At 37.7% G+C, this 144,179-nt stretch overlaps 1 protein-coding gene, 2 long non-coding RNA genes and 3 pseudogenes across 3 annotated transcripts; 3 read left to right on the top strand and 3 right to left on the bottom strand.

Moving 5' to 3' along the window:
• Positions 1-1,266: 1,266 nt before the first annotated feature.
• Positions 1,267-4,464, bottom strand: LOC144370424 (uncharacterized). The gene is made up of 2 exons (XR_013430391.1): positions 3,922-4,464; positions 1,267-2,408 (listed from the first exon to the last, which is right to left on the bottom strand). It is a non-coding gene; the product is annotated as an uncharacterized LOC144370424 (long non-coding RNA).
• Positions 4,465-38,937: 34,473 nt separating this feature from the next.
• LOC144370541 (PCNA-associated factor pseudogene) lies at positions 38,938-65,116 on the bottom strand (annotated as a pseudogene).
• A 4,077-nt stretch (positions 65,117-69,193) lies between these two features.
• On the bottom strand, positions 69,194-70,516 carry LOC144370625 (transcription factor AP-2-alpha-like; annotated as a pseudogene).
• LOC120884116 (uncharacterized) lies at positions 69,960-113,500 on the top strand. Its single transcript, XR_005726362.2, has 4 exons — positions 69,960-70,074; positions 70,741-70,824; positions 78,450-78,608; positions 113,345-113,500. It is a non-coding gene; the product is annotated as an uncharacterized LOC120884116 (long non-coding RNA).
• LOC144370624 (E3 ubiquitin-protein ligase RNF8-like) lies at positions 96,748-98,240 on the top strand. The gene is given in 2 exon segments (XM_078031359.1): positions 96,748-96,988; positions 97,022-98,240. Coding segments are annotated over 2 exon segments (1,389 nt in total). The 3' UTR covers positions 98,170-98,240.
• A 27,428-nt stretch (positions 113,501-140,928) lies between the features above and the next one.
• Positions 140,929-144,179, top strand: part of LOC144370423 (disks large homolog 5 pseudogene) — a 5,680-nt pseudogene continuing 2,429 nt past the window's right edge.

Raw genomic sequence — 144,179 nt, 5'->3', positions numbered from 1 at the left:
TGTTGAATGCCACCTAGGTTGGTTTCAGAGCTTAGCTATTGTGAATTAAGGTGCAAAAAATATTGATGTGGGTGCATCCTTATGGTATGCCAATTTTAAGTACTTTGGGTATATGCCAAAGAGTGGGATAACTAGTTCAAATGCTTGTTTCATTACAAGATTTCTGAGGGATTTCTATTCTAATTTCCAGAGCTTGGGAGGTTGAAGCAAGAGAATTGCAAGTTCAAATCCAGTCTCAGCAATTTAGCAAGGCCCTAAACAACTTTGCAAGACTCTGTCTCAAAATTTGAAAACAAACAAACAAACAGACAAAAAGTGCTGGGATATGGCTCAGTGTTAATCCCCATGGGTTCAATTCCTGGTACTAAAATTTAAATAAAAATAATGTTTCATAAATCACTTCTGAAAAAAATCTCGTTCATTTTCTTAACTGGTGTTTTAAGATTATGTCCACATACAAAAACATGTCAACCATTTGACACCCAGAACAATATTCTGCCTTCAAAATGCAGGAAATCTTGTCATTTGAAACCCTAATGAGCTTTAGGAGACATTATTCTAAGTGAAAAAAGCAAATGTAGAAGGTCGTGCTCTATGACCTCAATGAAGTGTGGAATCAAAACCAGTTGCTCTGTAAAAGCAGAGAGCAGGATGGTGGTTCCCAGGAGCTCGGGGTTTAGGAAAACAGGAGCTGTTACCCAAAGGGTACAAAACTTCAGTGATGCAGCATGAGCCAATTCTGGACATCTGTCCTACAACTGGGTCCCCACAGTGAATAACATTCTGTTGTATGCTTAAATTTGCTGCTCTGTGAGCTGGGGTTATGGCTCAGTTGCAGAGCACTTGCTTGGCACATGTGAGGTCCTGGGTTCAATCCTTAGCACCACACAAAAATAAATGAAAGAAAGGTATTGTGTCCAACTACAACTAAAAAAATTTTTTAATTGTTCTGCTTGAAAGTGTTCTCACTACACACACACACACATATGAGTGGGTGGATATGTTAATTAGCTTGATTACAGTAATCATCAATGTAAAAGATACATGTATATCACATGGTACTTTTATTTTATTTTTAAGCAGTTGTTATTATACTAATGTATTAAGACAAGTACAAAATAACCTTGTAATCAGGGTACTGTATCAGTCAATAACAAAGGAAAGACCACTACAGTATGAAGAGATATACAAATGACTCAAGTATACAGCTTTCATAGTTAACAGACAATTTTAAATGGGAAGTTGGTTTCTTTTACAAATGGTAAATTTTCTTGAAATAGGAAAAACAATATACAGTGCTCTAAGCATGAATAATAATTCCTGCCATAAATACAAGTGCCTTGCAGAAACTCCATGCAAATTTCAATTCCATTCTCTTTATGAGTGTGTCACTGTAGCTGACTTACCAGCTCAAACACTAGGTCAAGGGAAGCCTCCTCACTTTTGTCCTGGAAGAGCTCAGTACTCAATTTATCACTGATGTCCAAATGTCCAAATCTGTTGTCTTGAAAAATCCCTGGAATATAATCAATCCATTACAATGTATATGCAGTCGGGGCTAGTAGAAATATCACTTGAAACTGAATGTGAATATTTTCTCTGATAAGTAGCTACTGATCCATAATGGGGAACGGGGCAAGGGAGGAATGGATGAACTTTGGATAGGGCAAAGGGGAGGGATGGAAAGGGAGGGCCATGGGGGTAGGAAAGATGGTGGAATGAGATGGACATCATTACCCTAGATACATATAGGAAGACACGAATGATGTGACTCTACTTTGTGTACAACCAGAGAAATAAAAAGTTGTGCTCCATTTGTGTACTATGAATCAAAATGAATTCTGCTGTAATGTATGACTAATTAGAACAAATAAATCAATTTTTAAAAAAGCTCAGTCTGGAAGTGCCCTGCGGTCGAATGGACCACTGTCTCACCCGTGGTTTCTGGTGGAAAGCTGTGATTTGGATTGGAATCGTTTTTTCTGGAACATCAGTGGAAAGATGGGCTTCTGGGAGTTGGTCCCCCACAGGAATCAGGAAAGATACATCATTTTCTTCTGCTGGACATGATGGATTAATTTCCAGAGGTTTCATTTCCATAGGTTCATGGAAACTAAACTGCTCTTATCACCACTCTCGTCTCTAGATCTAAAATCCCCATGAACTGATCCAGATTCTAGCAAAGTGTTTAACATTGGTCTCAAGACCTCTTTGAGTTCCCAATCTCTTCTGATCCTGCTTTTTCTTAGAACAGTCTTCAATGGAGCGATCTTCTCAGAGTCTCATTTGGCATGAAAGGTCATCAGAACAAGAGGCAGGCTGCACTGCACTGTCTGGTTCAGGTTCCATGGTTTCCATTCCCATAATGTGGATCAGCTCCAATTCCTCCTCAGGGTCTAAAAACCCTACTAGAAAAGGAAGAAAGATGATCATTTACAAAATGACAATTGAATCCCATTCATTCATTAAACTATTTTGTGTTGGTTTGTGACTAAGTCACTGAAATCACTCCTCCTGTGCTGTATTTATTCTCTACCAGTCCATTTTAACTTTTAAGAAATGAAGGCTCCAAAACAGCACAAGCTATTCAAAATCAAAGCACAGGTAAAGGCAGGTGAGAAAGAATGACTTTGAACAGGACTTGGCAATTATTTGTGGACTTAACACTTTGTAATTCTGCTGGGTTATGAATTTTTATCATAAGGCCAAGGTGGGGTAGGATAGGAGACAGACATAACTGTGTCTAGATGAAGACAGCAAAGGAAACACATCTCAGTTTGTGGTTCTCTTTACAGTTGTTTATGTATCATCGGCTTCATGAGTTGACAAAAACTTGGTTTCTTTGGGAGGGGGAAAAGTTCATCAAATGAAAGATAAACTTCAAAATTAAGTAGTGAATTTGGGGTATGAGTATATACAAAGAAAACAAGAGACTCTCAATTGAACTGTTACATGGGATAAAGTCAGAAGCCTGTTAAACATTTCTATATTCATAAAGTTCCAATATACTCCAAGAATGTGAAAGGCCTAGTATGGCAATTGCCAGAAAAACATTACCACTACTGAGAAAGAATACCAGGTTCTCAGCTTCAGCAGTAACCACACTGCATACTGTGTTAAAACCAAACAGGACTCCATTATAGGTAAAGGCCTCATTTTTGTCTCCAGAAAAGTTACATATGTGCACTTTAAAAAGCCAGTAAAGGCATATTATAGAAAGGCAGCATAAAATACACACAAAATTTCAGATACTAAATGAACTCCCCAAAGAAATTAAAATGTTCTTGCAAGAATCAGAATCCTTGAACAAAAGTGAAATTTGAGAGTATTGGCTGAGATTATTCCAAGCAAGAAAGATAATGAGCAATTGATTCTCTTCTCTTTTCCACCAAACTGAAAAAACATGTGAAGCAAAAGCCTATGCCTTAATCAAATATGCATGGAGGGTGTCCAGTACAGTGCCCAGCACAATGCACACAGTGGGTGTTCCATACATATTTCCTAGCTGAATTAATGAAGAAAAAGGCATGCATTAAATGCTAAGTTTTGGGTGGCTTGTAGGTCAAAAACAAAAGCTGAGTTTTGAGAAAAACATTAAAGTCCTAATTGGAAAGATTCATAATTGATCTATAGCAAGTGAATAATCAAACTTAGAAACACATATCACAGAGCACGGCACATGACAAAGTGTTTGCCCAGGTACAAAAGGAAGCAGTGGAAAAAGGAGCTTTCAGAGTGAGGGGTCATCCTTAGGGAAAGCTTCCAAAGCAGGGACCTGACACCGACAGAAATCAACCAGGACGCAGCCAAGCAAGGCCTGTGGTTCATCCTCTGGTGCTCCTGCCTGGAGGCACAACTGGCACAGCCCGCGGTGTTCCCTCTGCACCACCTGAAGCCCACGCATGCTCACTGACCACTCACCTGGCCCCCACCCCGTGCCGGCGGACAGGTGGGTGCGGGTTCCCTCAGGCGCTCAACCGCCGCCCCTCCCCAGCTCCAGGGCGCCCCAGGCGGCACCCAGTCCCCATCAGCGGGCACCACAGGGACAGAGGTAAGAGAGACACGGGTTGCTGCGCGCCATCCCCGCCCGCCCGCCGCGGGTCCCAGAGGCTCCTCCCGGAGGACACCTGCCCGCCGGCCGCCCTGGCGCGCGGGGCAGGCAGCGTCCTAGTGGGAAAGAGGCGCCCGAAGTTCTGGTTCAGCTGCCGCGGGCCGCGGGTCTCAGGCTGCGGAAATGGCCGCCTCGGCCGGTCCGGCTCTGCACACCTGCCGGCGACGGGCGGAGCGTGAGGCCGGGCCAGTGGATGCCGCGCCCGGGCAACGCAGGTAGCGACCAGAGCGGGACCTGAGCGGCACCGCCATCCCGCAGCCTCCAGCCGTCCAGGCTTCCGTTAGCGGAAGCGGGCGCTGGGAGGGAGCGCGGCGGACAGTGCGCCCCCTGCTGGCTGGTCGGCCACTCGGCCGCCAAGCCGCCAAGGAAAGAGCAGGACTCTGCAGCTATTTCAAATCAAAGGCTGAATGTTCTCTCTGATAAGTGGATGCTGATCCATAATTGGAGAAGGGGGGATGGAGGAACTTTGATGGGGCAAAGGGAGGGAGGAGTGGGAAGGGGGAAATGGAGGCTGGAAAGACGGTGGGATGAGATGGACATCATTACCCTAGGTCCACGTATGAATGCACAAATGGTGCATCGTGTACAACCAGAAAAATGAAAAGTTGTGCTGCAATTGTGTACGGTAAATCACAATGCATTCTGCTGTCATATACACCTAATTAAAATTAATTACTTAATTTAAAAATAAATCAGCAAGCTACAAAAAAAAAAGAATTTTAAAGCTCTCTAGAAGCACATGGAGATACAAGGAAGCCAAATGATCATAAAATATTGAGAAAGAACAGTGGGGACTTGACAGGACTCCACAATGGGCAGGAGGAGTGGCGAGATGGAGATGCTGCCTTTGAATTGTACAGTGCGTTTATTATGTTTTAACCCATTGGACAATTGTCCCATGGGACAATCCACGTATTTCATTGAAGCAGCCCCAGAACACTCTCCCAGGGAATCCATCACCACTCCATAGCTGCTCCTCCTGCTGCCAGGATGAGGCTCCGTGTCTCCTTTATCCAGACGCAGAGGCTGCAGGTGCTGCTGGCACCAGGGTGTGTGACTGGGGTGGGGGGCTGCCCACTATGTCCCTGATGGAGATGCCACTAGAGAGGTTCAATCTCTTACTCTGCAGGGACTGACAACCACTCTGCCTGTCCAACCCCAACTCATCAGGGCCATGGTCAGTGAATCACTAGGTGTGGAAGGACTGGGAAAACCTGGCCTTCAGAGTCTCCCAGGCTCCTCATGCAGGCAGGACCACCCACTGCACCCAGATTTGCAGCCCTGTGGGCAAGCAGTCCTGGCCTCAAGCAGGGACAGTATGGCTTCAAGGACGAGTGGGACACATCCCAGTCCTGGAATCCCTCAGCTGCTGTGAAGCCTCCTAGGACTTGGGACACATTTCTCAATCTGAGGATTGAAGGACGTGGTGTGTCAGGATATATATCACTTTTTGCACATATGCCACATTCAACCAAGCCCAATACCTATTCATTTCAATGCAGTACTCATGTGGAAGATCAGGATTGTGGTTACTTATCTTCCTTTTTTCCCCTTTTGTGACTGAGAATCAAATAATATAAACATAGTCAGTTTTTTTCTTTGTTTTACTTTTTCTAATTTTTTTTCTAATTAGTTACGCATGAGAATAGAACGCATTTTGACACATGACTCATAAATGGAGTATAGCCTCTCATTCTTTGGTTTGTATGTGATGTAGAATCATACTGGTCATGAAATCATAAGCCATAATTTCATTCTTCTTTAAAGCTGAGTAATATTTCATTGTGTGCATATGCCTCATGTTCTTATCCATTCATCTGTTGAAGGGAACCTAGGTTTGTTAAATAGTTTATCTATTGTGAGTTGATAAATATTGATAAACTTTGATGTGATTACATTACTGTAGTCTGCTGATATTAAGTGCTTTGAGTATAAACCTAAGAGTGGGATAGCTGGGTCAAATGGTGGTTTCATTCCCAGTTTTCTGAGGAATCTCAATACCACTTTCTGTAATGTTTGCACCAATCTGCAAGGCCACGGGCAATGTATGACTGTACCTTTTCTCCCACAGCCTCATCAACATTTAATATTGCTTGTATTCTTGATAATTGTCATTCTGAATGGAGTGAGATAAAATATTAGAGTGATTTTGACTTGCATTTTTATAACCACTAGAGGTGTTAAACATTTTTTCATATATTTGTTGGTTGATTGTATATCTTCTTACTTAAGTGTCTGTTCTGTTCCTTAGCCCATTTATTAATTGAGTTATTTGTTTTTTTTTTTTTGGTGTTGAGTTTTTTGAGTTCTTTATATATTCTGGAAATTCTCTATCTGAGGTGCATGTGGTAAAGATTTTATCCCATTCTGTAGGCTCCATCTTCATATTATTGATCTTTTTCTTTACTGAGGAGACAGTTTAGTTTGAATATATCCCATTTATTGATTCTGGATTTTACTTCTTGTGCATTAGGAGTCTTGTTAAGGAAGTCAGTTCCTCGGCCAACATGGGACTAATTTTTCTTCTACTGGACCCAGGGTCTCTGTTCTAGTGCCTAAGTCTTTGATGTACTTTGAGTTGAATTTCAACCAGGGTGAGAGATAGGGGTTTCATTTTATTTTTCTACATATGGATTTCCAGTTTTCTCAGCATCATTCGTTGAAGAAACTATCTTTTCTCCAATGAATGTCACGTGTATGAAAGAAGATTCCTTCCTACACAGGATCTAGCCAACGCAAATGCAGACAAATTGGCAGAAGAATTTAAGAGGTTTGGAGTTACATCAAGGGTAAGATTATGTGAAGCCACTCTAGACACTCCTCTTGTGGAGAAAGAAGGCAACCATGTGCTCGATTGGCCTTTTACTGATGTTGCACCACCCTCCAACAGATTTTTTTGGCTCTTAAGTCTTTGGAAAATTACCTTTCATGCAGCACCTGGCTATTTCATTGCTGTCTGTGGCCCTGAAGGCCTTGGGAGGCTCCAGTGTGGGTTGCTCTAGCATTAGTTGAAGGGGCGCTGCGTCATGAAGATGCACCACAGTCTCTAAGACAAAAACAGTGTGGGGCTTTGAACAGCAAACAACTCTTGTATTTAGAGAAGCATCATCCAAAAATGCAGCTGTGCTTCAAGGGTTCCAGGGGGCACAGGAACAACTCCTGCGTTCAGTAAGTCGTGGTGCCTGATGCTACTGCCTTGGAAATGGGACGTGTGATGGGACCTAATTGGGTGTAGATATTAGCTAGTGTGTTGGTGTGCTGGATGGGTGTGATGGAACTTCCATGGGAATACTGGAAAGGAGTTTCACCAGGCCACAAGGTAGACAGAATTACATCATCAATGATCTGGTGATGATCAACCTACGTAGACCCTGAGCAAAAACTACTTTCTGTTTGGTAATTAAAATGTGTTATGCTTTGGGTGTGAGTTGTCCCCCAAAGCTCACGGGTGACAGTGCAGAAATGCTCACAGTGAAGTGATTAGATTGTGAGTGCTGTGGCCTAACAGTTGACCTAACAAATCCTGAGTTTTTAAAATACTTTTATTTTTATTTATTAATTTTTTAAATTGTTGATAGATATTTATTTTTATTATATGTGGTGTTGTGATTCGAACCCAGTGCCTCACACATGCCAGGCAAGTGCACTACCACTGAGCCATAACCCTAGACCTCCAAATCTTGATGATTTTGAGTGGATGATTTGAGAGGACTAGGTGTTTGGTGGTAACTGCCAGCAGGTGATGTGAGTCAGCAGGAAGGAGGTCTTGGGCGCACGCCCTTGTGGGTTACATTTTCTCCCTGGGAGCTTGCTCTGTCTCTCTGCATTCCTGCTGCCATGGGACAGGGTAGTTTTCCTCTGTCATGGGCTTTCACCATGATATTCTGCCTCTGCTCTGGCCCAAAGCAATGGTGCCAACTGATCATGGACTGAAACCTCTGATATTGTGAAAATATCTTTTCTCCTTCTACGATGTTCTTGTTAGGTATTTTGGTCACAGTAACAAACAAACAAAAAAAAATGGGACCACAATAAAAAAATTTATATCATTTTTTACAGAAAAAAACAATATCCTTTTATTTTAAAAATTCTATCAAAATAGGTTTCCATATGACACTGCATTTTTAAAAAAATTAATGTTAACCAGCCTGTGAGTTAGCAGACTATACAGACTTCATCAGAGCATTCATAGATGCTTAGAATATTTACAAGTGTTGTTCACTAGGTGGTAAAGTTCTGTTGCTATTTTTTCAGTACATATTCCACAGTAAAAGAAAGGGCATATATTGGAATTCTTGTTTAAAAATTCTTAACAAATGGAAAAAAGCAAAATTTTCTGAAAAAAGATTTTTCTTGAAATAGTTCTCTTAAACAATCAGGAATATGGAAATGCAAAATAAATGTAAAGAAGAAAAAGAAGGTTTAAGTTCATATTATTCTTTTAAATTATTTAAAGTAACATTAAGGTAAATTTTTACATTCATTATAAAAATGTTGTCCCACCTTCTGCAAATGATTTCACTCTGATTGCTGCAATGGAAATTTCACTTATTTAAAAAAATATATACATGGAAGAATGATATCTTGCTTGCTACCTATGCAGAAATTCCAGCTGACCTCAGACTAGTCAGGCAAGATGACCTTTGAGAAACATCAGTCGCAGAGTCTGTTGGAGTCACTACTCAAGTCTTGCAAACTGAACAATATTTTGACAAGAGAGCCAGGAACTCACTGAGTCTTCAAGACTGTGCCAAACAGCCTCCAATGATCTTCTCCATGAATGCTTGTGAAATATGCATGTGGAAGAGGTGTGCAGAAATTCTGGAATAACCAATATTGATTGATCAAAATAATTGATCAGAAGAAACACATGATTTGGGGCAATTCACATAGAACTTTGTTGGAAAGAATCTCTGCCTTTTCCTTAGCAGGCAATTGGCCCTGTTCCTAGTCCTAGTTTCTGCAAGCAGTTTAGGAGCCAACCTGTGGCAGACTGGCTGGAAGTGTCCCTGGCCCAATGGAGCAGGCCATGTTTTCACACACTGGCCCTTTCCTAGAGGAGCTTCATCTTCTTTTTCTCTTTAGCAAGCCTCCTGGGGAAATCACACATGGGTGGGATGCACTGTCTACACGGTCCCCACAGTCTGGGCTGCTGGACAAATTCAGACACAAGAGGTGCAAGGCCTTCTTGGGTGGATCCCTCCCCACCTCGTTGTCACAAGGGCTGAGGCCAGGGCCAGAGCACAATAGGAATCCTGTCCCACTGAGGACATGACTTCAGCTGGCAAGGCCAGACTGAAGCCTATGTGGAGCCCATTTGACCTGAATAATGGAGCTTGCTATATTCAGGGTTGGTGCCCTCTCCTGCAGCAGACCTCACAGGGGCTCCTGTCCCTGAGGCTATTGGAACTGTTGGAGGGGAAGTAGTTCTGCTGTAATCCTCTGAGTTAGAAGATAGAGAAGTTGGAGTCACAAGAACCAAATTATTGCTGTTAGGAGAACAAGTCTTTGACTTCATTGTTTTTAGGTTTTGGTTTTCCGGTTTGAATTCCCTGTTTTTTCGTAGGAAGAGGTTGAGGCACTGCATGGAGTTTCTGATAGAGTCCACAGGCATTGCACGCAGGTTTGCCTTCAGCGTTTCTGCACCAGAAGGTCATGATGGTGGTGTGCCAGTTGTCATGGGATAGTCCTAGCCACCAAGATGAAGGCACGTGCTTCTGCTGCTTGATGAGGGGCAGACTGAGGTCATTCATCTTAGTGTAGAGGCTGCAGGCTTTGCACAGGTAGGGGCCAGTTCCCTCCTACCACCAAGTAGTGTCTAGATGGAGCCACAGTTTATGCATTTGGTGCGCTCTCTGGCAGGTCCTCCAGTAGGTTTGCAGTGGGGCCCAGAGGCACTGCAAGCAAGCCTCAGGCTTGGCTGTTCAGACTGCGCAGCAGTAGAGTCTCCAAGGGTCCAGCTGTCCAGGCAGACATCAGTGGCAAACCTATGTAGGGACTCAAACTGAGTCCTTTTGAAAACTGCAATACAATTTAGTTTGACTGACTGACAGCCTCGTTTCTTGAATAGCCTTGGCTCAGGCAAGTACAGCAGCTGAACTTGGCCAATGCAGAGTCGTAATATTGTTGTAAGCAAGGAAAGGATTTTGTGCCTCACTTCAGTTCGTAAATACTGCCACATGGCACTGCACACATTAGTTCCATGGACATTTTGTGATTGTGCGGGCTTTCAGAGAATCCAGTCATTCCAGTTGTTGATTTTTGTATTTCTGCTTGCTCAGACAAATTCTATGGAATTGAACTTCTCTAAAGTTATTTTTTCCTTTGAATATCAAGTAAGAGCTTATTCATCTTAAGGATGAGGGTGTTATTAATGTTTATATTCTATTTTCATCATTAAAACATACAACTAGAGTTTCAGGGATTGCTGACCAGGGTTGGCTGTGCTTAAACTCTGAATTCATCTGTGGGCTGGGTACCCATGCTCTGGGTAGCTTCCTGGTTTGGGAAAATTTCCCCACTCAGTCCCATGGCCCTCTAGTAGTTAGGATCCAGCTCTCCAATAATGTCCCTGATGACCCTTGCAGCAGGGCAGGGACATACCCTCTTGCCAAGGAAGTGTGCAGACTTTGCAATCTCCTGGAGGGTTGGACAGCTGCGGTGGCATCACTTAGTGTGAAAAGTCAGAGTACAAGAGCCTGGCCACAGTGATCTTTTCTGCCCAGTGGTGGACCTGGTCACCCAGGTAAGGAGCTGGACTCCTCCTCTGCAGACTTTAGAGTCACTCTCATGGCTTTGGTGCCCAAGGATCCTGGAGGGCAGAAGCCAGAACTTGCCTCCCGAGGAAGCTGTGGACCCCTCCAGGTCTACAGGCCTGAACACTACCACTCAGCCAGGCAGTGGCCTTTGTGGCTCCCAAAGCCTAGGGGCCCTCTCACCTCCACAGGCACAGATGAGCACTTGCTGCTGAGAACTGCAGGTAGGAAAGGATCTAACCAGCACTGGAGATGAGCCTGTGCATGGAAGGAAGAGGCATCAGGATTGGAAACTGGAGCTTGGTGGGGAAGGGACACCCACTGGGTAGCACCTGAATTCTGTTCCTGTCCCCAACCACATACCTCTCCATGCCCCATGCACCTGGCATAATGGCCACAGCAAGCAGCTTTGAGTACATCTCCTGGACAAAATGCAGGGCTTTCAAGGGCATGGTGAGCTATTTCTACATTTCCCCTTTTTCATTCTGGGGTCCTGAGCAGACAGAAAGCTCCTTTTATTTTGAAAACCCAACTCCAGTGCCTAAATTCATGGCAACTTTGGCAAAAGCCACAAGCCGGATGTAGAAGATGGAACATGACCCTGTTGGAGAGCCCCATCCCATGTATGCTAGTCACCTGCATGACCAGGTGACACCCTCTTACCCAAACACTGTCCTCACTGGCCAAGTAATCTTCCCTCCAGGGGGGTGCAAACTGAACTCACCTGGACTAGGAGGTAGATGTCTCAGGGTCAAGAGGCTGGTGACCCCATCTAGTGCCCAAAGCCTGATCAGATATGGAGGGACAAGGAAGAGAACCAGTGGGGCCAGACAGGGGAAGAATTGCAACTCCCCTGTCATGAACTGCCTGGCTATTGGTGGCAGGGCAGAGAGGGGTGGCCTAGTGAGAACCTGCACATGGAGGAGGCTAGTCCCTCCAAAGACATCTCCCAGACCTGCACCCCCATGCCCTACCATAGGAGGCTGAAGTGGTGGAGGGCAGGCTACCCTGAAAGCCTGAAAGATCTACAAGGGATTGTATTGTGAGCTGCAGTCCATCTCTTTGCTGGTCTTGTCTGGACTTGGAGGGCTGCAGGTTGTTTCCTACCAAACCTCCAACCCCACTATCTTCATCTGTCCAAGAGATTCAATTATGGCAATTACGCCTTTAAGCTGTGTATCTCCAAGGATGCAGGCTCCTGTCACAGTGAAAGGAAGGGTGGGTCCACTTAGCTGGCAGGATCCCAGTGGGAACTTGGTACATAGGATTGCTGTAGTGGGGATGGTAAGAATGTGTTTGGGAAATCATGGGCTGGTGTGGCTGGAAGGGGCAGTGGGCTCCTCGAATCTAGCTGATACATTGTCAGTCCTGCTGGGTTGGGGGATAGTGCCCTGTTTGGGGGGCCACTGGCCCTTGTCTGAGGATCAAAGCACCTCTACCCTCCTATGCTAGTCATTTTTTGGCACTGTCAGGGAGTTCCATGTGTGATGGTTCATGAATTGGATTGTATGTTCCTTAGTTTCAGGCTTTGGGTCACCCAAGGAGCCCAGTATCCCCTAAATAGGGGAAGTACCTGGGGTCAACCTTTATTTATCTGGGCATGGAGATGCTCTGCTGTTCTAACTTTTCAGATTTCAGGGAGAGGCAGCCACGGTTTCATAGCATTCTTTCTCCCACACACCCAGGACCTCCCCCACTGTTTCAGTTACCATTTCCTTGTGTCTGAAGACAAGTCATTATCAGGCTCTCTGTCTTCTCATATGGGCTGACCCCCTGGTACCAGAATCACCTTCCTCTCACACATTCCATTGCCTTGAAGGGAAGGGATTCATCTGTCACATTTGGATAGAAACCTGCCTGTGAACCTGGAGTTCTGGAGCCACAGAGGAGGAAAGAGATTGACCAGTGCTGTAGTGGGTGATTTTAACCACTGAGTAGTGCTCCAAAGCTGTGGAGAGGGAAGGTCAATGGCTTGTCTGAACACTGTCCTGGGGCACTTGATGGGAGGGTTCAAGGTGAAAGGCAGGGCTCCTGGGTAGCAACTGGTTCTCCTCCACGGGCTGGTGCTATGCTGGCAACTGGAGGGATAGACAGAGCACAAAGGATGATAAATGACCTAACCACAGAGGTAGGATCTTGAGAGTCACAAGGGCCTCCTGGCTCATTGACCACTCGCTTGTCTTAAACAGAGATGGAAAGCTACATTATCTTCTAGGTCCCAATCTATACATGTTCCCACATCCACCCCCCAGTAATGATGACCAGAAGTGACCTAGTGAGCCCAGGACACACAGTGCTTAGCCCAGATTCTCAGGCAGCACTGGACCATGCTGTTCGATGGGAGATTACATTCCATACCGTGGTGAAGATGAGGCTTTCCTCTAATATATGTGTTTCAAATTTAAGAAATAAGGGAAAGGGACTTAAAAATTATTAGTCAATCCAGGTGTGGTGGTGCATTCCTATAATTCCAGTAATTCAGGGGCTGAGACAAGAAGTTGTTGAGTTCTAGGGCAGTATCCCAAATGTAGTGAGACCCTGTCTTAGAATAAAAAGTAAAAGAGTTTTGTAAAGCCCAATGGAAGAGCACCTTTGGCTCAATCTTCTGCACACACAAAACATGTTGTTATTCCAAATTTGCATAATGTCTAGCTCCACACATTACCATGAACATATGTCACATCTTTCTTTGACATCTAATCAGAAAGCAAGATAGATGCATAAAAAGAGTCAGAAAAACTAGAAACAATAAAATTTACATACATTTGCGGGGCAAGAGCAAGGCCATGGAGGCAAACACGTGAGTTTTTAAGAAGCCCCTTTAGCTAGCAATGAATATCTTAGCCAGGTTGAAGGTCAGGAAAATTGCCCAGCTCAGATCAAGCAGGTTACTATTAAACCAGAGTGTGGGTTTTGTGATGGTGTCAGGTCAGGCATACATGCAGATCTCTTCTATGCTCCACAGTGAGTGTTTTAGATGCACAGTGTTTAACCCTGGGCTTCAGTGTGGACCCCAGGACTTGAATGAGCACTTCAAAACCAGCTTTCCCTCCAGGCCCAGCAGTGCAGGTTTCAAGACCACTTCATGCCTGAGAGGGAAGCTGGCAAATGGGAAGTCTGGTTATGATGTCCCATATCCAGCCCACCTGTGACAAAGTCCAAGCCTTTCCTGGAGACTCTAAACCCATGCAGTGCACTATAGGAAAGCCTACCAGCTGTTGAGTGATGTGCACAAGGGCATCTGGGTTGACATCATATCCACAAGACCAAGCAGCCCATTGCTGCTATTCAGGGTTGAAGGGTTGGTGAGTTCAAGCCCACAGCCTGGGCTGAGCTTCCTGGGTGGGTTACACTAATTGAATGTGTTATGTCACTTTGTATTTATACACACAAACTCAACATAGACAATGCAGTGAATGATTACTCCACTTAGGAGGAGTTAACTTAAGAAACTATAACATATATACAGTGAAAACTACTTTCGTTATATGCTCTGAACATCCCATAATTGTGTTAACAAGTTCTTTCTGAATTCTTTCTAAGTTTTAGGTTCCCAAGGTCCACAGGCATGATTCCTGATCTTTTGGAAGTTTTCAGATATTTGTATGTCTGTTTATATTCCTTTCTCCCTTGTAGCATTTTCTTTTCTTGTATTGTCTAGTATTTTTCCTTAAAGTGATCTCTTTATTTACATTCAATTTACTGCTCTCCCAGAGCATTCTTTATAACTGCAGGTTAAGTTTTTAGGTTACACCTCAAACTTTACATGGTTTCTATCCTTCCTGATGGAAATAACCCCATTAGTTAGGAAAACCACAGTATTTCTTTTTCCTTTATTACCTTATTGTCCTCTGATGTCTCCTAACATAACCACACTTTTATATATGAAAATTAGTTACTTCCTCCAAACTAAGACAAAAAACATCTTTATTGTCTCCAGTCTCTGTCCCTGTCACCAAGGGAATTATGATAGAGTGCTTAAACACTGCAATTCTTTCAGACTTTTGTTTCCTAGAAGCATTACCCTCCCATTAGTCTGAAATTACTTGAAAGTAATGGCCATATTTATTTTGCTCATCACCAATTCATAGGTAGTACCATGCAGAGAATATACTCAATCAATACTTATGAATGAGTAATTACTCTTGACCTTCACATTGCATATGGATTTAGTGTTGTAACTACTACTCTAGTTGTATCCTCACATTTTATCATAATCGTCCTCTTCCAGAAATGATATATTCAAGAAAGACTTTTGGTAATTGTTAATACAAAACATAAAATAGAATTTGAACAGATAAATTTCTTTTCCCTCACACTTTGAAATGGAAGAGAAAGAAATTACCATAAAAAGAAACATAACTTTGACAGATTTTATTATAGCAATCTAAAAATATTATTTCCTTATACATTTAGATCAAAATCATAGAGAAGCACCCAAATATATAGTACTAAGTAAACTAGAATGAAATTTACAATCCACAATTAATTCCTAAGTATTGATTTGACAGATGAACTGATGAAATCTTATTATTAATCTGTTTTTTATTCAGTTTAGTAGTATTATCTTAAGTTTATTGAGCAGTTATTCTTGTTGTCAGACTGGAATTAAAGAGATGAAGCTAATAAGATGTAAGATCTATGAATTAGTTTATAAAACACACCCATATTTTATTAAAAGTGAAGAATGTTAACTTTTCTCATTTGCAAGTTCTACTTTAGTTCCCCAGAAATAAAAAAAAAATCATAAAGGGAATAAATGACTCATGGCCAAAACATCTAATAAAAATTGTGATCATTCTTTCAAGAATTCTTTTTCCCGACACATGAATTTTTCATGTGGTAGTACTCTTTTTGTGCACTTTACAGTGGAATGGAATTTGAGCATGAGTATCTTTTCTTCTATTCCACAGTGACCAGTAGTCTCTTCAGAAGATAATGAATGATATCGAGGGTCTCACTGAGACAATAAAACTACCGTTCCTTTTTTGGTTGAAGCTAATGCAAAAAATAAACAGTGTAAGTCAGTCCTCATGCCAGTGTGTCTAATTTTCATCATATCCTCAGGGATTTATCTTAATCATCTTTATAACTCTAATGCAAAGGAAACATATCTGGGATATAGTGGGGATATAGTAAATATCCTATAAAAGAATGCAGATTGGTACTTTAGGGAGAAGACAAACTAAGTTTAAGGGAATTGAGAAATGGATTGTGGGGATGTTGGGGAAGATCAAATGGCTGTAGTTAGGCTCCCACATTGTGACTTCTGGCAAGCTGCTATGTCTCAACCACAGCTGAGAAATAGCTATGTAATGATTAACCAAGGACAGAAACACTCTGATTCAGTGTGTAGACTCTAGGTCATAGACATTTAACTTCTGAGCAGATGTCCCCATATGTAACCTGTTGGCAATGTGCCTTCTTTTTTTTTGGCCTGCATATAAAAAGGACCTATAGAAAAGGTTAGGGGACTACTAGAGACAAAGTGGAGGTAATGAGGACTAAAATGGACCTGGCTGGGAACTGAAACTGAAGCAGGAGGCTGGAGGCTGTGGCCACCACTGAATAGAGCATGTCTACTCTCTTAACTGTGTCTTGTTTCTTCTTCCATCTGCCAAACCCCAAATCTGTTTTCTGGGTCAGGGACCCTACAGGACAATTGACATAATTAGCAGCATGTTCTGCAGGTGAGCGATGCCTTAGTCCCAATGAGTAGGAGGGACCAGTGACTACTGAGTAACACATAGCACTTGGTGACCAAGGCCCTGTTAGCATGAACTCCTGTGTAGAGTTGAGACACAGTGGCTGGGTTCCCTATGAGCACAGAGAAGACTTCTGATTGCCCTGTGGTGAAAATAGATCTTCCAGAGCAGAGTCTGAACTCTGAGCAGTGGCACCCAGGCTCCTACCTACAGCCAAGGCACAGCCAAGGACAAAGATGGCAATGGCAGTGCAGATGAGACAGAGAAATGACCTGAGGTGCTGCATGCACAGCTGCTGGGGCCATGGTATAGATGTTTTTTCCAGCTCTGTGAGCAAAAACTAATGCAGCTTTACCAGAGACTGCCAAGATGAAGGAGTTACAAGATAACAAAGGTGCCTTGAGTATGGTCTTTGGGGGAGGGTCTCCATACCTTGAAAATACCCATTGGCCTCTCCCATAATACTAGGGAGGAGGAAGAAGAGTAATGCCTGCAAGCATGCCCAATGGTAATACAGAAAATGAAAATAAAAATGGTTCTCATGGGCAGCTGCTGGAGTACCAGCAGGGCTGGCCCAGGTGATGAAGTTCACTACATTCCACCAGTAAAGCGGAGTTAGTGAACTTGGAAAAATATTTTGTACAGATGCCAAGAGAGCCTCTGACTGCTTTATTGATATACCTATGAGATTTAGGGGTGCCCAGAACTGACAGGGAAAAGATATCCTATGTGCTACATGTTACTGATCCTGTACAACCTTGGGACATAGATGTGCTGGAGGCCAGCAGGGGACAAGAAAGCCCTGTATACTAGAAGCTGGCAGGAGCCAGAGAACCCAAATGTGCTGTACCTAGAGCCAGCAAGGGCCAAAAGATTCCAAGAGTATTTGAATCTGGCAGTGGCCAAGAGAGCCCAGTGTACTAGGAGTCAGAGGACTACAAAAACTTGAATGTATTTGAGGCTGGCAAGGACCACAAGAGTCCAAATGTGCTAGAAGCTAGTATGGGCTGAGAGAGCCCAAGTGTGCCAGGACCTACAGGGGCCAGGAGAGCCTGATTGTGCTAGAAACTGGCAGGGGCTGAGAGAACCAAATTGTGCTAGAAGCTGGCCAGGGCCGAGAGAGCTAAAGTAAGCCAGGCATAAAGAGCCCAAATATGCAAGGAGTCAGAAGGCCTAAGAAAGCCCAAGTATACCAGAGCCTGCTGGGAACAAGACAGCCCAGATGTGCTGGAGACTGACAGGGGCCGAAAGAGCCAAGTGTACTAAAAACTAGCAGGGGCCAAGAGAGCCCAAATGTACTAGAAGCTGACAAGGGCCAAGACAGCCCAAGTGTGCCAGGTGCCAGCAGGGGCCAAGAAGCCCGGATATGCTAGATATTGGCTGGGACCATGAGAGCCCAATGTACTCGAAGCTGGCAGGGGCCAAGAAAGCCCCAAAATACTAGAGGGTGGCAGGCATGAAGAGCCCAAATGTGCCAGGAGCTGCCTGGGGACAAGAGAGAACCAAAGTGTATAAGGAACCAGCAGGGGCCAAGAGAGTCCGGATGTGCTGGAGTCTGGCAGGGGCCAAGAGACCAAGATGCTAAAAGATGGTAGAAGCAGGAAAGCCCAAATGTGCCAGAAGCTGGCAGGCACTGAGAGTCAAGTGTTCCAGGAGCCTGCAGGGACCAAGAGAGCCCAGGTGTGCAAGGAGCAGGCTGGGGCCAAGAGACCTAGTTGTGTTAGAAGCTGGCAGGTGGCAAAGAGACCAAGTGTGCTAGGAGCCAGGAAAGGCAAGAGAGCCCAGTGTACTAGGAGCCATCAGGGGCCTAAAGAGCCTTGATGTGCTGGAAGCTGGCTGGGGCCAGGAGAGCCCAGTGTACTAAAAGCTGGCAGGGGCCAAGAAAGCCAAAAATGTTAGAATCTGGCAGGTGCTGAGAGTCCAAATGTGCCAGAAGCCTGCAGCGGCTAAGAGAGCAGAAGTGTGCTTTGGGCAGCTAGGGCCAAGAGAGAGTCCGAGGGTGCAAGGAACTAGCTGGGGCCAACAGAGAACCAAAGTGTGGAAGGAGCCAGCAGGGGCCAAGTGATCCCAGTTATGCTGGAGACTGGAAGGGGCCATGAGAGCCCAGTGTACTAAAAGTTGGCTGGGCCCAAGAGAGAACAAGGTACAATAAGCTGACAGGCACCAAGAGAGTCCAACTATGCCAGAAGCTATCAGGCACTGAGAGCCAAATTTGCCAGGACCTGGCAAAGTCCAAGAGAACCCACATGTACAAGGAGCTACCTGGGGCCATGAGAAAGCCCAAGTGTGCAAGGAGCTGGCTGGAGCCAAGAGATGTGCTAGAGGCTAGCATGGGCCAGGACAGCTCAAATGTACTAGAAGGTGGCAGGGGCCAGGAGAGCCCAAGTGTGCATGGAGCCAGCTAGGGCCAAGAGAACCCGGATGTGCTAGAGACTGGCAAGGGCCATGAGAGCCACGTGTACTAAACTTGGCAGGGCCCAAAAGAGCCCAAATGTGCTAGGAGGTGGCAGGGGCCAGGAGATCTCAGGTGTGCCAGGAAACTGTTGGGGTCAAGAGAGCCCAAGTGTGCAAGGAGGTAGGTCAGACCAAGAAAGCCCAAATATGCTGGAGGTTGGCTGGACCCCAGAGAGCCCAAATGTGCTAGAAGGTGGCAGGGACCAGGAGAGTCTGAGTGTGCCAGGGGCTGGCAGGAACCAAGAGAGCTCAAGTGCGCAAGGAGGTGGCTGGAACCAAGAGAGCCCAGATCTTTTGGAGCATTCTGGCAGCCTAAAACAAGTGAGGTGCTAGAGCCCATTAACTCTGTAGGTGAACCAGAAACAAGCCCATACCTTGAAGGTAAGACACCTATTCTGTTCAGGTTTGGTACCCTGATGACTCTAGCCATGGTCAATAGCCTGGGTGGTTGACAGTGACAGTGGAGTCTCAAATAGTCTCATTTGATATGGCTATATGATAAGGAAGCCAGTCAGCTGAGCTAAGTAGTGATTGCAAATGAAGGGTACCCCCCTTAGTTACATGTATAGGTGTAATAGGGATAAGTTCTGTGGAAAGAACTTTAGGAGCTTTAGGAGCTTAGCCCCCAGGAACAGGTGACTATAGGGCATGTTATTGGACACACCCCCCTGGCTAGCCCAGGGAATGATGAAGCAGTTGCTTTGGCTCCGGCCAGTGGTTAGAGTGGATGCCTCCCACTGACTTGGCAGCTTGGTTGCACTGCTGCCTACAATATGTAAATGTGAAGATTATGTGGAATGTAGTCAAACAGTGTGGTTTAACTTGGGATGCCCTGGTAGAGGCCTGCCAGGCATGTGTGGTTTTATACTCAGGAGTATCCTTGGAACCTTGGAATATCCGAATGCTTTGGAACCATGAATAGCCAAGTAATGCGTGGAGGCATCCCTTTAACAACACTGACTACATTGGCCATTTGTTGGGGTCAGAAGGGATGATGTTTCCTTGACAGTAGTTGATATGGCTTGTTATTTGCCATTTGGACCAGTGGTAAAATGAATCACCATGCTACCATTCATGCTCTGACTCTATTGACAGCTTGGCGTGGTCCACCCATTACAAAAGAAAGTGACCAAGGAACTACTTTGCAAGTCAAGATGTACAATGATGGGTAACTCATTTACAGATTCAATAGAAGCTGCACATCCATATCACCCACAGACTGCAGCCAAGATAGAGATAATGGCCTGTTTACACAAGGACTTAAGACTTCAGTCAACCCACCTTCTATGAAGGGGAGGGCACAACGCCTGTGGGCAGTTATGAGAGCTCTAAATGAGCATCTCCAGTGAGGACATGGGGACCAACTCCTCCTCACTCTGGAAGTGGAAACATTGCTGCATCACACAACAGCCCCAATAGAGGTCCAGGTGACAAAGGATGTATTTCAACCTGAGTTTTGGAACAAGGGAATGTTCTGTTGCCTGCTCCCACTGGGTTGAATAGGGGGCAAATTGTGGATTGGACATGACCCTAGACAATAAAGGTCCCAACGTTTGTTGGGCAGCCCTGTTAGCCCATAGGGATAGAGGTTTGGAGTTTGATCTTGTAATTCCATTGGTAACTAGGGAATGCCATGCCCCCAGGATATACATGACTTTGACAGGTTCCTCAGATGGGACACAGATTTTAAAGGGTACATTTTCTTTCCCTTTGACCAATTATAGTTCCCTGGAGCTAGAGCACACCAAGCCTGATGAAGTTCAGAATAAACCTGTATGAGCATGGTGTCACCACCAAGGGAAGCTGCCACAGGTGATTAATGTGCTTTTTTAGGATTCTAAGTTGGCATACATTTTCCTGGAAGGATGTGATTTACCTGTGCTAACGCCTGTAACTGCTTTGTTCTTTTGTCTGTAGGCATGTCCTCACCAACAACATTGTGAACTGGACACACATCTCCCACACCTACACCAAAGGTGTCTACTGGATATGCATTGAAATACCTGTGAGGTCTGCTGCTAGACTTCCCTAAAAAATTCAGACTCTGTCCCTGGACAAATGGACATGGCTAAGAAAAACTTTTACTTCTATTCCAATATGGGATGAAACTAGCAATAACTTTTAGTAATTGTGAGTAATGAAGCTTGTCTTTTGGTTGTAAATTGTTGTAGCTTGTATTATTTCTGTGGCCTGTGGATGCAGGGCTCTGTCCTCTTTTCTAAGGGATCATTGCAGAAGACTTCATACATGTAGATTGTACATGAGGAATCCTAAAGGGGTGGATTGAATCAGAAATACTGATTCAGCATGTGGACTCAAGGTCATGAACATTAACTTGTGAGCAGGTGCCTTCTTTGTTTGTTCTGCATATAAAAAGGACCTGTGGAAAAGACTCAGGGTGAAGGGGGCTAAAAGGGGCAGAATGGGGCAAAATAGGGGACAAAATCGAACTATCTGGGAGCTAAAACTGAAGCTGGAGGCTATAGGCTGTGGCCACTACTGAATAAAGCATGCCTAGTAACTTAACTGTGCCTGGCATCTTCTTCCACCTGCTGACCCCAGAATCTGTTTCCTTAGTCAGAATCCCTGCACAACAGGAGAGGTGAGAGGTATGAACAACTCAGACTCTTATTTTCTCTTAACATTGCTGAGGAAGTGGACTGTAGGAAGGAAACCAAAGATACATTTTGCCTACTCCACTAATTTGTCTCCAGCCCAGTAGAAAAAACAACAGGCCAGGGGTCGGGGAGGGGGTGCTTCATTTTAAATTTCAAGTGACCCTGTAGTATGCTGTTTTTAAGTCTTTTGGGTATATGCCGAATAGTGGGATAGCTGGGTCAGATGGTGGTTTCATTCCAAGTTTTTCAAGGAATCTCCATACTGCTTTCCAGATTGGCTGCACCAATTTGCAGTCCGACCAGCAGTGTCTGAGTGTGCCTTTTCCCCCACCTCCTTGCCAACACTTATTATTGTTTGACTGGAGTGAGATGAAATCTTGATTTGCATTTCTCTAAATGCTAGAGATGTTGAACATTTTTTCATCTGTTTGTTGATTGATTGTATATCCTCTTCTGAGAAGTGTCTGTTCAGGTCCTTGGCCCATTTATTGGTTGGCTTATTTGTTGTTTTGTTGTTGTTTTTTTTTTTTTTTGGTGTTAATATTTTTGAGAGTTTTCTATATCCTAGAGATTAGTGCTGTATCTGATGTGCTTGTGCTAAAGATTTGCTCCCATTCTGTAGAATCTCTATTCACATCACTGATTGTTTCTTTTGCTGAGAAGAAGCTTTTTAGTTTGAATCCATCCCATTTATTGAATATTGGTTTTAATTCTTGCACTAAAGGAGTCTTATTAAGGAAGCTGGGGCCTAATCCAACATGATGAAGATTTGGACCTACTTTTTCTTCCATTGGACACAAGGTCTCTGGTTTAATTCCTAGGTCCTTGATCCACTTTGAGTTGAGTTTTGTACATGGTCAGAGAGAGAGAGAGATGTTTAATTTCATTTTGTTACATGTGGATTTCCAGTTTTCCCAGCACCATTTGTTGAAGAGGCTATCTTTTCTCCAGTGTATGCTTTTGGTGCCTTGTCTAATATAAGATAACTGTAGTTATGGGGGTTAGTCTCTGTGTCCTCTATTCTATACCACTGGTCTATAGGTCTATTATGGTGCAAATGCCATGTAGGTTTTGTTACTATTGCTCTGTAGTATAGTTTAAGATTGGAATAGTAATGCCATCAGCTTCACTCTTCTTGCTAAGGATTGCTTTGGCTATTCTGGGTCTCTTATTTTTCCAGGTGAATTTCATGATTGCTTTTCCTATTTCTATGAGGAATGTCATTGGGATTTTGATTGGGATTGCATTGAATCTGTATAGTGCTTTTGGTAGTATGGTCATTTTGACAATATTAACTTTGCCTATCCAAGAACAAGGTAGATCTTTCCATCTTCTAAGGTCATCTTTAATTTCTTTCTTTAGCATGTTGTAGTTTTCAATGTAGAGGTCTTTTATCTCTTTTGTTAAGTTTATATCCAAGTATTTTATTTTATTTTTTTGAGGCTATTGTAAATGGGATTGTTTGCCTAGTTTCTCTTTCAGCAGATTTGTCACTGATGTACACCGATTTGTACACTGATGCCTTTGATTTATGGGTGTTGATTTTAAATCCAGCTACTTTGCTGATTTCAGCATACTACAGGGACACAGCCATATCAGTGTGTATAGCAGCACAATTCACAATAGCTAAATTGTGGTACCAATCCAGATACCAGTAGATGAATGGATAGGGAAACTTTGGTATATATACACAATGACACATTACTCAGCATTAAAAGAGAATTAAATCATGGCATTTGAGGGTAAATGGATAGAGTTGGAGAATATAATGCTAAGTGAAGTTAGCCAATCCCAAAAAATCAAAGGCTGAATGTTTTCTTTGATGCTGACTCATAATGGCTATGGGGGTGGGAACATGGGAGGAATGGAGGAACTTTAGCTAGGGCAAGGGGGAGGGAAAAGAAGGGAGGGAGCAAGGGAGTAGGAATGATGGTAGAATGAGTCAGACATCATTACCCTAAGTACATGTATGAAGATGAAAGTGGTGTGAAAATACTTTGTGTATAATCAGTGAATTGAAAAACTGTGCTGTATATGAGTAATATGAAATGAATTACATTCTGCCATAATGTATAACAAATTAGAATAAATAAATAATTTAATAAATAAAGAAGAAACTAAAAAAAAAAGAGGCAATTCCTAGTGGAAGATATGGGCACCACTTGAAAGGGATTAGTGCTCTTATCATGAGTTAGTCTTATGGGACTGGATTAGTTAACAAGAGGGCAGGTTGTTATAAGTCAAGGCCACCCCTTTTGCTTGGCTTCTTTTGTATACACCTGTTTTCCCTTTCACTTCTCTGTAATGTTGTAACATAGCCAGAAGTGTGCTTATCAGACCTCAGTGCAATGCTGTTTTGTCACGACCCCCTTGCCCACAAGGAAGACGCGACTCAGGAATCTTCTTTCAGCAGTTTATTCAGGCCCTTGATATTCTTCTAATAATTCTTCTACTCCCCGGAATAATCATCGGATGCCCCTCCCAGCCTTAATAAAGCACCACGAACCCCAATGCGAAGCTGCCACGTATACCCTTCTCACAGGGTGCTAGAAAATGACACGCCAACTTTCTCTGATAAGGAGCTGGGAACACACCAACTCTCTTTGATATGGAGTTGTCCTTCACAGACCACAAGGAGCCAGCGCCATCATGTAATGGCTACCACAGTCCGCAGGAACGGCTCAACACAGCTCCCCCTTTTTGTTTCACTAAGACAATACAGGCGAGAGTAGAGGTCCTATCCCACTGTGCAAAAGTGGCTGCATAGTATGGGCCAGCCCCAGGGGGCGCCTTCCCCAGATCTGACACCATATCAGCCGACGCCTTTTTTCGTGGGGCGGGGCGGAGACACGTCAAACCCGCATGCAATAGGACATGCTCCCCTTGAGGTCCCTCTTCTCAATGGATCACTCAAGTGCAGTGCCTTGCCTCGCATCCTGTATCGTGATGATGGTGAGTAAGAGGGAATAGCTGAGGTTGAACTGTGGCCATGAAGAAGTACAACTACAAACAAGTTGGCAGCACCCTGAAAGAAAGGCACGGACTTTAAAGTGATAGATAAAGACCAGTGTGGAAACCCTTCTGCGTGCAATGGCAACAAGACCCGCAGAGTGCAAGGGCTTTCCAGCACTAGAAGAAAGACAAAAGAAGGACATGTCGAACCCAGTGCAATGTTAGAATAACTTGGGGTGCAACGACCATGTCAAAGGCACTAGTGTAGAAACCCATCTGCGTGCAATGGTAGCAAGACCGGCAGAGTGCAAGGGCTTTCTGACACTAAGAGAATAACGAGGAAAGACATGTCAATCCCAGTGCAATGTTATAATAACTTGGGGTGCAATGACCATGTCAAAAGTTTAGTGCTTAAGATGCGCAAGCCAGACCTGTGGCGAGTTGCCAGTTTCTAAAGCAGCAAGAGCTTGTATGATCATAGCCTTATCTTGAGCACTACGAGCCTTAAGGCGACAGAGAAACCACAAACAGAGGAACATACCAAAACAACACAGTGCACCAAAAATGCCTACTCCCACCCACTCTTTAAAAAAGGAAAAAGCAGAAGATACCCAATTGGTGAATTGACCCAGACTCACGGGATCGACACGGGTACTATTCAAGACAGCTATCTGGGTTAGTTGAGACTGGATCATGTCTTCCGCTTCCATGGACCAATTTCCGGCCAAATATCCACCAATGATGTGGGAAGCATTCCTGGAATCATTAAATCTGACAGAGGTTATACATAAATGTGCACGTTGGTCAATGCAGCCTAAAAGTACTAGGTCAGCCAATTCTTCTACCTGAGCTTGAAGAAAATCTATTCTTTGGTTGGTAGCTAAAATCCCTGACAAAATATGTTGATTAATCGCATTTTGCGATTCAAGTATAGTGGACGTTTGTTGAACAACTTGATTAATAGTGGCAGCAGTTTGTACTTGACTGGCCATGGCTACTCCGGCCGTAACTGCTGCAGCAGCAGATGCCGCCATAGCTGTCACTATAGCTGCCGTGATTCCAAAATCTCTGCGGACTCTAAGTAGCTCTACAATAGGAAAGTTATCTGGATTCGCAGTGATTGGGATTGGGACAAAAGTTGGAATTTTCATAATCACTGCTACAGTCCAAGAACCATTCCAACACTCAGATAAGAAACAGGTAATAATAGAACAATCCAGCATCCCCAATGAGGTGTGATTAGCTAAAAGGAACAGGAATGGGGATTGGATACAGACCATTGCAGGAGGCAATGTGGCATAATGTAACAGAGAGTTGAATGAAACAGATGTAAGCCTATTACCTCGTTCACTCTCCTTAGTAGTGCCAGAAACATTAGCCAGCCAACTTTTGGCTCCTAGTAATTGAGCCAATTCGGAAATATCGGCTGAAGCCCCCTTCTCATTGGAAATGAGCCATTGAAACCAGGACCAACCTGTTCCTGTAGAGGAGTTGGCATTGTTGTTAAAGTTATAAACATATCTCTTCAGAGGGGGGGAAAAGGAGAAACCTTTAGCAACTTGATGTTTCTCCCAAGAATGATCCTGACAAGGCATAAATGTTGGGGGAAAACCAAAATTAGGGGTACAGTAAGGAGAGGCCTTGAAATGAGTGGCATTGCAAGTACTATTAGAAGAAGGAGGCATTGGGATTAATACCTCGGAGATAATAGCTAAAGTAGTTATGTTTAAAACAGAGCTAGTTGCGGGGGTCCCTGAGCCTGATTGCTTCCCTGAAACTACTTGGCTCAATACAGCACTGAGAATACTCCCTGAGACTCGACTGGACCGCAATGGGTCCTCCCAGTTAGTCAAATTTTTGGTCTTAAGGCTAATACAATTAGTGTTCCCAAGGCTGAAACTAAAAACTCCTGTGAGATTAACTTGAGACTGGTTAAAAATATTTTCCATGTCCCCTCTAGGAGAGGTACAAGGAGCAGACATCTCACATGAGGTAGAAAAAAGAGTGGGGAGGACACTAGAATTACTATGAACTGGCATTGGCATTGGCCATGCCCGTGCCACTGCCCACCACTGCATTGGTGCCATCTGTACCGTTGGCACCAGCATCAGGGCCAGAGCACTCATCAGAATGAAGCTCCTCATCATGGGACTGTTGTGGCACCTCCTGCTGCTGGTTAGTAGATCTCGAGACTCTTCTTGTCAGGCGTTCAGGGATCCACAGCGGCTCCGTGCGATTCTGGGGAAAAACACATACAGATCCTCGTGCCCATGTCAGCACGGGGTCAGGGCCGTTCCATTGGCCCGTAAGAACATCCTTCCACTTAACATAGCCAGTCACAGAGGGCTGAGGGGACACATGTCTATCGGCCGCAGAGCGGCCATGAATATCCAAATTCAAAAAATTAATGGTAAAAAGAGCTAAGGACAGGCGTTCTTTAGGAGTGTGGTCAACTCCTATTCCCCCTTTTTGTTTTTCTAAGGTTTCTTTTAAGGTGCGGTGGGCACGTTCAACAATGCCTTGCCCTTGAGGATTGTAAGGCAACCCATGAGCAAGTTGTACTCCCATAGTAGAACAAAAAGATGTAAACTGTCTGCCAGTATAAGCAGGTCCATTATCAGTCTTAAGGGATGCAGGTGCACCCCATGCTGCCCATGCCTCTAAGTAATGAGTAATAACATTACGTGCCTTTTCTCCCGATAAAGCAGAAGCATGAATAATTCCAGAGTATGTGTCAACAGAAACATGTACATATTTGAGGTTACCAAAGTCAGGCACGTGAGTTACGTCCATTTGCCAGACGACCAATGGCTTCAATCCTCGTGGGTTTACACCATAAGTAGGAGGATGAAGAACTGTGACACAATGGGGACATTGTAATACTATCTGACGAGCATCTGCTCTGGAGATGGAAAAACGTCTGCGCAGTGTCATAGCATTGACATGAAAGTTGTGATGAAACAATTTAGCTTCTTCTAAGGAGGATGCCAAGCATACCAACTGGCTTCTAGTTGCCGAGTCAGCACAGGCATTACCCTGTGATAACGGGCCAGGAAGAGAGGTGTGAGCCCGAATGTGCATTGGATAGAAAGGGGCAGTACGGCTACGGATAAGCTGCTGAAGCTGATTAAAGTAAGTAGATACATTATGGGTGTCACTAATAGCTCCCACAGCCTCCAGAATTTTGAGCGCCTACACCACATAGATGGAGTCCGAAATGAGATTGAAAGGAAAAGAACACTGTTTAAAAACTTCAATGACAATTTGTAGTTCTACCCATTGTGGATTTCCAGGAGCAAATTGATGCTGGACGGGGGGAGAGTCATTAATCACATAAGCTCCCATTCCAGACTTAGAGCCATCAGTAAAAATGTTAACAGCCCCCTGAATTGGAGTGGGTGAAGTTACTTTAGGGAAAATGATAGGATGCTCTTTAACAAAATGGAGTAATGGATGAGAAGGGTAATGATTATCAATATCCCCTTGAAACGAGCAACATAGAATGGCCCAGTTGTCCAGAGTAGCACACAAAACATTAATTTGAACTTTAGAATAGGGTATGATAAGAGAAGAAGGTGCTTGTCCAAAAAATTGAATGCTCTGTTGAATCCCTCTAAGTGCTAATGCTGCAACAGCATCAGGATAGTATTCTAAAGATTTTCCTGGGGATACACGTGGATGGATCCATAGTAAAGGCCCATCTTGCCACAGTACTCCAGTAGGCTGCCGCATAGTGGCAAGCACACATAACTGGAAAGGTTTATCACTCTGGAGCCTGCATAGAGTAGCATGTTGTATAGCTTCTTCTACTTTTATAAGGGCTGCTCTGGCCTCTTTAGTGAGGGTACGAGGGGAAGTAAGATCTGGATCACCCTTAAGAATAGCATACAAAGGCTGGAGCATGATATTAGGAATATGTAAATAACCTCTTATCCAATTAATATCTCCCAACAGTTTTTGAAAATCATTTAGAGTTTGGAGATCTTGAGTTCTTATAGTAACCTTTTGTGGTTTTAACATGTCATATCCAATCGTCGCTCCCAAATACTGAATAGAATCCCCTGTTTGAACCTTTTCAGGTGCAATATGTAATCCATACTGAGCTAACAACTTCACCAGGTCTTTATAGGCCTCATTAACTGACTGCTCTAATTTGGCTGCCAATAATACATCATCCATATAATGAATAATCTTGATGGAAGGATATTGCTGTCTGAGAGGTGCGAGTGCCTTCCCTACATACATCTGACAGATCGTAGGACTGTTAGACATTCCCTGTGGTAAAACAACCCACTCAAACCTTCGATCTGGTTCCTCGTGATTACACGAGGGAAGGGTGAAGGCAAAACGCTGTGAGTCCTTAGGATGCAAAGGAATAGAAAAGAAACAGTCTTTAATGTCAATAGCAATGATATGCCAGCCCTGAGGAACAGAGGAAAGCAGCGGCAGCCTGAAACACCCCCGCCATACGGAGGCGGATTGGGAGGCCGCCCGTTCTTGAGCCCTTGCTTATCTCGGTTTCCTGTACCTAAACTCCCTAACTGCCGGGACAGCGTTCTTATCTCCTCCTCCTCAGCGTCTTTTGCCTCTGACCCACTTTCGCATGGGGGCGTGCGCAGCACACTGAGATCTGGATACAGTCTCCTCCCGTTCTCCACGCCCTGCACACTCCCCTCTTCCTGAGACACTTCGCTCTCTGTTGTTTCTGATTTTTCCTCATGTAATTGTTCTAAAACCTCTTGCCCTTTAACAAGCGCTTCTTGGCATCTGCCATCCGTAAGGTAACTACGGACCATCTTCCAGAGGGGTATCACCCCGCCCTCTAACATGCCCTGCTCACCAGCAAAGTCAAGGTCTTTGCCTAATTTATCCCAGCTGGGTGTAGTGAGGCTGTCTGAAAATGCAAACCACGGTGCAGCTGTATCTACCCTCTGTAAAAATTTTTCCAAGGTACTGCGTTTCACCTCCAGTCCCTTGGAACGTAAAAGGCCATCGAGGGCTAGAAGGAGTGGACTTGAAGTCACAGCACCCATGACGCAACACAAGAAAACACAGAAATCGAAAGTGAAAGTACACAAAAACAAAACGAACATACACAGAAAGAGAACAAAAATTCAGAGTGCAATTGCTATAAGATGTAGCACCCTCTCTTTACAGAGGAGCTTCCTGCTTTTTAACAGCGGGTCCCACTTTACCTGGGACTTACCGGTGCACCTCCCTGACCGCTGAAAGTTCTGGTTCCTGGGTATTTCTTTGTTTCTTTTCTCCCGGGTCTCGGCACCACTTGTCACGACCCCCTTGCCCACAAGGAAGACGCGACTCAGGAATCTTCTTTCAGCAGTTTATTCAGGCCCTTGATATTCTTCTAATAATTCTTCTACTCCCCTGAATAATCATCGGATGCCCCTCCCAGCCTTAATAAAGCACCACGAACCCCAATGCGAAGCTGCCACGTATACCCTTCTCACAGGGTGCTAGAAAATGACACGCCAACTTTCTCTGATAAGGAGCTGGGAACACGCCAACTCTCTTTGATATGGAGTTGTCCTTCACAGACCACAAGGAGCCAGCGCCATCATGTAATGGCTACCACAGTCCGCAGGAATGGCTCACCACACTGTTTGTTTTTTCCAGCCCCAGAATCATGAGGCAAATAAACATTTTCCTTTATAATAAAAAATCCAAAGTGAAAAGTAATTGATTTTTTAAATACTTTGAGTGTTCAGAGACTGTTCTTTGTAATTTTTGGTGGAAGAGTAAATGATAAAATTGCACCACAGTGGAAGTACTAATGATTTTCTCATTCAGCCACATGGCAAGCCAGAGGAGATGCCACTGGCAGTGGATTCAAAATAATAAAGATATTCTGAAAATTAGATCAGAGTTTCTGGATAAATGTTATTTAAAACATCAGAGACTGCAGCAACAGGAGAATGAAATCCTATAACTTATGGGAAGATACTGAAAAGGATTTCAGAATGTTGTTTATACTAACAACAATAAGAAATCTTGTCATTTAAGTCAGTCAAAACCAAAACAGCTTGACAGACCTCCATAAGAGGCAGAAACCTAAGAGGAGACATTGACTCCCTCTGTTTTGTGCAGGCTGACAGAGGAAAATATTCCTTTTCCATGTCTTCTATAATAGAATAAATGCCTTAGCACAACTCAAGGATCTGTAGCAAAAAAGGAAAGGCCAACATCCTTAAACCTTATCGGACTTCACAGAAAACCACATACCAGAGGCTAGTGAAAATTAAAATGGTCCTAACCTCTGGTACAAACGAGATGGTTTGTTCTAAAAATTACTTTATATATGTGAATTTTCCCCCTCTGGCTTGCTCTCCTGCTTCTCATCTGCATACCCTACTTCATTCTTGAGTCCCAGAGCTCTTTTAAAACCACTGAAAAGGAAACACAGAGTTGGCCAAGTGACAGATTAGGAGAAAGTTCTGTTTAGAGACAGCCTTGGGTAAAATTACACACACCTGCATGAGACCTGAAAGTGGAAACCAGGGGAAGAGCACAAGGGGAAGTGCTCCAGGTTTGGAGGAGTGCAGAGAGAATGGAGACTCAGGAAAACTGAGAAGTGTGGTTGGTGATGGAGAGGTGCTCTAGGATTGTCTCTGTAGGTTCCTGCACATCCCTGGCAGAGAATGGGTCTGGGTGTTATAGTGGCAAAGTGGTACTTTTTTTCTTTCACCTACTAGACTTCTCTCCACAAATCACAGAACTGGGCAAAATACATTTCTAGAATTTGTGTTAAATCACTATCACAAGCCTTTAATAGAGTAATGACAAACTCAAAGCATTGAGATGTCCCTGTCAGCATTCAAATTCCCAGATATGGTATAAACTCATTTTGCTTCTCTGTTATCTGGCTCTTTCCTAAATCCCTTTGAGAAAAGCTGTGACTTTTCGAATGACTTGGTCGATGGTAAAATGAATGGAATTTATGAATATTCCCCCTTTGCTAGGGATGTTCCTTGTGCTGAGGAACTGAACAAAATTAATCTAAAATTGGAATCAGGTATGATTACTAGTGAAGAAATCCAATGTACAGAGCAACGAAATGGTGACATGTCCTGTGATCTTTACTGATTTTGGCAGACATTTTTGTGTTTTCCCAAACTGCTGCTCATCCAGGGCACAAACTGGATGCTGCTTTGTGTGGACATGCTTCTGGATGCTGGCCAATAAAATGTGGGTAGACATGACATTTGGCAGTGCCATGTCTGCCCCATAAAAATGAGCTGTCTCCTTCCCTATTTACTGGCTGAATAAAAACGGCATCATGGCAATATACTGGAGAAGGGCAAGCCACAAGATGACAGGGTCTAGCACTATAAATGGCCCCTATGTATATGCTGGACTGCTTGAATGGGAAGCTTTTATTAAACTATTTAGATTTAGTGGTTTCTTAGAATAGGAAGTTTTATACACTAGCCAGTGTGTATATTCTTAGGTTGGACTTTATGCATTCCATTTTCTCATCTGAAAAAGAGTGATTCTATCTGCCTGTCCTCTTTACCACAGTTTGGGGAGCTATTAAATGAAAGAATAGATATAATCAAAGTTTTGAAACACACAAATTGTGATATAAGGCATTAATGCTTTAATATTTGACATGCCTAAAAATCAACTAAAATCTATTTTTCAAGTTATAAATTGAACTTTATTGAAATCAAAACTTCTGTTTTGCATAATATACTATTAATAGTATCAAAAACAAATCTTAAAATTGGGGGAAAGAATTTGCAAATCACATATCTTCCAAAAGAGTTATCAATGATCATAAACAAGGGAATTTACAGTAAAATGAAATCTAATATAAAATCTCAAGACAGTTTACCAAATAAGTTATATAGAAACCCACACCTGACAATGTCTTCAACATCATTATACATAAAACCACAATCAGATATTCTAATACTTATTAGAATGGTAGAGATTTTCAAATGAAACTAATAAATTCTGACATAGATTCAGAACAGCATGTTACATGTTTCATACAATGAGCTTCAATTTCATGGTTCTCTGTCTACTTTTAAAAAACTATGTCTATGTTTACACAAAATCCTGCCAATGGATATTGATGTAAGTTATGTTTTTAACCTCAAAAAGTGGAAATAACCAAAATATATTTTAAATTGAGAATATATAAACCATCTGTACTATACTATATAATGTGATATTAATCAGCAATAAAGAAAGACAAAGCAATATGTGTAACACTAAATGTGAAATGTGTGAAAGAAAGCAAACACAAAAGGCTAAATTTTAACTATGATTCTAATTTATATGACTTTTATGCAAAGACAAAATTATAGGTTCAGAAATCAAATCTATCATTGCCAGGGACTAAAGGTGGACAATGATTAGACCAGATAGAAGCAGAGAGGAATTTGGAGGATTGTTCTTCATCTTTTTTTGCAGTGTTGCATATTATTACAATCTTTTTCAGAACTCACAGAGCTATAAATAAATAAATGTTACTTATATACATTAATTATTAAAAAGTGGAGGCAGTTAGTTCTGATTGTTTCTAAAGAGATGGACAAATGATCATGTAGCACAATACTGTTTCTTTGTTCATGAACTTTTAGTGCAGACAGACATAAAATTCACTCATGTAGTCCTTTATTTGGAATGAATATAGGAAGGGGGATTTGTGATGGTATCAGGATAGAAGATGCAAGAATGCCTAAATACTTCTATTTTTTTTTCAGTTAACTATGAAGATACCTTAATACTAAGAGTATTTCACCCTTTTCAGTCAGAACAGTCAAATCTTGGAAATCCCTATACTAACAAGGATTGGATATTATTACAAATAAAAAGAACATATAAAAGAAATAGGGGGTACATTTTATTTATGTCTGGATTAGAATGTAGATGGTCAAGACCATTTATGTCTTGGCTTTTCCATATGGGATATTTCCTAACTCGGCTTTAATATGAAAGAATTGAGAAAATAAATATAAATACAAAAATGTTGCCCAAAATTGAAAGCCATCCAAGTATTCCATATTTGCCATGTATATGAACAGGAAAGGAAAGAGAATGCTACAAAATTTGATAAATTTCTTTGACTGATTCATACATTTTCATAGTCAAACAGAAAGGGGAGAATGGGAAAAAGAGGGGATCCCTGAAATGATGAGATGAAAGCCAGCATGCCAGCATTCATCTGACAGACCATGATAGCTCTCCTCTTCTTGTATTCATCAGCTAATGCAGGGATTGAGTTACAAAGAAAGTACTAGGTTGAAGAAAGGAGGTACCATTGATTTCTGGAAAAAGAAGTGTTTTTCCTGAGGAAATCACAATATTATTTTAAAGCAACAAAAATCTCATTGAATTATCTCTTTTAGACTATCATAAGTGGGAAATATGGAGAGATGATGGTAGATAAATAGATAGATAATAGAAGATATATTTGTGCACATTACATTATTAAAATAAGGGGATTTTAAAAAAATGATATGCTGGATGGATGCATTTGCCATACCTCTTGAGTCTATTGTTTATTCTAGAGGTTGATGAACATGCACAACATGAAAATATTCACATATACAGGTTTCAAGTTGTTTCTAGCCAAGAAAAGTCTGATTTCAGAAGTCTCAGTCCATCGATGAAAACTATAATACATTGGTGAAAGAATTTGAAGAAGACACAAATAAATGGAAACACAGTCATTGCTCATTAAAATTCTCATTAAAATATCTTCAATATCCAAGCAGTCTACAGATTTAATTCAATCCATATTAAAATTCAAATGACATTTTGTTTTTTATTTGTGGCTGAGTAGTATTTTCATATACATATGACATAGTTTCTTAATTTATGTATCCATTGAACACAAGTTGATTCTGGATATTCTTGGCTATTATGAATAAATGCTGCAATAAACATGTGAGTGTAGATATCTCTTCAGCAAACTAATTTCATTTCCTTTGGATATATACCCAGTAGTGGGATTTCTATGTCATATGGTAGTTCTATTTTTAATTTTTGGGGGAACCTCCAGACTATTTCGAATAATGTTGTTTTTACCAACATAGTACAACTGATATACCTAGCCTAGTTATGTCATTAGATCAGAAGCCAGCTTGTCACAAGTTATGAAGGATTCATTTCTGTTTTTTGTAAAAATATCAGGATGTCTGTATGGCCTGGCCATTAGTTGATGTTTAAAGCTGATTGGAATGCCTGCCTGTGCCCTGAACTCACTCAGGTCCGGTTTTCCCTGACCATATAACAACCCTTTCCTAAACCTTAGTGACACCTCATAAATTCTGGCCTTCCCTGGCGGGATAACGACCCTCTCTGAGTCTCTAAGATCTCCATAAATTCTGATGCCAGGGCCAGCAAAAATGTAAACTTGTGTTATGCTCCTCAGAGTGTTGTTATCTGTAACTCCCCTTTGTGTAACTTTTTGGGCTATAAAAGTGGGCCACAAAGAAGCCTCAGGGCTGTCCTTGGCTCCCACGATTTTGAGGGGTAAGGCAGCCCGGCCGGTCGAAATAATAAGCTTGCTTTAATTTGATTTTAATTGGAGTCAGTGGTCTTTTCTTGCGTCGTGGTCTAACACAACAGTACATCCAACCCAACATTCTCATTTGTACCGTTTGCCTTTTGTGTTTTCTTCTTGATATTTATTATTATTTTGATTGACACATAGTGTTTGTACAAATTTATGAGATACATTATGATGTTTCCTTTCCTGCCTATATTAATCATTGAGATATGCCATCTCAGAGGTAGTCCTGCTGGTTTTATTTGTTGCTGTCTGAAGGTGGGGAGAAGCTGTATTGATTTAATTTCTTCTAGGGTTGCTGGCTAGCTGTGGTCACTGCAAAATGGTTGCCATGCCCAGCATAGCTTTCAGAACCCAATTTGAGTTAAGCTGCTTGATCTTCTTCACTGTATTTGCTTATCCTATCATGTTTTAACTTGGTCTGCTTTTCTTTTGAACTGTTGTTAAGGGAGTAGGCTTAATGTGCTTTTCCTCTTCTTCTTTCTTTCTTTGTTATTGTAATCAAGTGGGGTTGAGGGTCATCAGTAGAATCCCTCTTGTTTCTGTGTACTGGCCTTTCCTGGATGCTTGGTTAGTCTAGCTTAAGGTGGTTTGGCCTCTCCCTAAATACTCAGTCTTCACCAAGGAACCCAGAATTGAAGTAAAATGAAGAGTCAGACAGCACTGTGACTGTGGAGTTGTGGGGAATGAGTCTAAGATTTTAATCCTGGGGTACAGTCAAAGTGCAAGAGTGGGAGCTAAGAGAAATGGAGAGGTTCCACGGAAGGTGGGGGAAAGATAGGCAGCTGCCCAGCTTCTGAAACAGGATTCCTACAAGATCTCCAGTACTGTGGTCCATGGTCAGTTGTTTTTGCAACTTGTCCAGCCCAATCCCAGGTTTGTCCCAACTCTGTAGTTGATGTGTTGTTCAAAATGAACTGGGAGAGGGACCTAGAAAGTGCAGTCTGTGCCTACAAACCTCTCCCTGGAGAAAGGGTAGTACAAATACCTCACCCACAATCATTGTCTTGTGGTCAGGAACTGAGGAACTCTATCCCCAGGCTCCTGAGTTATGCTTATGGCCAGGAATGTGGCAATTTTGTGTCACACACTGAAGTCCATGGCCTGCTGAGACCAGCTCAGCATTGGTTATGTCCAAAGTCCATATTGCTATGGTTCTTACTGCTGAGGTATTATAGTGGCCTAAGACCACTCTAATTGGCCACATGTGATGCCAACCATAATAGCCATAATTAACCATAACCATGTGTTAGTATGTTTATAGTATGTGTTCTCTTACTGCAGTGGATTTATGCTAGAAAGTATTATCAAAAAAGAATATTATTATTATTATTATTAATAATCATCATCATCATCATCAAAAGATTCATGTCTTTTGGGAATGAAACTTCTTAATAACCCATGATCAGAGAAAAGAGTAGAAACTAGAAAAAATATGTGTCCAGTATGAATATCAATTTCATAAGCTCAGTTAAAGCCTTCACTGGCCATTAAGTGAATACTGGGAAAATAGGAATAGTGAGAATAAATAATCAAGACATTATGTCAAGGCAGTAGAAAGAGAATTAAAAGTTAAACCAAAAGAAAGTAGAATACAAGAAATAAGGTTAGGGAGCACAAGTTATGGATATAGAAAAAAGAGAAATTATTTGAAATCTGAAGTTTGGTACAGTAGAAAACTAATAAAATTGATAAACTTGTGGTGAGATTAGTCAAGAAATTTATCCTTTTCTATTAAAAAATTTAAGAAATAAAAATGGGAAAATGAGTACAAATCCTATAGTCTATAAAGAATGTCAAGGTTTATGATTAGCATTTTTTTTGGTGGGGAAAACTTGAAGATTTAGATATGATGAGAAGAGTCCTTGAAAATTACAGTTTATCAGCTTCCCTTCTCAACAGTGTTACATGGGCTTGTCTGGAATTTGAAGCTTGCCTCCACCCTTGGGGGCAGGGGATACTGGAGTGAGAGAGGTAATCTCCAAGGTGAAACTTCTGGAGGTGGTTTAGGTTTAGGTAGGCTCCAGGCACTTTGATGAATGAATGCCAGTTGGTCTGGAGATTTTAAATCAGTGCACCTCTAGGGCCCAGAAATTGCTGGTCCACCCTGGAAGACTGCACCATAGGGATCTCTCCTAGGTTCCACTCATGTGGTGAAGGAGAGAATTCTTAGGCCACTCTGTCATCTATGGATCTCCTGTTTCTTGGTCTCTGGTTCAGTCTTCAAACTCAATTTCTTCTGTCCCTGCTCTTTCCAATTCCCAGCCAGGCATGCCTCTCCCAAGTCTTTCCTGCAAGCAGCCATATTGGAGTGGAAGGGCAAAAGCAGGTGGGTTTCCACAACCAGTATTCTATGTAAACCCCTTTCCATGTTTGATTTTTCTCCTGGTTACATAAGTACACTGTAAGTCCTGCAGTATGATTTTGCCAGGCCTGTATTTCAGACCAAACTCAGGTTTGCTAGGAATTGGCTCCCCTTGTTGCCAGCCCCAATTCCTTGGCTGCAAAATGGTTCTTTCCTGTGTCCTCTGACACAGTTGGGAGAAATGCAGGTTCTTTCCTGCACAAGGATATTGTGCATCATGCCTTTCAGTTCAGTTGGGCTGTGTCTTTGATCTCTAAACTCTTCATATCCAGAAATGATTCAGGCTTCCTAAAAATGTGGATTCCTTTAATTCTCCCTTATCCCCTCACTTTGCTCGTGGAGGCACTGCTCTGGCTATTGCTTCCCACTGTGGCATGGAGGTGGCACTGGAGTTTCTTCCTTATTTAATTATATCCAACCTCCTAAGTCCCTAATATTCTTTATGATGAGCATTAAGTTACAGTAAAGTTCTCTGCTCCCTTTTTTGTTTGCCCACCTTGTTGAGAAGCTGCCTATCTGTTTTTTGGTTTCACACCATGGAGCAACCACCATGTTCCACCACCTTGAAACCCCATTGGATGGTTTTATTTATTTTTTCTTGTCTGATTGCTCTTGTTTGTATTTCCAACACTATGTTGAAGAGAACTGGTGAATGTGGATATCCCTGCCTTGTATCTGATATCAGAGGAGAAGCTTTCAGTTTTTGTCATTGATTATGATGTTACTTGTGGGTTTTTCAAAAGTTGCCAGTGGAGGCAGAAGTGGTGTCTCCAGCTACTGCTACTTTTAAAATCTAGGATTGGATGGGTTATGATAGAACTGGAAGGCGCTATATCTGTGAAACTATTGATCCTGAATTTAGCTGAAATTACTGGAATAAACTTCTACTTTAGAGGCAAAATGCTGCTGCTAGTTGGAAAAGGCTGACAAAAGGAACAGTATATGCGAACAAAAAAAATCTCTTCTTCCTTCCAACTGTCAATAATTTGGTGACAAAAACATAGGAAACATAATCTTCAGTATTTTTGTCTCATGATCTATAGAGTATAGAAGGATGAATTTGGAATCTGCTTTGCTCTCTATTCTAGTGCTTATAACTAATTTTATGTATTTTATATATTATTTTTTTCCTTGAGATTCCTTGGGATCCTAGCTAATTTGTATTTTTTATCAATCAAAAGTGAACAATATTTTCTTTCTTTTTTTTGTAGAGTAGAAGAAATGGAGTGTGCAAGGTTTGGTATAAAAATATTTCCTGTACTCTATTTCTTTCTTAAGTAATTTTAATCAGAAGCTGGGATGGGAAAGGAGGGCTTGCATGGGTTCAACAGCTTTCCAGAATATGACATAAGTAACTCTCCTTTGAGGGTAGACTGAAGTGTTCAATGCATTAATGAACTCTTGGAGTGGAATTACACAAGATGTGAATACAATGAGTCAAGGATGATTGAGACCCATTTTAGAAGCTGCCTACAAGAGAAGGAATGTAAAACTGATTATTAAAATGAAATATTAAATTAATGCCAATGTGATGTTTGAGGTCATTGGATTTTCTGGGATCACTTGGGTTGTCAGTAATTAATAGTATTTTGAAATTAAATTTAATTATTGTTTTGACTCATTCATTACCATTGGGTGGCCAGCACCTCACCAGGGAACTCTTGCCTGCTCAGAGGAATAAAATCTCTGAAGAAGTTAAAATCTAAAATAATTAGTAAAGAACAAAAGACAGAGTCAGAATTAAAGTTTTAAAGGATGGAACACCTGATAGGTTCAGCCCACACAGGAGCTGGAGCTGGAAAACTAAAAAAATGGCTCCTGTGGCTTATTTAAGACAGTACATCAAAGGCAGGGATATGATTTTAGGGGCAGAGTCTTGCTTAGTGGTGTCTGGCAGTCAGCATATTGATTGGCATCTTGGCAGGTCATACCCATCTCTGAGAGGCTGTGGGCTGCAGCAGATCACCCCATCTCCCATGCTGTGTGGGACCTGGGGCAGGGCTGAATAGGACTTACAATGTAGCTGGGTGGCCTTGTCCAGAGGAAATTTTCACTGGACATTCCCAGACACAAGATTCCCCTATTCACTAGGCTGTGGTGCCAGTGTAGTCCACACATAGCCCATGGATGGCTCTCAACAATTCAGGTTGAATAAATCTACCTGAAAAGTTTATATAACCCTACTATAACTTACATTTACACAGGGGCCTTGAATACATTAATAAGTTTAAAATGAGCTTTAAATATACTAATTTTTTATTATACTTAATATTGCTTTATTTTATAACTTCATAATTCTTTTATAAAGTTTTTTTTCTTCATGTTTTTAGTATTCAGAGGGTTTATCCTGGGAGTCATTTGCTGTCACTATTGTTCAGTTGCTTGGAGTTACTATTGGATTGGATTATGATAATAGTGTGCACTGCTATTGCTCAGGAGAAACATGCACAATGACACCAAAAGCAGTGTAAGATAATGTTCTTTGTTATATGTCTTTTTAGTATTATATTCGTATTAATCAAATTAAAGTGATTTGCAATGATGGAACACTACCCAAAATGACTTTAGAATTAAATTTCTTTTCAAATGTGAATAGAACACTTACCAAAATAGGCCATGTGCTGTCAGCATTCTCTATGCCTGGGGATACTCTTTGTCTTTCCTGTTTGCTGGAATCTGGATTGTACTTTTTTCTTGTGACCAGTTCAAGAACACCCTGTATAATCAAACAATGTAAATTTTGAAATTTTAGTTATTGTGAAAGATCCATATACTGAAAACTATAATACATTGGTGAAAGAACTAGAAGAAGACACAAATAAATGGAAACACAGTCATTGCTCATTAAAATTCGCATTAAAATATCTTCAATATCCAAGCAGTCTACAGATTTAATTCAATCCATATTAAAATTCCAATGACATTTTGTTTTTTATTTGTGGCTGAGTAGTATTTTCATATACATATGACATAGTTTCTTAATTTATGTATCCATTAAACATAAGTTGATTCTGGATATTCTTGGCTATTATGAATAAATGCTGCAATAAACATGTGAGTGAAGATATCTCTTCAGCAAACTAATTTCATTTCCTTTGGATATATACCCAGTAGTGGGATTTCTGTGTCATATGGTAGTTCTATTTTTAATTTTGGCGGGAACCTCCAGACTATTTACAATAATGGTTACTCTAGTTTTAGTTTTCACCAACATAGTACAACAGTACATCCAACCCAACATTCTCATTTGTACTGTTTGCCCTTTGTGTTTTCTTCTTGATATTTATTTTATTATTATTTTGATTGAGTCATAGTGCTTGTACAAATTTATGAGGTACATTATGATGTTTTGCCTATATTGGGCATTGTTCAACTTTGAGTAATTGACATATTCATCATCTTAGACTTTTATTGTTTATTAATGGTGAATGCATTCAAAATCCTCTCTTCTAAGTGTTTTGAGATATATTAATCCATTGTTTCTCATTATATTCACCTTTCCATGCCAGAGAGGATCATAACTTATTCTTTCTATCAAACAGTAAAATTGTATTCATTAATGAGCCTTTTACTATCTCCCCTTTCCTCTATTCTTCCAGCGTCTGGTAACCACTGTTCTACTCTGAACTTCTATGACATATTTTTTTTTGTATTCTAGTAATAAATAAGATGATGTGATGTTTGTCTTTCTATGCCTCACTCATTTAACATAATGTCCTATATTGTAAATGAATTTCATGCTTTCTATAGCTGAATAATATTCCAATGCAAAAATATGCTATATTTTCTTTACCACTTCATCTATTGATTAATGTTCAGATTGATTCTATATCTTGGGCAGTGGAGAATAGTGATTTAATAAACATGGGAGTACAGGTATTATTATTATTGCTATCATTATTATTATTTTTATTGGTACATTATGGTCATACATAGTAGTGGGATTCATTATGCCCTATTCATATGTATACATGCACATGACATAATTTGATCCATCTCAACCTAGTATCTTTCCTTTCACTTCCCATAATCCACTTACTCTAGTGATCTTTCTTTTTGTTTTTTAAATACATGATGGTAGAATGCATTTATGCATTATATCATACATAGATGTGATATAATTTCTTATTTTATGAGTATACATGTTGCAGAATCATATTGGTCATGTACTCACATATACACATAAAGTAATAATGTCTGTTTCGTTTTACTCTCTTTAGTATCCCCACATTCTCTCCTCTCCTGCTCCTATCACTTCCCTCTACCTAATCTGAGGTAATGCTATTCTTACCCAGTGCCCCCCACCGTATTGTGAATTAGCATCCACATATTAGAGAAAACATTTGGCCTTTGGTTTTGTGGGACTGGCTTATTAGCATGATATTCTCCAACTCCTATCATTTACTGGCAAATTCCATAATTTCACGCTTCTTTAGAGCTGAGTAATATTCTGTTGTGTACATATACCACTTTTTCTTTATACATTCATCTATTGAGGGACACATAGGTTGGTTCCATAGTTTAATTATTGTGAATTGAGCTGGTATAAACATTGATGTGGCTGTAGTATGCTGATTTTAAGTCCTTTGGGTATAAACCAAGGAGTGGGATAGCTGGGTCAAACGGTGGTTCCATTCCCAGTTTCGTGAGGAATCTTCATAGTGCTTTCCATATTGGCTGCAACAATTTGCAGTCCCACCAGCAGTGTATGAGTGTACCCTTTTCCTCACATCTTTGCCAACATTTATTATTGCCTGTATTCTTGATGATTGCCGTTCTCACAATAGTGAGATGAAATTTTACAGTAGTTTTGATTTGCATTTCTCTAATTGCTGAAGATGTTGAACACTTTTTTTATATATCTGTTGATCAATTGTATTTCTTCTCCTGTGAAGTGTTCTGTTCAGTTTCTTAGTCCATTTATTGATTGGGTTATTTGGTTTTTGGTGTTTTTTGAGTTCTTTATATATCTAGAGATTAATGCTTTATCAGAGGTGCATGTGGTAAAGATTGTCTTGCACTCTGTAGGCTCTCTCCTCACAAATTTTTTTGCTGAGAATTAATTTGAAATCTTTCCATTTATTGATTCTTGATTGTACTTCTTGTGCTTTAAAAATCTTATTAAAGAAGTCAAATCCTAGGCTGACATGGTGAAGTTTTGGCCTATTTTTTTTTTCTATTATGTGCATGGTCTCTCTTCTAGTGCCTAAGTCTTTGGTCTACTTTGAGTTGATTTATGTGCAAGGTGAGAGATAGAGGCTTCATTTCATTTTTGCTACATATGGATTTCCAGTTTTGCCAGCACCATTAGTTGAATAGGCTATCTTTTCTCCAGTTAATGTTTTTGGCACCCTTGTCTATTATGAGATAAGTGTATTTATGTGGGTTTGTCTCTGTATCCTCTATTCAGTACCATTGGTCTCCAAGTCTGTTTTGGTACCAGTACCATGTCATTTTTGTTATTATAATTCTGTAGTATAGTTTAAGTTCTGGTGTTGTAATGTCTCCTGATTTACTTTTCTTGCTAAGGATTGCTTTAGCTATTCGGGGTCTCTTATTTTTCCAAAGAAATTTCATGATTGCTTTCTCTACTTTTATATGAAGTATGTCTTTGTGATTTTAATAGAAATTGCATTAAATCTGTATAACACTTTTTGTAGTATGGTCATTTTGACAACATTAATTCTGCTTATTCAGGAGTAGAGGAGACCTTTCCATCTTCTGAGGTATTTTTCAATTTCTTTCTTTAGTGTTCTCTAGTTTTTTGTTGTAGAGATCTTTCATTGATTCCCAAGTATTTTTTTTAGGTCATTGTATATGATGTAGTTTTCCTCATACCTTTTCAGAGGGTTTGCCACTGCTATCCAGAAATGCCTTTGATTTATGAGTGTTGGTTTTATATTCTACTACTTTGCTGAGTTCATTTATTAGTTCTAGAAGTTTTCTGGTGGAATTTTTTTACATTGCTGGATGAACCCCACTTGATCGTGATGCACTATCTTTTTGATATGTTTTTGTATTTGATTTGCCAGAATTTTATTGAGAATTTTTGCATCTATGTTCATCAGAGCTATTGGTCTGAAATTTTCTTTCTTTGATGTGTCTTTGTCTGGTTTTGGTATCAGAGTGATATTAGCCTCATAGAATGTGTTTGGAAAGGTTCCCTCCTTTTCTATTTCATGTAATACTTTGCGGAGTCTTGGTGTTAATTCTTCTTCAAAAGTCTTGTAGAACTTGGCTGAGAATCCATCTGTTTCTGGGCTTTTCTTGGTTGGTAGGTTTCTGATGGTGTTTTCTATTTCATTACTTGAAATTGATCTGTTGAAATCGTATGACCTCCTTATTCAGTTTTGGTAGGTCATCTGTCTCTTGAAATTTGTCATTGTCTTTGAGATTTTCTATTTTATTAGAGTATAAATTTTCAAAATTGTTTCTAATTATCTTCTATACTCAAGCGTTTCTGTTGTGATGTTTCCTTCTTCATCTTGTATTTTGGTAATTTGAGTTTTCTCTCCTTTTCTCTTTGTTATAATGGCCAGGGGTTCACCTATTTTATTTATTTCTTTTCAAAGAACAAACTTTTTGTTTTGTCAATTTTTTCAATTGTTTCTTTTGTTTCAATTTCATTGATTTTTAGCTCTGATTTTAATTATTTCTTGTCTTCTATTGCTTTTGGTGTTGATTTGTTCTTCTTTTTCTAGGGCTTTGAGATGAAGTGTTGGGTCAACAAGTGCCTTTTTATTCTTTTAATGAATGCACTCAGTGCAAAAACTTTCCTCTTAGTACTGCTTTCATAGTGTCCCAGAGATTTTGATATGCTGATCTTCCTTCTATTATGAACACCATGCTGATGACTTTTAACACAGTAATTTAGTTTACTTTGAGTATATACCCAGTAATGAGATTTCTGAATCTCATGGTCATTCTATTTTTTGTTTTCTAAGGAACCACAGTGTTTTCTGTAGTAGTTGTACTAATTAATGTACAATCTCACCTCTACTGGATAAGCAGTGACTCTAATTGATCTCTCGTTCTGGTGGTGCCAGGATTATCTTGTGCTTTTAGTGAAATTTACATTTGGTCTTGGGATAGAGGGAATGTATCTGAGCTACCTTTTGTTGCCAGGTTGTGGTTCTGAAAATATTAAACCCGCATCATCTTTTATTCAGTGTGGAGATATACCCAGGTACTATGCCCTTCCTCTTGTCCTATGTGTCCAAACATGTTTATCTAGCAGTTGATTTTTCTGAATTCTTCTTAGATTCTTGCATTATTTTCAGAGTTTATACTTACCAAGGAGAAGCAGAAAAAATAAGTCTATGCCATGTTTTCTCAATGATAAATCTATAACCAATTTTTATTTGAAAATTTAAAATTATGAATGCAAAAATATGCTCTTAATATTAACACTAACATTCTTATATTTACAGAAACAGCAAAAATGTAATTAAATATATTAAATATTAAGGCCAAAAGTTGAAAATTCAATTGTTTGGCACTAGAAAGAGAAATAAGAAGGATGTAGTTCTTGAATTTAAAGAGTCCAAGGCCATAGGATGTTTTATTTATATTCATATGTTAAAATTTATGTATTTATATATATTTAAAGTATTTTCACATTTGTGGATTTTGGTATTTGAGTTTAGAGTACAGGGAGCCCCAGGATAAATCCCTTACAGATATTGGGGGTCACCAACCCTGGTTCTTATTTATGACAGAAAAGAATTTTTAGAATATATATATATATATATATATATATATATATATATATATATATATATATACATATATATATTTAATTTTTCTCTGGTGGAATTATAAAAGTTTATTAAAGCATTAGCAATATAATTGATGTTTTTAGAAGTGTACTTATTGTTTCAACAAAGAATAAATGAATGCTCTTGAAATTTTTTTCCAGAAATGAAATATCTAAAGATATACAGCAATGATTTTTGTCATACCCATATTTTTATATTTTAGCTATGTTGCTGGTATAAAGGATTTTAGCACTTGTAGTGTGGATAATTTTAAATATTTAACCTCAAAATATGGCCTCTCATGTCTTGAGAATAATCCTTTTGATATGCCAGTTTGGGTAGAAGCACAAAGGAAAATATGTGGCAATGGAATAATAGAAGGTACTGAAGAATGTGATTGTGGCACTTCAAAGGTTAGTAGAATTTTTTTTCCAAATTTTTCTCAGTTTCTTATATTTGTGTATAATAGTAAGAAAAGACAAAAATCCTTTATCTTTTAGTAAGAAAGATTTAAAAAGGGCATTTTTTGGGGGGGGAAGATGGAAAACTTTATATGTCATAATTTTATTTTTTGAAGAGAGAAAATAGGTTTCTTAAATAATGTTTGCCTTCAGACATTATGTAGTGTATTAGCTAAAAATTTAATGACCACAAAGACTATCTAAGCTGTTGAACAATATGCTCTTAACAACAGCAGTAAGAGAAGTCTATAGGACTCCCAAAGAAAATAGACTATATCCAATGGAACAGCAAAATGTTATTTCATAATATATACAGAAAAATTGTTCTATTTTCAAATAAAATCAATAAAAATATTTTCATATTGAATCTATTATTTGTCAAAAATATAAAACTATAAACCAAAAATCATACCCAAGGATGAAAGATAATAGAGGTACATCAGCATGCTGGCAAATCAAAGCTGCCTAATGGTTGTAACCCCCTATACAAAGGAGGTCAGTGGTGAAAACCCTGTGGAGACAGCTATTCATTTTGACCACATAGAGACCATAAGGAAATGCCTTATCTCTGCTACAAAATAATACCACTTGGTATCATCTAAGAACCAGGAATAACTCTTCTTTTCAGATAAAATGTGAGCAAGAGGCTCCCACTGGTTCACACCACTGCTTCCAACACCTTCAGGTTTGATACAGGATTATTCTGCAATATTGCAGTCCATGAACCCACATTGTGGTTTGTTCTCCATAATGCAATGCTAGAGGACAGTGGCATCTTGAAACCAGAGTCACTGAAAAAGTGCATGCTGCTTTGGTACCCAGTAGTTACATCATCACTGTGGTTCTACCATCATGAAACTATACTCCCACAGTAGTATGCAATTTTCCCAGACAGGTGCTGCATCTCCTGGGTCTCCCAGGACCAAATTACCCAGGGAGCTTGAATAATTGTATATTAGAAATGAAGAAAGATCTAAAATTAATGATCTAAAATTTCTGCCTTAGGAAACTGCAAAAAGAATAGAAAGCTAAATCCAACCTAAGCAGAAAAATAGACATAAATATTACAGCAAAAATAAATGATATTGAAAATAGGCAAGCAATAGATAAAAATCAGTGAAATCTAAAAGATCATGAGGATCTATTTTGAAAACGTATATTCCAATAAATTGGAGAATTTAGAAGAAATGGACATATTTTTAGACACATATTACATACTAAGGTTGAACCAAGAAGATATAGAAAACCTTTAAAAGCCTATGACAAGCTGTGAAGTTGAAGCCATAAATGAATGGACAAATTAATCAAATAGACATTTCTAAAAATAAGAAATTCACATGGCCAATAAATATATTTAAAATGTTCAACAGTTTTTGGCTGGGTTGTAGCTCAGTGGTAGAGCAGTTGCCTAGTATGTGTGAGGCACTGGGTTCCATTGTCAACATCACATATAAATAAAAAATAAATAGATGAATAAATCTTCATTAACAACTATAAATATGTTTTGAAAAATCTTCAACATCTTTAGCAAATAGGGAAATGTAAATCAAAACTACAATGAGATTTCAACTCATTCCTGTTAGAATGGAAATCAACAAAAATAGGAGTAATAATAAAAATTGGTGAATGTAGGGAGAAAAGAACACTTATACACTGCTGGTAAGATTGTAAATTAGTACAACCTGTATGGACATCAATATAGAGGTTTTCCAAAGAGATGGAATTGAACTACCATATGACCCAGGTGTACCACTCCTCAGCATTTATCCAAAAGAATTAGCATCATTATATCTAGTAATACATGCATATCCTTGTTATAAAAGCATAATTCACAATAACCAACTCTGGAATCAACCTTGGTGATGTTAATGAATGTATAAAGAACATGAGGTACATATGCACAGTTGAGTTTTATTCAGTCATTAAGGAGAATGAGATCATGTCATTTGCAAGAAAATGGATGATATTAAGTGAAGTAAGCCAAACTCAGAATGTCAAGTATTGTATGTTTTCTCTCATTTGTGAAGGATGAGAACAAGAAAAAGAAAAGTTAGGGGTGGGGAATCTTATGAAAATCAAAGGGAGATTAGTAGAGTGAGTAAAGTGACTAGGGGAAAGGAGGAGTAGAGGGGAAAGGGAAAACACTGGGAAATGATATTGGCCAAATTCATATTGCTATATTGGGCATATATGAAAATAACCACCAATTCCACCATTATATATAAGTATAATGCAATAATTGAAAATACTGAAGAAAATTGGCAAGAGAGAAACACCAAGTTATTTACAAAGGTAAACCCATCAGAATACCAGAAGGTTTATGAGATGTAACTCTGAAGGTCAGGAAGGCATGAAATGATGTACATAAAGACATGAAAGAAAATAACTGACAACTTAAATTACCATATTCAGCAAAGCTATCCTTCAGAATTGAAGAAATAAAATTCTTCCAAGATAGCATAGACTTAAGGAATTAATAACCACTAAAATAGTATTGAAGAAATCACTTAAAGGATTCTTACACACAGAAGAAGACATACACAATTACAAGAACATAGGAGAGAATAATGCTCACTAGAGGAGTAGATTAGAAATGAGGAATAGAAAATCATCAAATATTACATGAATTAGTACATACTTTTTAATAACAACCCTGTATGTAAATGGCTTTAATTCTCTAATTGAAAGAAACAGACTGGTGTGATGGATTTAAAAATTATATCTAACTCTTTATTACATGCAAAAAAATACACTTTTGGTTGTTCATACCTGTAACCCCAGTGGCTTTGGAGGGTGATTCAGGAGGATCATGAGTTAAAAGCCAGTGGGACCCTATCTCTAAATAAAATACCAAAATAGGGCTGGGGATTAGTGGTCAAGTGTTCTTGAATTCAATCCCTAGTATCTACTCCATATAATAGTAATAAATGCACCTCACCAAGAGAGACATACACAGACTGAAAGTGAAACAATGTAAAATGATACTCTATGCAAATGGAATCTGAAAGCAAGCAGGAGTAGCAACACTCATATCTAAGGAAGCAGACCAATATCCAGCTGGGCAAACATGTCCCAATAACTCTGTGAAGTGTCTAAGATACATGGCAAGGAGATGTATTCTCCAAAGGGCGTGGGAAGTCCCACTCCTTTGGTTGTGCTAGTTGTCCTCATGGCCTTCTCTCTTAGCCTGGCTTTCTCTGCAGCCAGCAGCTTTTCTTGGTTTACAGTCTATGTTACTGGCATTTATTTATACTTGGTGTCTGCATTCAAGCTTTGGCATTACCTTCACAGCTATAGGCATTATGTTCTCATGGGAAACCCACAGGGATTTCCTGCTACACTTTGCTTGGCCTCCTAGGCCTTCCTTTGAAATCTTAGTGGAAACCTCAATGATCCCTAAGTTCAGAATTTTCCATTCCTGAAAAATAACCCCCTAAGAATGGTCCAAAGTTCTTCTTCCAGGTTGTGCATTTACTCAACCCCTGGGGATCATGACTGAAGAAGCTTCTGAATGCTGGGCAGCTGAGCACAGTGAAAAAAACTTCCTAGGCCCCCTGTGCAAGCAGGGTGCAGCCATCATTTCTTCTCAAAGGCATTTTCCCTTGTATATCCTTGAGCTTACATTAGGTATGGTCTTGTAAATTCCTGAGTTGCCCTCATCCATCTTTTTATATTGTCTCTGAGAAAGTATTTAATACGTTTTTAGTGGCCGTGGTCTCTTCAAAAACCATCATTTTCTCAGTTCCAGTTTTACATGCATTTTCAGGTCAAACTGCAAGTTCTTAATATCCTTTACTTATCCCTACTTTCTGTTCACATTTCTCACAGTAAATCTGGTTAATAGGTGCCAGCAAAATCTGCATGGATACTGTGCTGCCTTAAAATTTTCTCAACTGATTAATTAGCCCATGGACAAGATCTTTGCCAGAATATGAGGGACTTCTAGTTCAGTTCCCAGTAGAATCCTCATTTTCCTCTGAAACCTCTTGAGCACAATCCACATTACTACCTGTATTCTGGTCTTCTGAGCTTCCACCCGAATCACCTATTAAGCTCTGGTTACAAAATGCTAAGACCTCTTCAGCCTGCTTCTCCAAAGTTTCTCAAACTCCTCCCAAAAAACTGTCTCCAAATTCTTCTAAACTTTATATTCAGGTTTGTCACATCAGTGACTCTACTTATTGATAACAATTTCTTTGCAAGTTCACTTTGTGTCACTGTAACCAAAATACCTGACTAGAAAAACTCAGAAGAGGGAATGTTTGTTTAGGCTGATGACTTTAGAGATTTTTTTTATGAGGGTACTTCCATTGCACTGGGCCCAAAGTGAGGCAGAACATCATGGTGGAAGGGCATGGCAGAGGATAGCTACTCAGGACATGATAGCCAAGAAGCAGAGAGAGCATAAAGAGAAGGGGGTACATGGAAGATTAATCTTTTAGGGCACACTTCCAGTGACTCACCTCCTTTGGACACAACCCACCTGCCAGTCAGTCCGTTCAAACTAGGATGGGTTGATTAGGTTACAGCTCTTACAATAGCCTGTTAACATTTCTACACTAACACAGGTGCTTTGAGGGGGACACCTCATATTCAAACCATAACAATCAAAGAAAAAACATCTATTGAAAACAAGAAATGAAAGGAAGTGCTCATAGAGAGCTTGCTTGAATAAACTTTTACTGGCCTCAAACGGACTTAGTACATGTGTGCACAGGCAGGCACACACGCACACAAAATAGATATGAATAGATTATAACATACTGAATAAAATACAAACCATATTTTTATAGGGATAGTAAAAAATGTGAGAAAGAAGTAGAGGGAGAATTCTTTGTTAACAAGAGGAAAAGCACAGAAACATGAAACGATCAGAAAAATCACCATAATGCACAGCCCAAAATAGTAGTGAAGCAAGGTCCATCAATTGATAATAAAGTAACTGGATTACAAAACTTAGAGAATATTTGACATGTCTTCAATATATTCCCAGAGATTACTTTCTAATTATAAAGGATAAAAAGTATTGAAATAATGGAAAAATTAGTGGCTGTAATCTCATGAGGAGAATACAATCTTAACCTTTCATTGTAAGACTTGACTAACTCATGATTTTTTTAAAAAAAATATGCATTGTTGCTGATGAAAATTTTATACTAGAAGTGATGTTTCCTCTTCTATCTTCTTGTTCACTTACTTTTTATTTTTATCTCTCTCAATTTGCATTTTACAGAATAATTTAAAGTCATATTCTATCTTGTTATTGTCAATTAAGTATATATATATAAAGGTTAATAATTCTTTACATTGATTTATGTCATGTGAAGCTCAACCTACATATTACCTGCCATGCTTAACTATATATTTCTTCTTATGAATTTCATTGTTTATTTTTAAAATCCTTTTGATCATTTAAATAGCCTCTTCTTACTCATGTATATGATTCTATTAAATTTTTTCAATAGTTCTTTATGTTTGATGTGTATTAATTATACAGAATGAGATTATACATGTAGCATATGTGTACATACATAAAATCATAATTTGATCAATTTTACTTTACAATCCCTCTCCCATTCTTTCTTCCTCCCTATCCCTGGGTTGTTTTATCTACCCTACCAGTTTCCTAATTTAATGGAGTCCCTTTTCTTTTTTTTTTCCCTTCTAAATTCCACATATGATGAAAAACATATGATACTTTTTGCTCTGAGTTTGGTTTATTTTGCATAATTAGCATTAGGGTGTTCATTGCCTGCAAATGCAAGTGTTCATTCTTTTTATGACTGAATAAATCTCCATTATGTATATATCCGACAGTTTCTTTATGCATTCATTAAGTGACATACACATAGACTGATGTTCTATAGCTTGGCTATTGTGAATTGTGCTGCTATAAACATGGATGTGTATATATCTCTAAAGTATGCTGCCTCTAATTCTTTAAATAAATACTGAGAAATGTATAAGTGGATCATATTGTGGCTTTATTTTCAATTTTTGAGGGACATGTGTATTGATTTCTACAGTGACTGTATAAATTTTACATATTGTATAAGATTTCCTTTCCCCCAATACATACTTTCCAGCATGTATTTTTGTTTGTATCCTTGTAGCTTGTCATTCAGAATAAGATGCATTTTAGTGCAGTTTTGATCTTCATTTCCATCATGTCTAAAGAAGCTCAATTTTGTTTTATAGAATTACTAGCCATTGTACATTTTTTAAAAATTTGAACATCATGCACTGATTTAATGTTTGCAAGAAGAAGAAGCTTTATAGCAGGTAAAAGAACCAACATACTGCATTGAATTGAATGTTAACCTAAGTAACTGTAATTTTACAAATTCTCCAATTTCATAACTTGCTTCTGAATACATTTTAGCCTCAGTTTTTAAATTAAATGCCTATTCATCAAAGCTTATGGAGAAACATATCTATGCAAATTTACACCCTAGAATACCAGAGTAAACTGGAGATACTATTCAAAGATAAATAAGTTCTATTCTTTTTTTTAAGTCCTTTAGGAGTTTTTAATTCAGAATCATGTCCCACTCTTTTTATTATATGGAATTATAGAGGTAGGAGGTTTTTTTAAAATTTTTTTAATTCAACCCACAATGAACACTCCATTTATTTTTCACAACAACTTCAACATGACACATGTATGACTAAATCTTCCCTTTCCCCCAAATGTGCTTCTCTTTCTGTTCCTTATATTAGGGAACTGTGCATGTTGCTCCCAAGTGTCCAAGTCAGAGACCTGAGCCATTCCTGGATTTCCTCCTATGCTGTTATCCTGTATCCAATCCATATTCAATTTCTAGTAATGTTATATAATATACAGAATCTTTTCATTTAGCTTCCATCTCCATACACAAATATTTATGGAACCATAGAGGAAAATTCAGTAGCCTTGAGGAAAGGGAAATCTTAAGCACTCTTTTTTTTTGGGGGGGGGGTAACAGGGATTGAACTCAGGTGCATTCAACTACTGAGTCACTTCCCAAGCCCTATTTTGTATTTTTTTTATTGGTTGTTCACAACATTACAAAGCTCTATACATATCATATTTCATACATTATATTGAAGTGGGTTATGAACTCCAAATTTTACCCCAAATGCAGATTGCAGAATCACGTCGGTTACACATCCACAATTTTACATAATGCCCTATTAGTAATTGTTGTATTCTGCTACCTTTCCTATTCCCTACTATCCCCCCTCCCCTTCCCTCCCAAATTCTCTCTCTACCCCATCTACTGTAATTCATTTCTCTCCTTGTTTATTTTCACATTCCCGTCACAACCTCTTATATGTAATTTTGTATAGCAATGAGGGTCTCCCTTCATTTCCATGCAATTTCCCTTTTCTCTCCCTTTCCCTCCCATTTCATGTCTCTGTTTAATGTTAATCTTTTCTTCCTGCTCTTCCTCCCTGCTCTGATCATAGTTGTTCTCATTATATAAAAGAAGATATTTGGTATTTGTTTTTTAGGGATTGGCTAGCTTCAATAAGCATAATCTGCTCTAGTGCCATCCATTTCCCTGCAAATTCCATGATTTTGTCATTTTTAAGTGCTGCGTCATATTCCATGGTGTATAAATGCCACATTTTTTTTTTATCCATTCATCTATTGAAGGGCATCTGGTTTGGTTCCACAGTCTAGCTATTGTGAATTGTGCTGCTATGAACATAGACGTGGCAGTATCCCTGTAGCATGCTCTTTTAAGGTCTTCAGGGAATAGTCCCAGAAGGGCAATATCAGGGTCAAATGGTGGTTCCATTCCCTGCTTTCCCAGGAATCTCCATACTGCTTTCCAAATTGGCTGCAACAATTTGCAGTTCCACCAGCAATGTACAAGTGTACCCTTTTCTCCACATCCTCGCCAGCACTTGTTGTTATTTGACTTCATAGTGGCTGCCAATCTTACTGGAGTGAGATGGTATCTTAGGGTGGTTTTGATTTGCATTTCTCTGACTGCTAGAGATGGTGAGCATTTTTTCATGTACTTGTTGATTGATTGTAAATCCTCTTCTGAGAAGTGTCTGTTCAGGTCCTTGGCCCATTTGTTGATTGGGTTATTTGTTATCTTATTGTCTAATTTTTTGAGTTCTTTGTATACTCTGGATATTAGAGCTCTATCTGAAGTGTGAGGAGTAAAAATTTGTTCCCAGGATGTAGGCTCCCTATTTACCTCTCTTATTGTTTCTCTTGCTGAAAAAAAACTTTTTAGTTTAAGTAAGTCTCATTTGTTGGTTCTTATTATTAACTCTTGTGCTATGGGTGTCCTATTAAGGAATTTGGAGCCCAACCCCACAATATGTAGATCGTAGCCAACTTTTTCTTCTATCATACACAGAGTCTCTGATTTGATATCAAGCTCCTTGATCCATTTTGAGTTAACTTTTGTGCATGGTGAGAGAAAGGGATTCAATTTCATTTTGTTGCATATGGATTTCCAGTTTTCCCAACACCATTTGTTGAAAATGCTATCCTTCCTCCATTGCATGCTTTTAGCCCCTTTATCAAATATAAGATAGTTGTAACTTTGTGGATTAGTCTCTGTGTCCTCTGTTCTATACCATTGGTCCACGCACCTGTTTTGGTACCAGTACCATGCTGTTTTTGTCCCTATTGCTGTGTGATATGGTTTGAAATCTGGTATCGCTATACCGCTTGATTCACCCTTCCTGCTTAGAATTGCTTTTGCTATTCTGGGTCTTTTATTTTTCCATATGAATTTCATGATTGCTTTCTCTATTTCTTCATGAAATGCCGTTGGGATTTTGATTGGCATTGCATTAAGCCTATAGAGAACTTTTGGTAATATCGCCATTTTGATAATGTTAGTTCTGCCTATCCATGAACATGGTATATTTTTCCATCTTCTAAGATCTTCTTCTACTTCTCTCTTTAGGGTTCTGTAGTTTTCATTTTATAAATCTTTCACCTCTTTTGTTAGGTTGATTCCCAAGTATTTTATTTTTTTTGAGGATATTGTGAATGGAGTGTTTTTCCTCATTTCTGTTTCAGAAGTTTTGTTGCTGATATACAGAAATGCCTTTGAGGCTGGTCCGAGTGCAGTGGTGTTTACAACTAATTGATCAGAAATGCCTTTGATTTATGCGTGTTGATTTTATATCCTGCCAGTTTGCTGAATTCATTTATTAGTTCTAGTAGTTTCTTTGTAGACCTTTTTGGGTCTGTTAAATATATTATCATGTCATCCGCAAATAGTGATAATTTAAGTTCTTCTTTTCTTATTTTTATGTCTTTAATTTCTTTCGTCTGTCTAATTGCTCTGGCCAGTGTTTCGAGAACTATGTTGAACAGAAATGGTGAGAGAGGGCATCCCTGTCTTGTTCTAGATCTTAGAGGGAATGCCTTCAATTTTTCTCCATTCAGAATGATGCTAGCCTGACGCTTAGCATAGATTGCTTTTACAATGTTGAGGTATGTTCCTGTTATCCCTAGCTTTTCTAATGTTTTGAACATAAAGGGATGCTGTACTTTGTCGAATGCTCTTTCTGCATCTATCAAGATGATCATATGGTTCTTATTTTTAAGTCTATTGATGTGGTGAATAACATTTATTGATTTCCGTATATTGAACCAGCCTTGCATCCCAGGGATGAATCCTACTTGATCATGGTGCACAATTTTTTTGATATGTTTTTGAATCCGATTCGCCAGAATTTTATTGAGGATTTTTGCATCTAGGTTCATTAGAGATATTGGTCTGTAGTTTTCTTTCTTTGAGGTATCTTTGTCTGGTTTCAGAATCAGGGTGATGTTGGCCTCATAGAATAAATTTGGAAGAGCTCCCTCTTTTTCTATTTCCTGGTATAACTTGAAAAGTATTGGTATTAATTCTTCTTTAAAGGTTTTGTAAAACTCCGCTGTATATCCTTCCGGTCCTGGGCTTTTCTTGGTTGGTAGTCTTTTGATTGCTTCTTCAATTTCATTCATTGATATTGGTCTGTTCAAATTGTGTGTATCCTCCTGAAATCAGTCTGGGCAAATCATATGACTTAAGAAATTTATCGATGTCTTCACTATCTTCTATTTTATTGGAATATAGGTTTTCAAAATAATTTCTAATTGTCTTCTGTATTTCTGTAGCATCTGTTGTGATACTGCCTTTTTCATCCCGTATGTTAGTAATTTGAGTTCTCTCTCTTCTTCTCTTTGTTAGCATGGCTAAATGTCTGTTGATCTTATTTATTTTTTCGAAGAACCAAATTTTAGTTTTGTTAATTTTTTCAATAGTTTCTTTTGTTTCAATTTCATTGATTTCTGCTCTGATTTTAATTATTTCTTGCCTTCTGCTACATTTGCTGTTGTTTTGCTCTTCCTTTTCTAGGGCTTTGAGATGAAGTGTGAGCTCATTTATTTGTTGTTTTTTTCTTTTTTTGAGGAATGACCTCTAGGCGATGAATTTCCCCCTTAAAACTGATTTCATTGTGTCCCATGAGTGCTGTTAGTAGCAGTCTCCTGTAGAGGTGGCGCTGTTGGTTGAACACTTACGCCCTCTGGTGATAGAATGCTGTTAGTAGCAGTCTCTTGTGGAAGCCGGTGGTGGCAGTTGGGCTCTGAGGGTTTTTCCCTGGAGCTGTTTTGTTTGGCGTTTGTAGTTCTAAAAATAAAGTTAGTTTCTTTTTGACAAGTGGCTCCTGATTTGTGCCAAGCCAGACTTCGGCATTTGGTGGCTCGCACGGGGAGCAACTGAGGGTAAGTAAACTGCTCGCCCCTGAGGGCAGGGCGAGAGGATGGGGAGCCATTCTAAGTCTCCTCTTTTGTTTTGCTTCGTTTTTGTTTTAACTTTCCTGTCCCTGGAGATGAGTAAGAGGGAAGAAAAACCACTCACATCTGAGGAAAAACTATTTGCGTTTGAGGAACAGATAGGGAGAAAGGACGGATGCATATGTCAGGAGGATAGAAAGGCTGTTATAATGATTTTGTGTGGTTCCCTTTTTATTGGATTCTGTCTCGGTTTTGTTTGGCGTCATCTTGTTGGGTTGTATTATAGTAGAAATACGGGATCAGCAATTAGTAAAAAACAAACCGAAAGAGTGTTAAGTAAATTGTTAGAGGAAGGAAGCTTCCCAGTAAAACCAAGAGCAGTCAGGGCATACGTTGATGTAATACAAGAATATAGCCCATGGCTTTTTAAGGAGGGGTTGTTAAATATATCACAATGGAACCATCATGGTGAAGATTTAAAAAGAATAGAAAAGAACAACCCAGGGACTCTGCCAGTTGGCACATTGTCATTGTGGACGTTGGTATCTAGTTTGCTTAGTCCAAAGCCTTCAGTTCAGACAGAGGTAGAGGAAGAAGAAGACATATTGATTCAAGTAGAAGAGGAAGTCTCTCAAGTTAGTCAGACAGAGGAAAAGATTCAAGTAAAAGCTCGAGCTAGTCAGAAAGAGGAAAAGATTCAAGTAAAAGAGAAGGTCTTTCGAGATAGTGAGACAGAGGAAGGAAGTTTAGAGCAGAAAAATCTATCAGGGGAAAAGTTAAAACAGGTGACTGCTAATAAGACCCTTTTGTTAGAGAGCGTAAGTGTCCAACCAACAGCACCGCCTCTACAGGAGACTGCTACTAACAGCATTCTATCACCAGAGGGCGTAAGTGTTCAACCAACAGCGCCACCTCTACAGGAGACTGCTACTAACAGCACTCTATCACTAGAGGGCATAAGTGTCCAATCAACAGCACCACCTCCATATGCTAAGAGACTCCCAACCCCCGCAGTTGATAGTTTGGATCCTGAGACAGGATCTCAAGTATGCCCTGTATTTGAGGTAGGAGGGCAGCGAACTTACCAGGGTTTAAATTTCAAATCAGTGAAGGAGCTAAAAGAGGCTGTAGCAACCTATGGTCCTCAAGCACCCTTCACTGTAAGCTTGGTCGAATCCATTACCAACTTAAGCATGACGCCAGCAGATTGGGCTAGTTTGTGTAAAGCTGTGCTAAATGGAGGACAATACCTGTTATGGAAGGTTGCCAATGAGGAATTTTGCAAGGAGACGGCTAGTCGAAATGCAGCAGCTGGTTATCCTCAGAGAAATCTAGATATGTTGTTAGGGAAGGGACCTTATGAGGATCGGCAGCAACAACTTGCATATGATCCTGGTGTATATTTACAAATTGCTGTAGATGCAGTTAGGGCATGGAAGTCTTTACAAGAACATGGAGGTTTACAAGGTCAATTATCTAAAATAATACAAGGAGCTAATGAACCTTATGCTGAATTTGTAGATAGGCTTATTCAAACAGCTACCAGAGTTTTTGGGAATACAGAACAAGCAATGCCATTTATAAAACAACTGGCTTATGACCAAGCGAATCGTTGGTGTAGAGATATCATTAGACCATGGAAACATGAAGATTTAAACACATATATTAAATTATGTAGAGACATTAATGAACAAGGGCAAATTGTGGCAGCTGCAGTAAAACAAGCTTTAGATGCCAGAGACATTAATGAACAAGGGCAAATTGTGGCAGCTGCAGTAAAACAGGCTTTAGATGCCAGAGACATTAATGAACAAGGGCAAATTGTGGCAGCTGCAGTAAAACAGGTTTTAGATGCCAGAGACATTAATGAACAAGGGCAAATTGTGGCAGCTGCAGTAAAACAGGCTTTAGATGCCAGGCCAAGAACATGCTACAATTGTCAACAAACAGGACATTTTAAAAGGAATTGCCCCATAGGAGGAGGGTTTAACAAAACTAGGTATCAAACAAGTAGAATACCGGGTATTTGCCCACGATGCCGTAGAGGGAGACATTGGGCTAATGAATGCCGTTCTCAAACCACCATAGAGGGTACTCCATTATATTGGGCTAATGAATACCGTCCTCAAACCACCATAGAGGGTACTCCATTATCAAAAAACGAACAAGGACAGGGTGTTTATCCACAATATCGTGGACAAAGGCATCGGGCTCCGTTGCCAAAAAATGGACAGGGGGCCCCAATGCTCCGGGGCCCCAAACCACAAATATACGGAGCACTGGAGGAACCCAGCAACCCCATCAAGGTAGTGCCCAGCACATCAGATCCCTCATCAGACAAACCAGAGGGAGCGCAGGGTTGGACATCTGCGCCTCCACCAAATCAGTACTAACTCCAGAGATGGGAGTTCAAATCATTCCCACAGGGGTAAAAGGACCTCTTCCCAAAGGAACAGTAGGCTTATTATTGGGACGCAGCTCTTCTACTCTAAAAGGACTTTTGATAAGTCCTGGGGTAATTGATTCCAATTATGAAGGTGAAATAAAAATTATAGCCAGTTCTCCAAAGGGTATATCAGTAATTTCACCAGGAGATAGAATAGCACAGTTACTAATAATACCAAGCCTACATGATAAATTTTCCAGTCATGTTGTAGAAAGAGGTTCCAAGGGATTAGGCTCCACAGGTGTAGATTGGGCTATGCTTTCTTTAAATTTAGATTCTCGACCCATGCTAAAACTAAATATTCAAGGACATGAATTTAATGGGCTACTGGATACAGGTGCAGATCTTAGCATCATCTCTCGTCAAGAATGGCCAAAACATTGGCCATTACAACAAGCCACTCAATCGCTTCGAGGCCTAGGAGTGGCGACTAATCCCGATAGAAGTGCAATGCTATTAGATTGGAAGGATCCTGAAGGATGTGAAGGAACTATACAGCCATATGTATTGGATTATCTTCCCGTAAATTTATGGGGACGAGATGTCTTAGATCAATTAGGTTTGACATTAACAAATAATATCAATCAAAATGCACCCACTATTATGGCTAGACAAGGTTTTAGGAAAGGAAAAAGATTAGAAAGACAAGAACAATGTATAGCAGCACCAATACAAATAGATCAAGGAACAGACAGACATGGGTTGGATTTTCACAAAGGGCCACTGAGACAATAAAAATTACATGGAAATCAGAAAGACCAGTATGGGTTCCTCAGTGGCCCTTGACTAAAGAAAAGACACAAGTAGCCCATGATCTGGTCAAACAACAATTAGCGGAAGGACATATACAACCTTCTGTATCTCCCCATAATACTCCCATTTTTGTCATCAAAAAGAAATCTGGTAAATGGAGATTACTGCAAGATTTAAGAGCCATTAACAATGAAATGGTCATTATGGGACCTGCTCAATCGGGGATTCCTCAATTGTCTGCTTTGCCAAAAACTTGGTATGTTTTAGTTATAGATATTAAAGATTGTTTTTTTTCAATTCCAATTCATCCTGAGGATAGTCCACGTTTTGCATTTACTATCCCTGCACTAAATCATGAAGGTCCTGATCAGAGATATGAATGGAAAGTACTCCCTCAAGGGATGGCTAACAGCCCAACTATGTGTCAAATTTATGTTAACAAAGTAATCCAGCCACTTAGAAATCAAAATCCTGAACTACAAATATTTCACTATATGGATGATGTGTTATTGGCACACAAAGCTAAAAACACATTGCTAGAATGTTATGCCACACTTACAAACTTATTAAAAAATTATAATCTAGAGATAGCAATAGATAAAGTGCAATTAAATTTTCCAATTAATTATTTAGGAGTTCTATTATCCTCAACCATGGTCCGTCCACCAAAAATTCAAATACGAGTAGATCAACTCAAATCACTTAATGACTTTCAAAAGTTATTAGGAGACATAAATTGGATAAGGCCTTATCTAGGTATTCCAACAGGAGAATTGGGACCTTTATTTGATATCCTAAAAGGTCCATCAGATCCAAATTCACCCCGAATGTTAACGCCTGAAGCAAGAAAGGCATTAAAAATCATTGAAACATATATGGAAAATATGCATTTGGATAGAATTGATATAAGTTTGCCTTTATTATTTATTGTATTACCAACAAAAAATATTCCTACAGGAGTATTTTGGCAAGAAGGTCCATTATTATGGATACATTTATCTTATTCTCCTAACACTATTCTTACTAGATATCCTGAGGCTGTAGGACAATTAATACTCAAAGGAATAAAAACAGCAAAGGCAGTGTTTGGAATTTCTCCCCATAAAATTATTACTCCATATACTATGAATCAAATTGATGAATTAGCTAATGAGTTAAATACTTGGGCAATAATAATGTGCAAATCTAATGTTTCATTTGATAACCACTTACCATCTAATCCTTTATTGTCTTTTTGGTCATTGCATCCTGTAATTTTTCCAAAAATGACAAGAAAAACACCTATCATGAATGCTCCAAATATATTCACTGATGGGTCAAATAATGGTACAGCAGCAATAGTTACACCTGATCAAACTTTTACATTTTTAGTACCCAAACAATCAGCTCAAAAGGTAGAGCTTAATGCAGTATTACAAACTTTTGTGATGTTTAAAGATTCTGTATTTAATTTATTTTCTGATAGCCAGTATATAGTTAATGCTATAGTATCCCTTGAAGATGCTGGTAGAATTTCCCCTTCTTCTACTGTTTTCTCTTTGTTTTCCACTATACAAAGTTTAATCTGGGACAGAAAAGATCCATTCTTTATAGGACATATCAGGGCACATACAGGATTGCCTGGAGCCCTTAGTTTGGGCAATGATTTAGCAGATAAAACTACACGTGACATACATATTTTCTCTATACTAGAAGAAGCTATAAATTTTCATGAAAGATTCCATGTCAATGCTAATACTTTACAAAAGCGTTCCGATACATTGTCTGTATTTTCATTTATCTCTAAAATTTTTTTATTTCCTTTTTTATGTCTTCTGTAACCCATTGATCATTCAGTAACATATTGTTCATTTTCCATGTGATGTAGGATTTTTCCTTCCTTCCTTTATCATTGATTTCCAGTTTCATTCCATTATGATCAGATAATATGCATGGTATTATCTCCACCCCTTTATATTTACTGAGGGTTGCCCTATGGCATAATATATGGTCTATTTTTGAGAAGGATCCATGTGCTGCTGAGAAAAAAGTATATCCATTTGATGATGGTTGATATATTCTATATATGTCAGTGAAGTCTAGGTTATTGATTGTGATATTGAGTTCTATAGTTTCTTTATAAAATTTTTGTTTGGAGGATCTGTCCAATGGTGAGAGAGGTGTGTTGAAGTCACCCATAATTATTGTGTTGTGGTCTATTTGATTCTTGAACTTGAGGAGAATTTGTTTTATGAATGTCTCAGCACCATTATTTGGTGCATAAATACTGATAATTGTTATGTCTTGTTGGTGAATGGTTCCTTTTAACAGTATATAATGTCCTTCCTTATCCCTTTTGATTAACTTAGTCTTGAAGGCGATTTTATTTGATATGAGGATGGCCACCCCTGCTTGCTTATGAGGACCGTGTGCGTGGTATATTTTTTCCCATCCTTTCACCTTCAGCCTGTGTATGTCTTTTCCAATCAGATGTGTCTCCTGGAGGCAGCATATTGTTGGATTTGATTTTTTAATCCATGATACCAGCCTATGTCGCTTTATTGGAGAGATTAAGCCATTAACATTTAGAGTTACTATTTATATATAGTTTGTACTTCCAGCCATGTTTGATTATTTATCCTTTTTTTTAAAAAAAATTTGTTTGTTTCTCCATGATTATCTTTCCTCTCACCCTCTGTCTTTACCGAGGCACTTCCCACTGATGGTTTTGGTTATTGTTTTTCATTTCTTCCTCGTGTAGTGTTTTGCTCAAAATGCTTTGCAATGCTGGTTTTCTGGCTACTAATTATTTTAACTTTTGTTTATCATGAAAGATTTTAATTTCGTTGTCATACCTGAAGCTTAATTTTGCTGGATACAGAATTCTTGCTTGGCATCCAATGTCTTTCAGTGTTTGAAATACATTGTTCCAAGACCTTCTTGCTTTCAGCATCTGTGATGAAAAATCCGTTGTTAACCTTATTGGTTTACCCCTGAATGGAATCTGCCTCTTTTCTCTTGTAGCTTTTAATATTTTCTCTTTGTTCTGTATATTGGATATCTTCATAACAATGTGTCTTGGCGTTGGTCTATTGTGATTTTGTGTGCTCAGTGTCCTGTATGCATCTTCAATTTGTATATCTGTTTCCTTTTTTATTTCTGGAAAGTTTTCTGTAATTATTTCATTCAGCAGTTTACTCATTCCCTTGGTTTGAATTTCTGTACCTTCTTCTATCCCAATGACTCATAAGTTTGTTTTTTTTAATGTTATCCCATAACTCTTGGATGTTTTTCTTGTGATTTTTTACCAGCCTTTCTGAGTTGGCTAGGCTCTTTTCAAGATGATATATTTTGTCTTCATTATCTGACATTCTGGCTTCTACTTGCTCCACTCTGTTAGTGATACTCTCAATTCAGTTTTTAATTTGGTTTATCGTTTCCTTTATTTCTAGAATTATTGTTTGATTATTTTTTATAATCTCTATCTCCTGCTTAACTTCTTCTTTTATCTTTTTATGTAATTCATTCTCATTGTGTTCTTTCGCTGCTTGAATTTGCTGTCTCATATCCTCTTTAAGGTTCCATTCCATCTGTCTAAGGTGTTCGTTGAGTTCTTTATATGACCATTTTTCTGATGACTCTATGTCCTCCTGAATATTTAGGCTGTCTTGCATTGTTGTACTCCTTTTCTTTCTTGCTTTTTCAAGATGCTCATGTTACTTCTTGTTCTGTTTGACTGCTGAGTTTCTGTTTACTCCTATAAATTTATTTGATGCTTGGGAGGAAAGGTATTAGAAGGGAAGGAAAAACTCACTAAAGAGAATGAGAGTAAGAAGGTAGAATTCAAAGAAGGGGGAATAAGAAAATTGAAAAAAATGAAAAGACAAAAGAAGAAAAAAATAGGAAATAAAAAAATTAAATAATAATAATAAAAAAAATTAAAATTAGAAAAAAAATTGGAAAAAATTTAAAAAAATTTAAAAACAACAAGAAAGAAAAATGAAAATGAAAGAAAAAACCCAAATTAAAAAAAAAGAAAGAAAGAAAAAACTAATAAATGCAGTCTTAGAGTTTGATTAACTTCTCTTCCAGTAGGTGGCGCTGTGCCCTCCAGGCCAAGTTTCTCATGTCAATACGCGGGAACCAATCACTGTGCAGCAGCTCCTCCTCCCAGACTGGGCGAGTTTCCAATCCTGAGTGCCTAGGGCATCCTCTTGTGTCTAGTCACTTTCCACTTTTCCTCTAGCCAGGCCCCTCTCACCGGTACCGCTCACCACAATACTGGCTACACGCCAGGTCTGATGCTCCCGGGAGCCCTGTTTTCATGAAGGACTGGGCACACTCTCCCTCTCTGCCATTCCCTCAGACCCTAAGTTTGTGGAGCTTGGGGCTGAGAATCCTCAGCGAATTTTACTTGTCCTCCGGTAGCCACGCCCCCGGTAGCTGGTGCAAGAGACCTCAGGTGTCAGCACTGGTGGGAGCAGTAGCTGGGAGTTCCACGCTGCGGGTCCCGTGCCTCTTCTGATTCCCTGGGTCTGGCTCTCGCGCTCATGGGAGAGCTGGGAGGGGCCCTTATGGGAGAGCTGGGAGGGGCCCTTAAGGTTTCCCTGATGTGTGGAGAGGGAAGGCTAGGGGATTACACACCTTTAGACACAGGTTTCAATGAAGTTATCTCCTCCGCCGCAGTCTGGTGAGGTCAGTTCTCTGCCATGGTGGTATCTCTTACAAATGGCGACAGTTCATTTCCCTTTGCCGGGTGACCAATGCAACAGGTGGGTCCTTACTGTCTCTCCCAAGCCCCGTTTCAAACCTGTGGCCACTACTTATGAAGGCTCGGTAGGCATTTATCTCCGTAGGATCAGAAGGGCAGACCAGTTGTTTCAGCTGGATGGATTAGTGCTGAGTCACAGCTGTTTGTCTGCGAGAAGCAGGCGAACGGGAGCTTGAATTCAGCTGATCTGGGATCAGTGTGTGTTCTGAGAGGTCCAGACCGATCGCCCCAGATCCACGTCAGCTCAGCATTGCCTAGTGATCCTGACCAAACAGAATTTAGATTGTTTAGGACTCCCTATGCCTGCACAGCTGGAGAGGTCAGAGACTTGATCTCTCCGCGCCAGCCGCCATGTTGGAATCCCCAAGTTCTATTCTTTTCATCATCTGTGTGGTCAGGTTGCAAAGGACATACTTTTCTCTTTGCTCTTCCTAATCCACTTCTTCCTGCCTCTTCAAGAATCAGATTCTCTTTTTCAGAATCTTTAGGGGACAATCTGAAGAATTCTCCAATTCCTTTTTGCCACTTGGAAGTTGGACGTACAGAAACTGGATTTCCTCCTGCATACTTACTTTCAGCTTACCTTGATGAAAGCCATGTAGAATTAGTAGCAGAGGTGGAGGAACCAAGGAATTTTTGGGGGGCTGAAGAAGCCACCACTTTTCTGTAGGTGCCTGGGACACTGTCTGCTTTAGTTCCTACCATGATCAAATGGGAAGAGATGAGAAAAACGCAGATTCCCAGCCAAAGAGGGTTTCAGAGGACAAGGACCTTAACTTGCACTTTTAAGAAACGTTTGTTTAGTTCATTTGTCCATTTATTGAAAAATTTTCTATTTATTTAGTTAATAAGAACACTTGTTAAATTTATATATAATGCACACATATATATGCATATATACTTGTATAAATATGTATATATATTTGGTACCAAATTTTTGAGTAATTTTGATATTCTTGGTATCAATACTTTGTCAGAAGATTAGCTGCAGATATTTTTTTCTCATTCATTAGGCTATCTTCATACCGTTCTTTCCTTTTTTTGTAGATGCCTTTCAATTTGATGCCATACTATTGATTCTTGGTATTATTATTAATTATTATTATTAATATTATTATTATTTATTTGGTCCTAGGGATTGAACCCAGGGGCATTTCACCACTGAGCCACATCCATAGTGCTATTTATTCATTTATTTTGAGTGAGAGAGAGAGAGAGAGAGAGAGAGAGAGAGAGAGAGAGAGAGAAGAGAGAGAATTTTAATATTTATTTTTTAGTTTTTGGCGGACACAACATCTTTGTTTGTATGTGGTGCTGATGATTGAACCCAGGCGTACACATGACAGGCGAACGTGCTACCACTTGAGGCACATCCCAGCCCCTATTTATTTTTTACTTTAAGACAGGGTTTCACTAAGTTGTTTAGGGCCTTGCTAAGTTTCAGAGAATGGTCTCAAACTTGTGATCCTCCTGCTTCAGCCTCCTGAGTAACTGGGATTACTCACTACTCTATCCCTCTACACAGGGATAGAAAATGTTGCAGTGAATTGATTGTTTGACAGTAAAGGCACATTAGAAACAGTAAATTAACTACCTTTAGGACCACTGATAGATAACTTTGAATCAATGGATTTATACTTTTTAACCAGCCCATTAAATTTTCTTTAAGCCATTAAAGAAACATTGCCATAGCCATTTTTTTAATTAAAGAAAGCCAATCCAAAGAATTTCTAATTAATGGCTAATGCCTAATAAGCATATCATTTTACTATGTTTGCAGGAATCTTATATGTGGAAGATTAATTTGTACTTACCCTTTTCACACTCCTTACTACCATCGAGACAATGCTTCCGTGATTTATGCTTTTGTATGATAGAATGTATGTATATCTGTGGACACTGGTGATACAGCAAAAGACCCATTTGAAGTCAGAAGTGGTGCTCATTGTGATACTGAGAGGGTAAATGATTTAACATAATTTTTAAAACTATCTAGTCTTATTTATTACTTTAATCAATATTTTATTGAGTTTTAAGTGTTCATTTGCTAATTAGTGCTAAGTAAACTAAATATTTGGAGAAGAAAATCAAAAAGGAGTTGTTATATATACCTTCACTGCCAAAGACTAGAGAGAAGTCTCAATACATTAAATGTTTAAAACAAATTTTTGGCTTTGGAAGAGGTTTTGTGAAGGTATTTCTTTGTAGGGAATTGTACTGTGATTTAATGTTTAAAGGGTAATAATTTTCACAAGTATTATCTCATTTTTACTCTGGAAGCAAACTTAAGTGCTACTTATGTTTTCTAAAATAACTTTGCTCTTTTTTTCTTGTTTTTTAAGAAAAAAAGTATTTTGTTTAGGTAAGAAAACTATAACTTAGTGAAGTTGAGATTTCTACAAGTAATTGAGTTAAGAATATATCTTTATTCCTCTGGTTATCATATTCTAAAATAATTAACTATGGATTTTTATTACATTCCATGAGAGTAATATATTTTAGTTAAAATATCTATTATGTTATTAAATATTTAGATTTTCTAATAATAGTTCATAGTTTATGAAAACTATACACATGCCATAGTTATATTAAGTTTATTTTCTTTCCATGAAAAATTTTGATACATGTAATAAGTACAAGGGTTTTTTTTTTTTTTTTTAATTTGTGTACTCACGAAGAGTTTTGTTAGATTTCATGAAATTTTAATGAGATATGTTTTTCTCTGATTATGGTAACTTTGTTATGACCAATTTTGTTTAAATACAATCCCCTACTTTTTTTGCCCTGAATCATTTTTTAAATATATATGTATATTTTTAGTTGTAATTGGACACAATACCTTTATTTTATTTATTTATTTATTTTTATGTGGTGCTGAGGATCCAACCCAGTGCCTCACATGGGCTAGCCCAGTGCCTCACATGGGCTAGGCAAGTGCTCTACAACTCCAGCTCTGCCTTGAATCATTTTAAAAAATTATCTATTTAAAATAATCCATTTTCTATTTTAGTGAAGGTTAGATTCACAGCAAAATTTAGTGGAGGCAGAGAGTGTTCCCATATTCATTTTGTACCCTTTCCTCTCTACCCACTACCACACTAGAGCAATATATTTTTTACACTTGATAAGCTTCTATTGTCTCATCATTATCATCCCCAAATCCATAGACTGCATTGAAGTTACCTGGAAAATCCTCAAATACTTCAAATACTTGGTGATTAATCAGTGCAGTTCCAAGTATTACGTAGATCAAAGAAGAAATCTCAAGAGAAATTTAAAAATACTTAAAATACTTAATACTAAATGAAAATATAAATACAACTTATCAAAATTTGAGGAATGCTGCAAAAGTAGTGTTTAGGGGGAAATTTATAGCAAAATTCTGATTTTGTTATTTTTTTAAGTGTATCAAATATTTATTTATCTGGGCAACAAAGGACTATGATACATTGACAGGCATGGAAAGTACTGCCAGCACAACTCAATACAATACAATTAGAACTGCTTCCAATATGGCCAGTGAAAATACAGAATACCAGGTGGTCCCAAATGTTTGGAGTTCTCTGAACAAAAAAAGTAAGAGAAAGAGGAAAAATCCCTAACCCTTGGTGTAAAGACAATACTCATTCATTGCTCAAATGATGCTTTTAAGGGAGGACAGTGGAATAAAATAAACTTTTTTTTCCTCCCCACAAGACATAGAAGGGTTATCAAACCACTCAAGTTAAAATTTTTGTTTCCAGGGTCCAATATCACTTTTTTTTCTTTCAGTTCAATGAAAAGCTAAATGTAATACTAATTATAAAATTTTATTTTACTTTTTTTTATTTGTTCAGCTGTTTCATTGTCATCTTTAACATGCTACAATAGGGCTAAACTCATGAATCCCCCAAACCTTGTATTTCTAAATAAGTACCATGAACCACATGAGGAACTAATAGGGAAGATTCAAAACCCACTAAACAAGAGATAAAGGAGATCACCAGATAAATAAGAAAAAAAAGGGCGAAAAAACAGACTTACCATATTTACAAATCCCATTAAATTACACATAAATAAATATATACAGAGACATGAACACTGATTCCCTTATATAAGTGTGAATCGTGTTGCTGGAGAAAGTTCAAGTTGGTCGCTTTACCTTGAAGAGGGAAAACTTCTACAACTGAAGACATGACATGGAACTTCGTGTATTTGTGTTCAAGTTTATTCACAATAATGATAAAAATGTCATTATCATCTTTGCCTTTTTTTTTTTAAATATGGCTACAATCTGAACTGAAGAGTGTAAGGGAAGGCGGTGATTCAGTCCCATGAAGCTCAATATAATTTTTTTAAACTTTTTTATGTTCTTTTTTTTTAGAAAAGAAAAGGTTTTTAAATTTTTTTTTTAAGTTGTTGTTGATTTACTGTTGTTGTTAAAAAAAAAAAAGTTCATAACTCGACAGAAGTTTTCTTTGCGGGCTCCACGGCCTGTTCTGTTCTCTTAGGCTCCACCTGAGGGCCGGGGCGTGGTCCGATGGGGAAGTCGAGGCACCCGGCTGAGTCGACCAGGCTGCCCACTGGCAGTGGAGCGAGCAGTCCCCAGGACCCGGGGCACCGGATGGCGGCGGCGGCGGCGGCGGTGGCGGCAGCAGCAGCAGCAGCAGCAGCAGCAGCAGCAGCAGCGAGGGTCGCTGGTCGGGAGCTGTCACCTGCCGGTGGGGAGGGGCCGAGTGGGTGGGCGCGCGGGGGCTGGTGAGGCAGGCGAAGGACGGGCGGGGCCGAGGCGGGAGGAGAGCCTCACTTTCTGTGCTTCTCCTCTTTGTCACTGCTTTTGGCGCTGTTGTCCGTGTGGCTGTTGGGGTTGTTGCAGGCTTTGAGGGCCTCGGTGAGATAGTTCTGCAGCGCGGTGACAGCGGCGCACACCGCCGGGCTGCGAAGCCCTGGGAGATGAGGTTGAAGTGGGTCCAGCAGCTCTGGATGCCGGGCTCCAGGATGGGGTTGGGCCGCGAGTTCCCCAGGGGAGATGGGTCCTGAGCCAGCAGGTCGGTGAACTCTTTGCATATCTGTTTTGTAGCCAGGAGCATGGTTTTTCTTGTCACTTGCTCCTTGGGATCCGAATGTTGGAGGTTGAGGAATTCAGCTACTGCTTTGGCAGGAAATTCGGTTTCGCACACATACCCCAAGTCCCTGGCTAGGTGGACGGCTTCTCCCTCCATAGTGATGTGAGCAGGGTAAAGTTGGCAGCTTTGCGTCTCCCTGATGGAAGATTTAATCCTATTTTGTCCAGTTTTTCTCTTAAAGATCTTCCTCCATTTTTAGACTTCGCCCTCCTGAGCACTCCGCCCAGCAGCGACGCCTTTAAGACTTTCGGCGGTGAGAGGCACCGCTGCACTTCCCCCACTGTGACCTTGTACTTCCAGGTCTGTGACCTTGTACTTCCAGGTCTGTGACCTTGTACTTCTAGGTGGAGCTGAGGAGTGAGAGTTGACCCGGAACTGAACAGAAAACTTCGTTGGGGTTCACCACGCCACCAAAGAGGTTGTCCTTGCTAATGGGGATGGCGGAGACGGCCTTGCTGTTGGACTTGGACAGGGACCCAGTGCCTTTCTTAATTACAGTTTGATCTGGGATGTTAATACCCGGGTCTTCTACATGCGGGACGTCCTCCATGGCGTGAGGTAAGCAGTGGATCGGGAGGTCTCCGAGTCCCGAGCCCAGTCAGTGCGGGTCGAGTAGGCGGTCCTTGTGCCGCAGGTAGTCCCTGCGAAGATCCAGGCGGACAGCTGGTGGGGCAGTCCCCGGTAAGTGTGCAGGAGCCCAGACTCCTGGCTCTGCCTCTGGCCGGTCACCCCGTGTGCTGTGGCTGCGGCTGGGCGTGCAGGGGGTTCAGGCTGTAGGGGTCCTTGACATGGGAGTAAGGATCTTGCGACTGGGGGTAGATAGACTGGTAGGGTAGAGAGAGTAAGGGGGCTGGAAGTCGGCATTGGGGGTGTAGGACAGCGGCGGGGCGCTCAAGTAGGGAGATTGACCTACAGTGTCCAGCTGGGGCAACCGCGCCATCCCTTTGCTGGTGCCCTCGTGACGGTCCTGCCAGTCCCCCATTTTGGCAAGTATGGACATCTCTGCTAGGCGCTCCTGGCGATGGGTCCCTACCAGGCTTGGGCTGGTGGGCTCCCCCAGGCCCTCTCCCTGGAATTGCTTAAGCAAATCCTCCTGTTTACCTGCTCACCAACCTCTCACCTGGTCATAAAGACCTCAGATTTGGTTATGTAATTAATTTTAATGCTATGATGGCTGGGCCCCTCCCTCAGAATTGGAAATCTCTTTGTATGTGTTTTTTTTAGATTCGTGTAAACCGTGTATGCGTGGAATCAAGAATGATTAAGGAAAGTGCAAAGACTTGTGCACAATGGTGCTCTGGACATGGAGTAAGTAATAAGTAAGCTCATGTTTCCTTGAATCACGTCTCTCTTGGAAGCTTTTCAATGTCACTCATTAATTTATGTTTATCAGGTTCTGACTATGTGCCAGGCCCTTGTGTATCTAGATTCAATTTGGAGCTAAATTGAGTAAACCCAGCAGCTATAATTAGTGTTAAAAAACACTTTGATTTGAATTGAATTGCTGATGACCTAAAAAAGTATATTATTATAGTTGTGTACTTTTCAAGAGATGTTAAATATATCAGTAAATACATAAACTTGCTCACAAAAGGAAGATAATTCCTGTGTCTTATGAATATAAGTGGTCATGGGAAATTTGATTTTATCTCCTTTTAAAAATATGCTTGCTTTTGTAGAGCTTTAATTTCATAGCAAAATTTAGTAGAAAGTGCAGAGATTTTTGCATAGACTCTCTTGACTCCATTTGTATACAACCTATCACAATTTCAACATCACAAACCACTGTGTAACATTTGTACAATTGATTTTGTACACTGATACATAATTATTACCAAGAGTTCATAGCTTACATTAGAGTTGACTCTCAGTGTTGTTATCTTTGAGTTTTTGATTAATATATAATTACATGTGTCCACTCCTATGATCAGAGTACATTTACTCCCCTAAAAAGCTTCTGAGCTCCATATATTCAATCTTCTCTTTCCTCTAACCCCAGGCAACCACCAATCTTTTTACTCTCTCTGTTATTTTATTTTTTTTGAGTATCAAGTTATTGGAATCATAAATTATGTAGGCTTTTCAGATTGCTTCTTTCACTTAATGATATGCATTTGATATGTATTCTCCACGTTTTTTCTTTTCTGGAGGTCTTTTGTTTTTTTAGTAACTAAAAAAATGAATTAATTTTAAGATTAGTTTCAGGTTCACATCAAAATTGGATTAAGATACAGGTAGTTCCCATATAGTTCCTCCTTCAAGCATGCCTAGCTCTCTTCATTTTCAGCATGCCTCATCAGAGTTGTACAATTCATATAATGGATGAACCTACATGGATACATCATCATCACCCAAAGTCCATAGTGTATATTAGGGTTCACTTTTTATTTTGTATGTCATGGATTTTGACAAGTGCATAATGACACTTGTCTCTACCATTATATCATACAGAGTATTTTTACTACCTTAGAAGTCCTCTGACTTTTCTCTTAATCCTTCCCTCCCACTTAGCTCCTGGAACCCATGGAATTTTTTTTTCCATAGCTTTTCCATAATATCATATTCCTGGAGTCATACATTATGTAGTCTTTTTAGTAATATGCATTTAAGATTCCTCTATGTATTTTCATGCCTTGAGAGCTCATTTTTTTTAATGTGAAATAATGTTACATTGTCTTGATATACTGCAATTATTTATTCATTTACCTGCTGAAAAACATACTGGTTGCTTCTGAGTTTTAGCAATTATGAATAAAGCTGTTATAACCATTCTTGTTCGGGTTTTTACATGAAGAATATACGTTTTCAACTCCTTTGTGTAAAGGATTGCAATCAGAGAATCCTATGGTGGGAAGATGCCTAATATTGGCAGAAACTGTCAAAATGTCTTCCAATACAAATGCATAATTTCATGTTACCCCACAACCTAGCCAGTATTTTATGTCAATGTTTTAAAATTGGTCATTCTAGTGGTGTGCAGTGATACTATTACTATTTGAATTTACATTTCACTGATGGCATGTGGTGTAGATCATCTTTTCATATAATTATTTTCCATCTGAATATCTTTTTTGTGAGGTATCTGGTACAGTCTTTTGCCCATTTTAAAATCAGACTGTTTAGTTTCTTTTTATAGAGTGTTAAATGTCTTTTGTTTATTTTGAATACTAGTCTTGTATCTGAATATGTCCTTGAACATGTTTTATGCCCATTAGTGGCTTATCTTCTTGTTTCACTAACAGCATTTATCAAAGAGGATAAAAATTATTTTTTATTAATATTAATTCTTAGATATTTCTTTCATATATTTCCTAAGATATGGAACTAGACAAAGATGTTCAGTTTTACTATTCTTATTCATTACTGTACTGAAAGTCTTATCCAGAGAAATTAATCATGAGAAAAATACATGATACATTAAAAATACTTAAAAGTTAGGAAGGGAGAAAGTCAAATTATCCTTGTTTTCAAATGATATGATTCTCCATATAGAAAAACTAAATATTTTACCAAAATACTACCAGCATTGATAAATGAATTTTGTAAAGTTTCAGGATACAGTATTAATATAAAAAATCAGTAGTATTTTTATATACCAATAATAAACTTGCTGATAAAGAAATTATGAAAAATTCCATTTACAATGGCTACAAAAAATAAATACCTGGGGATAAATTTAATTAAGTAAGTGAAAGACCTCTACACTGAAATTTATGAAATACCCATGAAGAAAATTGAAGAAGACACACACAAATGAACACAATGAAAAGACCTTCCATGGAAGAATTAATATTGTTAAAATGTCCATATTATTCAAAGTAATTCATACAAAATACCAATAACAAATCATAAAATTCATATGGAAGCCCAAAAGATCCCAAATAGCAAAGGCAATCTTGAACAAAAGGAGCAAAGCTGCAGGGCATTCTGATGTCTGTATTCCAGATATACTACAGCGCTTTAGTAATCCAAAACCAAAGGGTACTGGGATAAAAATATTCACATAGACCATTGCAACTAAATAGAATTCCATGAGGCAACCCTATGCAGTTATAGTCAACAGAATCTTGACAAAGGTGTCAAGAAATACACTGAAGAAAAGACAACCTCTTCAATCAATGGTGGTGGGGGAACTGGATATACAGGAAGCAGAAGTTTGAAACTTGGTCCCTGTCTCTCAGCCCATATGAAAGTAAACTCAAAATGGATCATAGACCTAAATGTAAGACTGGTACATTTTGTTGTTGTTTTTGCCTCCATTCTCTTCTCCATAATTGCTGTACTAATTTACATTCTTATCAACAACATACAAGAGTTCCTTTTTTCTACAGTGTTGCCAATATATGTGTGTGTGTGTGTGTGTGTGTGTGTGTTTGTCTGTGTCTTTTCAATAATAACCATTCTGCTTGGGGTGAGATATTATGGTTCCAATTTGCATTGCTAAGATAACTAATGATATTGAGCATTTTATTATATATTAGTTAGTTATTTGTATTCCTTCTCTTGAGAAGTATATATTAAGATCATGCAACCATTTAAGAGTTAAGTTGTTTTATATTTTGTAGATGAATTTTTTTAGTTTCCTATATATTCTGAATATCAATCCTTTGTCAGATGAGTAGTTAACAAATGTTTTCTCCATTTTTTTCATTCCATTTATTACTATCTTTGTTTTGAAAATGCTACTTAGTTTTAAATAATCTCACTGGATGGTATTTGGCTTTCTGTGCCTGTGCTTTGGGATCTTGTGAAAAAATCCTTACCTACATGGCTGTTATTAAATGTTTACCCTATGTTTTCTTCTAGTAATTTCATGATTTTAGGTCTTACATTTAGGTCTGTTTATAACCTATGCAATTTTTGGCATGGTGGGCTCACCATGGCTGAGGCTTACATTCTAGACCACCTGGGGACACCACTCTGCCTCCCTGGGACAAGAATTTAGCTTTAGAATCAACCTAAATGCCCATGATTAGATGAATAAAGAAAGTGTGGTATATACAAACAATGGAGTATTATTTAGCCATACAAAGAATGAAATTCTGTACTTTGCAGCAAAATGGATGGAACTTTAGGACATGCTGAGAGAAATAAGGTAGGCACTAAAAGACATATAACCCATGTTCTGTCTCATGTAGATCTTTCAAAAAGTTGATCTGAATGTAGAATGTGGATTAATAGTGACTGAGCGGAGTAGGGGAAAGGGAGAAGGGACCAGGGGAAGGGAGTGGGGTAGGGAGAATCGGATAATGGGAACAAAATCAAAATTGCATAGGTTATGAATTTTAGTGTTCCAAAGCACTGTAGGGTGAATATAATCCACAATCACCTATTATATATTTTATGAAGAACTAGAAGAGAGGAACTTGAAGTCTCCAAGCATAAAGAAGTGATAAGGATATGGAAATTCTACTTTTCTTTATTCAATCTGTAAATACTATAAGCATTATTGAAATATCACTTCTACTCTATGAATATATATAATTGTTACATGTTAATAGAAAAAAAATTATAAAAGGGCTTCCATTGACAAATTATGAGGCAATTTGAGCATTGTTATAAATAATGATATTAATAGATTTTTGCTCATTGAATAAAGTAAAATAAATATGATTCTGTTTTAATAAATAAGTAAAAATTTAATAAGTAGTTGTATTATGTGGTATTTACAGTAATATCATTTACTATTATTGATTATTGTTAATGACAATAACTGCATAAATAGATGGGGAGGAATGAAAAATTTTCCTTACAGATAAGCAATATAGAAAGAATGAGGGGGTTAAAGAATTATTAGTGGATTCTAAAACTAGTGGGTGGAAATTTTTTAAGGAGTGATATATTTCCATAATCTTAAATTATTTCCTTATGTGTTAGTCAGCTTTTCATTACTGTGACCCAAGTACTGACAACAACAACTTAGAGAAGGAAAAGTTGGGCTTCATAACTTCAAAGATTCAGTCCAAGATCAGCTAACTCCATTCTTCTGGACCTGACCTAAGGCAGAACATCTTGATGGAAAAGTGGTGGAGGAGAAAAGCTGCTCAACTTATGACAGCCAGAAAGCAGAGAGGGAGAAAAGGGGCGGGGTGACAGGAATGAATGTGTGTGCATGAGAGTGTCAGAGAAAGAGAAAGTTCATGCATGAAGGTATAACCCCAAGGTCAAAATAACCTCATAATTTGAAGAAACTCTTGTGTGGAAATTGTAGGCAGCCGTGCCCCATCAGCCTATAGTTACCACACAATTGTTTAGTCAAATGGATTAATCTCCTGATGACATTTTATTATTATTGCCCCAAAGCCTCACCTCTGAATCTTCCAAAACATGAGCTTTTTAAGGTTAACTAAGTGACATGAGTGAGGGAGGAATACTGGAACAAACTGACATTAGAGGAACATCAGTTTTGTAAATAGTTTCAGGGGAAAAGATTCATGTTCTTAGTTGTAATATTTAGATTCAATGTAAGACACCCCAAATTGAGAGATGTTTTATATTATTTTGAGAGGTAGCATAGTATAATGCTCAGGACTTTCTTAGTTTAAATGCTGGCTCTCTCCATTAGTAGCAGTTTGACTTTTGGAAAGCTAAATATGTATGTCTCAGTTTCTTCATTTGTAAAGTGGGAATGATAATAGTTCTTTTATGCTTTTAGATCTGAAATGTGTCCCCAGAAACTCATGTATTAGGAAATGTAGCAAAGTTCAGAGGTGAAAGATGGAATCATGAGGGCTCTGACTTCCTAAGTGCACTAATTCTTTTGAGAATTAATAATTGGATTGCACTTAGTGGAAGGTAGTGAAAATGATAAGCAGGTGGAGCATATAAAGTGCTCAGAATAGAGACTCACAGCTAATAAGCACAATAAATGTGCTTGCTGTCATCATTAATTAATTAATTACATTCATTAATTAATTACATTAATTAAATACATTTAATTACATTTCTCAGTTACAGAAAAAAAATCACTTACTACACTTGTACTATATCTAAGCATCTAGATGCTCAGATTACAAAATGCTTTTAATTAAAAATCAAACAAATGCAGATAAAACAAAATCCTGTCCTGTTTAAAGGTAGTTTTAGGCCAGAAAATATTTAGCTTCCAGTCTGGTGAACAGTAAAGTACCTTATGTAGAGGCAAATACCTCAAACTATCAACATAAATCACTGAATGTGGAAATGGGAATTGAGGCATACAATCAGGTTGTAGCTGATTTTAGCTTTCGCAAGTATATCACTGTAAAGGTGGCATTTCAATTAGAATTTAAGTAGTATGTGTTTTTGAAATTGCACACTAAATTTGCAGAGAAATATTTGAAGGTAGTGTATGTTCTTAGTCACTTTATAGTTCTTTTTTTTTTTATTCTCCTTCTCCTCCTGCTCTTCCTCCTCCTGCTCTTCTTCCTCTTCTTCCCATTTTCTCCTCCTCTTCTTTTTCTTTGGTGTGTATGTTTGAGTCTTTAAGAGATCAAACATTTATTTTGTACAATTATCTCTCTAAATAAATCACTATAGAAATCAAATTATGTTAGGTTAAGATGCAAAACTAAACATGATGATCTATCTCATAATTTCACTTTCAATGCAAAAATATATTTTTTAAAAAAATCCACATTTTAAATAATGATCCTAGGTGTGCAATTACCAAGGTGTGTGCAACTGTTCTGATGGTTACTGCCTCCAGATTGCCAAACAAGTGCCAGAAGTGCTTTTATGACTGTAAAATCGGGCAAGTACTAGTCTCTTTAGATAAAATTTTCAAATTTTTTATCCTCACTAAACTAACATTAGATTTTTATCACTTGAAGTGATACTAACATTTTTAAGGTAATCTGAGTTTTCTCAAAGAATGTGATCCAAATATGCCTTCTTATTCTTTCTCTTTTTTATAGTATTAAAATATTATAATTGAATCTGAATATCTTTGAAACTTTTTCCTTACTGATACCATTGACTTTCTCTTTTAGAATATTTTTCAGCTGGCCTCTATACGATTGAGATTTCAACTGTAAACAAATAGTATTTACTATATCTGTTACTATTACTATGTTTATGTTATAGAAGAAATGAAATAGAAGACAAAATTTTATTCCAAAGGAGTTTGTAGTTTAAATGAGAACAATCTGTATATAGCAGCTTAAGAGTTTACAGAAGGGATACCAGCACAAATTTCAGATTATTCTTTATTTTAGTGCCTGTCATTCATGCGTCCACTGAGTTAGCAAATACTTATGGAACTCTTCATATATACCAGATGTTGATCTGGGCACTGGGGATGTATAGCGAGCAAAGCAAATCCCTCACGTGCTGCTGAGACACTTAAGTTTAGGACTATGCTCAGTGCTTACAAGTGTCAGAATTAGGGTTATGAATTGAAGTTTCTTAATTTTTATGCTTGCATCCTTTATTAGCACCACAATGACTTTACATATAAAATTAGAGCCCTAAGATCAAAAGCCAACAATCTACTAAATAAAAACTGAATATATACAAATACAGTGAGATCTTTTAATAATCCTGTCCTTAGAAAATATTAAAATGATGCAAATTTGGATAACTTTGTGATTACACCATCTCAAATTACTTATTATTGCATCCTTTGACCCACAATTAGATTTTGTTGTAGCTTCTGTACCATGTTGAAAACTATGGAACCTTTTGGGAGTTTAGCTTTCATTTTTAGAAAAAAAGATTTTATACATATATAAAAAAAGATTTTATATATTATATATACACACAAACACATACATATATGTATTATGTATATATATGTAAGATACTATGTATGTATATGTGTATCTTTAAATATTATGATTCTATATTTTTTTTCTTGCTCCTATAGTAACAAAAATTCAGAATATTTTAATAAATTTGTTGCAACCTGAAAGTAAAATTGGATAGCCTAATTTTTAATGTACTTTTGTTTTTAGGTTCAGTCCCGGAGAAAGATTCTGGGAATACTATGAAGAACTGGCTTCTAGGTTTCTACATTGGTTCACCTTTTCTCATTATAATAAGCATAATCGTTGCGGTGTGGAAGAGAGTGAAAAAAAGTGGCTTTCCAAAGAAGAGGAATTCCTAAGTAGCTAGTAAGTTGAATTTCTGTTCTCAAGCTAACCTTTAGTAGCATTTGAATCTAATAATATGTAAGGTAATATGAGCAGCAACAACAATTTGTGTTTTACCAGGATTTTGAGTCAATATCTCATTTCATTGTGTGAGGTGTTTGTGAATTTTTCTTTTTAAAGATGCAGAGATTTGGGAGTATAGTTAAATAACTTGCCAAAGTCATCGCTCTGCCCTTAGCTCCCACCCAGTTAATCCTATCAGATTAATCCACTGATTGAGTTAAGACTCTCATAACCCAATCAATCCAGGTTTTCTACAGGAGCATCACTAGTGTTTATTAAAAATGTACATTTCTTATGATAGGACAAGCATAGAGTAATAGATATAGGTATTCCCACTTTTTAAAGGAAGGTTATAAAATATCTTCCCTGAGACTGCCTTGCCACCCTTTCAGGGGCCCAGGCCAGGCCCAGGATAGGCCCCACCGACTAGGAGATCCACACTGAAGCTGAGATCCAGGCCTTCTCTACAGTCCTTTCCACACAGTAGCCTCCACCTTGTGACAATAGACAATGCCTAGAAGCAGGAACATCTCCAAGCGAGTATCCCAAAGCCAGTGCAGAGCCTGCACTTTCAATCCCATCTCTGAAAGAGGTTGCATCAATTTTGGGGGAACCCCACTACTGTCCCAAGTTACCTCTGCTATTTCTGCAACCACCTTACTTGAAGTAGCATTCATTCAGGGACACTGGCAGAGTCTGGAAGCCCAACGCCAAGGTGAGGTACTGGTAATCTGCCCAGATACTACAACATTATAGGGTAGAGAGCTGGGATTGTGGCTTAGCGGTAGAGCACTCACCCAGCACATGTGAGGTCCTGGTTTTAATCCTCAGCACCAAATAAAAATAAATTAATTAATTAAATAAAGATATTGTGTCCAACTACAAGTAAAAAATAAATATTAAAAAAGATTGCAGGGTATAAAGTGTAATACCTCAGATCTTCACTGCAAGCAAGGAACACACATAGATGATATGAAAAAACAAGGGAAGAAAGTGCCCCAAATAAATCAGAATACTACAATAATAGAATCCATGGACAGCACAGTTGATGAAATGTCAGAGAAAGAGTTCAGAATATACATAATTGAAATAATATGTGAATTAAAGCAGGAAATGAATGAGCAAATATTGATCACTCTAACAAAGAGATAACAGGGCAAATACAGGCAAACATTGATCACACCAACAAAGAGATAAGGGAGCAAATGCAGGTAGCAAAAGATTAGTTCGAGAAAGAGAGATTCTGGAAAAAAAACACACACACACACAAATAAAATAAAATAAAATAAAAAATCCTTGAAATAAAGGAAACAATAGACCAAATAGAAAACTAAATAGAAAGCATCATCAACAGAATAGATCACTTGGAAGACAAAATGTCAGATAATGAAGACAAAGTATACAATCTGGAAAATAAAGTTGACCACACAGTGAATATAGTAAGAAACCATGAACAGAACATCCAACAATTATGGATAGCATCAACAGACCAAATCTAAGAGCTGTTGGGATAGAGAAAGGCACAAAGATTCAAACCAAAGGGATACACAATCTCTTCAATGAGATAAGATCAGAAAATTTCCCAACATGAAGAATGAATTGAAAAATCAAATACAGGTGGCTTACAATACACCAAATTGCAAAATTTCAACAGATCTATACCAAGACACATTATATTGAAAATGTCTAGCATACAGATTAAGGATAGAATTTGAAGGCCACAAAAGAGAGGCATTATATCACATATAGGAGGAGACCAATTCGTATCTCAACAGATTTTTCAACCCAGACCCTCATAGCCAAGGAGATCATGGAACAACATATACCAAGCTCTGAAAGATAATGGATGCCAACCAAGAATCTTACATTCAGCAAAATTAAGCTTTTAGATTTAATGATGAAATAAAACACTTTCATGATAAACAAAAGTTAAAAGAATTTACAGTGAGAAAGCCTACACTACAGAGGACCCTCAAAAAAACATTCAAGGAGGAGAAAATTAAAAACAACAATAAAAATCAGCAAAGGGAGGAACTACACTAAAGGAAAGGCCGATCAAAGGAGTAACCAAGTAAAAACCAAAATGTCCAGGAATACAAATCATATTTCAGTAATAACCTGGAATGTAAATGGCCTAAATTCATCAATTAAAAGACAGACTGACAGATTGGATTTACCAAAAAGACCCAATAATACGTTGCCTTCAATGCTCATCTTACAGGAAAAGACATTCACAGACTGAAGGTGAAAGGATGGGAAAAAACGTACCACTCATGTGGAACACATAAACAAGCAGGGGTTTTCATCCTCATATCAGATAAAGTGGTCCTCAAAGCAAAGCTAATAAAAATGGATAAAGAAGGACATGTCATACTGCTTAAGGGACACATACATCAAAAAGTCATATCATAAATATCTATGACACAAACAATGGGAAATCTATGTCAAACAAACCCTTCTCAAATACATGAACCAAATAGACCACAACACAATAATACTGAGTGACTTTAATACATCTCTGTCATCACTGGATAGATTTTCCAAGCAAAAACTACAAAAAGAAAATATAAAACTCAATAATACTACAAATAATTTGGAATTAACAGACATATATAGAATAATCCATCCATCTATGAGCAAATACACTTCCTTCTCAGCAGCAAATGCATCCTTCTCTAAAATAGACCATATGTTATGCCACAAAGTAAGTCTTAGCAAACAAAAAAAAATAGAGATAATATCCTGCATTATATCAGACTATAATGGAATAAAATTGGAAATCAATGATAAAATTTAAAAGAAAAGCTGCTCCAACACCTGGAGACTAAAAAATACCCTATTGAATGACTCATGGATAACAGAGGACATCAGGGAGGAGATAAAAAAAATCTTGGAGTTAAAGAGAACTCCAATACAACTGATCAAAATCTCTGGGACACAATGAAGACAGTGCTAAGAGGCAAGTTCATTGCATGGAGTTCATTTATTAAAATAAGAAAAAGTCAACAAATAAACAACCTGACATTATACCTCAAAGCCTGGAAAAAGAAGAGCAAACCAATACCAAAAGTAGTATAAGATAAGAAGCAAATAAAATCAGGGTGGAATAGAGAATGTATTGGTACAACATATTTTTCAAAGAAATGTCATGTTTTTGGAAAGAACACTACAGACAGTTCATTTAATACTCAGTTGACACTCAGGGCCAGGAGACTTCATAGATCTATTAAGTGAAGAGTTTTCAAAATTATAGGACCTTATATATCTGTTTGTATTTCTATCTTCCTTCTCAAGGTTTGGCATCCAGAAGGCATTCAATTCATACTTTTGAATGAATAAATGAATGAATGTATAAATGTATTAAATGAAGGCACAGATAATATAAAAATAATTTTCCAAACTCAACTAATTATGTTAGAATCCATATTGCACATTAGCTGAAACAGAAACCATTCTTAATTGTTCAGGCTTTTATCTTCCCTTTAAAGCAGAACAAAGCATGTCTTCATTTTAATAATTAATTTCACCAATATAATAACTCATCTGCTTCAGTGAGTTTGATGACACAGGAACAGTCCAGCTTTGACTTTGTGAAGAAGTATACAACTTTTCACTGAAAAGGAACTTCAAATATATTGACTATGGCCCTGAAAGGAAAGAAAACTTTTCCATTAGAAAACATTATGTTTAAATATTAAGTAACTTGGTACTTTGCTTAGATTGTTAAATCTATACCCATGTTTTGAGAACATATGGCAGCCTCCTAATACTGAATTCCTCAGGGGAGCTAAAGATGGAGGATGGTCCTGAATTAAGCACTCTCTAGAGACTCAGCCCTAATTAATTAAAACGATCAGTAAGCATATTGTGAGTGCTTCCAAAACCATCTTCTGGTGATATCTCAGCATGCTTGGGGACCTTAGACATGGATGGACTTCTGCAGTTAAGGACAGACACCTCTCCTGATTCTGTATTTACATAGTGCGATAATAAGTTGGTGCAATTAATTTGAACTCTGGACAAACCAGTGTGGGCCATAACTGTTGCAACAAGGACCTCTGGCATTTGATTCACATGCACACCATTAATGCCTGGATCCTGATAAGTTTGAAAGGCCAGCATCAGGCCTCTCTTGAATAGGCAGCACAGCTTCAAAACTTTCACAATCCTTTGGTCATTGTATTTGCATTGCACTATTAATTCTGGAATTATTTTCTCATTTGGATAAAGAGCACTTTCTATGTCTGTGGCAGAAAAAGCAGTAAGCAGATGACTGATGTCAGTCCTTCAAATCTGCAATGAGATCTGGGCAATGGTGTGCTGTGGAACATCTTCTAACTAAAAAAACAGGATATCATCATGTGAACCACATTACCATCTTTAAACATGACCATTGCTTTCAGTTTCCATTTCTTACAAGTGGGAAACACATTGTCAATGACAGGCTGACTCGAGATAGCATTTGCTTCTGTATCAAGTACAGTCTTTGGATCTGGCAAACTCTCATATCAGGTTTGATCCAAAGGAGGAAGAATGTTTTTGTTTATCATGTTTTTGTTTATGCTGAAGCTGAGCCAGCAAGAGTAGTGATTAAATTAAAAACATTTCTAAGCAAAGAGAAGGAGCATTTCTCTTGTGAAGAAATGGATTATAGATTCATCTCTGATTGGAAAGGAGAGGGTTGACAGTGAACTGTAAAGTTTAATCAGTTCAGATCTTGACTTCTAAAAATGACAGATTCATGAAAAGGCTTTTAAATTTTCTTTCCTTGTTTTTTCCCCCTTTCTGTTAGCTTATTCTGAGACCTCATCCCTGGATCTTAAGGACACAAAGACACAATTATAGAAAGCAGGGAAGTCTCCTGTCTGAGTGCATTTAACTTATGATTCAATTGGTCTCTACACCATACCCTCTCTTCATAGCCTTGTGCAGCTAGAAGCTATGTGAACTCAGGCTGGATAGTCAAAAGCCTTTAAGTATTCATCTAGAAGCCAGATTCTGTTTTTAGAAGAACCATGCTTACACCTTTAATTTCATTTCTATTTCACATTACTCTCACAATGTTAATTGACTTGTTAATGTAGGAGCCCTTGTGCAGTCCCAATAATGTCTTTCATCCTTCAGGTCTCAGCATTAAGTAATCAGTATCTCTTCTGTAACTGTTGATTGAACTGATTTGTTTACTTTTCCATAGCCTTTTTTTTTTACAAATAGAAGGTTAAATGTCATAGAATAAGGTGGCAAAAAACCCTGCAAGATGGCCCCAGTACCCCTGCCTCCTCCACAGTGCATAGTCCTCTCTCACACTGCACCAGGGCTACCCCACCTGACTATTGGAATTCAGCAGTGGTGATGATACTTCTAACATTAGATGAGAAGATGTGATGGTCTGACTTGGACTTGCCCTTCTCTCCTCCTTGTCCTTTCCCTCTCATTATGTGAACTGTGGAAACCCAGCTGCCATGTGCTGAATAGTCATCGTGATGTCTCACATGTCAAGGAGCTGAAGCCTCCTGCTGTCAGCCAAGTGAGTCAGCTTGAAAATCAACTCTACTATGTTTTAAGTATCTGCAGCCTTAGGAGAGACTGTGACATAAGGATTCAGTTAACCTGCTTCTGGGTTCTTACTCTTAGACACTCTGTGAAATAACAAATGGGTTAAATTTGGGGGCACTATGATGGACAAAAATCCACAGCTAATAAAAGAAAGATTAATGTTTGATTATCTACTCTAACTCTCAACACAGCTTGCTTTTGTATTATATATACATATAAATGGATTGAAAAATATTTGCTGAGTAAACAAATAAACCCAGAGAGATTTATACTTTGTTAAGGCTGTTTCTCTAAGGAATTCTTTAAATTTGTTCGGGTTTATGCAGCAACTAAATGACTGCAGGTTAAGAAAATCCATTTGTAAATAAAATGGAAAAAGTTCTTTGCTTCAAGACTTCTTTAAAAATATGTGTGTTATTAAAGATAACTGAGACTACTTTGTGGGATGAAGGAAATACATTATATTGAGCAGTTGACATAAAGACAGATATTTATACAATCAAGTAGGAATAATAAGCTATGATTATGTACCATCTTGCAAATTCTTCTCAGGATGTGGTTAATTCAGGTATGAAGAAAGTAAAGTCTTTCCTGATCTGGAAAGATCCAGTTTAAGTCAGATTTTGCATCAGTGTGACCAAAATACCTGACAAGAACAATTTAGAGGAGAAAAAGTTTGTTTGAGGCTTACAGTTTCAGAGGTCTCAGTCCAAAGATGGCTGACTCTGTTGCTCTGGGACCGTGGTGAGGCAGATCCTCAGGGGAGAAGGGCCCAGAAGAGAAAAATTGCTCAACTCATCCCAGGTCAGAAAGCAGAAAGAGAGAGAGGGGATGGAGCCCGGGGAATATAGGGAATATGCACCTTTTCAGGGCATGTCTGTGTAACCCCTTCTCTAGCGACACCCACTCTGCCTACAGTTACCACCCAGTCAGTCTATTTAAACTAGGGTATGTTGGTTAGGTTACCATTCTCATAATTCAGTCATTTCACTTCTGAATATTCCTGCATTAACAGGAGCTTTGATGGGCACCACACATCCAAACCCCAACTCCTCCCTTCTGTCCTAGTGGTCTGGAAGCTGGTTATTTATATTTTACGATTTTGCATTATCTACTGATCCTCTCATCTATCCATGTTTCTACATCATTCAGACTGGATGGAATGGGTGCTTCCCTGTTCATATAAGTGACAAAAAGTTTTCTTATACTTTCAAATATTCAAGTTTTTTAAAAAATAACACCACTGAAAGTTTCTAAGTTTTCTTTTGTTCATAGCTTATTGTCTGACCAATGCTATTTACCTATTTCCTGTGAGTGGTTTCACCTTATTCCCTTCCTTCTCCTTTCCCTCCTCTCTTCCTCCTTTCTTCCTTCTCCTTTCCCACCTCCATTCTCCCCTTACCCAACAGTCCAAGTATTAAGTGTGTGAAAAGTTGTTTGCTGGTTACTTATGACATCACCACTACAGAAAGCTCACAGATGTAAAAGATTTTTATGGGGCCTTTGTAGTAGCCAATACTTCTGAGTTTAGTTAAAGAAGGAGAAGGTGAAGACAGATATTTAATGATAGCTAAAGAACACCACAAAAATGTGGTAAAAATTTATAATCTTTTAATTCTTCAGTTGGGAAAATACTTGAGATGTCCACATTGGTCATATCATCTACCTGTGATTAACCATATTTCTAATCATGCACTTAATTAATATCTTCTACTTGGAATAATTCTCCTGTCTTAACACTCAATGAATCATCTCAGTTAATTAATTGAATCTTTATTGTATACAATTTTGCCTATTTTCTTTTTACAACACAATGCCTTTATTTTTATGTGGTGCTGAGGATTGAACCCTGGTCCCACCCATGCTAGGCAAGTGCTCTACCACTGAGCCACAATCCCAGCCCCAAATTTTAGCTATTAATTTATAAAATATTCTTTCTCTTTGGGAATTTCACTCCATATATAAACACATAAAGACTATGTCCATTTTCCCTAGGTGTCTGTTTTCTAAATCGATTAATATCCCCAACACCCGCCAATCAATTTTATACTTCATTCAAAGCCTTATCTCCATTAAACTTTCTCAAATTACATTGTTTTCTCAATTATTTATTAATTGTAGGTCAACTAAAATACGGTTCACACTATGTTTCTATTTGTTTCTCAAATGTATGCTATCTTTCTCCATCTAATTTGTAAATTTCTTTTGAGAAGAAATTACTATAGTTTACTATATCTTCAGTCTCTTTGATGCCCTGTATGGAAATTGACTCAATATTAGTTATAATATTTTAATGCATACAGTCACCAATTGAATATATTTAATATATTCTTCAGTTAAGAAAACAGAGCCAGGGAAAAGGAGAAGTCCTATTCTCACAGGAGCCATAGCTATTGGCAGGTGTACAATATCAGGTATATCTAACATAGATAAATTCTATTGCATTTTGAGCATCAAACCTCAACTTTTCAGGCTCAACTTGCCATACTTTCCATAAGACACAGGAACTCAGCTTATCTTCTCTTCATTCTTTAGAGGCTAATATTCTGCTTATCAAGAGTCTTCTCCCAACAAAGTTTACTTAGAAAAAATTGTCTACTTCTTTGCTATGTTCTACATATATCATAGGCTGGTCTTTTCCACAGAAAAATTGTATTTCTAATCTTTAAAGCAAAAAAAAAAAAGATAATAATAAACGTATTATCCTATATCAAGAATTTCTTTTTTAAACTTTACAAGTATCTTTAGCCCTGCGTACATGATCTATTCTTCCTGATTTCTCAGCTTTGATGGCATTTGGAAGCCAGGCACATTTATGTACTTTTAAGGGAGAAACTCATATATCTTTCCCTCCATAACCTCCATACAAAACATGCAGGAGGTGTCATCCTCTAGGTATAAACCATCTTCCTACACAGATGCTGCTTTTCTTAGTGGATAGATCTGCAAGTAGATATTCTATCTCTCCCAAAGTGTCTGCAATGAGTAGTCTGTACATTTGAGAATGTAGTAATGGACAGATTTGTACTTCTTTTTTTTTAATATTTATTATTTAGTAATCGGCGGGTACAGCATCCCTGTTTATATGTGGCGCTGAGGATCGAACCCGGGCCGCACGCATGCCAGGAGAGCGCGCCACCACTTGAGCTACATCCCCAGCCCCTGTACTTCTGTTAATGACCTGGCTAAGAGGAATGATTTCTTTGTTGTGGATGACCACCATATACTGATAACCCAGCCCCTGACCTGCCACTTTTGAAGCAAGGATTCATTCTTTCTCTGGATCATGTGGCACATTATTTCAATCTCTCCTTCTGTCAACATAATTAAACTCATGTTTTCTTTTCTTTGTAATGCACTTACCCTATTGACCTCAGTCTTGGACCAACTCATCCATCCACCTTCTCAGCTCATGGGTTATGAAACAAGAAGAAATAAATACTATTGTGCATATTAGAGTCCCTATATTTTATGAAATGAACTCATGGTTCTCCCCTCAGCTAGCCTTTTATTCAAACTTGGAATTTCTACCAAATATGCCTGAATAGATCCTTCCTCCATTTTATGGTGGTTCAAAACCTTTTAAAATTTTACTGTTTTTTTTTCTCTTTCATCAGTGCTACCTTTCTAGTAGCCCAGATGTTTTTGTAATGAATCAATGAGAAATTATAAAATTATATGTAAAGAATGTAGCATGGTACCTAGAATAAAGAGTTAATAAATATACAGCATCAGTATTAAATAATCAGAAAATAGGAAATGAAATTACACAGAATTTCACCACCTAGATATATTTAGTGTTTCATAGTTTCTAACAGAAGCAACACATTTTAGATGAAAATTATTTTATTTTAAACAAATATTAGCTTATCAATTATTTCTCTAAAGTTAAACAAAAAGTTTACTACAAACATTAAGAAGCAGAGTTACTAATATATCTTAACCTCATGTTTGTTAATGAAGTTAAGTTTTATACCTTTTGGTACAATTTAATAAAATATAAAAACAAGCCTCTCCCCCATTTTTTCCAAGTTTTTCTTGCAAAAAAATGGTAGTTGCGGAAAAAAGAATAGTCCAATAGAATCCACATACTATTGAAGTAGATTCAAGTATTGATACTTTATAATTTCTTTAGCTGTTTTGTTCTTGTTTGTTTGTTGAAAATTTTAACAAACTTTATAGAGAGAACATTTCTAAATATTTCAGGATGCATCTGCCCAAAATAAGAACACTGTCATACAAAATCATTATTTTTCATTATTACATCAAAAAAGAGTAATTCCTTATGCCATCTAATGTACAGACCTTATTCAGTTTTCCCTGATTTTTCCCAAATATATTTTCTAATTCTGTTATTTCTTTGTTTAAGAAAAGTTAGGTGAGGTCTGTATATTTGCATTTTGTTCCTGATATCTTTTTAATCGCTTTTGTTCTGTGACAGAGCTTACATTGCCCCCTAAGACACTGACTTCTTGAAGAGATCAGATCATATTATTCACAGAGTACATCACATTTTTTGGCCTATTCTTTTACTTCAGTGGCAATTAATTTGTTCATTTAGTTCTTGATTATGCTATATATTGGAGGTTAGATCTAAAAACTTAAGTTCAGCTTAACAATTTCCCCCTCCCCATTCTCCTCTTCTTCTTTCTCCTTTTTAAGTTATTTATTTGGCAAAATGCCTCACAGGGGATGCTATGTACTGTATAGTGCACTACATGTCAGAGCATATGGTATTTATTAAATTGTCCCACCATATAAAGTTTCTGTAGGTCCCTTTATATGTTGTTAGATTCTTGTTAAATTCAATTTGATAACTTTTTGTACCAGGGATTGAACTCAGAGATGCTTAGTCACTGAGCCACATCCCCAGCACTTTTTATTTTTTATTTAAAGACACAGTCTTGCTCAATTGCTTAGGTCCTCACTAAGTTGCTGAGGCTTGCTTTGAAATCACCATCCTCCTGCCTGAACCTCATGAGCCACTGGAATTATAGGCATACACCACTGAACCCAGCTCAGTTTCATATTTTTTGGAGGGTTTTTGCATTCCTAGTAATAAAGGATTTTAGTGTCTAGAGTTTATTTTTATTTATTTTCTTGCATATTTGATCTTTAATGTGATATCTTCTGGTATTAAGATAATATTAGAATAAGTTGGAAAGTATTCTCCATTTTCCTAGTTTTGTAAGAGTTTGTGAAACACTGGCATTGATTTTTCTTTGAAAATTTGGTAAAATTCATCAGTGAAGCCATTTGTATCTGAATTTTTCTTGTGCAGTGTTTTACATTTTGTTTTTTTCCCCAAATTTATGATTTAATCCTTTAGTATAAGTTGGTCTAGTAAAATTTTCCACTTATTTTTGAGTTTTCAGTTTTTAGGTACTTTATGTCTTTCTAGAAATTTGTCCATATCATTTATATTATTAATCTTATTGGCATAGAATAATTTATATCATTTTCTTTTACTTTTTGTAAGGTTATTAGTGATAGTCTGTTTTTGCCTTGATTTTAATAACTTGACTATTCTCTACTATTCTCTCTTTTCTTGATTAGTTTAGCTAATCATGTCAATTATGAGAACTAACTGTTGGTTTTGTTAATTTACTTTCTGACATTTAAAAAAGCAGTTTTCACCTACTTCTTTTCTTCCCTGTGTATGAATCATACTGTTCTAGTTTTATTCATTTCATGCAATTATTTTTGTTGGAAACTGGATGTTTTCAGTAATGTAGTATAGCTATTCTGAATATTAATATTCTTGGGGTGTTGGTATTTTGTCGTTTACTTATTTATTTACTATATAACTTGGCTGAACTAACTCTGAAGTCTATTTCCTTCACTGTGTGTTACTTCTCTGTCCCTATACAATTTGTTTCTTATTTTTACATTTTGCCTGATGACCTAGCCGTCACCTTTTGTCAGCATAAACCACTGTTGGTCAAAGGTATAATTAAACCCATGTCCAGATGGATTTTACCATTTTTCATTGAATATGTGCTAGTTTGGAGGCTTTTATCACAGTTCAAATTTATGTGTTCGACTCATGTTCTTCCAGGGACTAGTAGCTTGCCTCTTTCTTTTCTGTTTATTCATGAGCGTGAAGCTTTGTCCATGTACACAGTATTTCAGACTACAGGGAGGTGAGTGATTCTGTTTTTATATCTAGCTTCATAGCAGTTGCCCTTTGGTCAGAGTAGCTTATTGTTCAACCAGTAGACGGCCCCCCTCAATAGGTTGTGCTTAAGGCCCTAGTATCAGTAAGGCTTCTGCCAGTTTTTGTGGATCCGTGTGTAACCTGGAAAAGTTTCACAGTCTGCCCCACATCCTGCTCTAACAGTTTCTGAGTGGAGGCAGTCTAGCATATGTGTAGAGATTTTCCATTCTCCAGGATTGTCTAGGATCTCATGAGGGTACTGAGGCTTTTTCTTTTCTTCCTGCTCTCTGTCAAATTTCTGGTTTGCTTGTTGCTACCATTATTGGAAATTATGAGAACCTCTCAATTGCCCAGTCCCCAGACCCCCTATGTTTTGGTAATGTCCTTAGGAATGAGGGTCTCTAAAGGCTATTCAAATAGAACTGTGGTCTAATGTAATGAGTTATTAGTATTGCTCCCCCAAATTATAGTGTCTTTACTATGGCATCTGCACACAAAGTTCAAAATTCAGAAGGTCATGAGTTTGCAAGAGCTGCCTGAATGGAAACTATTGTGAACTCTATCACCCATAGACTGACCTTAGAACTGTACTCGACTTCTCTATGCTATGGGGCCAATGAAAGAGTCTGATTCCTTAGAATTGTAAAAAGAAAACCTGAAATAATACATTCAGCTAATCTAGCACAATATTTAGCTTGTTTAACGCTTTTAAAGCTTATTAAAATCACCAATATTACTTTTATAGTTAATGATTGAATAAATATGCTATTCTGTGTCAGCACTGGTTTCACTTCTATGAATAGTAGAGTAAATAAATGATAGAGAAATAGTTTTTGACTTACATTGTAGTGAAAAAAAGGGGACATAATGAAAGATAATAATAAATATTATTAAGGAAACAAGCTGGAAAGAATGTTTAGGTGTGGTCAATGAGCAGGGAAAAGCCCTTCCTTCCCTGAATCCATATGGATATTGGCAAGAGATGATAGCTCATGTCAAAAGACATAAAGGGCATAATGATCAGCCCCGTGGCATCAAGCTGTTGATGAGAATCATGGAATTGGAAGCAAGGACAAAGTCATGGTTTTACTAGCAGTACCAGAATGCAAGGGCTCCTCCATAATGCTCGCAGTGATACCATGGAGGACCAGTGAGCTTCTGGGTTATAAGCTATGATACTGCTTACTCTTGGAAGTTTTTTTTAAATTTTTTTGTTTTTAATTTCATTTTTAACCTTTTATAAAAATTGTTGTCTCTATTAAACGTAGTACTCCAGAAAAACATAGAACCAATAGAAAAGATAGAGAAAAAATATTCTGAGGAATAGGCTTATATGATTGCAACAATCAGAAGTCACAAGATCTACCACTCCAAAACTGAAGACTGAGGAAAGCTAGCAGCACTTTCCTCTGCTATCATTACTGAAAACTAGGTCCCTGTCTCTGTGCCAATCCAATAATGAGGATACAGTTTTGAGAAAAAGAAATCTGATTGTTTTGCTAGCAAAGGAAAAGTACTCCTGCCCATCCTGGAGAACAGGTTTTTTTTTTTTTTTTTTTTTTTTTTTTTTTTTTTTTTTTTAAAGAGGTGACTCAAAGGCTACATTCCACATGATCTGTCTAGAGTAGTAATTCACTTGTTAATTTGGAAAATAGTCATTTCTGAGATCTTCTGGTACCATTTGAAAAGTCTGAATTACTTTATTCTTGTTGTGGGTGTGCGCTCAAGGACAGATAACTCTGTTTAGGATGGGGATGAAAGGCAATCCTGTTTCCCTTGACATTAGAGACAGGGAGAAATTAGGAACGGGAAGGGAGAAAGAAGCATGTCCTTTTAAACAATTAGTTGCTGTGGCAGGGCAGCAAGGGCTAATTCAAAGCACAAAGTGGACCACTGCTACTGAATGAGCTTGAAGGTCTGAGAACCAGCAGAACTGATTGTATAAGTATAGTCCACATTTGAAAAATTGAGAAACAGGAAAGCTGATAGTGTAAGTCCCAGTTAAAGAATCTAAGAAGACTGATATGTCAGTTTGAAGACAGTCAAGGGGGGGGGGAGAGAGAGAGAGAGAGAGAGAGAGAGAGAGAGAGAGAGAGAGAGAGAGAGTGTGTAAAATATGCTTTTCTCTGATTTTTTGTTCTATTAAGCCCATAATAGGGAGGGCCAATTGCTTCACTCAGTCCACCAGTTCAAATACTAATTTCATCTGGAAAAATCCTCACGACATACTCAAAAGTAGTGTTTAACTAAATAGCTGGGCACACTACGACTCAACAAGTTGACACATAAATCAACCATCAGCACTTATCATAATGAAATGGTGAACCCAAATGGAGCAAATGAATTTTGTTCTAGATGCTTATAAAAGGAGAGATAAAGCTGCATTAAGAAGTCTATTTTGTTGCTTCTAGAAAGACCCAGAGTTCTGTTAAAATTCACAAGGTGTACTAAATCATGGCAAATCTTGATTTATCAGGTAACTGGTAATGTTGTTGGGACCATGCAACTGTGATTCAAGAAGCACCTTATTAGGAATAAAGGAAAATAAGGGGAAAAGATGGTGTCCCTGAAAACCATTAAAAAAAAGGCCTGAAGTTCTATGCTCATCATGGGCTCACACCTTCACTTAGTCACCTTATCACACCTACTCTCATTCTTAGCATTTTCAGAATGTCCCTGAGATTTCCATCTAGACCTCTTTACAGTGTCAACCTTCCAGCAATATTCAGTAATATAATCTCAATTTCCTATTATACCAATACCAGCCCCAAATCTTGTTTAGTTCAGAAAGGACTGTCGGGAATCCAGGAAAAGAAGAGTCCTAATAGGGAGTTACATCTCAAATGTTACATCTCCCTAGATGTAACATTTGAGCATGCTGACAGTCCTGGAGAAGGTACTATCAATGTTTGTCACACTGAGAAGAAGCACATGGAGACAGAAACTTGTTCTATCCAGCAGATCTGGTGACCATCATGTGGTTCAGACACTGGAAAGATAATCCATGATCCAGTGGATGAGTTGCCCCTTAATTTTGGAAGACTCCATAGAAAATCCTTGGAAGAGAATATACAATGAATCTAGCAAAAAGAAAACAAGGACCACATGGATCTGGGACAGATCATTAGGTCAAGGGTAGATTTCAGAATTATGAAACTAATCAAATCAAAACTTACCCTGGGCTTTTGGGACCCACATGACTGCAGAGTTTAAAAAAAAAAAGGCAAACAGAAGTCAAATATACTTCAAGACAGGGATCTGATAACAAGGAAGAAAACATTTATGCAAAAAAAGAGCTTACTCTAGACAAGTATCCTTAGGCAGGGATATCTGGGGTTGTTTCACTTAAATTATCCACATTCATCACAGTGTTGCTGACAAGATGTTCTGAATTAGGAATAAAGCTTAACCCAGATTTGGAAGTTGAATCAAAATGGGAGTAGGATTCATGGAACTAAAAATCAAACAAATAATACAGGATGGTAATGATCAAATCCTACCAAGCATAAGTGGTTAGTCAAGTGTATTTGCACTCCAAAGAAAGAGAGCACAATGTCATTAAAATATAAAGAAATAATAATGACAATAACCAATAACAGCAACTATAAAACATGATATTCTTGCCATGTACCAGATAATCATATTTAATACTTAAAACAATTCTGCAATAATTTGAACCCTTAAAATTATTCTTGATGAGAATCCTCAACTTCAAAAAAATTTAAAAAGTTACCCAATAAAATATATTTACCAAAAGCTGTACTGACCCTTGTTTCAAATACACTTCTATTTTTATGAAGAACAGAAAGATTTTTTTTCTCATTAGCCTTTATGACTATCTTATTACACATATTTATGCCTGCCCTACTAGTCACTCCTAAGGTGTATACTAATCATATTTGCAAAAGATCAAAATAGAATTTAATAAGATCTAGATCAGTTAATTTGGATACTTGACTAGGAAAAAGATTGGTGCAAAAATCAGAAGACTTGGGCTAACTTATGGGCATGTTGCTAATTCAAATGTGTCCTTGGATGAGTCTTCTTTTATATTCTGCACCTCTGTTTAATTCATTTTTAGAGGATGTAAATGCCTTCCACTTTCTTATCTCACTGGAATACTATAAGGACAAATGAAGTCATATGGCCTTGGAATAGCCACTGGCTTCTCTGGCCAGAGACTGTGGGAAAAATGTCAATTTAAATCATTTTATTTTTAATTTTTCTCCATAGGGAGGTATTGTGGGAATAAATGTGTGAGCTGATATTTTAAGCATATTTAAGAATGACTGCAGTAATATAAGTAAACAACTTAAGCATCTGGAAGGAAAAGTGCTGTGTACACTTGGGGGTGATAATGATGCTGATAGTGATGATGAAGAATTTTAGTAACAATAAATCTAAGTGAATTTCACTCAATGTACTAGAAGTAAATAAGCTCAAGGACATTAAGTTCTCCCAAAGGTTAGTTTCACTATCCAGTTTTGCAAATAGAGTGTTCATGACTTTCTTGATCTCACATTCTAGACAAAATGTAGATGTACCAATGCCATATCTTTCTTTTGACCCAGAAAAATATTCATGCCAATTGTAAGGATCAAAAGAAGCTTAAGTAGTTCTTATGAAAGCATGTTTAATTTCCAAAAACTGTATCTTTCCAGTGAACATATGTGCATTTTCTGTTCTTAGCAGAATATGAATAGTGTAGCTTCAATGCATAAAAATAATACAGTGGGTTTTATTTTATTTTATTTTTTTACAGTCATGGTTGATTGCATTCCACCTAAATAAGTACAATCCAGGCAGATGCTATCAACCCAAATCCTGCAGAGTAGTAAATTTTATTCATGAACATACACATAGCTGTCAGAACTAAAGTCTTTGAGTGTTTTACAATAGAGACACAAGCTAGAAATAAGGCTGACCAAGATCAGGAGTATAGAATGCTGATCTTATGGAAATCTCAGGAAAGGGCAATGGGTGCACTCACTCAAAACTTTGGACAGCAGAACAACAAGAATGAACCACATTTTCTGCCACCCTGTCTTGGAATCCATAGAAATGATTGGCTAATGCAGCTTATTTGTTCATATTGAGATTTGGTAACCTTATTTTGAAATTTTTTTTTTCATTTTTACTTCATCCTCTAAAGTACTGTATTTTTGTATATTTTGTATATTTTTTGATATATATCATAATAGCACAGTCACTGATATAAAAATATAAAAAATATAGAATAATATAAAAAATATTTTTAAAAATTTCAAAATAATTTTCTGGGATTTTAACTCACAGGACAAAAATCCATAGTGGTTTCATGAAGTTGTTATCAGTGATTTATTTTAAACTATGATAATTGAATATGGGAAGAACCATTCAATCATCTCTGTCTTTGATTTTTATTAGGTATGATAAAAAACTAATTCATGGGTAAAACTGATAACTCTTATATTGTTCTGTTTTGTTGATATTTTGTTGTGTTGCATTTTGTTTTATATTTTCTCCATGTAAAATTTGCAACAAATTGATGAAAAAGTTATAATGTTTAATTTAGTAAAAAAATGAGTAGCACAATTAATAAATCTTATCTTTGTGTAAACTTCAATAACTATGATAAATAAAACCACAAATGCACGGGTTAGGTTGCTTCTTGCAATCTCATCACATTCTTTTACCAGTTTCTCAGGACTCCTAGCCCTCCTTGTTTGAAACCTAACAGGAGAGTTCAAGAATCAAACATAAACATAGTAGAGATTAATTACTTTTTTACTTGTAGGTTAATATATATTGTTTAATTAGTGTTTTCAGCACCATAGGTGAGTATCTTATGCAATAGCATTTCCATATCCCATTTATAAGGGCCTTATATAAGTTTATTTAACAAAAGGCACAATCCTCTCTCTATTTGCAAGACCTGTTTGTAATTCTGTTTCTGTCAATGAGAGCGATTAGAATTCAATATGGAAACTTACTAGCTGAAGTGTCTCTGCAGTCAATCCTTTAAAAAACTGAAGATCCATTTTACCTGTTTAGGAAATACAGATTTTCTTAGGGCTGATTTCCATTCCCTTCACTCTTTCAATTAAGAATTATGGGGTCCTTAGGATCCACCGTGACACCCTGCTCTCTTTCCTCTCTTGATGCCACCCTAGTCAATCTGAATTTTCTGTTTTTGAACTCTGTTGGCTAAAGCAGGTAAGACCACTGAATTTGAGTGAGAAAGAATGGGGCAATGTAGTCAAGGGGAAGGGGATACTTCAGCAGCCTCCTAAAAGAATCTCTAAAGGAGGTCTGGCGCCGGCGAAGAAACCAAGAGAAGGCTGGAACCGGGATCGGGACCAGAGTTTCGCTCCTTGCTGAGCGGCACCCAGGGCCTAGTGGGCTATGGGGGAGCCTGCTTCCTTGGTCACTGAAGACCAAGCCGGTGGCCGGAGCTGGTGCTTGAGGCGGGTGGGGATGAATGCCGAGTGGCTGTTGCTGGAGGACGGACATGAGGTGACTATAGGCTGAGGATTTGGTGTCACATACCAACTGGTATCAAAAATTTGTCCTCTGATGATTTCTCGCAACCACTGTGTTTTGAAGCAGAATCCTGAGGGTCAGTGGACAATTATGGACAACAAGGGTGTTTGTTCTGAAAAGGCAGAAGGTTTTGCAGCAGCAGAGTCTGAATGGTTGAACAGAGAGCACCTGGAACCATTAAAGCTTTATTTCATCCATAAGGGAGACCACATCCAGCTTGGGGTGCCTCTGGAAAATAAGGAGAATGCAGAGTATGAATATGAAGTTACTGAGGAAGAATGGGAGAAAATTTATCCCTATCTGTCCCCAAAGAGTGACCGGATGAATGAAAAAAATAAGGACTTGAGAACTAAAAGGAAATTTAGTTTAGATGAATTGGAGGGTCTTGCAGCTGAAGGCCCCTCAAATTTGAAATCCAAAATAAGTAAAGTGTCATGTGAACCTGGTCAGCCACTGAAGTCAAACGGGAAAGGTGAACCCTCTGAATATTTCGATCCTAAGTTGACTTCTCTTGAAGCACATGAGAAGACCCCAGGGGCCAGTATTTGCCCTGGCCCTCCCACAGTCATAGAGCTTCATCAAAAGAAGCAGAAAGCCTCAAATCCTTCAGCATCTCAGAGCAGCTTAGAGCTGTTTAAGGTGACCATGTCCAGGATTCTGAAGCTAAAATCACAGATGCAGGAAAAACAAGTTGCTATTCTGAATGTGAAAAGGCAAACCCAAAAGGGGAGCTCAAAGAAAATCATGAAAATGGAGCAGGAACTGCAGGACTTACAATCCCAGCTGTATGCGGAGCAGGCTCAGCAGCAGGCAAGAGTAGAGCAACTAGAAAAGACTTTCCAGGAAGAGGAGCAGCATCTCCAGCATCAAACTCTAATGGAAGAGATAAATCGCAGTAAGAAGGATTTTGAAACAATCATTCAAGCTAAGAACAAAGAATTGGAGCAGACCAAGGAAGAAAAGGAGAAGGTGCAAACACAGAAGGAGGAAGTGCTTAGCCACATGAATGACGTGCTAGAGAATGAGCTCCAGGGTATTATTTGTTCAGAATACTTCATTGAGGCGGTCACCTTGAACTGTGCCCACAGTTTCTGCTCCTACTGTATCAATGAATGGATGAAGCGGAAGATAGAATGCCCCATTTGTCGGAAGGACATTGAGTCCAAAACCCACTCCCTGGTTCTGGACAATTGCATTAATAAGATGGTGGATAATCTGAGCTCAGAAGTGAAAGAATGACGAATTGTCCTCATTAGGGAACGAAAAGCAAAGAGATTGTCCTGAAGACCAGCGTGAAGGACATTTGAAAGACTCCAAGGCAATGGGAGCTTGGGATGTTCTTGAGGAATGTCTCTGGGTGTGATTCGAGCCACTCTGGAGGTCATCAGAGACGCCACGTGGGACAGAGACTGAGTTAGGAAGCCCTGCATCACCCACCTCCGTGATGGCCAGCTCTGCTGCCATCGTCGTCTGAAGCAATACCAGGACTCACAGCACCAAGTGCTTCAGGGTACTTAACAGACTGCTTCACTACATGTTGGATGGGTTATTTAAGTTCTGTTTTTTGTTTTTGTTTTTTTAATTTGTTGTTGTTGTTTTTGCTACCTCAGAAGCACTCAGTTGATGTTCGTTTTAGACAGTTGGGTGTACCTCATGCTGCCCCTAAAGACAGCCTGTTTTTGACAGTCTAGTTTCTCTCTTCTTTGTGAAAAAAGATGTAATTTCTTGGAAATAAAATGTAAAACCTAAAAAAAAAAAAAAAAGAATCTCTAAAGGATGAACCATTCTCTGAACACCATGGCATAACAACCTCTTCCCTCTACAGCCACTGTTCTTAAAGGAAACAACTAAATCATTTGATGCCTTTTATGTTTCCTCCCTTAGAAAGAAAGAAAAAAACAACTTTGAATGAACCTAGTCAGTAAAGAAAGGTCAAGTGGAACCATTATGGCACATTTTGTTCAGGGAGTCTTTTTTTTGCTCCTCCATACTGAGCAAGATAAAGGACCCAGTTGGGACAGCCACACAGTGGTTCCTTAATTGAGTCTTCCATCTTCACAGAACTAGATGCAAGAGTCATTTAAAAGGAATAAATTCAAAACCAAGTGCAGTTTCAGAACAAATTGTCCACACCATCTAAAAGTGAAGTTCTTTGAAATCCTGCTGCTGCTTCTGCCACACCAGATCCTTTCTAATTTCAGGCAAAGAGCTCCTGTGTTTAGAGTGAAGATCCCTGTACTGAAGTAACATTTGACTGTTCACAGTGAGGTACACTGTCTCTCACATGAAAGTATTGTTCAAAGTTGCATTTTCTCAACTCTGTTCAAGTGAGAGAACACCATGTGAGGGATCTGTAAATGTTAGATACATATTTCTGGGAATCCTATGGAGACACTGGGCTGAGTCTGATCCATCACAGAATGTCAATGCAGTAATGATAATTGAAAATATTATTATCATAGTACCAAGTGACAAAGAAAATGAGTTGAGAATTACTATTAGATTAGAAGTTGGATGAACATCAAGCTTTATATAGTTAACCAAAGATCACGAAGGTCTGAAGTTTGCAAAATGTCCACAATAAGAGACATGGTAAAAGAATAGTTGAAGGCAGAAGCTGAAGTTTAAAGACAGCATGAACTATATGCACAATGAGTTGTTTTATCCTAAAAGAAAGTCATTAAATTTGTTCCTGGAAATTTGAAATGACCAAGATGATGATCAATGAAATTTTTAAAAACAGCTTCATTAAGACATTATCCTATGGTTCAAATAACCTATGCAAATAGAAAACTGGAGAATTAAGATTTACATATCCAATTACTATACGAAAGTATAACAGCTACTTGGCAGGCATAGAAGATAATTGGCATGACAGTCATTTGACTTGTATTGTGATCCTGGATTTATCAGGATATAACTGATTGACACCAGGCAAATTTAAGCCATAGTTTACATCATTAAAATTAGAGAATTTATAAAATTATACCTTTTGTATAATAGATAAATGATGTTATTCTTTATTATAAAAGTATAGTAAAAGATTAAGGCAGCAAGAAAGATTTAACAAGTGAAGTTATACCCCTACTCTCTGCTGTGTCCCTCAGTCCAATTTTTCAGAGAAAAAAATCATTATTAATACTTTCCTGGAAACCTTAACCAAAACTTACAAACTTACATATGCAAATGCTTCAAAAGCAAGTGAAAATGTTATTACACACACTATTCTGTACATTCACTTATTTACCATATTCATATATTATATACAGATTTGTGTCTCCCAAAATTCATAAGTTGAAGACTTAACCCCCAGCACCTTAGAATATATTTGGAGATAATGTCTTTTAAGAGGTAATAAGTAGAAAATTAGGTCATATGAGTAGGCCTTGTTTGAACATGACTGGAGTCAATAAGAAAAAAAAAATGTGGTACAGGCATGCACAGAGGGAAGACCATGTAGGACGCTGAAAGAAGATGACCATTAGCAAGACAAAGAAGAGACTGCTTCTGAAGAAACCAACCCTGACAACACCTTAACCTTGAACTTTAGGCCTCTTGAGCTCTAAGAAAAGAAGTATTTCTGGTTTAAGCCAATCATTGTATGATAAACTGTTATGGAAGTCCCACCAAATTAATACAAGATATCATAGTTATTCCTATATATTGGGATATATATATATATATATATATAAAACAATTGTACAAAATTTGGTTTTATATGTATGATACAATTGAATTTACAGTAATCTATTCGTGTAAGTATAGGTTACAATCTTCCTCTAGCTTAATTACCAGAAATCAATCAAATTCTTTCCGGAATAAAAAACATTACCTTCAGCCTCAATAATTTTTCAGATTCAGTGATTTGTTTTGGATAAAATGTTCACAAGGATAACATACAAGGAAACAAGGAAATAAAATAAAGTGCCTGAAAACCGAGATAAATATACAGACAATAGATTTCTATTTCTGCTCCTAAAGAGGTAAATGCTACAGGATGATCCCTGTTTTCTTGACTTGAAATTGAAATACATTAAGAACTTTTCAGAGACTAGGTAAAAAGTGGATGTTTTGAAAAATAGTATACAAATAAAAAAAAATTCTAACAACCTATCTTTCTGCCTGAGGTCAATCTCTGATCTATGGTGAAGAAAAAGGAAATCAAACAGGGCTTAGTAATTTCATTGAATACATAAGACAGATACTGAATTATAGGAGACTAAAGGGGCTAGAATTTGCAGATCAGGGTGCCAGGGCATCTAAGCTGAGAATTATTTTCAGTAAATTGTAAAAAAAGACCATTTGAGCTTTTTCTTGAATGGCAATCTCTACTTTTATAGGAGAAAACTCTTATGAATCCAGGTAAATAACAACATGAGTGATGGAAAATTAATGAGAAATATAAGCAAAATATTTTTCAAAATTCATGCAGACCTGCACATTTTCTTGTTTGACACATGATATATTCAACAGAGAATTTTAAAGGATGATACAAAAATGATAATACTAAACTAGTTCTAGAGTGAGGATTACTTTAAAACTGTCCTAAAATAATCTAAAACAAATTTTATAAGATAAACTGTTGTGTCATTAGTTTCATTGCTTATTGGCTAAAGTCCAGTATGCTTTAATAATGCAACAAAACCCATTACTCAAAAGCGTATAATTCCAAATATTTAGCATTGAACAAGAAAAATAATAGGCACATGAAATAACAGATACATTTAATTCATGAGTAGGGAACTAGAAAGTAGTCTACCATGAATGTAGTTGGAGTTCTAGAAGTTCAGAGAGCAGAAACAAAATATTGAAAGATATAATGCAAAACATTTTTCAAACTTGATAGTATCTTTATGACTTTAAAAATCTCAATATAGCCCAAGAAGGATAAACAGAAAGAAAATCAAATCAAGACATACAATATTCAAATTTCTGAAACCCAGAGACAAAGGGGAATATCTCAAAATAGCCTGTGAAGATATATATGTTACCCATAGTAGAATAATAACTAAAGACTTGATAAAAATTATGCAAAATGGAAAAGGTCTTTAAGGTCCTAAAATAAAATATTCTCAATGTAGAATTCAATGCCTAGTGACAATATACTTCAAAAATCAAGGTGAAATTAAGAATTTTATACACAAATAAGAACTGAGATTATCCCTTAATGGACAACCTACAGTACAGCCCTTCTGTATTTAGTGTGGATGCATGAATTTAACCTAAGTTTCTCTATCCTGTGACTATTGACTTAATGTCAGAACATAGCTATTATGGAGAACCCATAATACTTTGTGGAAGTGACTGTCATTGCTATTGCAGAGCATTATCATCATTTCTGTCTCTATCAACTAGACAACTGGAGCATCATTTCCACCCAAGCCTAGAGGAGACTATCAGAAATGCCTATAGATATTACCAAATCTCCTAAGAAGTCAAAATCATCACTGAGAAAATCACCAATCTACATAAACTAATTAATGGACCACAAGTACTTATTATGAGGAAAAACAGAAAAGACAAGTTTTGCTTGAGTTTTCACATTTCATTAAAACATAGCTAATTGTTTAAAGGAAGAATATTAGAAATTAATTCTATAATTTTTATCATATTTATATGTAAAATTGGAATACTACAAGAGACAGGAAGAAATGAAAATACATTCTTGGAAGTTTCTTATAAATGGCAAAGAATTTCAAGATAGAGTGTGATGTATTAAGCATGCATTTTATAATATGTAAAGCAAACAATAACATATTGAAACAAGTATAAATAACATTACATATTTATATATGTAAATGATATGCTACAAATGAAAAACTATACAACAGAAGCAAGCCCACAAGTGATCCCTGTGTTGTGTTAGGCATGGATTCAAAAACAACTGTTGTACTTCATGCCAAATGCAATAAATTTGACTCCGAAAGTCAAAGGTTGAATTTTTCTCTCTTATGTGAAAACTAGAGGGAAAAGTATTTTTAATAATCATTCTATTTTTTATTCTTTTTAGATATATATGACTTTAGAGTATAATTTGATATACTGTATTTATATTGAGTGTGTTATTTATTCATATATGAACACAGAAAAGTTATGTCCCATTCAATCTACTATCTTTCCTATTTTTATTTCTGCTTTCTTTCCTTCATTTCCCTTTGTGTAATTCACTGAACTTCTATTCTTTCCCTCTCCCCTTGTGTGTGTCAGCATCCGCACATCAGGAAGAGCATTCAACCTTTGGTTTTGGGGGATGAGCTTATTTCACTTAGCTTATTTCACTTTAATCCTAGGTGCCCTAGGATTAAAAAAAATAAGAAAGGGAAATTTATACAACAGGATCTCATAAAAAATAGAAGAAAGAGCAAGAGAATAGAAATAGGGGACCACTGAGGGGAAGGGAAACAGAAAAAAATTGGGTAATGAAGTTAACCAAATTATGCTATGTGCATGCATGAATATAATACAATGCATTCCAATTTTACATATAATTATAATACACCAATTCAGAAATAAATAAATAATAAAGAAAGAAAGAAAGAAAGAAAGAAAGAAAGGGAAAACCAAAATAATGGAAGAAGGAGGTGAGGAGGAGAGAGGAAGAAAGGCAAGGGAATAGTACTGGGGATTGAAATGGAGAAAACTATGTTATATGCATTTATAAATATATCAAAATGAACTCCACCATAATGTATAATTATAAATGAAGTTTAAAAACTGTTGTACATATATTCAAAATAGTTCACATGATGACATTTTGACAACTGAAATCTCTTCTAAAATTGATATACTATTTGAAATTAAAAGATGCATATTGGAAAGTAAAACAAAACATAGATCACTGTGAACTGAACAGACTAAGGCATGAAAAGAAAGGTATGGTAATTATAGAACAGGCTTAAGAGACATATAGGACTTGCATACAATATGTAGGTAAGTGTGATGCCAGACTAGAGGAGAATGAGGAAGGTAAATGTGCAGCATAAAGAGAGCACTGAGAGTTTCTCAAATTAAATAGACTTTATGCCACAAATACAAGAAGTATTAAAAATAACAAAACATGGATTTGAAATCATATGTGAAATCCAGCTTAATATAAGATAATACAAAATTTATGGTTCAGAAATAAAAATAAATTTAATTATCAAACAAACCCATAGTCGATAAAGTACATGAGAAGAGGATATTTGATAGCAATGATATTCATAATAGTAGGAAAACAAAGTTAGATTGTTTAAAAATAGGTTGGGAATAACAGTTTACCAATAAGGAAAGATAAAGTTGAATATGTAACTTATTCTTTGTATAAAGTTTGTCCCATAAATATGGGTCATTGGTAATTCTCAAGGGAATAAGATCTTCATAATTAGGACACAAAATCAAGCAAGATAAAGGGTGAAATTAACACATTTGGTTACATGAAAATAAAAATTAACATATTAATTTTAGTTAATTAGGACATTAAACAAGAAAAGAAAATAACAAACTACCAGTTCACACTGAGATTATACTTCAGGTTTTGTTCTTATATTCTCAAGTAAGATATACTTTTATATTTGCTTTTACATAGGAGACTGTGATTAATATTTGTAGAAAAACATTCATGAAGAATAATTTTGATTTTTCTCAAAATTCATCAGCCCTACAAATGAGTGTTAAAGCTTTTAAAAATAGATATCTTAAACTTGCCATTAATAATCTGATCTCAAGGACCCCTAGGCTTATTCCAAGCCATTTTGATCTCAAAGGGTATATGGATGCTATAACCATATGCCAGGTCCACTCACTGAAAACTCAGTGCTTCACAGGGGTTAGGTGGGAAAGTGAGACAGGCTGTGCAGCTGCTTTTTATTGCACATAGTAGAAAAATATATAACAAAACATTTCAGTAAAGCTCACCCAACCTACCTATTGAATCACAGAATGAACAAACATAAATCAAAGCTGACAAAGTTGAGTCTCTCTCCTCAGAGGTTTGAAAATAATAATATATCATCCTCTAACAATACACTATCCATCCTCCCCCACATCCTCTCTCATCTTGTTGGCAAAAGGTCCCTCTGTTAAAAAACAAACCTTCATTATACCAGTTGAATATAATTCTCATGCCAGGGAAAGAGTATCAGATTCATATTAAAGAGAAGACTGTTTTATACAAGGACTGGCCAGAAAAATACTTAGAGATGAATTATGTTGAAGCCTGCTGTGCTCCTTTAATGAAAATTCTAGTAGGTAGCCAGATGTTTTATTGGGGAAGGAAATCAAGAGAAACACAGATTGTCCTGCCATTCAACTGAATACTGAAGCTGAAATTAGAATGACTCACAAATGAACATAATTGCCTGGAATATTTTTTTAAAGAAAAATAAAAATCCTACTCCCTACTTTTTTCTTGGTAAAATAAAAATCAGTTTTCTATTGTGAGAGTTTGGTATACCCCTGTGGCAGAAACAACTAATGTTGGTAGTTATTCTGATATTTGTTCTACTTCTCTTCCTTACTAACAAATTTTTAATCTTATTTAGAATGGCAATGTGTTAGCTCAATTCAAAGTGGTGGTGGCGAGGGGGGGGATCTTTTGAAATAAAAAGTAGTCCTGTGACCCAATCATGGCTTCTGAGTTGAGATGCAAGTAGGATGTATTTCTTAAGAAGCTCTTTGCAGGGAACTAACTCAGCTGGCATTAACATTCTCTCTCTCCCTCTCTTTCTGCCTCTCTCCCCACCTCTCTCTATCTCTCTCTTTTCTCCCTCTTTTTCTAGTGTGGAAACTTGAATTTAGCCAAGATAGCTCAAATTTGGGACAAATGATATGATACCAGAAGGGGATTAGTCATCTCATGATGATGTAGCAACAAGTAGAAAAAAGCTAAGGATAGCTGGCCGAGTGAAAAATAGAGGATTCTAATAAGGCTGGGTGTTAAAGGTGTCCAGAACTAGACAGTGATGCTGCCTGTTAAAACTGTGAACGTACTCGATGTCACAGAATCTAATAATGCAGAGTTGTTTCTACACAGCGATGAACTACTTATTTCTACAGTTCTTGTGTATTTAGAAAAATGTTAAACAATATTTTTTTAAAAATAGAACAAACGTATTGATCTTAGTCAATGCAATTGCTAACTTTGCTGTATAATTTATCCAATTTTTTTCCTTTCTACGGTATTACCATTGTATGGTACTATAATTATTATATTGTTTCAGCCAACTTACAGAAGACTGACTTGGGGTTGAAGGGCTCCACACTTCCCTGAGTTTTTAAACTTAAGTAAACTCCAAAAGTAGCATTCTAGCAGACTAATGTCATTGTACTTACTATGCAAGCTTTCATTCTGTCATATTATCTCTGATATCCTGTCCAATATTATGAGAGGTAGAGTTTGGAAATGACCAAATGATGGGATGTGAAAATTCTCTAAATGTAACAGCTCCTTTTCTTATACTAGTACCTATATAGAACCAGGAAACATAAAGACCTCTGAGACTAGTATTAGGTTGTTGAAATTTCGGTAATTTTCATTGCAATATTTATCCCAAAATATTTACACATTGAATCATTCTGAACTCAATTTGCTGAGTATTCATGATCTCTTGGATCAGCCCACTTATTGGAGCATAAGAAAGAATACCAACTTGTTTGGTGCTGTTTTGTTTAATTTATGGTCTTCTGCTCAGTAAGTCATTTGCAATACAAGTCACAGACATTAATTATTTAAAATTAATTTCAGTATAAAGTAATGAGCTCTAAGGAGGAAATAGAAGCTGGTACTGTGGGAACATACCATGGACTCCAGGTGGAGAAAAACTACTTGACTAAGTTGACTCTTGCTGGTGATGATGCACTCTGCTAAAGGATTTATGTTTTTCAATATCTATTCCTATATTTCTCTTCTTAAAATTACTTATGGCTTGATCTGGCCAAGTCAGAGAACTCAAATTCAAAGAATCTAATATTTTCTAGAACCCCAAATTCCTTGCTTTATAGCATCAAATGTTTTCACAAAGCCTCATTGATCTCAAATCTGAAAAAAAAAAATGGCAAGACTTCTTCATACATTTGTTTCAACCATAGAAGACTAAATCAATTCCTTCACTATTTGAGACTGAAGAATTGCCTTGGAGATGGTGTAGTAAGGGGTGAGGAATCTGACCCATGGGTTTCATTGCTAGTAGAAGTGAGGAGGACCCCAAGTTCCCAGGAGAAGACCTGGACTCAGAAGTCTCAGACCCTGAGTGGTGCTGCAATGAGGGCATATCAAAGTTATGATGGGCAGCTGACTGAAGCACTTCACACCTTAGCTGATGGGGAAGAAGCAGAGAAAGGCATCTGGCTGCTGTGGAATACATGAGTCTTACAGACTCACTTCCCCTCATGAGCTCTGCTAGAGGCCATGGAATGGAGTCAGTTGGTGAGAAATACTGATACAGAGAGATGTAGAAGATGAGAGGTTTGAAATATTCATAGATCACACATTAATCATATAAGATGTATTGAACTATTTACAGAAGAAAATGTGTCATATAGTTATATATGTTGAAATTGATGTTATGTTTGGTTACTAGAAAGAAAATATTAAATTAGATAATTTTAAAACTTAGGTCTTAGCAAGTTAAATGAAGGCACAAGTGAGTTAGGGTTGAGGGGGTCATTTACTGTTTTACTTATCACAAACACAAAGGAAAAATTTAAAAAGAGCTCCTTTCAAAATGACTGTAAATGTGACCAGGTTTTATGAGAGACATGAAAAATGCTGTGGGAGACCGGGGAAGACACAGGGGAGAAAACTGCCTGTAGTAACTGGGGAAGGTCAGAGGAAAATTAAGTGAAGTCTTATGGAAAACACGGAATGTTCCTGAAGACACCCACGAGCCCATTCCAGACAGAAGGGACTACCTGTTCAAAGAGCTACTGAGTCCGAACTTTTTCATAGGAAGAAGAAGGAGTGTCTGTCTTGTTTGATTAGGTTTCAGCTTTTTAATTTTTAAATCCAAGGAACATATTAATCAATTCATGTTCTAGAAAGGGAAATACAGATGTATTATGAAAAATAGCAGACTAGGAAGAAATTGATACAAGGAGACCAGTTTTATTCTTTCTTTCGTTTTTATTTTTATTTCATTTCTTTCTCCTTTCCTCTCTTTCTTTCCGTGATAATTTGTGAGGGCCTACTATATTCTTGGACCTGAGCATTTTCTTCTTTAAAGTTCAAAGCAACTCTATGTACTAGATATCATTTCTCCCTTTTAGAGACCCTGAGAATCAAACTGAGGAGATAAACATCAACTCTGTTCACATGGTTCACATGGTCTGAATCCAAAACATTGAGCTCCAGGACCCTGACTTGTACTATGTTGCTTATTCTTTACACATTTATTTTGTTCTAAATTCAATTCACTAAGTACACATTATTCCTACAATGTGAATTAAAGTGTCATCATTAGATTATTAGATACATTGAAAGTTGATACATGTGTACACATAACAGCAATTTGAACACCATTATTATTTTAGTTATTTTAGGTTATTCTGTGAATTAAGCCATTTACTTCTACAAACAGTTTAAAAATGTTTTAAATAGAAAAAACTGACTTTTTTGAAAATTATTTGAAAAAAATTAAAAAGCATTATTAATGCAAATAACTTGTAAGAAAATAAAGGAGAAAACACTCTACAAGCTAGATATTCAGACATATAATAATTTTATGCCAATTTTAAATATCAAGTTATTTCTCTTGGAACTTCTCAGGTATATAAAACATCATTGCAGATATATATAATGTGTCCTCTTTTCTGATTCTTGTGTCTCTTTTTCTTGTCAAGTTGTGTTGATATTTTCAGAATAATGCAGAACCAATTAAAATGTTTCACTATATTTTTATCTTTTCTTAAAAATAGGTTTTATTTTTGAAAGTAGTTTTGTATCATCAGGAAAATTAAGTGGAAAGAATTTCCCTATACCCTTATGGCTCCACACACGCAGAGCTTCCCTATTATCAACCTCCTCCACCAGAATAGTCCATTTGTTGATGAGAGAATCTCATCTAACACTAACAGATTACCACTTAAAGTCCACATTTTACACTATTATTGATTCTTGGAGCTGTGCAGTCTATGAGTTTGGACAAATCTGTGACATTTGTCCACCATTGTAGTATCATACAGGGTAGTTTTCCCCTCGAAAAGTCCTCTGTGCAGTGCCTCTTCATTTCTCCTGCTGTAGACTGGACGTGTCTTCCCAGAATTTATATAGTATAGCCTAAAATCCCAATGTGATAGTATTTCCATGTGGGGCCTTTGGGAGATAATGAGATCATAAGGGTGGGACCCTGATGAATGGGAATACTGCCCTTATAAAAAATTATTGGGGAGTTTTCTCTTTCCTCCTTCCCCCTTTTTTTTATATGAGATACAATGAGAAAAAACATGGTTATTTGCAAATTAGGAAAAAGGCCCTCACCAGATCCCAGAGATACCATATCTTCCAGAGTTTTAGTTTTGGATTTATTTATTTTTTTGAGAGAGAAAGAGAGAGAGAGAGAGAGAGAGAGAGAGAGAGAGAGAGAGAGAGAGAGAGAGAGAGAGAAAGAATTTTTTTAAATGTTTATTTTAGTTCTCGGCAGACACAACATCTTTGTATGTGGTGCTGAGGATGGAACCCGGGCCATACGCATGCCAGGCGAGCACGCCACTGCTTGAGCCACATCCCCAGCCCGAATTTATGAACCTCAAAAACTATGAGAAATAAATGTTTCTTGCTAAGCCACCCAGTCTACTGTATTCCATCAGAGCAGCATACGCTAGGACCTTTCACTCCCCTAATCCCTAGAAACTACTGATCCTTACACTATATCCATAGATTTGGCTTTATCACAAGGCCAGAGAGTGGAATGATACAACAGACAGAATTTTTGAATTGGCTTCTTTCACATAGTGACATACATTTAGGTTTCCTCCATGTCTTTTCATGCCTTGTTAGCTCATTTCTTAATATCGCTGAATAATATTCTACTACAATGCACCACAGTTTATTTATCCATTTATCTTCTGAAGGAAATATAGGTCATTTCCATGGTTTAACAATTATAAATAATACTTCTATAAATGTTTAAGTGTAGGTTTTTGTGCATACATAAGTTTTCAGTTTATTGGAATAAATATGCACCACAATTGCAGGATCACCTGGTAGGACTATTTAGATTTGTAAAAAATAAAATCAGCTTCCATGGAGGCTTACCATCTTGCATTCCCATTGGCAACAAATGATTGTTCACATCCTCACCAACATTTGGTGTTGACAGCATTTTTTTCTGTATTTTAGCTATTTTCACAGATATATAATGTTATCTCATTGTTTTAGTTTGCATTTCAGTGATTACACACAATGTTGGACATCTTTTCATTGGCTTACTTTCCACTTGTTTATCTTCTATAGTGAGGTGTCTGCTCAAATCTTTTGCACGTTTTTAATTGGGTCGTTTTGGTTCTTATTGTTGAGACTTTATAGTTCTTTATATTTATTAATAACAGTATTTTCAATTGCATTTATGTATTTTTTTCTAATCAGTGGCTTGTCTTCTCATTTATTAAACAGTGTCTTTCACAAAACAAGTTTGCAATTCCAATGAAGTTGAGATAATCAAGTCTTTATTTCATCAATCATATCTATGATGTTATATGTAAAAAGTTATTGCCCCATCTAAGATCAATTAGGATTTTGCTTATGTTACTTTCTAGGTGTTTTATACTTTTGTATTTTACATTTAGACCTATGATACACTTAAAATTGATGTTTCTGAATGGTGTACAGTGAGTGACTATATTCTTTGTTTGTTTTAACATGAATGTCCAGTTGTTCTAGCACTATTTGTTAAAAACAATACATTTTCTCCATTGTATTGCCTTTGTCAAAGGTCACTTAACTGCATGTGATTCTATTTGGGCCTCTTTATGCTGTTCTATTGATCTATTTTTTTAATTTTTTGCAAATATTGATGATTACTAAAGCTTTGTAATAAATCTATAAGTTGAATAGTGTTGGTCTTCTTTGTTATTTTCCTTCAATATTGTGTTACCTATCCTGGGTCTTTTGCCTCTCCGTAAAAAATTTAGAATCAGTTTCTTAATATCTACAAAGCAACACTAGTATCTTCATTGTAATTGAACTGAATTTATAGATTAAATTGCAAAGAATTGACAATATTGTGTCTTCCTCTCCACGAACATGGAATTTCTGTCATTTACTTAGTTCTACCTTGTTTTATTTTTTAATTGTAATTTTATGGATTTCCTCATGTAGATTTATATATATTTTGTTAGGGATATACACAAGCATTTCACTTGGATGCTAATATAAATGTTATTATATTTTAAATTCAAACTCCACTTGTTCATTGCTGATATACAGGAAAGTAGTTGATTTTATATATTAACTTTGTACCTTACAACCTTCCTGGAACTAATTGCTTTTTAGTTCCAAGAGTTTTCTTGTGTATTTTTTTTTTTTAGATTTTCTGCATGATCATGTCATCTATGAATAAAAATAGTTTTATTTCTTTCTTGCCTCTTAGTGGTGACTTTGCACTATATTCAAAGAGGAAATGTAGGCATTGAAGACTATCTTTAACAGCCAATCTGTCCCTTAATTTTGGCAAATTGTTTTTATTCTGAGACCTATGAAGAGACTGGACCAGACTCTAAGTTCTATATGTTATGTTCTGTGATTCCATACTTCTGATTTTTAGTTATCTTTCTTAGAAATGAGTTCTGTAACAGAGTCCCGGGAACTTGTCTTTTTCTCTTCCTGGAGAGAGCTCTGACCTTTCTAGGCTGTCTTCATAAGCACTTCCGAGAGAAGGCTGACATACATTGAGTCTCCAGCTGCTATAAAAGTGATAACAAATTTTCTGAGGCTTGTGATTTCCAAGATTTATGAATTAGATGGCTCTTATTTATGCACACAGAGGAAACATTCCTATGAAAATGTTTAAAGTATATTGGCTTTACTGCAATTTCTAGTGGAGAACTCTACAGGAAAAGTTTACAAGGAAAGGGTAATGAAGTGTGGCAGCAAAGCTCTGGTTCCAATTGCTATTTGAATCCACTTAACTTCCATTTTCCTATCTTTAAAGTGGGGTCCTGGATTAGTAGAACATATCCCATTTTCCAAGTATTAGAAAACTACTAGAATATATATTACTATGCTCTGGACAGAGACCTTCAATGTGAGATATGATGGGTCTTTAAAATGTTGTTTAGTTCCGGCTAGCCTTTTGGCCTTAGAAAGATCAATGTAAAACCTTCTAGGAGGAATTCATATGAAGCTTTCAAAACTCATCACTGATACTTTTGTTCTCTTTATTTCCTCAGATGAATATGGGATACATTACATTCACTTGAAATACTTACAATTCTTTTTATCATGAAATAATTTTTCATATTTGAACTTCAGGGGGGAGCAGTGATATCTGTGCCAATAATGTACTGCCCTTTTTGTTTCTATCCATGTACTGTACAAGGAACCCTGGTGGAACAAATAAACCAAATGTGAAGAGGATTCTGGAGCTTGCAACACACACACACACACACACACACACACACACACACACACACACACACTTTGACATGAAGAAGTATTAGGATAATCAAATTCTCTTTAGATAACCCTTTTGAGAATGCCAAATACAGTTGAGTAGTTTTATTGATCTGATACTATATATCAGGTTATCAATTTAAGCTCTAGACATACAGCAATTAAATACTTGTCACTACTCTTAGGGAGCTTATCTTCTTGGTGGAGAAACAGATAATAAGTAAATAAACATAAATGTAAGATGGTGATAACCTCCACAAAGATACATAAGACAGAATAAAAAGTGGAGACTTGAGAGGGTGATATTTTTAGCTACCATGGTCATTCTTTCTAATGAAGTGACATTTGAGCAGAGAAGAAAGTGAAGGAAAGGAAAAAAAACATATGGACATGAATAGCTGAGGGAAATGCATAGGAAAAAGGAACAGAAAGAGAAAAAGCAAACATATTCAAGAAACTACAAGACGCCCCAGATGACTGGAGCAGAATAAGGATGTGTAGCAGGAAATGAAGTCAGAGAGTAATGAGGAGCCAGACCTTAAAGGGCCATGTTCACGTGGTTAGAGTTTCAGATGCTATGTTGAGTGAAATGGAAGCCTTCAGAGAAAACAAATTTTCATTATAAAACATTCATTATTGTGCAATAAAATAAGGGATACTCTGAATTAAATTTAAATTGTGGATATTATATTTAAATCACTCTTTGACCCTTAATCTACAAATTCCTTCTAAGGGTCATCAAAGGCCAAGGATATAACCCACTATGAAATAATTCATTAGAACCTTGTATGTTATTATTTTTATCAAAATATTCCTTCCCATATGGAAAAAAGATCTATACTTCTCACCTTTATGTTTTAATTGTATTCACAGGACACATTTTTCTTCTGACTGAAAACCACTTGGATATTTTGCCCTGATTCATCTGTCTGGATCTCATGCAGGATTGAATCTTGTTGGTGATTCTGCTCAGGTCCATCTTTAACACTTTGTAAGTTTGGTTACCAGAACTAAGTAAAGTATTCATTTCCACTCATTTCTGTTAAGTGCTATTATTCACATCAGTTCAAGAAAGTTGATTTTTCTACTTTGGGAATAATTTCTGTGTTCCTCTTGAGTAACCTGTTGTTCTCCTTAAGTTGAATTGGCTTCACTTGGTGGCTTAGGGGAAACTTTTTAGGTTAGTATTGGTCATCTCTGCTATATCTTAGCTGTGTGCAGTAGCACCTGTGATCTAGAGTCCAGTAGCACCTGTGACAAATCCTAAGAAGGCCCTACTATTCCCCCAAATGGCCAACTTTTAAAATATTTTTCCCTCTTCATTCTTTTACCTTTCTATTTCTCTTTCTTCCTATTACCTACTTCACCATATTTTTGGTTATTTTCTTCTATTTACTTCTAATGTTGGAACTACCTACAGGATTCAATAATACTCACAAGATCTTATAGCTATTGCAATTGATCAGAGTTAAGTTTCAATCATACAGTGGGGAAATGACAGTGGATGGATTACATGAATTCAATGGTTCTAAGAAGGAATCCTAATGTCTGAAATTCTATTTTTACATATTTTTCTTTGTCTTAAATATTTAAAGTAACACAATGGTCATATTGTCAGACTGAAAAGAATCAGGGAGTTTCAAACTTTACTACTTCCAAAAATATGGGTAGTCAACAGATGTAGGCAATACAAAAATATGTTTGCAACCCTCAAAATAGTTCCCTGGTCCTTCCAAGTCACAATTGTATACACTTTACCATTGTCAAGATCCAAGAAATACCTATCTCAGATTATCACCTGAGGTTCCTACATATGGAACATAATATCACTTACACACAGATAGCTGACTGTCATGTAGTCTTTCCACGTTAGTCTGAGAAAATTAGAGTTGATGTTTCTGAGTGTCATACACCATCAATCCACAAAACTCATGTTTATTTATTATAACCAATTCTAGGAGATCAGGAATATCCTACTAAAAATGTCCCATAGATAAATACATTTTGTAGGTGAATAGTATTAATGGTTCAAATTAGAAAGTTCATAAGGAAATTTGGCCATGTATTTATTTCTGTTTCTTGTTTCTCTCTCTCTAGGATAGGAAGGATGAGGTTCAGGTACAATAGTAACTTTTCTCTTGCCAGAATAAATTAAACCACTATTGGTGGCTTTAAAGATGGAGAAGGAAAGACTTCATTCAAGAAGCATGGGTAGTCTCTAGGAGCTGGAAAGTACAAGAAAATGGCCTTGCACCTCTAGCCTCCAGAAGATATCTTACCCTAATGCAATTTGACTCCAGCCCAGTGAGAGCTATGTCAAACTTCCAAATTACAGAAATTTAAGACGAAACATGTATGTTGTTTTAGGCAACTAAGTTTGTGATAATTGGTTAGGACAGTGATAAAAAAAAAAGAACAAAACAGGCATGTTCAATTGAAGCTTGTGCAATGATTAGCTGTGAGGAATGAAACCAAGTCATCTGAGGAAGAGTGGGAAGCATTGGAAAAAATATGTACAGAATATGAATAGAAAAAATATCAAAAGTCTTTACATGGAAGAGATTTGCTATAGATTGACCCTGTTAGCCTCAAGAGGTAGAATAAGGACCAATGAATGAAACAAAATATATTTGATGCCAAGCAAAGCAAAAACTGATACTGAGATATCTTCAAATACGTTGTGCATTTCCTAAGAAGATAATTAATTCTCCATTATTGGAGAATTCAAACAAACTATGTTTCCACCTGGACCGAATAAAACAATGTATGAGTGACTAGAAAAAAAATGTTATATTCTCATGAAGTCCAGGTAAAGACCAGATACCTTTAATATGAGATTGAATAAGTAGATGGAAAGGTTAAATCTGAAAGTGCTTCAGAAATCCACCAGCTTTAAATTATAGGCAAATAAACACCTATTCTTAAAATTTGGTTCTATCATTAAGAACTTCACAACAAAATAATCTTAGTTAGCTTCTAAACAAAGTCATAAGCCTTGAAATACATACTAATGGAGAAATTGATAATGTAATCCAGTTGAAAGCTATGGCCACTCTTACCACTAAAACAAAGGTTAAAGATAAAACTGCTTTCCACAGTTCCATTATCCCACTTAATATGTTTCTCATTATTTGTGGTATGGCAGTTTACACTCCATGAACCTTTTCTTTTATTTGCCTGGAAGGAAACTTTCAATAATAAGTTGATGTGGCAAGTACATAGCACTGCCTACACTGCATTTCACTTTGATTTCTGACAAAGTATATTACTACAACAATTTGTCAGAATTTACTGCTAATAAGGAGTGCTTTTCTGTATCTTAGCAAGTGATTGGTAACAAGTGTTTGTAAAGCATCTGGAATAGAGGCTGTTTAGCAGTGGCTGGAGGTAAGAGAGAGAGAGATAAATAAAGAATTAAAAGGCATTGATGCTGACTCAAAAATGTTTTATCTACTCAAGGACATAAGAAATGACCCCATGACATTGTAAATAAGCAAGATGTGTATCTTTTTATATTATGGCTACATATAGATTAGATAAGATTCTGCTAAAGTGTATAGTACAAATAATAACAATGTATAGTATTCCAGTCATTGTATGAGTGGAAGAAATTAAATGTAGAGATATCAGTGGTGGCTCCATGGCTATATTCTCACCCAAGATAGATCTCCATGGTACTTACTAACCTTCCCTCTTTATTATAATAATAAGTAGACAGTCAAGGTTGTCAATGGCTAGAATATATTCTTGGGCTGCTTTATTCTACTATCTCATCTCAGAGCTCTGGGAATAGCCTTTTCAGCACTATACATCAGATGGTAATTGTTACAATAATTTCCCATCAAGGAAGCCAGTTCTACATCTTGTACTTTAATATGTTTATGTATGCAGGGCCTATGCTAGTTGTTTTGGAGAATGAATGAGTTTCCAGATGGTAGAAAGAGAAATGGGTGGCATGAAGATATGGTGATCCCATCATGGCTCAAATATGCTCTGCTTCTCTCTAAATGCGTACTGTATTCTCTGTAACCTACCATATTTCTTTAAATCCCAGGGAAGGGGTAGTGGAAAGGTGAAAAGAAGATAACTAACTGAAATTTCTGCATAATAAAAACTCAGGTACATTTACCAGAGACTCATATGCAGATAAGTGGCTGTTAGATATTTTATTACATATATCATAAGAATGTGTATAGAAATATTTTGTATTTGTTCTTTTTAGATATACATCACAGTGGAGTGTATTTTAGCATACTAACATACATAGAATATAACTTGTTCTAGTTAGGATCCCATTCTTTTCCTTGGACATAATGTGGAGTATCCCTGATGGTCTATTCATATATAAATGTAGGAGAGTTTGATCTGATTCATTCCACTGCCTTTCCTATTCCTATGTCTCCTCCATTCCCTTCATTCCTCTTTGTCTTATCCACTGAACTTCTAGAAATTGACTTCTTAATCTGGAGACTCTTTCACTCTTTGTGTTGACGGTCTGTTTGAAAAAGTAAAATTATTTTTTCTCTTTCCATTTCTAATTCCTCAATTGTTATAAAGTAGAAGAGAAAAAAATAAAACTTGGCTTGCCAACATTTGAATTCTTAAAAGCTTTTGCATTTTTCTTTTAACGTATGGACACTGAAATTAAAATTTATTTGACCCAGTGGTAACCTTGATGATAGACTGATGCCAAGGAGTTCACTAGGCAAAATGAGACCCTTGTCATGGTTGATTTTGAGTTCCATACACAGGCTAGTCTCCCTAGAGCTGTCCCTCCATAGATGTTAGGATACACTGGAGAGAACTTTTGATCAATTAGCATCTCAATGCTAATTGTATTAAACACTTGACATGACAGTGAAATTCCTGGTCATAAGGAGAACTTAAATCCATGACTATAAAGGAACTGGATAGTTACATAGAGAACTAAGACTTGAACCTTGCATATGTTTGTCCTTGCTATTCTACATGGCTTTTTCTTTTAAAAAATAATTGCTTCCCATCAGTAGAATAATTCTATAAGTATCTTTTACTTGGAATGCTCACTGTGAATTGAATGGGTACGGCATGCTCTGAGGTGAGAAAGAGCAAAGAAGTGCTCAATCAGAAGTGGTCAGATTCAGAAATATCTCAAGAGTCTGTGGTCACACAAATAGTCAGAATCATACAGCTATGGCAGACACTTCCAGTGACATACAGAGATAGAATCTGGAGAGGTGGATGAGGTCAGCATTGTGTTCAGAGATAAACAGGCCAGAAATTTGTTCATTTAAAAGAGCAAGTTGAAGCAACACACACAAGCACACATAAAAACGACCACCACCAACAACAAAAACAAACCCTAGCAAACCCCAATTGTCTTACAGTATGTATGCTGATGGAAAATTCAAGGAGTAAGATGACCAAAGAGACCCTGATCCCTGAACAGACACTGTCCACTTACCCATGAGATTCATTATTTTCTTTGCATGTAAGTAGTTGAAAGTACCTATTTACCTGAAGGTAAACGTGCACTTATATAGCACCAATGCAAATTTCACAGTCTCTTGAGGATTTCTTGCTCCAAAGAAGGAACACAAGGAGAAACTGAGGTAGAACCAACCAAAGCTAGAAGCTTTCAATAGCTACCTTACCTTCACGATATGTAAGATGAGTGTGTGTTATTTTAGTATTCATTAAATCATTTGCTCTTTCAAGCAACTATTTGTTGATTTTGCCTAATATTATATCATGCACTGTCCTAAGTATTTAAGATACAAAAGTAAAAAACAAACAAAACAATGAAATTACATTGTTCTCCTATTAAAGCTTACTTTCTGGGAGTTGTGGGTGGGAGATATATGATAAAAAATTAAAGAAATACACATATAACTGGTAAGCATACAGAAGAAAATGAAACAGAAAAATACTTTGGGGAAGGCCTTCCAATTTTATATTAGATGGACAGAAAAAACCCTGTGTTTAAGGTGGTTTTGGAGTGGAGCCCTAGAATATAGCAGGTCCTATCAACTGGACACAGGGGAGGTATTGAAGCCTCCTGCCAGCAAGACCTGGAAGCGTATTGCTCAGCTTTAGGCATATCTTCCACAGCCACAACCCCAACCCTCCAACAGACCCTCAGGCAGAACCACAGTCCCAGATTCTACATCACTCCCAGATTTATGACTCTCAGAAACTGTGTGAGATATTATATATCGATTGTGTTAAATGGCTGCATTTGGGAATGACAGATGTCTCATTCCAGAGCCATGTGGATATATGGAATCAGAGCAATCCAAGAAGAGGCAAATGCAAACATATCATGGGGGAAATTTTCAGTGTCTAAGTGTGGAAGCTCTCAGAGTTGGAACGAGGTGAATTGAGGGAGTGCCCACAGAGAGAGGTGGGAAAGGTGCAATTAGGACCTTATGAGCAGTTATGAGTTAAGATGTAAAGGAAAGTAAGCTAGAAAGACAGAAGACAGTGGTCAGAGAGCAGATGACCAAAACTGAAAGTGTGGAGGGAGGGTGTAGTTACAGGTCAAGGATCATCATGAGAGAGGGGCGGGGGCAAGGTAATTGATGAAGAGGTAAAAAGATTAAAAACAAAAAATATGTGTGATCTTTCTATGGAGATTTTATCTCGCTTCCTTCTTGCCTAGCTGTTTACATGTATGTCATACACAGAGAACCAGGAAAAATTGTTGACTTGATCATCTCACTATTAGCACAACAACACAAAACATACAATTTTATTGCAAAACAGACATAACCTGGATTTCAAAGATGACTGAATCCTGTAAATTCTCTAATTCCTAGAGAAGTAAATTGCACAGCTCCTAAATGAGTACCTCTATCACTTCCATCTGTTTTATTCAGTGTAAATTGATTTTGTTATCATTTCTTTATTCTAGGCAGATTTATCAAATTAAAGCTCTCAGCATTTTTTAATTTCTCAGTCTAAGTCTTTATACATATTTCTCATTTAAAGTGTGGCTACTTTTGTTAGCTGTGAACTGGGGTTCATTTCTTAAGTGATATTTGAGGAAAGGATTGAGTTGCTCGCTCTCTGTCTGCATAAGGGCTCCTCTGCTTCCCCATCCTCCTGGGTTGAACTCAATACAAACAGCATTGATGGGTTTACAACTTCCAGATATTCATTTTGAATAAAGACAATAAAACACAAAGATCAGAAACTGAAAAAAAAAATAACTTCAGATAAAATTTGTATCTCTATGAGGGAAGCTGTAATAAACATATTTGGCTCTGTTACCTCAGACTTTTCAATTAAGTATGCTTTCTATTTTCTAAGATCCATCTTGTCTATTATCTCATTAACCTCAATTTTGTAGAGAAATAGTTAACAATAGATATGAATTTGGTCATTCCATAGCATCAGTATTATTTTATAGAGATATCATGAACATGGTGATCTTATGCTGGCAGCTGGATCATCAGCTGGCAACTGGAAGTTTGCTGGCAGCTGGAAGTTTGCTGGGGTCCCTTTGGCTGTGGCTCTCAACATCTCCCCCTCTCTGTTTAAACAGAAAGCATGTGGCTTAGGGACCGTGCCTGCCTTAGGTTGTCCAATACTACATATGATCCTTACCCGTCTTCGGATGAGCTGACCTCAGGGTGTCAGCCTCCTGTCTTAAGTTGGTACCATTGTAATTGGATCTTACCCGTCATTGACTACCGGTCCAGTGTACAGCCACACCTGTGGAGAGGTCTTTGTACCAGCGGGGGGGGTTGGTGGTGAGGTTCTTTGCCTCACCTCTGTTGGCCCCCAAATTTTAGCTGAATGATCATGACAAGCAGAAAGGAGGAAGATACACCAAGCCAATTGACGGCTCTTGTTGGAAAAATTGTACCACCGATGACATCATCAGCAAAAATACCCCAACACTACCACAAGTTGATGCACTAACAGATCGTTCACAATGCATACAAGTGAGTTCACAATGCATACAAGTGACACATAGTCTAGGCAAGTTCTGCAAGCAGTTCAGTGATGGCTATTGCAGAAGCTGTAGATTAGTTTTATCTTTGTCTTCACTGGCACTAGGATGAAGATAAGAATTCTGGCAATAATGGCTAAAGAAAAAATTGTGTAACATTCCAGAAGGCACTAAAAGAAAACAATTTTCTTAACAATTTACATTGTCTTCACTGGCACTGTGATGAAGATAGGAATTCTGGCAATAATGGCTAAAGAAAAAATTGTGTAACATTCCAGAAGGCACTAAAAGAAAACAATTTTCTTAACAATTTACAGCAAACTTCCAGCTGCCAGCAAACTTCTAGTTGCCGGCTGATGATCCAGCTACCAGCAATCTTAGATGGTGAGAAACTTTAAAACTATTTCATTTTTTAAAAGTTGTTATACTTGTGAGACATTTGGAAGATATTTTGCAGTCATTTTATTTTTTCATCTTTTGAAATCTTGAAAACTTGATTTAGATTTTTTTTCATGGGCAATTACTGTCTCTTCTTCCTTCTCCAACTCCTCCAGTGCTCACTGAAGCACATAATATAAAGCCATTCAAACCCTGGAGTTTCAAAAGAATCTATGACAAAAAATTGGAGGCTTGAATTTTTTCTTGAAAGTAGGACCAAATAACAGAATGCCAGTGATTTTTTGGGGGGTGGTTAATGTTTTCAGCAGATGTCCAAGAATAATTGTGAACTGAAATTTCACCATATTTAATTACCTGGGAATATGAAAGTAAGTAGAAAACACAAATCATTCAAATTGATCCGTGTATATCTTGTAGCAAAAACATGTTAAAGAAAATTAGCCATATTTTTTTCTTAAAGATACAATTTGCCACATAAGAAATATTGGGTATGTAACTGGAAGAAGTTCAAAGTTCATATTCTATCCAAGAACCATTAGATCTGAATAAGTCAATGTGTGCTGTGTGGAAAATTAAGCAAATGGCAAAGAGTAATTTTCTCTGAAATAGTGGACTATTAACAACCAGAATATGCTATCAGCATTAAGGTTCCAGAAACACTATTTAAAGTAATTTACAGGTTGACCAATGATTACATTTTTTCTTTCTCACTTGTACTCAACAGGATTATTTCTAAATAAAATAATACACGGAGTCCAATTTAGCTTGACATATAATAGATGAAAAAAAAGTTTGCTTGGTTGTTTGTATTTGCTTACCTTGACTAGGGCTTTTGTCCCTTCTTTCTCACTTTTTCATGAAATCTCAGCTATAGAAAATTTGCTGTGTTCACGATGTGAAGGACAGAAATAGAAAGGTGCTTTGTTTTTGTTTGGGTTTTTATACTCGGTGGAATTGTATTGTATACACATGAATTGACATAAGAGGAACAAATCCTGCTTCTTATGCCTGAAACTAGCTTGGGACTTTATTTATTTGGAAAAGAAAGCCAAATGCTCCCCTGTCTCATAAACTATGAAATTCTATTGCTGTGAAATCATTTATTTATTCATTAAATACTTACAGAGTGCTATATGTCAGCTAATTTTACAAGCACTGGGGACAAATTAATGGATAAGATGGACAAAAATTCCTGTCCTTATGTAATATACCTTCTAGTAGGAATATAAATAATAAGCACATTGTTAATTGTACAGAATGGAAGAAGGTAGTAAGTGGTATGGAGAAAATGGAAAGGGAAGGAGTGGCAAGGGGAGGCAGGGAGAAATGCAATGATAGTGGCAACCTGTTTAATTACAGTTTTATTGTTTTCTACTTGCTATTATTGCTGTTTAGAAACTTTCAGTTTGTTGTTGGAATTGACCAAAACTTGTTTACAACTGCTGTTGACATTGTGATTTTACTCCACAACAATATGTGGTGCTTCAAAAGGCCACAGTAACTTAAAAAAATGTTCCACATGGCCAGAGATTTACTATTCAATTTCCATGATTAGTAGTTTCTCAACTCTTAAGATTCTAGAAGAAGGCAGCCTCTTATTTTGAGCTGTTCTACCTTCCATTCAGTCTCTAATTCAACAGGTGCTTGAAGACAGCTAAGGGCCATTGTTTTAGTGCTTCCTCCCCTGTGGCCTATGCAGCCCTTCCATTCTGAAAGGCCTTTTAGTGCAGGTAGAATGAACAGTCATGATCTTTCTACTCTGCGTCAAACCTTATTTCCTCATGGCATATACTTCAAACCCTATTTCTTCCTGATTACCTTTTAAGGTCCTTTAATTTTCTATGAATTCCCCTTCATTACTATTCAACGTACAATCAAAAAAATGAAAACATAAAAACCTTAAGATTGACTTGAACCTCCTAGATCAAAATTCTCCTCTATGATGAGAAATATGTATTCCCTGTTAAATTGGCCATGTATGAATTTCCTAATTGAAGCCCTAAAAGCCCTGGAATGGGTTAATGTGATTCATATATGTAGCTTTCAATTATCACAGAAACTCTGGAAGGAAGTAGGGACAGGAAAGAATTAGCCCATTTTATGGAGGTGATATGATGCATAGAAAAGGGGTTAAATGAGAGAAGAAGATAGAACCTAAACCCAGGTATTCGAGACCCAAATCCAAGCTTTCAATCATTACAAAAGAAAAAAAAAATTTGGTTGTGCAAAAGAGGTTTATCAGTACAAATTTCTTGCAAAGTGTCTTTTACATACATTTGGCCTCTCTTCCTTCTAGACCTAAGTTATTTCTTAATGTTTTGAGTGATTTCTTATGTCATCACAGAAGCATCTGGAGATGATACCTCTAAACTCTAGATTGTACAAAATAGTAAGGATAGCCTGGCTCCACAGAACTTTCCCACATACTAAGAAACACTCTTTGTATGATCTTTATTTTACCACACATGTTAAATCTCTGTGAGAGAAACTCTATTTGGTTTCCTTAAATAGTTGGATTAATGCCTATATTCCCTGACCCCAGGGTTTCTCAAACTATGATCCATAAATATCAGAGCTCCTCAGAGGGGGGAAAATAGGTTCTTTAATAAAGTGTGATTGAAAAATATTTAGTTAAAAAGTTTCATCAGGTGATCAATCTTGTTATAGGAATTATCAGAGTACCTTATGTTAATATGTATAAGTCTCTCTCTCCAAGGGAGGAAAAGTACATGCAGAATTTTTGGTCAAACACTTTTTTGGGCATAATAAAAATCAGCATTTTATAAGGCACCAGTTTCAAGAATATTCTTTTGGGAGATACTATTTTATCAAGAATTTCCTACCCAAGAGTTTTCACCATAACTTAATGATTACACACACCATGTAATTCAATTATTTAAGGACCAAAGGGAATCCTTAAATTTGGAGATATTAAGTTGGGTTTATAAATCTAGCATCATCACATATTAGGTATTCTGGAAAAAATACCTATTTAATGGAACTAAACTTAGAAATAAATTAACTTTAAAATCTATTGTTGAGTTTGCATAAAATCAGAAATCCATAGAACCCAAGGTAAACAAGAGCCAATGTGATATTTTCATGCAATGTTTGTATTGACTGCCTAGAGATTCTCTGGATGACTTCAGTGGTCCCAATGAAGGTAGGAAATTGAGAAACTTGAAAGTCAAAAAGTTGTAACATTTATTTATGCATAAAAACAAACAAACACAAAACAATAAAACCTCATGCAGAAGAAGACCCATTTGCACTCTTGTGCCATATAGAAAAATACAGGTTCTAATATTTTATATTAATATGCTGGGCCTCATGCAGAATTGCATTTTGCATTCATGTTATCATTTGGTTTGAAAAATTTCAAGTAGAGAAATTAAAGTGATCTCAGATTGGTAGTAAATATCATATTTGATAGAAAGCAAATGCAAATTCTCTCTAAAGAAACTGAAGAATTCCACACACAGAGTTCCAAGTAAAGGGTGTTTCACATTCAAAACTCATAAAACAGATTAGGACAAAAGGCACCATGAGTGAGTATAAGCCAAAGTAAGCAACAGTTGTCACAGAAGGACAAATACTTCAGATTTCCTCATCTAGGCTCCAAATTAAAAATAACTCCATTTATTAATTTTAAAAATTATAAAAGAGCTTGAGATTATGTTTAGAAAATTAAACATCTGAAAAAAGATAACTGCTATAAATGGAAAACATAATTGAATTTTTAATCTCAGGGTAGAGTTGAAATACCAGAGTTGATGTGGTTGAAGAGAAAATATTTAGGAAAATATATAAAGAAAAAATCCAGAACACAAAAACAAATTGGAAATATAAAAGGAGAGTGAGAGGCAAGGAAAAAGCTTCAAAAGATCTAAATCATGTTTAATCATAGTTTTGAGAAAGATAACAACCTAGAGAAGAACTGATATTGAAGACAAGATGGCTGAAATTTCTAAGACATTTTGAAAGCAGAACTTAGAGCTAGGAAGTCTGGTATATTTCAAGCAAGAAGAATAAAAATAAATCCTTACTTTAACACATCAAAGTAAAACAATAGAACACCAAAGAAAATTGAAACCTAAAAAAAATAGCCAGAGAGAGAATATCATAATTGGCAATAACCCAAAGATTGACTTTTCACCAGCAAGAAAGCTGGAAAGAGGTGAATGGTATCTACAATGTGCTGAGAGAAATGAAAGTTAACTTAGAATTTTATATCATGAAAAACATCTTTCATGAGTTAGCACAAAATATTTATTTTTATAAAGAAAGAAAAGGTGGTGTAACAGAAGACACTTTTTACATAAAGACAACTTACAGGACACAGTTTAAGCATATGAAGCCAGATGAAATGTCTGTATTGATATATGAATGGTAAGCAAAAGTAATAGCAAATACTTAGGCAACATATACACTGTCTAATAACAAGAATCCCTACTTTGTGGGATGAAAGAAACTATAAATAAGAGTTTGGTCAATAATATTCTACATATTTAATATGTACATTAAAATAAGCAAATGTTAAATAACTGATATAGAACACTTAGTAATTAAAGAAAAAAATTTAATGAGAAGAAACGAAATTGAAAAGACAAGGGAAAATACAATACGGAAAGAAATATCAAAAACAGGACAAAGGGAAGCTGCATACATAATAAGATCCTTCTCCCTCTCCTAGCAGTAATTGTACATGAACTGTATTTGAGAGGTAAATATCAAAGACTGATAAACTGATTGTTAAAAGTAACACAGTTTTATGCTGTTTACAAGCTTTAAGACATATTGAGGGGCTGGGGATGTGGCTCAAGCGGTAGCGCGCTCGCCTGGCATGGGTGCGGCCCGGGTTTGATCCTCAGCACCACATACAAACAAAGATGTTGTGTCCGCCGAGAACTAAAAAATAAATATTAAAAATTCTCTCTCTCTCTCTCTCCTTCTCTCTCTCTCCTTTCACTCTCTCTTTAATAAAAAAAAAGACATATTGATATATAAGGCTAAAAAGTCAAATGAGAGAATATAAATACAGCCAATCCTAGCATGGAAAAATATGTGGAATGCCATTAATATTTGACAAAGTAGACTTCAAGACTAAAATCATTAAAAGCAAGAAAAGCAAGTAATAACTTAACACCAAATGTTCAATTCACCACAAAACAATATTGGATAGATAAAGGAAAAGAAGGAAAATTCACAATCATAGTGGAAAATTCTAAAATGCTAATATTTCATTATGGATATTTTAAATGATTTTTAAACTCAACAGAAAAGGACTGGGGTTGTGGCTCAGTGGTAGAATACTTGCCTAGCATATGTGAGGAACTGGGTTTGATTCCCAGCACCACATATAAAAGTCCATTGACAACTACTGAGATTAAAGTGAGGAACCTGGAGAAGAGTTAGCAAGAAAAGAAGGATGGATATCAGGGAGAGGTACACATGACAGTTTATTTGTAAGGACTGACAAATAAATACACATCTCTCCATAGATGGAGAGAGGCAAAACAGTCTTGGGGTTAGGGACTTTTATGTGGTAGGCTTAGAGATTAGAGGCAGGTGGGTGCAAATGTGGGCGGATAAGGGTAGGGTTGGTATGAGGAAGTGGTGAGCTTTTCTCAAAAATATCCTTGGGCAGGAAAGTGAATTGTTTTTAAAATGGCGGCTGTCATTTATGATGGCTGTCCAGATGCTAAGCAAGGATCTTACAACTACATTAAACAGAACAGAATTACACACTACTACCCGTTTTCTGTTGCAGTTTACTGATTTGTATCTTTTGGGAGAATTATCTGTTTATATCCTTTGTCAAGTATCTAATTTCTTTTTATGGTCTCCACTCATTCCATTTCATTCTTCCGCCAATGTGTAACAAAAAGCAGTTTGTTTAGAATTAACTCATTTCAAGACAATTAACACAAGCCAATTAAGACCATCACACCCTCTTTGCTACAGTAATTTATTTAACACAAACTTAAAACCAATGACTACCTGTCAGCCTCTTGTGAGAGGGATAATTGATTCATGGTACAGTAGTCGCCCTTATGCATAGTTTCATTTTCTGTGGTTTTAGTTACCTACAATCAAACACGGAGTAAAAATCATTTTAAAAAAATTTATAATTTGTGTTTTAAATTATATGCTTGTTTGAGTATCATGATAAAATTGAATACATTTTCACTCTATATTGCTCAGTAAGTGAATCCCTTCACATAGTGTTTTCCTTCTGTATATGCTGTATATGCCTACCCATTAATCACTTAGTAGGTGTGTGAATTATTAGATGGACTGTCATGGTATTTCTTGTGTTTCATTAACTTTTATTTTAGTTAATAATGACTTCAATGTTTAAGAGTAGTGACACTGGTAATTTGGATGTGCCAATGAGAAGTGAAAAAGTGAAAGTTCTCAACTTAATAGAAGAAGAAAAATAATTTTATACTTAGGTCACTAAGACATAAAATAAAATCTAATAAAAGGAATAAGAGTGGCTGTATTCTAATAAATCTTTATTTATAAAAACAGACAATGAACCAGATTTCCCCTCTCTTAATTTTAACTGATTGAAAAATAACATGACAATGTATATTTCACATAAATATCTGATGATATGAATACATTTAAGGACCCTTGTGACTCTTGAATGAGTACAAGTCAGTACACTGTTAAATCTTAAACATGATCAACATTAAAATTAATCTTTCTCTGACTACAAATGTGTGCATTTTTTATCCTTTATGATTTTTGCTTTCTTGATTTAAGATAGTTCCTACAAAGAGACATAAAGTTTCGTGCCTTTTCCTCAGAAAATTTAGAAGATTTATTTTGCTTTTGTGTCTATGTCCTTAATCCCTCTGGAATTTATTGTTTTGAATAGTGTAATGTAGGGATCTATTTTTTATAACATTTTAAATTTTTCTAGAGACACTTATTGAATAATTTATTTCCCCACTGATTTGAAGTGCCACTTCTATCATAGTATTGAGTATTGAACTATGATTCTTTTTCTTCCTTCTATTAAGATCTCTTAATTCCTTCAGTAAATTTAATATTTTCTCTATAAGGAATAAAAGCCTAATATATTTTTGTTAAGTTAATTTCAAGATACTTTGTCAGTTTTGTAGCTTCCGTGAATGGAATCTTTTTTCCTCCCTTGCTACAGTTTTGAATTAGTTCCTCCAAGAATATGCAAAGCTATCAGGTTTTAGTTATTGATTATATATCAAATCATGTTATAGCTCTAATGTTTTGCCAGTTGATTCTTTTAAAGTTTCAAAGTAGATGAGTATGTTGTCTGCAATAAATTTAAAAACATTTTCTCCTGCATTTTAATTTTCTTATTTGTTGAGATTTTAAGGTTATACCAGCATGTCAAATGAGTTGAGTAGTAATATATCTTGTTATATTTTCTGGAACAACTGTAAAAGAATGGAAATTATCTAATCCTCAGTTCTTTCATATTACTACACAGAATTCATCTGTAAATTATGATTGGTACTTTTTAAGTGATAAATCTTTGACTGCTTATTGAATTCATCCTGAAAACATGTTGCAAAAAAGACCAAAAACATTATATGAATTATTAATAAAAGAGCCTTATATTCTTATACAGTAGATCTTTCTGCTTATACCCATATTTCCATTCTTGCTATGGTTTTTGCTATTTTTGTTTCTGCCTGTGTCCTTTTTGTTTTCCTTGACCATGCATCCTAAGAATTTATTTATTAGTCTTTAAAAAAATGTTTCTATTGATATTCTCTTTTTATGTCTATTTGCACACTTTTTATTTTTATTCTTTATAATTTTCTTCTTTCTTTGGATTCATTTCAACATACTTTTAAATAAAAATATTTTTATATAACACTTCTTTTTTTAAAAAAGAGAGTGAGAGAGGAGAGAGAGAGAGAGAGAATTTTTAATATTTATTTTTTAGTTCTTGGCGGACACAACATCTTTGTTGGTATGTGGTGCTGAGGATCGAACCCGGGCCGCACGCATGCCAGGCGAGCGCGCTACCGCTTGAGCCACATCCCCAGCCCCTATATAACACTTCTATTTATTTAAATAAATTACTTAATACAATATATTTTCTTCTAGGTATTTTATGTTTCTAGACTATAAATTTCATCATATATTATATCCTTTGTCTACTTTTAAATATTTATTGATTTTCATTTTTAATTTATTTTTTAACTCTTTAGTTATAAAAATTGAGGTTTTAAATATTTTCTTTTAAATGAGATTGTATCTTTTGCATAGATGATTTCTAATTATATTTCATTCAACATCTCTAATGTTTAGTCTACATGCCACAATAATTTTCAATTTGGGACATTTATTTTCTTAATATGTGCCCAAGTTTTTCAAATGTTCCATGTTTTTGTGAAAATATGGATTCTGTGCCTTTCAATTTAGTGGACAATGAACTGATGTGATATATTCACAAATAATGCTGAGTACCCACTCCTTGGAAGATTTTATTTCTTTTTTTCTTTTAATTTTTTTATTTAATTAAATTAACTAATTAGCTCATTTATTTATTTATTTATAATTTGGCTATACTGAAGATTGAACCCAGGTGCAATTTACTACTGAGTTAAACCCCCAGTCTTTTTTATTTTATTTTCATTTTTTTGATGCAGGGTTTTGCCAAGTTGATAAGGCTAGCTTGAAACTGGCAAAACTCTTCCTTAGTTTCCTGCTTACTACCTGGCTGGAAGAGTCCCTTTCCCTATCCCTTACAGTCTGTCATAACTATGTCACTTGCTTGGTCTAATGAAATGTGAGTGGAAGAAAAAAAGAGCTAGTGCCTAGTTCTCTGGCTATCTTCCCTTGCTCCTGTGATGCCTGGGGCTTCACTTAGAGAATGTACATCAAAACATGGTATAGCCTTTCTCAGCCTGATACCCTAAATATTGACTATGTAGAGAAGAGCTCTCCTACTGAGATACTGGCTCATGTAACAGGAGAAAAAAACAACCTTATTTTTAAGCCAAGAGATTTGGGGGTTATTTGCTTGTGTAATGTATCATGAATAAGCTTGGGCAGATTTATGTTGTTATAGCAAATAACCCTCAAATTGCAATGACTATACTACAGTAGCTTTCCTTTGGCTTGTATAATCTGGCTAGTGGCTAGTAAGATATGATATGGCTTCGGATATTCACCTAGGAATTATGATGAAGGTGCTGTCCTTCTGAGACATGCTTGGTGCTATGTCAGAAGGAAAATAGCTGGGGGCAGACACAATGGCTCAAAAAGCTTGTGCCACAAGAAGTATATGCCATTTCAACTTATACTGCTTTTGCCAAGGAATACATCATACAGCTAAGTTAGGTGTCAACTGAATAGAAAAATTGCATTTTCATTAGGATGGGCTTAATAGATAAGAGCTGGTAAAAAAAAGTCAGCAGATGCATTTACAATAATCATTTCTAAGACATGCAACACAAGCTAGTCTCTCTTATCCAATATAGAAAAATGAATTACATTCTTGCAGTTTGATTATACACCAACTGTATTTTCTTGTGGTTGTATTCACTAGAACCTGTTCATTTTAAAGATTATGGAATTCATACGTCTTTCATGACATATCTTCTTAATGAATTAGAATGTTTATAATCGGGAAATATTTGGAGGAAATACCATTTTTTCCCTTTTTAAAATTTCTCACCTTAATTTTTTTCCTCTTATAATATTACTGCAGAAGCTTAGATTTTTATACTTTTCAACAGTCTATGTTTAAAAAAAAATAAAGGCAAATTTCTGAAGCTAGACTGTCTTAGTTCAAAACCTGATTCTGCCAGTTACTACTTGTGTAAGTTCAAGCAAGATAATTAACCACTGTGTTCCTCAATTACTTATTGGTGAGGTTAAAATAATAAGTCTTCTTGGCATTATTTTCAGAGTTGGAATTGTATTTGGCATGTAGCAAGCACTGGATGAGTATTTACATGGTTTATGATTCTTTATTTGTCCAATGTATTTTGTAAAAAAAGTAAAAAATGGCAGGATTTGGTTTCCTTTTTATTACAGTCTGAGATTTTAGTTGCTGAGTATTGTCTAATCATGGTTACTGCAATCATTAACAATTTGGGACTCACATCTTTTTTCCCCTCGTCTTTTTTTCCCCTTTTATTCCATTCTTTTCTAGTTTAAAGTTGTTTTATTTCATTCTTGAAAGTATTTTAATACTATGCACATGCTTAATCAATATTTTTCTAATTAAATTTAATCAATATCTCTATACTTCACCTCTCATTTCTACCTCACCTCTAATATTGATACAATTATAGTCTTTGCTCTCCTTGTAAGAAGGAATACATTTTACAAATGTGCAATCCTTTATTAACTCTATAATGATTATTAATGTATTTTATTTTCTTTTTCTGGGGGACATGATACCTTTATTTTATTTATTTTTATGTGGTGCTGAGGTTTGAACCCAGTGCCTCACATATGCTAACAAGTGCTCTACCACTGATCCACAACTCCAGCCCCTCTTAATCTATTTTTGCTATCACTTCTCACCTACCACTTTATCCACTTGGGATTTTTCTTTGTACTGAAATATTTTTTCTTCAGATGTTTCTAATGAAAACCTCTTAATGACACCTCCATTCCCACAAGCTACCACTTTCCTCCATCTCAGTTTCATCTCTATTCAATCTATTAGGCCTTCCTCACAGTTTCTTTTGACTTAAATTTTTCTTTCTTTTTTCTTTTTTTTTTTTTTTTTTGTACCAGGGATTGAACCAGGGGTGCTTAACCACCAGCCCTTTTAATGTATTTTTTTTTAATATAAGACAGAATAAAAGTTTTTAGGGCCTAAGTTTTTAGGACCTTGCTAAATTGCTGAGGCTGGCCTTGAACTTGTGATCCTCCTGCCTTACAAGTATATGCCACCACTCCTGACTCCTCTGCTATTTTTAGCATGAACATGTATTTAATCAAAACTTTTTACCATCATTAAAAAGATTTATAAGAGGGGGAAAATGCTTTGGGTTTCCTGATTCATTTTTTAAGTCATAATTATATCTAACACTGTTTTATGAGTATTTACTAACAAATGATGAATGGATTTGAAGGCTACAGAATGGTGACTGTAAACATCATTTACAAATGTACTTTCTTTAATTTATGAGCTAATGATCTGATTTCAGAATTTTCAGTACTGTGCTTTCTGAATGTTAATAGTAGCTTCAGATTAGAAGCATAAAACATGTAAATTTGACTTTTTAGAAATTAACTAAGTCCTTGAAATGACCTTAATCAAATAATTTTCCATTTCTTCTTAGTAAATATTTTAATATTTATTTATTTTCCTAATCATGATAAGTTTAAGAAGATGTGAAACTATTTAAGAATAAAAGAAAGATTGACTAGGATAAGTTCTAATGCCAATGGAATAGACATGTATATAAAACATTTATCATCTATTCTTCTTACTTTTTTGTCATTCAGCCAGACTGCATCATAGCTAGAAATATCTGTCTCAAATGCAGATCATATTGTACAAATGTGTTCGTTGGGACCCATGGACACTCTGAATTTATCTCACATGACTCACGATAATCAACATCATGGTCCCAACATTTTTCTAGCTGATGTTTAAACAATTGACATGAATGCTTCTCCTGAGTTTGTCCACAAGCTCCTTGTGTTCATCCTTAGCTAATGCTATTAAGAATTCCAGGCAAGACTGTGCCAAAATTTCTGATGGTCCAAATCCTAAAAATTGTTTAAAATTTCATTTCAAGGAGCTAAGGTTGTGGCTCAGTGGTAAAGCGTTTGCCTAGCACATGTGAGGACCTGGGTTTGATCCTCAGCATCACATAAAAATAAATAAATAAAATAAGGTATTATGTCCCTCTACAACCAAAAAATAAGTATAAAAAAAGATTCATTTCAAGATGATGACTAGGATTTTCTCAACTCTTTATAAATTCTCTGGTTTTTAAATTTCAAGCAGACCTTGCTTGCTTCTTTGACATGTCTCTCCATCTAATAATATATTATGTAATTATATTTTCTGTATTTCTCTCTCACACAATCCACCTTCTTTTCATATGCTTATCAGGAGCTTTGACAATCTCAACAATATCTGTTTCAGTCTCTGCCATTAGACTAGCAGAGAATTTCTTTCTTTTTTTTCATTCTTCTTCTTCTTTTTTTTTTTTTTTTTTTTGGTACTGGGGACTGAACCCAGGAATGATCTACCACTGTACTACACCCACAGCCTGTTTTATTTTCATTTTGAGACAAAGTCTTGTTAAGCTGAATAGGGCCTCACTAAATTGCTAAACTGGCCTCAAACTTGTGATAGCTCCAACCTCTGCCTCCCCAGTTACTGGGATTACAGGTATGTGTCACTCCACCTCTCAAGAATCTTACTTTTTAATAAATGTTAAAATATTTATGAAGAAAAATGAATTGGATTGTTGGATTGTTCTTACTTGTATAATACTCTATATATCTATATATTCAACTACTAGATCAAATATTACTGGCTGGCAATTCTTTCTTTTGATTTTTAAATATTCAAAACTGGATTTTTTGAACTCTAACCTGTACCAATCCTTTGGATTTGAATCATGACATTAAATAAGTTCAATTCCCTGAAATCAACTACTAAATAAAAATGCATGCTGAATGCAAAATATCTGAGGAGTCTCAATGCCAGACTATGTCTTAAGTGAAAGAGAAAAAAGCTGCTGAGATGGAGGTCCCACAGAAATGTTTAATTTCTTGAGTGCTAAATAAAATCTGTAATCTCTTAACATTTGGCTAAACTCATCTATTTTGCTGATTTTCCATTTTAATGAGTATTTAGGGAAAAGAAATTCTCAGTTTAATTCTAAAATTTCATTTAAATATTGGGTTGATTTGTCAACATGAGCCTAAGCTAAACTTTCAAGCCTTCCCCTCTTTCTGATTGTGATATCTCAGGCTCCCTTGGGGTGACCTAGATGTGAGGGTAACTAATTTATGCATGGGCACAGATGGAGAATTTCATATACAAAAAAAAATGGAGATTGATTAATCCTGTTCTTTAAACTTCATTTTTATCATTATCTAAAAGGAGGAGTTTGAGATATATATATTATAAACATCAGGTAGTAAGAAAATTTGAGTCAAAAAAAGCAAAATTTCCAACAAGTGAATATATTACTTTAGGTTAATTGCAAGACAAATATCATTAAAATATAATAGAATTGGGCTGGGGATGTGGTTCAAGCGGTGGCGCTGGCATGCATGGGGCACTGGATTTGATCCTCAGCACCACATAAATATTAAAAAATTCTCTCTCTCTCTCTCTCTCTCTCTCTCTCTCTCTCTCTCTCTCTCTCTCTCTTCTCTCTCTCTCTCTCTCCCTCCCTCCCTCCCTCCTTCCCTCCCTCTCTCTACCTGTATTAAAAAAAAAAGATAATAGAATTGCTGGGCATGGTGGTGCACACCTGTAATTCCACTAACCAGTGAGGTTGAAACTGGATGATAGCAAGTTTGAGGCCAGCCTCAACCACTTGTTGAGACCCTGTCTCAAAAAAAAAAAAAAAAAAAAGGGACTGAGGATATAACTCTGTAGAAAAATATCCTTGCTTCTATCTCTGATAAAAAAAAAGGAAGAAAATACAACCTGGATGTTCCTAGGTCTTATAAAATGAGTCACATATGTCAATAGATCCAACTCTTATTTTTCAATGCAGGACATTCAGCCCTCTTCTAAATTTCATTCCGTTATTTGTGGAAGTCCTTCAGGATATGTGTTCTTTTTTTTTAATCTTTTTAAAATTTGTTTTAATTAGTGATAAACTTCTTTTTTCAAATTAATTTTTTTATTTATTTTAATTAGTTATACATGACAGTAGAATGCATTTCTTGCACTTTGATATATCATTAAAAAGATGGGATATTATTTCTCACTTTTCTGAGTATACATGTTGCTGAATCATAATGGTCATGTAGTCACATATATATACATACAGTTATAATGTCTGTTTCATTCTACTATGTTTCCTATCGCCACAACACCTTCCCTTCCCTCCCATCACTTCCCTCCACTTAATTTAAGGTAATGCTATTCTTCCCTAGTTCCCTCTGCCTTATTATGATTTAGCACGTGCATATTATTTTTAATTTATATATATATACATATATATATATGTATATACATATATATAAATGATGGTGGAATGCATTACAATTCTTTTTTAATTTGTATTTTGTTTTTAAAAAATAAATGACAGCAGAATGCATTACAATTCTTATTACACATATACAGCACAATTTTTCATCTCTCATTGTATATAAAGTATGTTCACACCAATTCATGTCTCCATACATGTACTTTGGATAATGATGTCCATCACATTCCACCATCCTTGCTAACCCCCTGCCCCCTCCCTTCCCTACACATATGGAGCACAATTTTTTATATCTCTGGTTGTATACAGAGTATATTCACACCAATTCATGTCTCCATACATGTACTTTGAATAATAATGATCATCACATTCCACCATCATTTATAACCCCATGTCCCCTCCCTTCCCCTTCCCCTTGAGCCCCTCTGTCCTATCTAGAGTTCTTCTATTCCTACCATGCTCCCTCTCCCTATCCCACTATGAATCAGCCTCCCTATATCAAAGAAAACAAATTGGCATTTGTTTTTTGGGGGACATATGTTCTTTAATAGATCTTTCTGAAAACATGCAGTGTCAATCTTGCTATTCTCTGTGGTCTCCTTTTGAGGTCTATTCCTATAAAGCTTCATCAGAGCACTTCACATTCATACTACATACATTGTTCACCAGGACTTAGGTATATCAGTCTTAAGGAAACTGTCTTCCAAGTCCATTAATCCAAAAATTCTTGAAGTGCCACTTCCAGGTCTCATAGTCCTGAAGCAACACTGTTTTCTAAAGGAACTATAGGGCATTTCCTGTTTACAATGCTGCAAATTTTTCCTTAAAAAAAAAAGTACTGTTCATCAGCTGAAGTAGCAGAATAATCATAATAAATAATGGAGACTTACTTTGTTTACGTCTTCATTCCTTAGCGGTAAGTCTGGTTCATCCCATCCTTTGGCTTTTCTTTAGCTAGTAAGCAGTGTCTGCTCTTTTGGTTACAAAATGACTGCAGAAGGACAAAACTTTACATGATACATGAGGATACATATTAGGAATAATTACAAAAAACTTTGAAATGGGAGGGGAGAGTACGACAAATCTTCTCCAGTGTACCTTTTGAATTTTCTTTCATTGTCTTTGAGCAACTCTGTAAACTGTAAAAGAAAAAAAAATGGAAAATAATATAAATGAGTCTTGCCCATATAAATGCAAATGAACTGTAACCAGTATAATGCAGTTGATGATTGCCTTTTATATATAATGGTTTTGTATCAATTTATAAATTATTTTAGAATACCTGATGTGTGCTTTTTAATTCTCAATTGAATCAATTGTAACATCTTATTTGTTTCCTCATTAATTAATGTATTCATTGATGAATTCAACTTTGAGATTTTTATGTTTGCATGGCAGTTATGACTGTACATTTAAAATTTTTAATTATATTCTAACACATGTCAAGAAAAAAAGAAAGGAGTATTCTACAAGAATAGAGAAAGACCTTTCTTCATATTTCAAATTCTATGGTAAGAGGATAGAAAGCAAGATGGTGGATGAGTGTGGCTTTGGATTGCTCCACCTATGGAACTCTTCAGAAGAGCACCTTGAGCCCTTCCCTCCCAAAGTAACAGACTAAGCCCTTGAATCTAATGTTTTAAGAAAGAATACCTTGGATAAGATTGTGCTATTCTCTAAATATTCTTCCCTCTTAGATATTTGTTTATTCTTCTGATCTTTTTCCTAAATCCCTCTGCCCCCTAAGAGGGCTTCTAGTAATAATGCTGCCTTAGTTCTTTCACCTTGCGTATTGGGTTTTGTCTGAAAATGGCAACAAATTTAGCATAAGCTCAACATTGAAGTCCAGACATCCTTCTAAGACAAAGAGTGTAAAGCAGAAAGGGGCACTTGAGATCAGGAACCACAGACCAAGAATGAGGCACCAAAAGAAGGTGTATTGGGGAGTGCACCCAGGCGAGGTTCACCTGTCAGCAAAAGGGTGAGGGCCAGGGAAGTCCTGGGCAGGGCAAGGCAAGAACAATGCTATTAAGGGAAACTGAAGGTAGGAGGCCCTAGGTCATCTAAATTGCAGCTGCCAATAGCAGCTTGGCCAACCTGTTTGGGGGATCGTGTCTATTGCTGGTTGGTCAAGGCTGATTTGAAGTGACAGAATGATTGCTTCTCCCACCAGGAAGCTTGGTGGTTGGGGTCCAGTTGCTGTGTCAGCTTCTGATTGGCCATTTTGGGTCTTCTCAGCCAGGTGGAACATCCCTGCCCACAGCCACCATGAAAGGGGAGGGGGAAGAGAAGCCTCCTGATCTAACAGAGTACCATCCTTTACCTCCAGGCAGTTTACTCATGGGCCAGGAATAGTAGCAAAGAGGAGGAAATGCTTAGGTTGGGATTTGCTTCCAACCCTAATAAAATAACAATGACTAGCACTAGGGAGAAATGAAAAATTCTGAAGAAAAAAAACTAAGACTCTTGTCTTCTACTGCTAAAATTTTCCAGCCAAAATTTACCATTTCTGTGACTCAGTTTTGTCAGCTCTAAAATAAATGTTGAACTAGATGAAACCTTTGACCTTGCAGTTCAATGTGGAAAGATTCTATAAAGTTCAATTCATCCCTGGATCATAAGTCCTTTAGAAAAGAATGAAATAAAGCCAACCAATAAGCTAAACAAGAGGTGTTAGAGAAGCCAACAAATTAATTATTATATTTTTTCTAACAAATGTTTCCCAACCTGCCCAAACTGAAACTGTGATATATGAAGGCATACTAGGGAGACTACTAGCCAAGGCCTTTGTGTACTACTAACCAGCTATTTATTAGTAAGTTACTTACCTTGTCTGAGCCTCTAGTCCTGACACGTTAGACTTAATGCCTACGGTCTCTTGCAGCCCTAAAACATCATGACATAGGATGTACTTCTGTATTACGCTCATGTCTCCAGTTGACTCTCAATGATGATTTCAAGTTCAAAATAACTCTCCTCCACTGTAATTCAGAGAGGTAAACAATGTTCACAATGACAAAACCAAACCATAAGAAAAAAAGCACAAATTTGAATTAAATATAACTACTTTTACCAGGCAAGTGTGTTGTTAAAGATCTAGTTGATCTCAAATTATTAGCTCATTATTTATTATTTATCAGCTCAAACAATGGCAAACACACATAATACACACACATACACACACACTCACACACACTAAATTTAAGTATAATATTTTACATACAGAAAAATGTCTTTAAAAATAGATATGGTATAACTATAATGTTGACAAAATAAAGCCAGACCCCAAATAATAGGAACCATTCGATTCAATTTATATAATGATCCAACAGGTAGAAGCCATCTCTGATATTAAAGGTCAGCATAGAAGGGAGGGTGCAATGACTGAAAAGGAAGATGGTGACACTGGTGATGTTCCAATTCTTGATCTGGCTACTGGATGAGAGTATGTTCATCTCATGAAAATGCATCTTCTGTACACCTGTGACTTGTTCATTTTTATGGGTGTTTATCAGCTGTATTTCTGAGTGTTTATCAGTATATTAAACAGGTAGAAACTTTCATTGATCTATTAAAATTCATACAGGGAAAAAGTGTTCATTTTTCAAATTTTAATCACCAGTGATTTCATCACAACTGATTTGATCATCATTTATCATCAATCCAGAGGGAGCATATGATTACTATTTCCTAATTTTTTTTCTTAAAAATGCAGGCATAAATTACGCAAAAAAATATTTTAAATGCTTGCCAAAGTGGTGGAATTATGACTAGTTTTCATTTTCTTCTTTATAATTTTCTATGTTTTCCAAGTTTTCTCTTTCAGAGGCGTGTGAATTTTGAATTCATAGAATTTTAAATTCATGTAAAAAATAAATTTACACAATAATTGTGAGATTAGAGGTTTTCTTTTGTTAGAAAGTTTTCACATATGGTGGACAGATGGTAGGAAATCACTGAGACCAATTTATTTTCAAGGTGAAAATTACATATTTTTGATGCTGCCTTTCCTTTTCCTAATATAGTATTTTAACAGAAAATGTGGCAAAAGAAAATGTAACACCATATAATTTTTGGTGCTCCCTATTTTTGTCCATCTGTAGAGGGACATACAAAGATTTGCAGACTCATGGACTATTTCCTTACCTCTCTGAAGCATTCATTGAAGAATCCACACTCTTTGTGATTTCACAATTCACTTATTTTGATGGTGCCTAATAACACATTCTTTTTTATGCACGGTACTTGCTTGCTAGAGAATTAGTGATGCCTTATTTTCCTATTTGTTGAGAGGGGTACTGGATACCAAGGATACTTACGGAAAGTTATACTGGGCTACCTGTAGTTGATATTAAATATCTTACTGTATGACTATTTAAATATCTAAACATGAAGGATGTAAATGATTTATGAACTACTACTATGGCTTATCAGCATCAGCCTTTTGACATTCCTTCTCACTTCTCACTTCCTTCTAACTTTGTTCCTCTTTCTTGTACTCCCTTTTATTTATTTATTTTTCTTTGTCTCAGGCTGTGCATGTTGCCTGTAGGTTACACATTTGTAACCTACAGATCAACACTTTGGTCAACATGAACAAGAGTCAAGAGTAGATGATGCTATCTCAAGGAAAGTTTGCACTAGAAACAAACTGCAAAGAAGAATACTCTTTAGAATAATTATGACCAGTATGATTTTAATATAACACCATTGTATTTCAGAGGGGTAGTATACACAATTGCCACATTTGCAAATAACATAATTATATATATTAAGATTTATAACTCTTACTCACTATGGAAAATAGGCCATTTCTTTATACCCAGGAAATGAGCACATACATTTCGAATATTATGGGTTCCCATAAGCCTGACTAATACACAGAGTGTGGGTAAGTTAGTCAGCTTTTCAACACTGTGATCAAAATACCTGACAAGAACAACTGAGAGGAGAAAGAGTCTATATTGTCTCATGGTTTCAGAGGCTCAGTTCATAGTCACCCAACTCCATTTCTCTGGGCCCAACCTGAGGCAGAACATTCTGGCAGAACTGCACTTCAGAGGGACACTGCCCCATTCATAGCAGCTAGAGGCACAGAGAGAGCACAAGGAGCCAAGGCATGCTCCCATTAACCTAACTTCCTCCACCAATGCCTCACTTACCTGCAGTTTCCATTCAGTTAGTCCACTCCAATCATTAGTCCATCGGATGGGTTAATCCACTGATTAGGTCATAGCTGTCACAACCTAATCATATCCAAATGTCTCCTCTCATATCCAAACAACTAGTTTGGATATGTGGCCAAGAAAAGGAGAGCAACGTTTTTATAAAAATGAACAATCACTTAAGATACTTTTATAGTTCTATGTACAGATTTGTTTCTTTTATGTCAAGATAGTAGTGATAATGATATTAACAATGATAAAAGTAGTAGCAATGCAGGAAGGCATTCTTATAGTTATTTGAAAATGCCAAGTCTTTTAAACACCTTGAAATCTCCTTAGAAGTCTTACATAGTAGAGACTATTATGCCCTCATTTTATATGTGGAAAATAGTAAAGTACACAGAGATTCAGTAATTTGCCAGAGGTCACACATTGAGGGGCAACTGCAGAACTGGGATTTGAACTCCGGCAGTCTGGCTCTCCACACTGTGCTGTTAGCTATCAGGAAACAAGTCATAAATGAACAGTCTTCTATTTGTCCTGTGAACCTCTTCAAGTTTTGTAGAAAGTAAATGACATCTCTTCTAGTCCGGCAGCCCTGCAGCCAAGCTGGCTGCTCTCAGGAGCCCGGGAGGCGGCCTCTGCTGAGCCGCCCGTCGCCCCGTGGCCCCAACCTGCCCAGCACCGGCCCATGGCCCCCGCCGCCTCGCGGCTCCCGGCGCCCTAAGGCTGCCGCCCGGGCGCTCGCCTGCCTTGTGGAGCCTGGGCGCTGTCCAGCGGGGCGGGACGGCGCGGCCCGCCACCATGGAGCCCCAGCGCCGGGAGCTGCTTGCCCAGTGTCAGCAGAGCCTGGCCCATGCCGTGACGGAGGTGGAAGACGTGCTCGGACTGCTTGAGGCCACGGGGGCGCTGAGCCCTGGCGAGTGGTGGCAGCTGGATGAGGAGGCCGGAGGCGCCAAGGCGGAGCTGCTGCTCAAGCTGCTCCTGGCCAAGGAGCGGGACCACTTCCAGGACCTGCGCGCCGCGCTGGAGAAGACGCAGCCTCACCTGCTGCCCATTCTCTACCTGAACAGCGTCGTTGGGCGCCGCAGCCCACCGAGGGAGCCGGCTCCACCTACAGTGTCCTGTCCATCATGCCCTGGGACTCAGAGAGCAGCAGCTCCCTCAGCAGCGTGGGCACCACTGGGAAGGCGCCGTCCCCGCCGCCCCTCCTCACCGACCGGCAGGCGACTGAGAAGGTGGAGAACCTGTCCATTCAGCTGCGGCTGATGACCCGCGAGAGGAATGAGCTGCGCAAATGCCTGCCTTTGCGACCCACGGGACGACCTTTGATAAGAGGCCCTACCACAGACTGAATCCTGACTACGAGAGGCTGAAGATCCAGTGTGTGCGGGCCAATGCCTTGAAGAGGTGCCAGGAGGTGGCCAAGGAGACCGACTTACTTCTACCACACACTCCACAGCCGGCTCCTGAGTGACCAGACTCAGCTGAAGGAGGATGTGGACATGCTGAGGCGGGAGAACCGGCAGCTGCTGCGGGAGCGGAACCTACTGCAGCAGTCCTGGGAAGACATGAAGCGGCTCCATGAGGAGGACCAGAAGGAGATCGGAGACTCCGGGCGCAGCAGCAGCAGCTGAAGCACAACGGGTCATCAGAGATCCTCAACAAGCTGTATGACGCGGCCATGGACAAGCTGGAGGGGGTCAAGAAGGACTACGACGCCCTGCGGAAGCGGTACAGCGAGAAGGTCGCCATTCAAAACTCAGACCTGAGCCGCCTGGAGCAGCTGGGTGAGGAGAACCAGCGCCTGCTGAAGCAGACGGAGATGCTGACCCAGCAGAGGGACAGGGCCATCCAGCAGCAGCACCAGTGCGCCCTGTCCCTGAGGAGGTTCGAGGCCATTCACTATGAGCTGAACAAGGTCACGGCCCAGAACAAGGACCTGCAGTGGGAGATGGAGCTGCTCCAGTCAGAGCTGAGGACCACGCAGGTCAAAACCGCAAAGAAGTCCGGGAAGTACAAGGAGGAGCGGGACGCGGTGTACAGCGAGTATAGACTCATCATGAGCCAGCGTGACCAGGTCATCTCTGAGCTGGACAAGCTGAAGACAGAGGTGGAGCTGGCTGAGTCCAAGCTCAAGAGCAGCACATCTGGGAAGAAGGCGGCCAGCGAGGAAATGGAGGCGCTGTGGCAGATCAAAGACACGGTGACAATGGATGCTGGGAGGGCCAAGGAGGTGGAGATCCTTTGAAAGCAGTGCAAGGCTCTGTGCCAGGAGCTGAAGGAAGCCCTGCAGGAGGCCGATGTGGCCAAGTGCCGCCGGGACTGGGTCTTCCAGGAGCGGGACAAGATTGCGGCAGAGCGCGGCAGCATCCGGACACTGTGTGACAACCTGCGGCGGGAGCGGGACCGGGCAGTGAGTGAGCTGGCTAAGGCCCTGCGCAGCCTGGATGACACTCGGAAACAGAAGAAGGACTTCAGCCGGGAGCTTAAGGAGCTCAAGGAGCAGATGGAATCCCAGTTGGAGAAGGAGGCCCGGTTCCGGCAGCTGATGCTCACAGCTCCCACGACTCGGCCATCCATGCAGATTCCATGGAATGGGAAACAGAAGTCGTCGAGTTTGAAATGGAGACGGAGGATGTTGACTTGAAGGCACTTGGGTTTGACATGGCAGAAGGTGTGAATGAGCCTTGTTTCCCAGGGGACTGTGGCATATTTGTCAGGAAAGTGGACAAAGGAAGCATTGCTGATGGCCGCTTAAGGGTCAACGACTGGCTGCTGAGAATCAACGATGTAAACCTCATCAACAAGGACAAGAAGCAGGCCATCAAGGCCCTCCTCAATGGAGAGGGTGCCATCAACATGGTCTTGCGGAGGAGGAAGTCCCTGGGTGGGAAGGTGGTCACATCCCTGCACATAAACCTCAGTGGACAGAAAGACAGCGGCATCAGTCTGGAGAGTGGAGTGTATGCTGCTGCTGTGGTACCTGGAAGCCCTGCTGCCAAAGAAGGGTCCCTCGCTGTGGGAGACAGGATTGTGGCGATCAATGGCATCACACTAGACAACAAGTCCCTGAATGAATGTGAATCTCTGTTGCATAGTTGCCAGGACTCCTTGACCCTCTCCCTCCTGAAGGTGTTCCCTCAGAGCTCCTCGTGGAGCGGACAAAACATGTTTGAAAACATCAAGGACTCTGATAAGATGCTGAGTCTTCGGACCCATGGCCTGGAGGCCCAGGCACATCACAAGCAGAACTTGATGCAGCACCATAGTTCCACGCAGACGGAGCTCTTCTGTGCTGGGCTGGAAGACAGGAAGGAGCCGGGGCCTCCACGAGGCAGCACCTCCTTTCTACACAAACCGTTCCCTGGGGGCCCCTTTCCAGTCTCCCCCCAGACCTGTCCCAGCACCTTCGAGCACAGCCTGAGCTCCTTCCACTCCGATGCCTCTGGGTAACGTGGCTATGGGCTGGTGGACATGCGGAGCAGGCGGCCCCTGCTGCCCTTTGAGACTGAGGTGGGCCCCTGTGGGGTGGTGGATGCTCCTCTGGACAAGGTGGATGCTGAGGGCTCCAACGGCGGTGGGACCTGGCCCAAGGCCGTGCTCAGCTCCACAGCAGGGCCGGAGAAGCTCTCCGTTTACAAGAAGCCAAAGCAAAGAAAGTCTATCTTTGACCTAAACACTTTTAAACGTCCCCAGATGCCCCCCAAAATAGACTATTTGCTCCCAGGCCCTGGGCCTATTCACTCCCCCAGCCCTCCAAGAGGATGGGGCCTCTGACACCCCCCAAAGCCCCCCAGGAGAAGTGACTCCATCGAGTTCCAGCACACACTGGAAACCAGTTCTGAGTCAGAGGCCACACTAGTGGGCATCTCTCCATCTACCAGCCCACCAGGTGCCCGGTCCCCGGACACTGACCTCGGAGAACCCATGCATGCATCACCCCCTCGCAAGACCAGGGTCTGCATCGCCTCCAGCTACTACCCCTAATGGGATGGGGATTCCTCCTACCTGCCAGCCAAGAAGTCCTGTGATGAGGACCTCACTTTCCAGAA

This window comes from Ictidomys tridecemlineatus, chromosome 14 (genome assembly GCF_052094955.1).
Source record: "Ictidomys tridecemlineatus isolate mIctTri1 chromosome 14, mIctTri1.hap1, whole genome shotgun sequence".
Taxonomy (NCBI): domain Eukaryota; kingdom Metazoa; phylum Chordata; class Mammalia; order Rodentia; family Sciuridae; genus Ictidomys; species Ictidomys tridecemlineatus.
This window is presented reverse-complemented; position numbering and strand designations above follow the sequence as displayed.